Source organism: Marmota monax, unplaced genomic scaffold (genome assembly GCF_021218885.2).
Source record: "Marmota monax isolate L192 unplaced genomic scaffold, Marmota_monax_Labrador192_F-V1.1 WCK01_AAM20220418_F8-fsc00052, whole genome shotgun sequence".
In the NCBI taxonomy this organism is placed as follows: domain Eukaryota; kingdom Metazoa; phylum Chordata; class Mammalia; order Rodentia; family Sciuridae; genus Marmota; species Marmota monax.
This window is the reverse complement of record NW_026693473.1, coordinates 1,324,216-1,446,111: the sequence shown is the minus strand read 5'-3', so window position 1 is coordinate 1,446,111 and position 121,896 is coordinate 1,324,216. Positions and strand designations below refer to the sequence as shown.

At 39.1% G+C, this 121,896-nt stretch overlaps 3 protein-coding genes and 1 pseudogene across 5 annotated transcripts in view; 3 read left to right on the top strand and 1 right to left on the bottom strand.

Moving 5' to 3' along the window:
- Positions 1-697: 697 nt before the first annotated feature.
- Cfap91 (cilia and flagella associated protein 91) lies at positions 698-82,063 on the bottom strand. 2 transcript variants are annotated; one of them, XM_046458042.2, is made up of 18 exons: positions 81,825-82,063; positions 78,365-78,441; positions 77,738-77,892; positions 76,493-76,576; positions 74,633-74,689; positions 55,977-56,158; positions 50,372-50,549; positions 46,368-46,525; positions 44,272-44,454; positions 43,223-43,365; positions 36,033-36,149; positions 34,477-34,548; positions 32,673-32,819; positions 29,833-30,054; positions 27,027-27,175; positions 26,370-26,461; positions 23,333-23,494; positions 698-3,407 (listed from the first exon to the last, which is right to left on the bottom strand). In XM_046458042.2, the coding sequence occupies exons 1-17, from the start codon at positions 81,940-81,942 to the stop codon at positions 23,334-23,336; spliced, it is 2,295 nt and encodes a 764-aa protein (XP_046313998.1). In that variant the 5' UTR covers positions 81,943-82,063; the 3' UTR covers positions 698-3,407; position 23,333. The 2 variants fall into 2 exon arrangements, with proteins under 2 accessions (XP_046313998.1, XP_046313997.1); XM_046458041.2 differs by lacking the exon at positions 698-3,407 and adding an exon at positions 19,574-20,863.
- A 9,072-nt stretch (positions 82,064-91,135) lies between these two features.
- LOC124101877 (cytochrome c oxidase copper chaperone) lies at positions 91,136-97,793 on the top strand. The gene is made up of 3 exons (XM_046458114.2): positions 91,136-91,330; positions 93,153-93,241; positions 97,666-97,793. Exons 1-2 carry the CDS (start codon positions 91,224-91,226, stop codon positions 93,235-93,237), a joined length of 192 nt encoding a protein of 63 aa, XP_046314070.1. The 5' UTR covers positions 91,136-91,223; the 3' UTR covers positions 93,238-93,241; positions 97,666-97,793.
- A 179-nt stretch (positions 97,794-97,972) lies between these two features.
- LOC124101716 (large ribosomal subunit protein uL11m-like) lies at positions 97,973-100,387 on the top strand (annotated as a pseudogene).
- Positions 100,388-107,283: 6,896 nt separating this feature from the next.
- Popdc2 (popeye domain containing 2) overlaps positions 107,284-121,896 on the top strand; it is an 18,915-nt gene continuing 4,302 nt past the window's right edge. The window contains exons 1-3 of one of the 2 annotated variants that reach the window (XM_046458112.2): positions 107,284-108,205; positions 114,632-114,740; positions 119,733-120,282. In XM_046458112.2, coding sequence (XP_046314068.1) covers positions 107,715-108,205; positions 114,632-114,740; positions 119,733-120,239 — 1,107 coding nt within the window. In that variant the 5' untranslated portion in view covers positions 107,284-107,714 and the 3' untranslated portion in view covers positions 120,240-120,282. The remainder of the gene's footprint in view (positions 108,206-114,631; positions 114,741-119,732; positions 120,283-121,896) is intronic. The other variant, XM_046458113.2, reaches the window with a different exon arrangement.

The window sequence follows — 121,896 nt, the reverse complement described above, 5'->3', positions numbered from 1 at the left end:
AATATTAAGTATAGCAATTATGGACCAATAAATTTTTTAAAGGCACAGAGGGAGGCTAGGAGTATAGCTCAGTAGTAGAGCACTTCCATAGCATGTGCAAACGCCTTGGGTTCAATCCCCAGCACCACCACTATGACAATCACCACAACAATCCCCCACATACAAGGATTCACCTTTTTTTGGTACTGGGGTTTGAACTCAGAAGTGTTCTACCACTGAGCTACATCCACTACCCATTTTTAGTTTTTGAGACAGGGTGTTGCTAAGTTACTAAGGCTGGCCTTGAACTTGTGATCCTCCTGCTTCAGCCTCCTGAGTCACTGGAATTGCAGGAGAGCACCACTGCACCAGCAAGGATTCAATATATTTGAAGATGCGTTCACAAACACACACCACGCACAGGAATTTCCACCTTCTCAGAATTTCTACATACATACACACACACACAATTTGTATATGATTTTTATATTGCTATTGATTGTACTAGTTTGGCCCCAAATCCCTACAGAATACTGGTAACCATGATCACATAGCTATCAATAAGTCTTTCTTATCATTACAGGTATTTTATTTTCAAGAGCAAATGTTTTCCTCAAGCAATTAAAATAGAAGGTTACTGGTACCAGGAAAAGGTTTTCCCATCCTAGCAAACTTCAATTAACCAATGAAAATCCAATTTTAATAGGGATTTAGAGGCTGCTTTTGCTAAAAGCTCAGACTCTGAGCCTGCAGATGCCCAATGGGTAACTAAAAGCAGGATAAAAACTTGGCATCCTGGCCTTTTTGTATTGTGTCTGCTTTTGCTGCCTTAAACTTTGGGTCAGACCTGCTCAACTCTGCACATAGGCATGGTTAATCATTTAAGGAGTGTCTGTCTAAAAACTTGTAATTCAAGGTTGATTAACCCTAAATTTACCTAACCACTCTAGTCCCTCTTCAAGGCTGAAGGCACTAAGATAAGAGTAACTAAGGTATTTTCAAGATTTGCAGAGACATCATATTCCACAGATTGTCAACTGTCAGCTTTTACAATGTCCTGTTCCAGAAGCCTGGAGTGGTATCTAGAAGTCTTCTGTCATTGTCTTAAACCTGCCAAGAACAGTGAGCCTTGCAGGTACATCACTCCACCATGAGACTGCACCCCTTCGCAGGATCCATTACCCCATGATGGGAGCAGAGATTGTTCCTCTAAACAGAAGCAATCATTTCACTATGGAAACTGGGTGGCCCTTTCAAGTGATAGACTTTTCATAGAACCAGGAACTGAGATAATGATCAACAAGGCCACAGTTTCATCAAGGGGGCTTAATTGTGTATAACTTTTACCCCTGCCCCAATTCTTCCCATTTAAACCAGAAGCTTATGTCAGTAACCCAAAGATGAGGCTGAGGATACTTGGTGTCCCTTGTCTTTCTGGTATAGCTACCTACTTCACCACTGCTTTTTCCCACTTGATATTTGGGACAAGTAGCTGGACCTGGTACACTGGGCCTCACTGAAGTGTCATTCCCCCTGGCCTAGGACTCTGGCAACACTACATTTCCTTTTTGCTTTGGCTGTTTAAATACAAAACTCAGTTGTAGAAAACTAAGGAAGGATAAAGGTTTTGTTTTTAGGACATATTTGAAGTTTCATTATTTATATCCTTTAAAAGGAGCCACTTTAAATCCTTTTTCAAAGAGTTTATTGATTTTTAAACTTCAATTTGTCACTATATAGTGGGGATAGGCAAACTTTAGCCCATGAGCCAAATCTAGTCTGCTGATTTTGAAAATAAAATTTTACTGGAACACAAGTGGTGCTCATTCATTTATGCCATCTGTTGCTGCTTACGCCCTAACATAGCAGAGTTGAGTAGCTGCACTGGAGATCATTTTTAGCTGCAAAGGCTGAAATAGTTAATCTGGCCCTTTATAGAAGGTCTGCCATTCTTTCTCTATAGGATCCCCTCCCACATTCTACCTCAAAAGCTCTAACCCAATTCTCATTTTGTGTTCGTGACATTTTTTTTTCAAAACTGAATTAATATCACCTGTACTTAGTTTAGATCAGATTTTTTTTTTTTTAAGGAACAAAACATCAGTTGCTTCCTTACTGGTGTAGTAAAAAAATTGCCCAGGTCCTAGTTTTCCTAGGACAAGATAAAGTCTTTAAATTTTATATCGACATGTATTTTAGTTCAGAAACGTTTTTATTCAACTTTTCTTATTGCTCCTATTTTATTTCTTCTGATTTCTTTTTCAGAATTTCTACTGCTCGTGGGATTGGTCATCTGGGGCTAACCTTTTTGTCATTGGCCCTTTCCTTCCCATACCATATTGGACGATTTAATAAATTTGTCAACGATATTACCAGTTTTATTCTCTGTTGTGATACTTCTGTTCTTTTAACTACATTCAAATGAACATAGATTTTGTCATTGGACTTTTTAAAGACTTTCTGCATGTTTTTTCTTCTTTCTCATCTCTCTTTCTTTCCTTTTCTGCCGCCACCCATGTTTTTCCTTCGTGGTTTTTATTATTCCCTGCTTCTGTCACCAAGAGAGCCAATTCTTTTAGGCACCTGCTAAAAACACCAAGGAAATGTTTTTCAACTTCTCTTGCTTCTTACAGAAATATGTTTTGTAAGACAGACTTATTCTATCTTCTATGTTGTCCTTTGGAAAGTCTCTACACAGGCTCCTGTTGATTTTGTTGTTGATGCTTTGGTTCTTGTATTGTTTTTCCTATTTGCCAATGTTGGAGTGAAGAGGGAGCCAATCAACTCTGATGCTTGTCAAGGATGGGAAGACTGCCCTCCAGCAGCACCCTCTCTATGGGCACAGCGTGAATGTATGCGTTAGATCTAAAGTTCCATGGTGGGTTGATGTGCCGTTGTATAAACTCATCAACATTTATTTTTTCATTCCAGTAGAGATGGACACGTGGGCTTCACGTTTGGGGACTGTGATGAACAGTGCCTCTGTGAACATTCTTGTCGTGTCTTCTGTTGTATATTTAAATAGGAGAAGTGCTGGGTGATGGGGTGATGAACATTTTCAACCTCAGTATATAATGCCAGTTGTCCTACGCATGGCAAACCAAAACTACTTGAGAAAAATTCAGCAACATTTCTTTTGGTTTGATTCAACAATCCAGGAGATTATCAGAGTAAAATGTGAAAATGAGACAATTTTCTCTTCAAGTAGAACATCTAGAAAAGCAGCAAAGAGAACAAAGCGCTTCCACTTGATTATTGTTACTGAGAATTATTTTAAATTATTGGGAGTTTAAGAAAAATAAATCTTTTTCCTCAGGAATCACATGTTGACAAGCCCACGAGAACTGTACACCTTGGGAGAAGCACAGATGCTGGAATTCTCTAGATGATTTATACAGCTTCCTTTTAATTTTTTTTTAAATCATAACCTGCAAAAAACAACACAAATGTTTAAATCATGTCATCTTTCACAAACATAATTACCAGATCAATGCATCTGGAAAATTACTGTAATACAATGAAATGAAGTCAGACAGCCTCAGCCATACCCTAACTCTGCCACTTATGAGCCCTGTGGAGCCAAATGCTTCTTACCTCACTGTCCCAGTTTCCAAATTCTAGAACTTAGAAAGAGCTTTACATTGAGCAGGCTATAGTTGAAAACAATATATGTACACTGTGAAATATTCAAACTACAAAAGGACATGAAAATAAGTTTCCCTGCCTCCAATATCACCTCCAATCCCCAGGTTCCATGCCTACCAACAAGAACTTCCAATCTCTTGTTGATCCTTCCAGAAATATTTTGCATCTATTGAGTCAAAATAAATGTGTATATGGGTTTTTACTCCCCCACCCCCTCTCTCTCTCTGTGTGTGTGTGTGTGTGTGTAAACAGAAGATACAAACACAATAATAATTAAATACATCATGTTTCATTTTTGTCACCTTCGCATAAAGACCATAGCTACTTATAAATTTTTCAGTTTTATCATTTTGAACGTATGTTGTCAAAACAAGTGGGTTGAACATATTTTATCTAATGGCATATCAGCTTGATTTATAATTTTTAGATATTTTCATATACTATGAAGCTTCAATATATACTCCTGACATGGGCCCGCAAACATCAGGAGCAGGCCTGCTTATGAATGTTCCAAAGGGTATTTTTCTGAGGAAACTTTGTTTGAGAGAAGTGGATATGCAGATGTTGGAGGTCATAAATATTGTTCCTGATTGTCTTTCCATTTCAATTTGACTTACTGCTCGTATCTTTTACAATTTTATTCTTTGAATTGACAAAGATTGTTCATACTTGTCAAGTACAACATGATATTTTGGAAGATGTAGCCAATGTGAAATGGCTCAACTTGAGATATTTAACACGTGCATTACTTCACATACTTTGAATTTTTTGTGGGGTGATCACTCAAAATCTCTCTTGGCAATTTTCAAAACACAGTACATTGTGATTATGCATAGCCACCATGTTATACAATTTGAATTTGTTCCTTCTGGAATAAATTTTTTATTATCTGACCAACACCTCCCCAACCACTTCCTCCAGTCCTTAGTCAACACCTTTCTATTCTACTTGTATGAGTTCAACTATGTTAGACTTTACATTGAAGAAAGACAATGCATACTTGTATATGTATGCTTCTTGCTTGGCTCTTTGCATTACTCTGGTATTTCTGTGTCCGGTTTATTTCACTTAGTATAAAATGCTCCAGACTCATCCATGTTTTCATAAATGACAGGATTTCCTTCTTTTTCAGGCTGGATAGTATCAATTGTGTATGCACACCACAGTTTCTTTATCCATTCATCTGTTCATGGCATGTAGGTTTATTCTATTACCTATTGTGAATATTGCTGAAATGAACATGGGAGGATGGATGTCTTCTCCACATACTGATTTTTATTTCCTTTGGATATCCACCCAGTTAAGGGATTGCTGGATCTATTTTCATTTTGGCGGTCGGGGGGTGGGCACATCTATAATGTTTTCCATGACAACTATACTAATTTAATTTCCCACCAACAGTGTTGCAAAGTGTTCCCTTTTCTGTACATCCTCTCCAATGCTTATCAATCATTTTCTTGATCACAGCCATCTTAACAGATGGGAGACGGTATCATGTGGTTAAAATTTATTTGCATTTTTCTAGTGATTAGTGATAGTGATCATTTCTTCATGTACCCATCGGCTGTTTTTTTTAAAATATATATATATTTATTTTAGTTGTAAATGGACCTTTATTTTATTTCTATGCGGTACTGAGACTCAAACCCAAGGCCTCACACATGCTAGGCAAGTGCTCTACCACTGAGCCACAAACCCAGCCCCCCATCGGCTGTTTGTATGCTTTCTTTTGAGAAACATACAAACTATCACAGCTACAGGCCAGTTGTGCCAGGGAAGTGGGGTAGGTTGCAGAAAGGCCAAAGAAAGTGCTAACAGCAGGCACGGCATGGTTTTGGGGAGTGGGGTGGGGGCTTACAAAGGATAAGTGACAGCTCCAAGAAGAATTTAGTGGTGACAGGCAGAACCAGTGGCACCTTCTTCCTTCCTGGCACCTTAACAAGTAGTGCCTCCAATCCCCATTACAATACACTACAAAAAAAAAAAAAAAAAACCCTCCAGGCTTCATGGTGCTTTACCAATGGCAGCTGGCTGGCTGAGTGACATCCTTTCCACAGTGCCCACAGTTCCATACCAGTTGCCACCAAGAGAGGGGTTGTATGTGTTAGGCTGCAGAAGCAGTGACATCATCAGCATTGACTTGTAGTCTGTTTATATGACCAGCATCCCAAGGAACAACTTCCTGGTGTACATATAAGAAAGCAGCTTTCTATAGATGACACTAACTTGCCTTAGTCTCACCGTGCATAAGAGAAAGTCAGCGCCCTGCAAAAAATAATATGTGTCTGGGCGGACTTGCTCTTATTGCTCTCTTAACTTGGGTAGGTTTTGCAGAACAGAAAGAGGGTATTCGGAGACATGGTGTTTTACTGTTCCCTTTTCTTTAAGGATGATACACGCCACTTGCCAGGTGCCTGAATATCCTTATAATCTTATCCTGACCATCTTCTGCAATGTGCCTTAGGCTGCACATAAATAATATACTGTAACCAAATCCACAAGGGTTATACACAAAGCAGCAGAATGTAATAAGCCCTGTTACAAGAGCAAGCAATACACCCTATATGGAGCTAGCAGGAAGAGGGGAACTAAGCAGAAACAGGATCAACACCAAGTTTGCCTATAGCAGTAATGTGGGTTTGTAACTGACCCAAAGACACATTATAATAATGATCAGGGATGTACACACACATTTGGTGTTGATGATAGCATGGGTACTTCCCTTGTTACAGTCAGCATGTCTTCTGCCATTCTGTTCAAAAGTACCACCTTTGACATTTGGGTCATTTTTTCATTAAGCAAAGTCCCGCTCTGAGTGTTAGCTAAGGCAGCAGCAGAACGGTTAGCTAAAGCCTCAACCTGGAACTCAGTGGTAATGTGTGTTGCTTGTGGAGAAAGCACAGCACGTGGATAAAGTTATCAGTCAGCTTGAGTTTCTTTATGTCTAGCTTTGACCAGTTCCCAATTAGCAGGAGTCATAGACAAAGTGGGAAGTATGCAGCTTCTGTATAAGGTCCCCCCAAGTCTATGGGCAAATCCAGTTATGAGGCAGATGTGGCCATCCATGGGAGCCAGATGCCCGTAACCATCCACGAGGGAGGGGAGGTGCTCCTGCACGAACTTGGCTTTGTCACCCTAAGTAGTCAGTGTCTTTGAGTAGGATAAACTGCACTGATCGACAGGGGTCCAAACTATATTTACAGAGGGTGGAGAGGTGTTACTGCCATTCTTTCTTTCTATACGGAGAGAAATTTTTCTTCTCGTTTTCACCTGTGTTGTACTTTAGCCATCCCAAGCCATTAAGCGGTGTGCCCCAACAAAGGCTTAGCCATGTTTCTTTGTTCTCTTACTAAGTAGAAGACATATTTGATGTCCATAAAAGAAGGTAAATTTGGGGCTGGGGTTGTGGCTCAGATTAAAGCACTTGCCTAGCACATGTGAGGCCCTGCGTTCCATTCTCAGCATCACATAAAAAAAATAAATAAATAAAAATAAAGCTATTGTGTTCAACTACAACTAAAAAATAAATTTTTTTAAAAAAAGAAGGTAAATTTACATTCAAGTCCACAGGGCAGTTGGTGAGCTGTGTCCATGAGTGGTGGGTGTTTTTCCAGCTTGACATTTATTTTTATTGTACCAAGGTCCCAGATGTAGGCACTGAAGGAGACTGGTGGGGGAGGACAGAGGCAGCTAACTGTCCATCCAGAAATCTATTTTGTTCTGCATCTCCACAAAGGCATTTGCCATTCTGGATGTAAATAGATTAGCTCTAAGGATGAAATATAGATATTTTAATAGGTGTTAACATAGGCAAATATTGACTATCTAACAATACATAAACAACCTGATCACTATAAGTGAGAATAGTACAAGCTTGTGGCCCATTCCTAGGTTTACAAAACCATATTTCTTGTTGCAGTGGTCCTGTGATTTTGATAGACAAGCATATAATAATATGACATACTTTTCTGTAGGGTTTGAATATCTTGGCTTACTAGTTTTTTTAAAAAAAAATTATGTTTTTCATTCTAGTCCCTTTGCCCATAGACCTAGGAAACCATCACCATCAAGTCTCTATTTGCCATTCCTATGGCCACTAGACTATACGGGTCCCTTGTGGCAGGTCCTGCCGTAGCAGCAACAACAAATTATCCCCTGTTCCCAGTGAGTGCAGATATGCCTCTTAAGCATCCTCATCTTTATCCATATGGTGCTGTCAGGCAGGCACTGTGGCATATGCTGCAGTTATGTTTATTGATGGTCCTTATGGCCAGCCGTAGTTGTTTGGTCCACGCTGCCAAGGATCCATCTTCCACGTTTCGTGTTGTTTTAGTGGGCCATTCATTTGAACAATCAATCCTGCTGTAGCTGGGTTAGAAGGTAAGTGGAAATTCCAATGTATGTACAAATTCTCAGCCTGTTTTTGCACCTCGTGGCCAGAAGGATGTGTTCCATGAGTGTGCTACACATGGTGCCAAGTATATGAAGTCCACGTATGGTTGCCTTCAGTGTGACCTTTTTGTAAGCATGTGTCCATAGCAGTCCAGTATGTGTATCTGCAAACTTGCAGCCTTTTAGTAGCAGCAAGGGCCTGAGAAGCCAAACTGCACTTTTGTACAGGTACCTCCCTTGAACTGTCCACTTGCTATATGAAGTACTGGCCACACTGCTTCACAGGATGTCAGAGTCACACAAATACAATGTCTGAGTGTCTTTGTGGGAGCCTCCATTGCTTTGTTATGGGACAGAGAGCTCTTCTTATTGGCTCTGTTGGCCTTCTTCCTATGTAGCCAAACAGCCACATCTTTAGATGGCACATCTTCCAGCCATTTAATTTAGTTTATGTGTTAAGTAGGTTTTTTTTTTTTTTTCTTTTTGTTGCTGTGACTAAAAGACCCAACCAGCACAAATGTAGAGGAGGAAAAGTTTATTTGGGGGCTCACAGTTTCAGAGGTCTCAATCCATAGACAGCAGACTCCATTCCTTAGGGCTCAAGGTGAGGCCGAACATCAAGGTAGAAGAGTATGGTGGAGGGAAGCAGCTCACATGATGATCAGAAAGGGGGGGGGGGGAGTTTCCACTATTCAGTGCTTTCTGTTGGTTCTATTTCCGTTTTTACCCTCATTTTGTATTGAGTGCATTTTTAAATTTATTCCATTTTCCTCTATTGGTGTAGATATCATACATCTCTTTACTGTCAAGTAGGAGTTACTCTGAAGGTTACAAAATGGTCCTCAAGTTATCAAATATAATGTCAGATGATACTTTTTATCCTCCTTCCAGACAATGCAAGGGTCTTAGAACAATTTAATCCATTTGTCCTTATGTGAATCATATAATTGTACTGCTCCTGATGTTTCTGTTTCTTGTTATTGTTTTCCAACTTTCTAACTGGGATAATCTGCCTTTTACTTAAAGAACATTATTTAATACTTTCTTTTGGTAAGATCTCCTAGCAACAAATTTTCTCAGTTTCATTTACCTGAAACCGTCTTTCATTCATGAGGAATATTTTTTTTTAATATGGTAAAGAGTCCTATTTTATTATACTGAAGTGGCACCCCCTTTCTCCACAAAAAAGACTTAACTGGACTTCTCCAGAAATCTTCACCCAGACTGATTTTAGGACTGTCAGCAAAAGAATATCTGCAAAAGATTTCAATGTAGATAAACTTCCTATTTTTGTGTCGCCCTGTTTTACTTGACCACTGGCCGAGACGATACCAGCACTCCAGGTGCTGGACACCCTTAACTAGTTTTCCACGAACATATCCAGTATAGTATTTTGAAGAAATATGCAAACAAGTCCTCTGGCCTTGAGCTGGGGCTTCACGGAGATGTCTATATTTTTAAGATAAGTTACAATTGGGCATCATGGTAACAGCTGGCAGAGGGAGAAAAGACAGGGGAGAAGAATCTCTCCCCTCCTCAGGTGTTGTCCTTGAAGGGTTAACTTGCCCAAAACAGTGAAAGAAAAAGCTGCTTTTAGGTGAACTTCTGCAGACTGTGAACTTCTGAGGCCCTCCCCTTACATGCTGGGTATAAAATTCTGAAACTCCCTGAACTCGGGGTTCAGGGGATTAATTAATTACAGCAAAAGCTGTGCCCTCTGAACCTGGCTGCAGCCAAATAAAACTGTTTCCTGCTATCTTCAGTGCCTTGCCTCGTTTGTCCCTACAACAATACTGTGTCAGCATATCAAATATATCATTCTGCTATTTTCTGGCTATCATTGTTTTTAATGAGAAGTCACAGGACAGTTTAATTATTATTGCTCTTCTGAAGATAATTCATCCTTTTTCTCTGAATACTTGTAAGGTTCTTTAGTTTAAGCAGTTACACTAAGATGGATCTAAGGATGACTTTATTTTCACTTATTCTTGAACATTGAGCTTTAATTGATGTTATGGTTTAGATATAAAGGGTTCTCCCAAATCTCCTGTGTTAATATAGAAATGCTCAGAGATGAAATGATCAGATTGTGAGAACAGTAACATAATCAGTCCATCCTAGTTTGAATGAACTGGATGGTAACTATAGGCAGGTGGGGTGTGGCTGGAGGAGGTGGGTCACTGGGGGCTGCTGTGGGAGTATTCAATTTCTCTGAAGCTCATTCCCCCTCACTCTGCTTCTTGGTTGCCATGAATGAAGCAGAAAACCTCTATCATGTCCTTCCATTATAAAGTGCTTAAACCACTACGAATAGAAAAGACCACCGACTCCAATTTTAAATCAAATTAAAGCAAGCTTATAATTCTGGCCAGGACTGTCTCTCCTGAAATCCTTGGGTTAGAGAACAGTACCCCAGTTCTCTAGGAGCATAATTTTATAGCACAAAAAATTGCAAAAGGGGGATATATTGAGAACTTACAGATAACAGGATTTTGACAAGCATAACACAAAGGCAGATAGTAGGTTAATAATCTAAATGGTTCAGCATTTCAAGTTAGAGTATAAATTTAGATCCCAACACCAGAATTTATGAGGTGCCGCTAAGGTTTCAGAGAGGGTTGTTATCTGGTCAGGGAAAACCAGGCATGGGTGAGCTCAAAGCACAGGCAGGCATTCCAAGCAAGCTTAGAAATCACAGTAATTTATAGTAAAACAGAAATTAACTTTTCATGACTTTGTGACGAGATGGCTCCCAAGCTTAGGATGGAATTAGGTTGGGTTCATCAGTGCTGCCTCACCTTGGGCCCAAAGCAGTGGACTCAGTTGACCATGGACTCAATCTCTGAACATGAGCCAAAATAAACTTTCCTTCCTCCAAGTTGTTCTTCTCAGATATTTTTGTTACAGCAATGCAAAGCTAACTAACACAGAAATTGGTGTTGAGAAGTGGAGTCATTGCTATGACTAATCTAATCATGAAGTTCTGAAGCCTTTGGAGCTGGTCTGAAGGAAGAATTTGGTAAAGTTTGGAGAAGCAGTCTGGAAAAGTTTTAGAACATTGTAAGTGGAGCTTAGTGGGTAATTATGGCAAGGGGCCATCTGTATTATATTCTGGCAAAGAACTTGTCTACATTTTGTCCATGTCCTGAAACTTTTAGTGAAACTCAATTTAAAGGTGATAGACAAATTAATTTGGCAGAGAAAATTTCAAGGCAGCACAACATTCAGACAGTGGAATGGATATTGCTACCAGCTTTTAGTCAAGTTACTATAAAAATTGGGAGCAGAAAGCAAGGCTAAAGGATTTTAAAAACTTGCAGTTTGGCCAGAAAAGTGAAAGTAAAACTGGGGCCAAGGAAGGTGTGGTTGTTAAAGAGATAACATCCACTAAAAAGATGCTAACTACTTTGCACAGAGACAGTAAGAGAGATGGCTTGAGGGTATCACAGGAATTTGCAAGACCACACCCATTGCAGGCTCAAGGATGTCGAGGGTAAATAAATTCCTTTGAGAAAAAATCACGAGGGCACCCTGTTTGCACAGAAAAGTTGTTTCACTTGCTCAGTCTCTCAACCCAGGCACTCAGAGGTCACTGCCGCTATGACCTTGGAGGCTCAGGTACTGCAGGAGCTGGCAGAAGATCTTGGTGTATTCCTTGTGGTTCTGCAGGATGCTGGAATTAAGAGAAGATGGAGGCTTCCATCAAAATTTCAAAGGAAGGACTGGGAGGCCAAGCAAAGTACAGCAGGATTGGAATCTCTGAAGGTTGCCCTTGAGAGGAGAGAGTAATGTCTGAAGCTATGGAGGTGAAGCTGAAGCCAGAATGGAAGGTGAAGCAGGAGCTAGAATGGAGACCTTAAGAATTAAGCGAAGACAGTCATTTTGACTGTCTGCAGAGAAAAGCTCCTGGTGGCACAGACAGGCTAAAAGATAGCCCATGTGTACTGCAACTGGCATGGCTTCCCAAGTCCTTTGGAAATCACGTCTTGCTGAGACTGGGGCAAAGGACAGTTGTAGATAATGGATGATTGGGTCAGGAAAATGGGGACTAATTCAAAGGAAATAAAATGTTACAACCTCCAGAACATGTTCCCCCTCAAAACCTCTTGCCTAGGTAACCTGTCTCCAGGGAATTTTTCCTTCCAGCAAGGAGATGTTAATGAGCACCTCCTGGGTGGCTCCTTTCCTGCCTTTGGTTATTCCCACCTTTTGGCCATGTAGGCAGATGAGAGAAGCAGGATGAGAAGAAAGGAAACCCGAAATCTATAAAGGGGCAAGATACCGCCACACTCCCTTAGGCACCAGCACTGAACCCTATCGTCTCTGGAGAAGTCTTGAGAAACTGATGTGACTCCATTTTTTGAAAAACCAGTTACTACCTCAAGGCCTGTCTAGAGGGAGTGGGTGTGACCTTGTCCTTGGAAAAACCCACAGAGCTCTCCTAGGCACATACCCACCCTCCTGAGTTGTTTATAAATAACAGGAGAGATCTCAGGAGCCTGGTGTCCCTGACTCAGTTAGGCTAGGTGAGGACCCATAGCAACCGCCTAGCAACCACCAATCAGAGTGAGACAGGGAACATATCTGAAATGCCAGGTGACCCTCCCAGTAGTTTCGGTGATTGATAACATGATTAGGCCACCCTGCAGTTTAGCATACACACTCTTGCAACCCCTCGAGGCCTAAACCAATCAGTTCAAATGTATCCACCACTTGAACTAACCAATCACCCTTACCCAACTTGTTCCCGCCAGTGAATGTGCGAATCAATGTTAAGAGTTGTTGTTTGATTTTCCCACAGTGTGGAACGATTTACTGTGTGATGTTGTGACGCATAGAGTATCCCCCCAAAACCTATAAATCCTCACTGAACTAAGGGTCAGGACTTACTCCTTGGGACCCCTTCATCGGAAACAGTTGTGAGTCTAGGCTACAGCTTGCAATAAAGACTCTTGTGTGATTGCATCGGATTTGCTCCTGGAGGTCTATTGGGGTCCCACAAATCTGGCATTACAGTCTCTCTTTCTCTGTTCTGCCTTTTAAATCAATTTACTTTTTGCTCTTGCCTCAGTGTTTCTTGGGTGTTTAATTTTAAACATCAGGGGAACAAGTGTTATAGTTAAAGCAACATCCCGGGGTTTCATAAACTGACTTCCAGACCACTCACATATAATTGAATCAAGCCTTTATTGAAGCACACCGGTGGCGACTGACCAGAACATAAAGCTGTTCCCCAGATCAGCCCCAAACAATTGCAAGGGCGCTCCTTATAAGCCTGAAAACCGCAAAAGGGACATTTGGGGGTCCAGCCAATGCAAGCAAGCCAGGTTACAGAAGCAGGACAGTGCAGTCAGGGGGCCAGATGCTTAGCCAATCACAATTAGCCCAGTTACCCCAGTTACAGAAACAGAACCCTGTTACCCTAGTTATAGAAACAATGCTCCATTAGGTAATTCCGTGTTCTTAAGGGTTTCTATAGCAAAAGGAAAAGAACAACTTGCCCCAGTCATGATCCTTCTACTTGGCATGTTTGTTATACAAAATGGAGTTACAAAATAAAATGGAGTCACTTTGGCTTGACTATCACACAAGGACCTGATCCTGATTTTCAAGACCAGTTTCACTGCCACCATGTGCCCCAGATTCAACGCAGTTACAGAGAATGTTTGCCTGACTGGGTTTAGGTCTTGCTTCTTCATTCTATGCCCCAATTCCTCCCTTTGGAAAGGGAATGTTTACTCCATGACATATTATATTATATCTATGCATAACTTGTTTTTTCATTTTTACAGGGGCTCACAGCCAAGAGTTTGCCTTGAGTCTCTGAGGAGACTTTGGACTTGGGCTTTTGGGCTATGCTAGAACTGTTAAGACTATGGGACTCTTGGAGATGCACTAAATGCATTTTGTATTATGAGATGGACATGATCTTTTGGGAGCTGGGGTGGAATGTTATGTTTTGGATATGAGGTAACCCCCAAATCTCCTGTGTTAATGCAGGAATGCTTAGAAGTAAAATGATAAGAATGTGAGATCTGTAACAATCAGTTCATCCTAGTTTGAATGGACTGGGTGGTAACTATAGTCAGATGGGGTGCCCTGGAAGTTTCATCTTCCCTCAGGCTCCTTCCCCCTTACTCTGCTTCCTGACTGCAATGAATGGAGCAGGTCTCCTCCATCACACCCTTCTGCCATGATGTACTGCCTCATCTTGGGCCCAGTGCAATGGACTGAGTCAATCATGAACTAATCCTCTGAACTGTGAGCCAAAATAAACCTTCCTTCCTCTAAGTTGTTTTTGTCAGGTATTTTGTCACAGCAATACAAAGTTGCCCAACATAACTGGTTTTAGAAAATTTGTATTTCACATAACTTCCCAATATATTATTCATTCTTTCAGCAGTTAAATTTTGGGAATCAATGGCCCATGCCAACTCTCCCTTTCTCCATTCCTAAAACATTATGTGATAACAATCTAAATCTATTCTTCTATTCTTTCTATATTTTTTCCCTTTTTATCTCTGTACTTCTTTTTTTAAATTCTTTTAATTTTATTTACTCTTATTAGTTATATATGACAGCAGAATGCAATTCAATTCATATTACACAAATGAGCACAGTTTTTCATGTCTCTAGTTGAACACAAAGTAGAGCCACACCATTTGTGTCTTCATATATGTACTTAGGGTATTGATGTCCATTTCATTCCACCGTCTTTCCTACGCTCATACTCTCCCCTTCCCCTCCTTCCCCTTTGCCCTTTCTAAGTTCGTCAATTCCTCCCATGTTCCCCATCCCATCCCTATTATGAATCAGCATCCTTATATCAGAGAAGACAGTCAGTATTTGGTTTTGGGGATTGGCTTACTTTCACTAGCATTATATTCTCCAACTCTATCCATTTATCTACAAATACTATGATTTTATTCTCTTTTATTACTGAGTAATATTCCTGTGTGTGTGTGTGTGTGTGTGTGTGTGTGTGTATATATATATATATATATATCTCACATTTTCTTTATCCATTCATTTACTGAAGGGCATCTGGGTTGGTGCCACAGTTTAGCTATTGTGAATTGTGCTGTTATAAACATTGATATGGCTGTGTCCCTGTAGTATGCTGTTTTTAAGTCTTTCGGGTATAAACAGAGAAGTGGAATAGCTGGGTAAAATGGTGATTCCATTCCAAGTTTTCCAAGGAATCTCCATACTGCTTTCCAGATTGGTTGTACCAATTTGCAGTCCCACCAGCAACATAAGAGTGTGCCCTTTTCCCCACATCCTCGCCAATACTTCTTTCCAAATATTTTCTTCTGACCTATCTCTTAATTAACTAGTTTTATCTTTGGGTGTAAGTACTCTGCTTTTAAATCTACTTGAGTTTTTCATTTTGGTTACTGTGTGTTTAAATTTTAGAATTTCTCTTTTCTTCAGATCTGCTATATCTTTTCTATTATTTCTAGTTCTCTTGAAAATTTCAATTCATCCCTTTAAACATGCTCAGGATACCATAACAAAATACTGTAGACAGGTGGCTTAAAGAGTGAAAATTTACTTCTCACAATTCTGGAAGCTAGAAGTCTAAGATCAAGATGCAAGATGGTCAATTTCTGATTGAGGGCTGTCTTCCTGGATTGTAAACAGCTTCCTTATGACTGTGTCCTCACATGGCAGGCAGAGAGAGAGGGAGAGGGAGAGGGAGAAGAGAAACATAGTATTCTGCCTCAGCCTCCACACCAGAATTCATGTCCTGCAAAACACATCCATTCTATCCCAACAGTCCCAAAATCTTAACTTGTTTCAGTATCAATCATAAAATGTAAAGTTCAAAGTCTCAATTAAATATCTAAATCAGAAATGGGTGAGACTCAAGGTACGATTCATCCTGAAGCAAAATTCCTTTCCACCTGTGAGTCTGTGAAACTGACAAGTTAGGCACTTCCAGATTACAATGGTGGGATAGGCAAAACATAGATATTCCCATCCCCACAGAAGAAGCTGTAGGAAGAAAGGGGTGATGCATTCCGAGCAAATCCAAAATGTAATAAGGCAAACTCCACTGGATACTAAGGCTCAAGAATAGTCTTTTTTTTTTTTTTTCTCAATACCCTGTCTTCTACACCCATAGTCCCAATGGCTTTGTGGGGTGGCCTTTGCCCTTTGACTCTCTGTGGGGGTCCTGTAACATATCAGTTCATGGCTGTGTGTGTGGGTCCTGCCCTGTAGCTCCTCTGGACTGAGGTCCCACTCTGTGGCTCTCTGAGCTAGGGTCTACTAGCAGGTCCCACCTCTAAGGCTCTGATTGGAGGCTCTCTGGACTGTTGAAACTGAAGTAATGGTCTTGATGATCTCAGAATCATACATTTCCAGGTTAACTACAAACGCTCAGAAAAGATGATCAACCAATAAATCAAATGATTAGAACATGAAGCTTAGTTACCTTAGAAGTATATATTCCTCTCTATCGTCTTGCAGAGGGAAGAAGGGTAGTTGTGAGGTTATTTAGTAATACACAGGGAAAAGGGAAGTAGGCATGAATCACTGATTTAAATATATACCTTAAAAGTAAGCTTTAAGACATGGCAACAGAAAAAACAGATGATAGAAAGAAATCTAAAAGGATCTAAAATATCAGAATCATTAGACACAGACTTTAAAAATAACTGTGTTTACGGATATGGGCTTGATGGCTTCTAGAACTGTAAGAAAATAAATTTCTATGATTTCAGCAGCCTGGGTCTATGGTATTTTGTTATGGAAGTCCCAAATGAGGTCATTTTCCTCTGTTCTTGAAGAATAGTGCATTGTCATAGCCTAATAGCTCTCTTTTCCTACACTATCCAATCCAAGAATTATAATATAATATAATAATTATAATATAGTCTTCCTTAATTTCATCCTGTTTCTGTCTCCTTCAGTTCAAACTGATAGTGTTTCTGCTCATATAATCTCATAAAATGTTTATCAAATTGTTGTTCAACATTGTTTAAATATCCTTAGTATTCTCATCAAAACAAGCTCTTTCTCTCTCTCTCTCTCTCTCTCTCTCTCTCTCTCTCTCTCTCCAATATATATGGGTAATTATGAGTGTAATGCATTCCACTATTGTCATGTATTTAAAAAATAAATTAAAATAATATAGAAAGACTGAAAATTTTCCAAATCCTCAAGTTCTGGTTCTTTTTTTTTTTTTTTTAACAATTTCTTCTTCAATTTATCTCTTGCCTTTCATGTTTATATAAGCAATGAGAAAGAATCAAGGCTACACTCTTGTAATATTTTGCTAAAAATCTCCTTAGCTAACTACCTAAATTTATTGCTTACAAATTTCTACCTTCTATAAAACATTAAACACAGTTTAGTGAAGTCCCTTGACACCTTATAACAAGGGTCACCTTTTATCCAGTTTCTAATAATACATTGCACATTTCCATCTGAGATCTCATTAGAATTACCTTTAGTGTCAGTATTGCTAGCATAACTACAAAACTCTTCTAGGCTTTACCTATATCCTGTTACAAAGCCACTCCCCCACATGTTTAGGTGTTTATTACGGTAGTACATGCTATGTATGGTTCCTGCTAATAAGGTGTCCCCTCTCCCATATTAGCGCAGAAATATTCAGAGGTAAAATGATTGGATTGTGAGACCTGTAAACTAATCTGTTCCTCCTAGCTTGAAATAAACTGATTGGGTGATAACTGTAGGCAGGTGGACATGGTGGAAGCATCCTTAGGGGTGTGCCCTTCAAGTTTATATCCTCCCTACAGCCCTTTCCTCCTCCCCTCTCTCACTCTGCTTCCTGACCCCACCGTGAGCTGAAGAGTTATCATCCACTAGGCCTATCCCCCATGGTATGCTTCCTCACTTTGGGTCAGAGCAATGGAGGTGGCTGTCAATGGACTGAGACCTCTGAAACCATGAGCCCCAAATAAACTTTCCCTCCTCTAAGTTGTTCCTGTTGGGTGTATTGGTCACAGAGACGTAAAACAGCACTCCACTCCTAGGACCAGAAGCCTGTCTTAGTCATCTGGGGCTTCCATAGCAAAATACCACACACAGACGTGGTGGCTTAAACCACAGAATTTATTTTCTCATAGTTCTGGAGGCTGAAAGTCCATAGCAATAAACATATGACACTTTTTATTTTAAAACCTGTACCTAATAATTCCAATATTTTAGATCCATTTAGGTCTGTTTTCATTGTAGGTTGTTTCTGCTGCTGCTTTCTTTAAGTTGTTGTATCTCCTCCTGTACTTTGATATTTATTGCATTCTAGATATTATATATAAAAAATATTTGTAAAAATAAATTGAGGTCTAGGGTCTTGTTCATTTTCTCCAAATAAAAATTAAGTTTTATTTCTAACAGTTTTCTTCACATAATAAGAATCAAGAATATCCTTAATTCAATTTCAGAGATTGATAATTTTTTTATTTTGGATCATTGGATGATTAGAAGCTAAGTTGTTGGGCTGGGGTGTGGCTCAGTGATAGAATGCATGTCTAGCACATGTGGGCACTGGGTTCCATCCTGAGCATCACATAAAAAAATAAATAAAATAAAGTTATTGTGTCTATCTACAAAAGAAGCTAAGTTGTAGAGCATGCAGGGAAAGCTTGCTTCCCTACATCCTTACTACTAGGGCATGGACTTTTAGAGACCCAACCCAGATGGAGTGGGTTTATCAGGTCTCAACCTTGACTCTAGTTTTTTTTTTAATTTTTTTTTATTTTTTGATTTGTTGATAGACCTTTGTTTTTTGTTTTATTTTAAATTTATTTATATGCGGTACTGAGAATTAAACCCAGTGCCTCACACATGCCAGGCAAGTGTGCTACCACTGAGCCCCAGCCCCAGCCCTTCACTCAAGTTTTTCTCCCGGTAGTTTGTAAAGCTTTTAAAAGCAGTGCTCAGTTTCTCAGCCACATTTTCTAGAACTTACTCAGGAAAAAACTGGGTCCAAATACCAGACCCAATACTCTGAATTTATGTCCTCTCCTAGATTTTGACCCACAAGTTCTTCACTACTTTATTAGCTTTCCATTGCCTTCAAGGTCACTTAAAATATATATATAATATGTGTTATATTTTCTGTATATGCTTTTTTAAAAAGGTTTATTTATTTCTGCTATCAAAGAACAGAATTATGACAGTGTAATTTAACAATTCTAATTGGCTTCATTTTAAATTTTAAAATCAGGTAACACTTCATTCCATAAAACAGAATCAGTTTTCCTATGAGCCAAGCACTCATCAAAAATAATTTGATGGGGCTGGGGATGTGGCTCAAGCGGTAGTGCGCTTGTCTGGCATGCGTGCGGCCCGGGTTCGATCCTCAGCACCACATACCAACAAAGATGTTGTGTCTGCCGATAACTAAAAAAAATAAATAAATATTTAAAAAAAATAATAATAATAATTTGATGATTAACATCAGATTATTTTATTTTGCTTACACAAAATAAGGACAAGGGAACTTCATTATTTCGCCAGTTGAGAATCCAGATTTCTCTTGGAGGACCAGATATGTCAGCTTGGTTTGATTGACTCCATGTTTTGTTTTTTTTTTCTCCCTGGAATATTGTCTCTGTTGAAAAACTGGCTTCACAAAGAAGGTGGCAGCAGGAAAATTTCAGAATCCAAAGCTTAAAAATAAGTCTTGGGCAGTGTGGGGTTATTTTCTGTCTCTGGGCGGGATCAAGGCACAAGGACCCAGAAGTTCTAGGGACACGTCCATGTTTAGGCCCTTGGATCCAGAAGTTCTATGGGTGCACGTCCATATTTAGGCCCCCAGATCCGGAAGTTCCTCGGGCCCACATCCATGTTTAGGCCTTAGCATCCGGAAGTGCCTCAGGTGCACATCCATGTTTAGGCCCCTGGATTCGGAAGTTCCTCAGGCATCCATGTTTAGGCTCTGGGATCCAGAAATGCCTCAGGCGTCCATGTTTAGGCCCCGGATCTGGAAGTTCCTCAGGTGCATGTCCATCTTTGGGCTCTTGGATACGGAAGTTACTCAGTTCTCCATGTTTAGGCCCCCGGATCGGGAAGTTCCTCAGGCGCATGTCCATGTTTAGGCCCCCAGATCTGGAAGTTCCTCAGTTGCATGTCCATGTTGAGACTCTAGGATTCGGAAGTTCCTCAGGCGTCCATATTTAGGCCCTGGATCCGGAAGTTCCTCAGGTACACGTCCATCTTTGGGCCCTCAGATCCGGAAGTGCCTCAGGCGTCCATGTTTAGGCCGTAGCATCGGGAAATTCTCAGGTGCACGTCCATATTTAAGACCCTGGATCTGGAAGAGCTTCAGGCGTCCATGTTTAGGCCCCCGGATCTGGAAGTTCCTCAGGTGCACGTCCATGTTTAAGCCCCAGGATCCGGAAGTTCATGAACTTTGGGTGGACATCCATATTTAAGCCCCCGGGTCTGGAAGTTCCTCAGGGATCCATGTTTAGGCTCTAGGATCCAGAATGCCTCAGGCGTCCATGTTTAGGCCCCCCGGGGTCCGGAAGTTCCTCAGGTGCTCATCCGTGTTTAGGCTCTTGGATCTGGAAGTTCCTCAGTCCTCCATGTTTAGGCTGTAGCATCCGGAAGTTCCTTGGGTGCACGTCCATGTTTAAGCCCCCAGGTTCAAAAGTTCCTCAGGCATCCATGTTTAGGCTCTGGAATCCAGAAGTGTCTCAGACATCCATGTTTAGGCTCCAGGATCGGGAATGCCTCAGGCATCCATGTTTAGGCCCTAGGAAGTTCCTCCTATTTTCTGTATATGCTTTCAATCAGTGATTCATGCCTACTTCTCTTTTCCCTGTATATATTATAAAATAATCTCAAAACTTCCCTTCTCTCCTCCCTGTAAGAAAAGGGAGAAATATATAATTTGGAGACAGTTAAGCTTCATATCCAACATTTAATTTATTGGTTGGCCATCTTTGCTGAGTGTTTGTCATTAGAGTATCAACTAGATATTTTTACCACTAGCTTTTTTTTTTTTTGGTACCAAGGATTGAACTCAGGGGCACTTGACCACTGAGCCACATCCCCAGCCCTGTTTTTTGTATTTTATTTAGAGGCAGGATCTCCCTGGGTTGCTCACCATTGGTGAGGCTGGCTTTGAACTTGCGATCTTCCTGTCTCAGCCTCCCGAGCCACGTGCTGGGCTACAACTAGCTTTTATAACTAACATATATGCTTTACACAGGCTTAAATGAAATGTATTTTACTTTAAATAAGTAGATAGAAGATGATTTTGTTTTACTCCTCTGACTTGACATCACAGGTCACCATAGGATGTCACAGAGCAGGTATCAAAATCAGAAGTAAATATATATCTATTCAATTCAAACTGTTTAAATTGCTAATATTAAACTTTCATGTCCAAAAAATTATTCCCAACCCTCTATCTTACTTTTTTTTTTAACAATAATAAGGTTGGCAAAATGCTTTGGCCATTGAATTTATATTTAGGAGATAATAGATAATAGATGATATTATACCTCAATACATGGTTTAGATCTTCACTGATTTCAGATATTATTTCATGGACGTGCACCTGAGGAATTATTAATTGAAGACGAAAGCTTATATGCTGTAATCTACAACCATAGATTGACATTTAAAATCATGAATCTGTTTTCTCTCAGATCTCTTCCCTTATCTCAATCTTCCTTCCATAATTCCTTTTGAATGGGACTTACTTTCACTTGACTCTTTTTTGTTTGTTTTTAACACTGTCATGGCTTTATTAAAGAACATAGTTGCACAAAAGTATTAACCTCAAAATTTAAGGCTAGATTCTTAAAGAACTTAACACACTATATACATACTGCAATACAAAGAGCATTAAAATAGGATCCCAAATTTCTACAAAATATAAATCCCCCCCTTACTTATTTGCATGAAAATATCACCCACAAAGCTAAATAAGTTCTTAAAAGTTATCTGGAGGTTCACTATGTGTTGTTTTCAAACCAAAGAACTCTAATTTTGATTGTACAATAAGATGATTGATAAGAAAGTCAATATAGAGATTTCATTTTAAAAATAAGTATTTTATAATCTGGACATAGTATGTAGTGAGAATTCTTAGAGACTAAAGCAGGGCATATCAACTGTTAAAAGTTAGGAGAAAAAATGTTAAACTTTTGTACTTTCTGATCCCCCTACTAAATTTATTCCAAGTGTTTTATTTCAGTCAGTTGTGCAACTGTTTTAGTTTCTCCATAAATAACCTTTAAAACACCAAGTCCTACATTTTAAACTAAGAAAAACAAACAGCAGCAGTACTACACTCAGTAATTTAAATGTGTCCCAGTAGAGAAGAATAGCTTCAATTAGTTTACTGACGCTAACTTTTAAAAACCTTACAAATATTCAAAACAAAGAAAAATTTTTTAGATGGTCAAGATGAACAAAGCAATTACCTTAACATGGAGCCTCCATGACAACAATAGAGATGTACCTGTGTACTTGTTATATTTTATTTAGTAACCATGTAAATAAGCACACACTCAGACTTATTCCAAATATCCTTCTATTTTAATGGACATTCACTTGAAAATATCACTTGACTCTTTTTGTTCTTCAATTGACTTTTGAGTCTGTCCCTGCCCCACCCCCACCCTCATGAAGCTTATAAGCTAAGGCAGTTCCTGTCCCCACAACCTGAATCTCTTTTTTCTTGTACCTGAGCTCGTAACCTGGGGACTAAATAAAATAGGCATGTTAATAAAATATAAATAAAACAGAGGTGTGTGGGTATGGCGGGAACTACAGGAGGAGAAGTGTCTGCTGTTGCCCTGCTGGAAGCTGTTTCCTTTCTTATATTCTGCTGTGTAGAATCAACCGAATGAGGCCTGAGTTAGTCTTCTGAGTATGAATGTTTAATTGAGGCTCATTCTGACTCCTGGCAGACACTGCAGAAGTGGCTGAACTGGGCAGGCTCCATGCCTTGTGCTGTGCTTACAGTTAGCATGGTGCATTAGGGTACAGCACGCCCCTCTCCATCAGAAGAAGCTTTTAAAGACAACCCTTACATGTTCTGTAACTTTATTTGTGATAAAGTATAGTTACATGTTAAAAGAACCCACAAAAGAATTTAGAGGCCTGTTTTTTAGATTGCAAGAGTACAAATTCTGTCATAATAACTGTAATAATTGCAGCCAGTAGGTACTATAACCTAGATGAAATGTGCCAATTTAAATGGAAGCTCTTTATTTTCTTAAACAATGGACAATCTATTCACACTGTGCTTGTTAGAGCACAACACAATGCTGAACGATGCTCCTCCTCTGCTTTTTCCAAATGGAAAAATCAAACTCACCTTAGCTGCTGTTCTTATTTTGAGTTCCTTCCTCGGGTAACTTGTCAGCATTTGAGACCTCATCTTTTGGTCGCTCAACAAATTTCCGCTGGACCATGGCTTCTGTGTGCTGATGGATGATCTGATGGGCTGCAAGAATATGTTTCCGCTGTGCATTCCTCACTGAGCAAAAGGGACAGAAGAATTTTTTCTCTGAAAGTCTGAATGAAACCATTCCCAAATGTTTTCAAGAGAGTAGCGACAAAAATGATCACTTTGTGAATCACATATTTTCTGACTTAGGGCTGATTGGGCTTACTAACAATGCTCTGCTCTCTGTTTTAAAAGGACATCTTCCTAAGTAAAAGGTAAAGCAAACCCATCCCTTATTTGTTGCTGTTCCCTCTATTCACATTCTTAATTCAGTTGTCATTTCCTCCCCTGCAGACTTGCCTCCACGTCATACCTCCATAGCTTTTCTCACTTGGAAAGACTGCACTCCAAACCCTAACCTTCTGCAAAACCCAGCTCAAGTACCAGCTCCCCCAGGAAGTCTGCTCTGATTAGGTCAGACTTTTTTTTGCCATTTCCCACAATTGCATTTGTATCAACATTGAAGCACTTCATTTGAGTTACATTTTCTTTTCTTCTAACATTATAAATGATTGATTAGTCTTAATGAGACTCTTGTCTCACACTTCTCTTTGAACCTTAATTCCTATGTGGAGTTTTGCTTATTAATAATAAATGTCTGGGCTCATGACTATAGAAGGTGATCCCAGCTCCAAATTCTAAGAATATTTGTAATCAGGGCTTAGTATAGATAATGATAAGCACCTAGGCCTTTGGAAAGGTCAGAGGTGTTGATGTTGATGATAATGACAATGATGTTAGCAGTTAGCCTTTTTCCTTACTTTTTGCTAGGCACTATTTTAAGAAATTGACATATGAGTAGTCATTTAATTTTCCCACAATTGTAAAAGAGAATATTATTAATATCCTCCTTTTTCAGAAGAAACATAGACACAGACAGATTAGTTACTTTATCCAAAGTCATACTGCTAGCACAGGACAGTAAGAAGTACTATGGATTTTTTGCTATTTAGGTATCAGCTACTTTATATAGGGTAATTCATTCAGCAGTTTTACTACACTTCACAGTAGTATGGCCAAAGGAGTGGGTGCTTTGGAGCCATACAGACCATGATTCAACTCTGCAAGTCATGTGTTTCCAAACACATGAAAAATTAGAATACCTTCACAGCTGTTGCAAGAAATTGAGATAATATACATTTTCAAATGCTTAGTACACTGCTTTTTGTAACTTAGCATGCATTTAAAATGTCACAGTTACTGTTATTTTACATCTATATACATATCTCTTTAAGGTCTTTCTGATTTTATCAGCTTTTTTAAGAGTGAAATATCTCAACATGGCCTTTATATAATAGTACCTTGACTTTTGGTAAACATAATATTTAACACATTTGGTAAGGAGCATAAATAATCTCTTATTTGAAAGAAGAAACAGGTTCCTAGTATACACTCACTGTCCATTTGGCTTTTTTCGATTTGGCATAAACATATAGGGAAGAGACTAAGGACTTGGGCAACTTGCCCACAGCATTTCCTCCATTCAAGTTCCTCCTCCAAATCTTTCCCTCATCCCTAGGAGGAGGTGCAGGAGGGGATCTCAAACTAGTAAATATTAAACCCACTCTTTCCCTGTGTCCTTGAATTCCTCCAAGTAGAATGGCTCTGAACAGGCTGATCTCACTTTGGACCTGGGTGAAGTAGAAATGAGTTATATATTTTCTTAAGAATCTAGAAAACCTAAGGTCCCTTTTATAATGTAAGATGATACAGAAATACACATTACTTGGTCTGAAAATTAAACTTCATACACTATGAAGATAGATATGGCACTATCATAACCGTTGCTGGGAGTAGAAATTAGAACACTCCTTTTGTGGGACAGTTATGTAGAATCTATCGAAATGCATGTACCCTGTTTCCCAGTAGTTGTACCACTAGGAATTGACTCTCAGAAGCATGGCCAGGAAACATATAAAATATACTGGTTGCAGCGCTGTTAGTAATAGAGAGCCACACTGGAAACATTGAGTGCCTATCACTAGAGAGGACTGCTTTTAAAATTACACAACAACCATGTAGGAAGGAAAATATGGTGACTCTTTGTCCTGATGTGTTAGACCTCTACCATTCTCTCTATCCTTGATTAAGCAATCAAATATTGCACAGTTTTCTGCTTTAAATCTGTCCAGAAGTTCCCTTCATAATCCCAAAAGCTTCTGCATTGCTATTTCACTTGAATATTGGTCTTGTCCTGATTGCAGCCCTCTCTCTAGGATCGGGCGTCTCACCAATAGTCTCATAGTTCTGGAAGAATCTTTTACTTTTCTTTTTTTTTTTAGCTGTAGTTGGACACAATACCTTTATTTTATTTATTTATTTTTATGTAGTGCTGAGGATCGAATCCAGTGCCTCACACATGCTAGGCAAGAGCTCTACCACAGAGCCACAACCCCAGCCCCCAAATATGCCACTTTTGAATATGATAAATTGGGACATTTATATTTAGGTACAGGTCCAGAAGAAATACAGTATCTAAGTGTAATACTCTCAGGCAGTATCTACAGTATCTAAGTGTAATACTCTCAGGCAGAGTAGCAGAATAGATACAGACCTTTTGGGCACCCCCAGTTTTTAATACCCATAGTTTATATTTCCCTGCTACAAAAGGCCATCACAGTTTGAGCCATAGAATACACTTCTTGGAACTAGGAATCTCCTTTTAAAGAAAGCTGGATCTTGATACTCTGTCAAGCTTGTTAGAACTGTATCCTATCTCTATGACAAGTGACTAAACTCTGCAGTCAGACAACAGGAAAAGAATTTATTGAGTTCTGAAACAAGAAAACAGTGCATCTTCAGAAATTCCCTGTATCTCTGTTAAGTTCTAAATCTCTGGGATTTTGAAAATAATTTACATCATTTAAAAAAAAAATCCTAAAGTGAAGCATTTGTATCAATTTACCTTTTTCTTTGACAAACTCTTTTTGCACTTCTGGAATCAAAAAACTATAAACCAACTCGGCAACAATCTCCTCTGACTGAAGATATGTTCGACTGAAAAAGAAAAAAAAAATTAAACTATTTCCTTTGTTTTTCACTTGAGCTGATGGCACTTAGATCTTCCTTGCATGTATGAACAACTTCACTGCCTAAATTCTGTCATGACCTTTTCCTTGACTGAATCATCTGAAATACCACATTCCTAATGAGCTTAATTCCATGGAAAATCTGGATTTGACCCTGTCCTTCATTTATTGGCCTGGTAGGACAAAAATGTTAGAACTACAGATTACAAATATAAGCCCAAAACCTTGGGATTAAATCCAAATAATGTTGCACACACACATGTCCACATTGTTTTCATGCTTCTGAGTATTCTAAAAGTACATAGTGTGAAAATAACCCAGATCACAGAGGGTAACTGAGAATTCAATTCCAATGCTCCCACCATACAGTGGTATAGTCATGTTGACTTGTAAAGAGTCATGATGATAAAACAGTAGACATCGAAGCACAAATTATATATTTGTTTCTCCTTGGTGGCAAAATCTTAAGCTCCTGAAAAATTACATGAGTACCAGCAAATGGACTGTCCATTCTATAATCTCTTGGTGCATACCGGTTTTCCATTTCATAAGCAATGTCACTGATTTCCTCAGCCATCTTCTCAATTTCTTTTCTGGCCTGTTCTTCTGCAGTATTCTCTTCAGTACTCAGTATTATGTCTTCCAGATATGAGGATACAGTACTTTGATGAACTTTAACCACCTGCAAAGAGCAAAAGTATACCTATTTACAAACAATAGCTATTATAAAAAAAAGACCAAAAAAATAGACAAACATTGGTTGATGGTTTTCTAGCACATGTATTTCATTCATTAAGTCAATAGTTCCTTCTGTTTCTCATTCACCCCTACCCATTAAGAAATATGTCTCTTACTTGGGGGGTGGGTAATATAGCACCACATGAAGATCATAGGCTTCAGCGCAATAACCCTGGTTTGGTTTCTGCCTTTGTCTTTATCAACAGCGTGACATGGCCAACCTACCTATCTAACTGTAGTAGAGGCTAGCACATTTCCCTATATCCTTTCTGTTTTTCCTCTTAAATAACATAACCTCTGGATTTCAGCTGGGCAAACAGGTACCTAGAATAAAGACTTCATTTCCTAACACCCATAGGAACTGGACACGGCCATATGATAAAATTCTAACTAAGACAATATATGCAGAAGTTATGTGTGTGACTTCCAAAAACAGTTCTTAAAGGGAAAGTTCTATCTTCTTTTTTTCTTTCTTATTTCATGGGGACATAATGCTGGTACATAGGTAGTCACCTTAAATTGCTACATGGGCCATAAACTAGGGGGCAAATAACAGAAAGATGGGAGGATCTTGTGTCTCTGAAGAACTTACTGAACTATCCCAACATTCTTGGGTTCCTTCTTTTTAAAATTTTCTTGAAATCTTGAAATGGAGTACAGATTTTAAAATGTGCAGAGTACACATAGGTACAATACAGTGAGTTAGGCCAGCGTCGATGTAGTCACAGCTAGTACCTCAGAAGGACATGACTGCAGACCCTTTTCATTTCAATGACTGTCCTAGTAAACACCTACTATGCTTTGTAATTTTACTCCCTAAGCACGCAACCATAAGTGTATGGTTTGGTTATGAGGAGTCCCAAAAATACTTATGTGTTAATTCAGGAATATTCAGAAGTGAAATAGTTAGATTATAAGATCTGCAACCTCATCAGTGGATTAATCCACATGGTGGATTAATAATTTGAATGTATTACTGGATGGTAATTGTCAGTACTTGGGGCATGACTGGAGAAAGTAGGTCACTGGGGGAGTGCTGCTGGGGGTTATATTTTGTCCCTGACTCCCCACTCTCTCTTTCTGTTTCCTGGCTGCCATGAGCTGAAGCTTTCCTCCACTATGCCCTTCCACCATGATGTTCTGCCTCCTCTCAAGCCCAGAGCAATGAGGTCAGCCAATCATGAACTGAGTCTCTGAAACTGTAAGCCAAACTTTTCCTCCTCTAAGTTGTTCTTGTCAGGTATTTTGATGAAATACTGAAATAAATTTTGTCAGTGATGAAAATCTGACTAATACAATAAGCAATGCCTTTTGGCCTATTTGACAGGTATTTACACAGGAAAGCATCAACTGCTACATACTGAGTTTTGTTATATATTCTGTCTCCTCAATGGATTGTGAGTTTTTTTGGAGACAGGGCAGTTTTCTATTTCATGTCTGGATATTTCTTTGGAATTGAGATAATGCCTAGGACTCAGTAACAACCCAGGACCTGTTTCTTGACAGGCACTGCAGCACAAGTTTGAGTATGTGATACTGAACATGTACCTATATGACACCAACTTTGAACCCTTAGGCCTTCCCTACGGGAGTATCTCAGTGACAGTTCAGTATAGTATCAACCAAATGACCAACTAACCAAAATGTATTTGCTCAATGTCTAGTAGGTCCGGGAATCTATGCTATTGTTAGAGAAGGCACAGAGCAAATATACAATAGCTTGCTCTCATAGAGGAAGCAAGTCACACCTATATGGAACAGACAGCTGGATCATAAAAAAGTAGAAAGGTGTGTGCTCTTCTCACAATAATATATGTTCTTGTGTGTCTTTATAAATAGGTACGTTTCTGGACACGTTGTGCTTGTAAGTGTATGAGTGAATAAAGAAACACAGATGGCTATGTATGTGTCCATGTGTGCTCCTCCTTGTATTTGCTAATTGTGCACAATGGGTTATTTTTTTGTGAATTTTTTTCTGTATGTACCTGCAAAAGTGTGATTGTATTTAAGGATTCTTTATATCTTATATATGCAGCTATTAAAATAACTCCATTCAGCTGTCCTGAGCAAATTTAAATTGAAGTCCTGATTCTACCCCTAAACTTATTCTCTCAACTCACCTACCTCAGAAAAGAGGACCATCACCTTTCAGTTGCTTGAGCCCTAAACTGGGCACTATACTTGATTTCTGTTTCTTCCTCAGGCTTCACTACTTCAACAGCTTCCTTCCCAGTCTCTCTGTTCCCACTCTGTCCTTCCTCCCACCTCTTCTCCATTCAACAAGAGAGTAACCTCTTTAAAATGTGTCACTGGGCTCCATTTTCTTCCTTCATGGAACTGCTGCATTTTTCTAATTCTACACTTATATGCATGTTTTATGTTTCTCAACTTCCAGGGAAAAGGGCCTTTGTCTGCCTTTTGTCCTCCAAAATACCCCACAGTGTCTTTGCACAATTCCTGGCATATAGCAGGAACCCAGTATATATTTGCTGAATAAAACGAAAAACAAAAAAACCCAATGCCATTTCTTGTCATGGGAGTGCTTTGGTGTAACTTTGCTGTTTCCGGGGGATTTCCATGCCCTGGGCTTCCCCTACTTGCCTCCTTAAATATCTCGTCCTCCTCACGCAGGCGCCTTTGTTCCACCTGGCGACGACCACTCTCTTCGGCTTCTCGCATCCTCCGCTGACGCTCTGCCAACATGGCAAAGGCATGGATCCTCCTCTCTTCCTGTAGTCTCACCAGCTCTTTGGACAGGAAGTCTAGCATGTCAGCTAGAGCCCTTCCTTCAAGCCCAGCCAAATGGTTTTCAACCAGTGACACCTTAAAAGTAATAATACAACTTTATTATTTAAAAATAATAATACAACAAATTCCACTATGAATGTGGTTATCAGAAGTGCTGGTTTACTCGGAACTCTGACAGTCACTTCACTGTTCAAAGGCAGTTGGTTTCTATTAGGAATGTTATCTCTCAATGGACCCCATCCCAAGCGTCCTTACTATGAAAACTTATTATAGACTCAGACAGAGAAAGTAGATTGTTCTGTCAGTCACTGATGGATCACAGTCCTTGGATTATGAAGAGGATTTAGGAAACATTTCTGTTAGCAACCACACAAAATGTATTTTTCCTTTCAATTTGATTCAGAAGGGCAAGTATATCTTCCCAGACATGAAGGGAAATGTCAAAGTTCTTATTAAAACTGGAGTGTAACAAAATAGAATCTCCTAGAAATTCCCTCCTGATACCTTTTAATTTTTAAATGTCTGATCCTTTCACACAAGTTTGAGGAGTTTTAAGATCTCAGATAAGATGAAAGTAGAAAACTTTGGTACTTTTTAGTCTTTTTAATAACTTCAAAGCCATTAACAACCGTCTTTGAAACAGCCCAGGGAAAGGCCTGAATGTCTGTGTGATTACTGAGGTAGAACAAGGGACCATGGAGCTTCTGGCCAGAGGAAGCCAGAGTGCCCACAGTACCTATTTACCAGGTCCTGGTTTTGACACACAGAGAAGAAAGTGTTTAAGATGAGTTATCCTGTGTAACTTCATCCTGCTCCCTCCCTGGTCCTCAGGTAGAAGGGGAAAGTGTTCTTCTTCCAGCCATAGCTGCCTTAATGTTTACAGTTTTCTCTCTGCTCAGCTCCCCTCCTGGTTTGTATCTGTGGGAAAGAATACTCACAGGTCTCAAAGGCAATGTGGCTATGGGTGAGACTGTCAGTCAAATGTAGCTGTTGGCCCTAACATCCCCATCCTCACCCACCTCCTAGCCTATACGTACCTTGTACCTCAAAGTTCAACTTCACTTAGTTGAAATTTGAGCTACATGAGGGAGTGAAGGTAAGAAAAGACATAACTAGAACATTTCACTACTTCATTCATAACCACTGAACATTCAGCCCAGAGGTCACAAATAAATTCTGGGTCTCCAAGAAACATAAGCTCTCTCATCTGGAGGCAGATGCAATCATTAAGGTCCTAAGATGGCTATCTGTTCATGTCTGGCCTCCTTCTTCAGCAAGAATTTGAGTATGCTCAGGTAGAACAATCTAATATGAAATTAAGTAAAAAATATTTAAGAAAGTGATTCTGCTGTGGTTATAGCATGTAATGTATCACACAACTGGGAATTGTGTATTTTCTGGACAGCTTTCCAGAAAGAGAAGGAGGAAAGGGTATATGTGAGGTGCTCTTCCCTTGGGCCCCTGCAGATCAGTGGTATATATCTCCCTAGTATAGCTGACTGTAAGTGGCCCTTGGCTAAGTGACAGCTTTCCCCATGAATGCCTCCCTTCACTCTCAGCTGACTTCATCAGCCATGTATATATCCACCAAATGGGGAAAATTAATTGACAAGCCCATTGGCTTAGCTGCCTCTGTGGAAGTCCACCATTATCAAAAACCATGAAGGGCCAAGAGGCCATTTTCCCACCCAGAGTCTCAGGATTTGGTGCACTCATGTCTGGATATTTCTAGGACTCAAGGATCTCCCGATTCAGATGCTCCAGTGTCCACATTCTCCTTGTCTTTCTCTGGTCCCTTTGTGAGGTCTCACAGCTTGTGACTTTCTTACTTCCTCCCTCCCAATCCCCTCACCTGCTCTCCCAAGCTCAGTAACCATTTATGGCACCAATGTCATATAAAAGAAGTAGAGTTGTGGTCACTTCCAAACTGTTTGCCATTTGTGCTCAATTCCCACACAGCACAAGAGTTATGTACATTACTAGGGTGGGTCAAGTTAACTTGGCTTACAAGAAACTTTAGTCTTACCACACTAAACTTTGCAAATTGATTCTCAGATTGATTCAGAGGTAAGTGGGAAAGGGAATTAAGTGCATCTATATTAAAGTCAATGACATTAAAAACTGTGTATATAGACAAACACTGAAGAGAACAGAAAAAAATTGACAGTTGTTGGTTTAGAGCTGCAGTTCTTAGCTGTGTCAGGTGTCAGAGAGACAGGTCAGATGAAAGTCACCAAATACCATAGTAGGTAGTTACATATTTAACCAGCATGTGCTGTATATGGCTACAAAATGCAAAAATAAGTGCTGATATTTTAAAATCCCATTTCTCACTTTTTTCATGTTGTTTTTATTATGTATTCTGTTTGGTCCTCACCAACTAAAATACAGTAGTTACCAATATTTAGGAAAGAAAAAAATCTTTAAGTTGAAAAAAGTGCATTTGTCTTTGTTTTAGGAATTTATCTTCTCTCTCCTTACCCCCGCTCCCCCTTTCTCCCTTTCTTTCTTTTTTTGCAAATAAAGATAAAAATACCATATTCAATTCAGTGAGAGCATAATCCCAAATTATCAACTACAACAACATTGTTTAAAATGCTGAGAGAGTGGTAGGGGATATTCTGTAACATTTCATTTATTATTATTAAAATATCACTTGTGCAATAATAAAAACAAGAAAGAAAAGGAAGAACCTTGTGCTCGTGCAAGTTTCTCTGCCGTTGTAAGGCCAGGGTCACTTGCTTCTCGGCTTTCTTTACCAGTTTTTCATCCTCTTGGAGTGCGTGGCTGGTGCGCAGCTCCTGGATCAACTCCAGTCGCTTTTCTTTTCCTTCAAACATCTGTGGTAAATCAAATCAAAGACAAGCTGGCAGGTTACCATCCCTTTTTTCCCAGCACTAGGAGCTTCACAAATGTGAAGAACTTGTGAGCAGAGAGTTCTTTCCTGGCTTTTGGGCTGATGGGATCCACAGAGCTAGAATTTGGTTCCCTTTTCAATGCTTCAGGGGCTCAAACAGAGAAAGGCAAGCAAGACAAGGTGACAAATATAGGGTCACAGTAAGAAACTAGAGCCTTCCCCTCAACTTCAGTTGCTCCTTCCCTAAGAAACCTGGGGGCAGCATTTTTCATGGTCATGTTTTCATTTCCAAAAATGTGCCCTTGATTTGTAAGACAGGCTGCAGTGTGAATTTACCTGGAGCACTCCTCCTGGGAAGTACTGAAGGGAGAGTAAAGAATACGATGGAATGCAAGACCACTCCCTCATACAGCTTCCCTGAAGTTACTCCATGGATCAAAGTTCTTTAGGGGTAAAATTATCTGGAGCTTTAAATCAGCCTATTTTTTTTTTTAAGGTAAAGTGTGCCTGCTCCAGCTGCACAATAATCTGGCTAAGCCTTTACAGTCAGGAAGACCAGAGTTGTGAACTGGCTGGTAGGGAACTAACCCGATCTCAAACTCAGATTACTTGACTGTAAAATGAGATTCCTAATAGAAAAACAAACAAACAAAAACAGAACAAAAAATATACAATGTCAGAATATAATAAGGGTTCTGTTATAGTTTAGATACTAGGTGACCCCAAAAGCTCATGTGTGAGACAATGCAAGAAAGTTTAGAATGAAATGATTGAGTTATGAAAGCCTTAACCTAATCAGTGCATCAATGTCTTGATGGGGATTAACTGGGAGGTAACTGTAGGCAGGTAGGTTGTGGCTGGAGGAGGTGGGTCATTGAGGGCGGGCCTTTGGGGTTTATATTTTGTCTATGATGAGGGGAGCTCATTCTCTTTATCTCTTTCTGTCTCATCTCTGTCTCTGTTCCTCCCCGTCTCTCTGTCTCTGTCTCTGTCTCTCTCTGTCTCTCTCTGCTGCCTGGTTCCATGTTCTGAGCTGCTTTCTTCCTCCACAGTTTTCTGCCATGATGGTCTGCCTTACCTGGGGCCCAAAGCAACAGAGTCGGCTGTCTATGGACTGAGACCTATAAAACCATGAGCCCCAAATATACCTTGCCTCCTCTATGTAGTTCTTGATTGGTCTTTTGGTCAGAGCAATAAAAAAATGACTGAAACAAGTTTAAAAGGGGAGTTATCACTATGAGCTATGTCATTTATAATGCAGGTATAGTTAACTACGCAAATTCAAATAACTGTTATGAGTCAGTGGAAAATTAGGGAAGCCATTTAATTTGTAATACTTTAACAGTCAAAATTCAGGTGAGAAATTTCATTGAATAAGTAATTCAAGGGATGAAATAAGTTTCACACTGCCTTATTTACAACTGTGGCAAGAAGTAGTCATGTCCTTCCACTCCTTAACACTGTGTCACCCACCTGGACAAACAACAGCACTAGAAGGAGATGGGTAGGTGAATTAAAAGACAGCTGAACGGGGTAGCAGGATGCAAGAGGGAATTCACTCCAACAAACCAAGCACATATGCATTCTAAAAGTCTCATTCTCAAAGGAGAAACACAGGGCCTGTAGTTGGACCTACACACCATGTTCTGAACGACTCTACCCCGGAGTAAGCTTTGAAGGTAGATCACAGCCATTTCTATGTCTTCTTCTTCCTGAAAGAACAAAGGGAGAAGAACCAAGCAGCTTGAGAAGAGCAGCAGTCCAAGCATCAAATATTTTTTGAAGATTTATTTCAAGCAAGAAATGATGCTAGATGCCAGAAGGATTTAAAGAGAAATAAAGCACAGTCTCTGCCCTCATTGAATATGTAGTACTTCAAACAATGTTACTTAATGTATCATTAACATTATTCTTTTTTCATCATAAACATCATTACCAGATCATATTAAAGCCCCAAAATGATAAGACTACCATGCTGTCCCTTCAAATGATGCCATTTCCAAAAGAAAAAAAAAAAAAAAACTTTCTTGAAGCAACATGAATCAACCTTTCAGCATAGTATTTTCATGTTTGATCATGAGCTAGTAAAGAATACAACTCTGTTGTCCATGTTGCAGGGAGGTACTTCTCACAGGAATTTAGCTAAACTGGTAAATTTCAGAATATACTGCATAAGTTAATCTACAAAAATCACCTTAAATAATTCTGTGCAAAAAGCAGAAAGATCAGGATCTGGAAATCTAACCAAGGTGCCTTTCAGTGTCAAAGAAAGTAACAGCCTGATGGGAGCACAAACACCTAGAGCCCAAAGATGTGCAACCAAAGGCCTGCATGACGTCCAGAAAGGGGCCAGTCAGTGGGAGTGTTTCAGTCCCTCCATGGAGGCCACACAGGTCATCACAGGTGGTGACAGGCATTCATGAGATCTCTTGTCAACCCTACCCTGATGTAGCACACCTTCTGAACACAGGTGGACATTTTGTGGGGACTTGCCCTCCACGCAGAGATTCTGTGCTGGCCAGGCAGAGAGAGAGCCCAATCTACCTGGCAGTTCTGTTTCTCTCAATAAATAACTTTGCACTGTGGCATCTCTAGCAGTTTTTTTTAACCAACTGTGGTATCTTGCCCAAGTTGAGTTTAATGAGAAGTAGCCCTGGTTAGGGAGACTCGTCCAGAAGCCCGTCTGTCCCTAGGATATCTGTAGCATTTCCTTCCTCCTTGACTCCCACAGTCCTCGGCCACTCACGTGGGAAGAGAGACAGTAGGGTAACTGATCATCTCTCAATCTTCTTTTTCAACTTGGCATGTGAAAGATTACCTTCTGATTCCTATTTTCATCAGAAGAGCTTTCATTCTTTCTGATTTTATTCTTGAAAAAGACTGGGTTTATTTCACTTCATTCACTATGCTTAGTTTTATGTGTAGCTGATGCTTAGTATATAAGAGTAAAATAAATAAAGATAAATAAATGAAATAAATTTTAAAAAATAAAATCAACTTTAAATCAGAGACTGACAGAACAAATGTGTTTTTTCTGTATAGTTCCTTGCCTTAATAAATATGTAATATCAATTTAAAAAATCAGAGATTGAGAAACTAACACTGTTAAATTAGATTTGTTTCCAACCCAAACTATCCTGAAATGAACTGATTACAATACTGAATTCTGCATTTCAAATAAAAGTTTCAAACTTACATTGGAACTCATTTCCAAGGTTGGAGTTGGAAGCCGAGGCTCAGGTATGGGGTTTCTTTGAAGGAGGCGCAGAGGTTTCTTTGGTTCCAGACCTTTGCTCTTCTTTTCCAACAGTGCCTGAAATAATGCCAACTAATGTCATCCCTTTTCTTTGTATTTTCCTCCACTAACAGATCGAGGCTGCAGATCTGAATATCAATCAGAAACAATATTTCTATGGCTATGCTGGGTCAGCTTGAGAAAGTACAAACTGGGGTGTATGCATTTCCCATGGGGTGCTGTGATACTCCTAAGGAATGGGTAACCACTGAATAAATATGGCACATATTCTTAGTGTATCTATTTTAATAAAAGATTTGGGAGGTTTAAAGAATTTTTTTTGGTGTGTGTGTGTGTGTGTGGTACTGGGTATCAAACCCAGGGCCGTGCACATGCTAGACAAGTGCTCTACCACTGAGCTACAATCCCAACCTATTATGAGTTTTTAAAAGGTTCTGTCTTATGTGCACACAAGCAAAACTCCAACTCCTGTTTTTCCACATGAGCTAATTTGCTGTATCACATGAATGTCTGAGCATTAGGAAATTTTGCTATGCAGCAAATGATTTAAATATTTGGTATGTCTTATTGTTACTAGGGAAACTGAAGCACATTTGATGGCAATTATCTCAAAGTGGAGAAGAGATCTTTTCTTTGGCCTTGAAACTTGAACATTCAGATTCTTAAAAAATTAGCTTGTTTCCTAGTGAGAGAGTGTACGTGTGTTTGTATTTTGACATATCTTTTTAAAATTTTTGATCACTAAAAGTCCTCAAATAACACATAATGTAAGATCTTGCTCATTGGTTCTGTTTTGACCAGAGGGGAATATTTTTAAGTTAAAAGAAGGAAAAATTCTGCTTGTTATTTTAAAATCATACTTCAGTTAATTTCTCATCATATAATAAACTTTAAATTATATTTTTCTTAAAAACATAGATAAACACTGTTTTAAAACACACACACACCACACACACCCCCCCACACACACACCTGAAACTGGTTAAAAAAATGCAAATTATGGATAAAATTTAAAACCATCTAACTGTGGTTGTAATGGAGCCTCTGAGTTTGCCCAAAATAAAACTGACAGCAAATATATATCAATAACCACAACTGGGGACTCCACAGAAATCAGCAGCAGTCTAAAAGCAATTAATAATTTATGAAGTCTTGAGGGAAAAGTCCTGAACAATACCACATGAAACTATTTCAAAACCAATCATCCATAACTAATTATGTAGATAAGGATGTGGGAAAATGGCACTTTTGAATATAGCTAACATTGATAAATCATTTACATAAGAGCATTTGGCAATATCCACAAAATTATAAGTACACGTACATTTGTGGTCCAGAAATTCCAAGTCAAGGAATTTATCTTCTAGATATGTTCACACATGTGCCAAATTATATGCAAAAAAATGTCACTCACTGCAGTGTAGTGTTGTTGTCTGGGTTTTTGTTTTCAGTACTTGGGGTTGAACCCAGGTGCACTCTACCACTGAGGGCACCCCCTCTTTTTACTTTTGATCTGAAGACAAGGTCTGGCTAAGTTGCCCAGGTGGACCTTGAACCTCCTGCCTCAGCCTCCCAGGTAGATGGGATTACAGTTGTGAGGCACCATACTTGGTTTGCAGCATTAGTTACAATCTAAATATCTATCAAAAATGCATTTTTGTACATTTATACCATATCATGAAAGTGTGAAAAATTATAAGAAAGATTTTCTGGTAATACTGACATAAATTGATTTCTGAGATATATTAAGTAAAAATGCAAGGATAGAACAGCACACTTTATCTATTTACATGTGAATTATAAAGAATTCTAAAAGAGACTTATATGTGTTTAGGCATATTTGCTAGAACATATTTAAAAATGTACTAATGTACATGAACATGTATGCTTCTGTGCAGGTATATGTTTAAATACACTCACATATATGTAAACATATACAGATATTTGCTTGTATCAAATCTCTCTGAAAGTACATGCATGAATCTAATAACATGAGTTTCATCCAGAGACAGAACTACATGACTGAGAGACAAGTATGTAAGAAAAACATTTAGGTTAATATTCTTAAATAACTCATGAATTTTGAACTATGTAATATGTTGCTTAGTCAACAAATTAATTTTAAATACAAGAAAAAATGAAAAATATCCAAAGTTTTTTTTAAAAAAAAAAAAAAAAAGAAAAAATTCTCAAAACTGTTACAATTAAAAGAAAAATATTTGGTCAGGAAATCCAATTAAAATAATAAACAAAAATGCAATTTTCTTTAATCTCAGACTCGTAATTGCCTACAAAAGTGGAGCTGAGGGAATGAGTATGAATGAACATGAGAATATTAAAGAAAACTTCTTATCAAACAATACACTTTAATATGCTCAAAAGGCAAATTTAAAGAACTTATTTTCACAAAGCTTCAGAAATATATTCCAGCTTAAATTTCTACCAAAATGGCCTGAAAATACTGCACTTGGCAATGCTTTTACACTTTTCTGAATATTTCTCCTCCATGATTTCAGGACTTAGCTCATAAAGTATTTTTTTAAAATACTCTTATCCATGGAGAAACAAAGATAAGAATTATAGCAGATTTCTAGTCAGAAACAATGCAAGCAAGAGGAAAGTGGAGTAAAATCTTTGAAGAGTTGGAAGAGGAAAGAAAACAAATTAGAATTCTATTCTCAGCAAAATCACTCTTTGAAACTAAATATATATATATATATATATATATATATATATATATATATATCAAAACTCTGTATTTCAAAGGATATTATTAAGAAGATGAAAAAGACAACCACAGAATGGGAGAAAACTTTGTGAATCACATATCTAATAAAGGTCTAGTCTCCAGAATATACAATGAACTCTTATAACTCAACAATTTAAAAAAAAAATTCTTAAATGGGTGAAGGATCTAAATAGACATATCTTCAAAAAAGAGATATAAATGAGTAACAGGTACTTACAAGATGCTTGATATTATTAATTATTAGAGAAATGTGAATCAAAACCACAATGAGATATCATATCACACATACTGGAATAACAACTATAATAAAAAAGATAGGCAATAATAAATGATGGAGAAACTGAAACCCTCATACATTGTTGATGTGAATATAAGACAGTCCAGTCACTTTGGAAACAATCTGGCAGTTTCTCAAAAGTAAAACATAAGTTACTGTAGGACCCAACAATCCCACTCCTAGAGATATGCCCAAGAGAACTAAAAACATGTCCACACAGAAACTTGAACATAAAAGTACACAGTAACACTACTTGTAATAGCCAATACTAGATATGATTCAAATATTCATCAGCTGATGAGTGGATAAATAAAATGTGGTATATCTATGCAATGGAATATTATGCAGTCATAAAAAGAATGGAGTACTGAGATGTATGGGAATGTGGACTGACCTTAAAATGCTATGCTAAGTGAAAGAAGCCAAATTTAAAAATGCCATTTAATGCACGATTCAATTTACACAATATGCTCAGCATAAGCAAATCCATAATGAAAAAGCAGAACAGTGGTTGTGAGGGAATGAGGAAGAGGGGATTGGAAGTGACTGCTAGTGGGTCTGGCATTTGTTTAGGGGAAGATGAAAATATTCCGGAATTAAATGTGTTGATGGTGGCGCAACTTTGTTAACATGCTAAAAACACTGAATTGAACATTTTAAATGGGCAGATTTCTGTTGTATGTTTATTACACTCCCTCCCTCTACAACAGTAAAGGAGGAAGACTCTTGAGACAGACAAACACTGAAGCTGCCTGCCAGAGCACCATGTGAGACAATGAAACCAGTTGTTCAGGTCGGAGACTTAGAAGTCTGTGTAGATACATGAACAACCGAAGAATGGCAACGAAAGAACAAATGAAGTAGAACAAAATCTTTTCTTATTTTTCTAATTTTTAATTGCATTAAAAGATAACAATCTGTTAAAGCAATAAGAGTAAAAATGTATTGGGTGATTACAGCTTTTGAATCAAAGCAATGCCACAGGGATGGGAGACAGGAAATGTGAATTATCTGCTATAAGGTACCTGCCCCACACATGAGGGGTATAGTAGGATCTACAGGTGGACTTTGATTATGTTATATGTATAATCATGTACTAGTCCACAAAGCAACCCTCACTAAATTTCAAAGAAAAGGTATCACATAGACTATTAGCTCTAATCACAGTGCAATTGAGTAAGTTAATTGAAAAAAATGAGTTTAAATTCCTACATATTTGGACATTTTAAAACACTGTTAAATACTCACAGGTTCAAAAACAATATTGAACATTTTTAGATATTAGAATAAGAATAATGACAAATACTACATATCAAAACTAGTGGAATGCAGCAGAAATCAGTGTTTTAAATGAAGTGTTCAGCTTAAAATACCTATATAAATTTGATAAGTGCCTGAAAAAAATTCAACAAAGACACTGTAAGACCTTTAGTAAATTAAGAACAAATGGGGGCTTCCGAGACCTCACAAAAATCATCCACAAAAACATTCTTACTCTTCTCAGCAAAGGAAACAATCAATAATGCGAAGAGAGAGACTATAGAATGGGGGAAAAATTTTACCACACACACCTCAGATACAGCGCTAATATCCAGGATATATAAAGAACTCAAAAAACTCAACACCAAAAGAACAAATAATTCAATCAACAAAATGGCTAAGGACAGAACAGACACTTCACAGAAGAAGGAATACAATCAATCAAAAAATATATGAAAAAATTTTCAACATCTCTAGCAATTAGAGAAATGCATATCAAAACTACTTTAAGATTTTATCCCACTCCAGTCAGATGGCAATTATCAAGGATACAAGCAACAATAAATCTTGATGAGGATATGGGGGAAAAGGTACACTCATACATTGCTGGTGTGACTGCAAATGGGAGCAACCATTATGTGATATGGAGATTCCTCAGAAAACTTGGAATGGAACCACTATTTGATCCAGCTATCCCACTCCTCAGTTTATACCTAAACTGAGGCATACTACAGTGACACAGCCACATCAGTGTTTATAGCAGCTGAACTCACAATAGCTAAACTATGGAACCAACCATCCTTCAACAGACCCCCAAAGCACAAGAAATAAAACCAATAATCAATAAGTGGGATGCCATCAAACTAAAAAGCTTCTGTTCAGCAAAGGAAATGACTAAGAGCAAAAAGAAAGAGCCTACGGTATGGGAGAAAATGTTGGCCAGCTACTCCTCCAATAGGGTATTAATATCCAGAACCCACAAAAAACTCAAAAAACCTAACACCAAAAAACCAAATAACCCAATCAATAAATGAACAAAAGAATGAAACAGAAACTTCTCAAAAGAAGAGACCTACACATACAGCTAACAAATAAGTGAAAAAATGTTCCAACATCTCTAGCAATCAAGGAAATGCAAATCAAACCTAAACTAAAATTTCATCTCATTCTAGTCAGAATGAAAATGATCAAGAAAACAAACAGTAATAAATGCTGGTGAGGTTGTGGGGGGAAATGGTACACTTGTACGTTGTTGGTGGGACTGCAGACTAGTAAAACCACTCTGGAAATCAGTATGGAGAGTCCTCAAAAAACTAGGGATGGAACCACCATATGACCCAGCTGTCTCACTCCTTGTTATTTTCCCAAAAGATGTAAAATCAGGGTATATAGCAAAATAGTCACATCAATATTTATAGTAGCACAATTCACAATGGCTAAGTTATAGAATCAACCCAGATGCACATTAATAGATAGATGGATGAATTAAGAAAATGTGATAGATAGATATATATATATATATATATATGTGTGTGTGTGTGTGTGTGTGTGTGTGTGTGTGTGTGCATATATATATGTATACAACGGAGTTCTACTCAGTCATAATAAAAGAATAAAATTATGGCATTTGCAGGTAAGTAGATGGAAATGGAGAATATTGTACTAGGAAAAATTAGCCAGACTCAGAAACTCAAAAGTTGAATACTTTCTCTCAAACGCAGAAGCTAGAGTAAAATAAAGGGAAGAACAAGGGAAGGGTAGGATAACACAAAGAATCAATCAAATAAATAGATGAACAAAAGGAAGTCTGGTATAGTAGAGAAAGGAGACTGGGAGAGGGGAAAGGACGGGAGGGAAAAGGGGGAAAGAAAAGAGGGGATAATGAGCTGAAATCAATTTCCATGCAGGCATGAGTTTGACAGGATGAACCCAACTACTATGTATAATGATTAAGCTCTAATAAAAGAAAACACATTCTTATATAAAGTGAGCATATGGTGAACGCAGTATTCTACATAGGTAAAAGTAGACAGGGGAAATAGATGAGAAAGAACCTCATAGATACATACATCATTGTCAAGGTCCTATTTGTATGTTGAGCCTGGGTTCCCATGGACTCTTATTACTGAAATCAATGGAACAAACATGCATGGACTAGTGATGGGTGCACATCATAAACCAATGGGTCCCAAAGTGTGTTTCCTGGGCCTGGAGCATCAGCATCAACTGGAAACTTGTTTTTTAAAAAAATGCCAGCACTCCAGGAGCCTCACCCCAACCTACCTAGCAGAAATGGGGGGTGGGGGGCAGCAACATGTTTCAACAAGCCTCCCACATGGTTCTGATGCATACTAAAGTTTGATGGCCATCAAACTCTCTCATCTAAATGAGAAAGTTGTTGAATATGCCTGCTTTTATTCATGATGCCTCCTTATATTCATGATGCCCTGGTAACAATTATAAAGTGGAGAAAATGGAGCCTTTTGCAACTATTAACACCAAGAGTTATTACTAATCCTAGAAATTTGCTATTCCTCAGTAAAGTGTCAAATTTTGTTTTATAGATCCAAATTTGAAATTTTTCAGAAAGGAACGTGAGTTCTCTAAATGGGGAGAATAACTTCTAAGTTTTCTTTCATTTTGAAGTGAGGGGAGGAAAGCACATGGGTTTGGCACATCAGGGGAAACCCCCAGAAGAGAAAAGTCTAGCGAGGAGAAAAGAACATGAGGTCCTACATTAGACCCCCTGCTCAACACCGCGCCAAACAAAGTACAAATTAGGCTAAAGCATTTTTCTGCAGAATTCTCACTAGAAGCCTCTTGTCTTCCAGATCACAATGATACCTTATGAACCTCTGCCAACTCATAGTCCAGTCTTGCTGCCCTCTTCAGAAAACCAGATTTAGTGGTACCGACTTTTGGTTTTGGAGTTCTGATTCTCGGTTGTGTCACAAAATCTGGAAGACTTGATTCAAGTTCAATTAATCCTATGGGAAGGAAGCACACGTTTTTAGTATCTAGTGCTTAAATTTACCATTTCAAATGAATATTTTTAATTTTAGTAAAATTAAAACGGATTTTGTTGGAGGTGTTGATGAGCTGTACTCATATAATAGAATGAACTGCCCTTGAAATGGTAAGCACGATTCTGTGTAATTAACGCATGTTCTCAGTGTCTTGAACTATAAAATAAGAAATGTATTCTAAAATAACAATGTTACCCTACAAAGGAACAATAAATTCCATTACTATCAACAGAAAATCAAAAATGCTAAAATACATGTTGCCACCACTCTAAAGAGAATGTTCATCTCTCTCACATTGTCATATTCTCCTCTGGAAATGGCCAGTCAGAGCTAAAGTTCAACAGTGTGATGATCAACTCATGATCTTGGCCACACGATGCTTCAACTTGTCAACTCAAATTTAAACAATTTAAATAAGCCTCTTAAACTTCAGAAAAGAAACCATCCTCTCTGTGAATTTACCACCTGACCACCCATCCCTTTGCCCTCTAGTTTTCTGACATTTCTTTCTTACAGGTTGATTCATTATTAAAGTCTTGTTTGTTTCATAAACCTGCTATAAAAGTTTTTTTCTAGTTAATTTTTGCATAACTTTGATTATTAACGATATTAAACATTTTCAAACATTTAGTAGCTAGTTGAATTTACCTTGTTAAAATGTTCTATAGTGTGTCCATATATTCATTTGTGTCTTAAGAGTTTATATTGGTTTGTATGAATTTATATTAATAATCACATTAAATCTGTTCATTGCTGTTTCCTACAAATATTTTTTATTGTTTAGTTTTTAGTCTAAATTTATATATTTAATCCACATGTCCAAGATAACCCTCTTATAATAGACTTATAATTATGCAAATTGTTTACCTTCATAGGTGTTGAGATAGTAGTTTTTTACTACAAAGTCCTCTGAGTTGTTGTCTGGGAAACGGCCAAGGCGAGATAGAGGTCCATAGACCTGTGATGCATAATCAGAATAATCCTTGATGATATCTCTTTTTTTCAGTTTCCCTTCTATATTCTTTCCCTTTCCTTCAAGCTTTCTGATTGCTGAAATAAAACATACCTACATGACTCTCTCCAAAATATTGTTCTGAATTAAAAATGAAAAATAGTAAACTATTCTAGTTTTATTCATTGGAAAGCTACTGAACTGAATGAATTTCAGGATGATTCACTAGAGCCAGAATGTGACACTAAAGACAGGTCTGCCATGAGATAGGCAGGAGTGACAGGAGCCGAATCAGCTAGTTGTCAACTCGTACTAATCAAAAATCTTTTATAACTGCAAGCTTTTAAAAGATTTGGGCCAAGACGTTTTCCATAAAAGTTTGTTAAATGAGGGAAATCCAAAGTAAATGGAAAAGAGGTTCAGTGAGTGCTAGAGACTTACTCTCCCCTACAAGACAAAAGAGAGGATTACAGGTTCATCTTAGCTAACATCAGAATAACCAGAAGATGACTCTGTTAATAGCTTTCAGACTTGTTTGGCAGTCAAAGGGGAAAGTTTCACCGGTGCCCATTAGGAGAATTCTCAGCTCAGGGGTCATGCTCACTGTCTTCCACCTGCTCTTTTCCTTTCTTCACAGATCCACTCCCTTTAAATGGCTCCAGGTGCACCCCCAAGGTGTAAATCATATGATGTCTCTGCCTTGAGCATATTTATTGTCTGTTTAATCATTAGTGCTTTTGTGTGGGACTTCGAGTTTTAGAATTAAGTAAAAATAGTTTATATTTTATTACTTATCTACAAAATGAGTCAAATACTTCACTAGTTATTCAAGTACTGAAAAGAACAAAAGGTTAACAATAACTAAATGAATATCTAGTTGTAACTTAAAAGTTACTTTTTCACATCCAAGAAGGAATTAGGGGGGCTGGGGATGTGGCACAACCAGTAGCGAGCTCGTCTGGCATGTGTGCGGCCCGGGTTCGATCCTCAGCACCACATACAAACAAAGATGTTGTGTCCACCGAGAACTAAAAAAATAAATATTAAAAAATTCTCTCTCACACTCTCTCTTTTAAAATAAAAAAAAGGAATTAGGGAAGGGCTGGGGAATATAGCTCAGTTGGTCGAGTGCTTGCTTGTTCAATCCCCAGCACTACAAAAAAAAAAAAAAAAAAAGGAATTTAAATTCACCAAAATAATTTTAAGCAGTAATTTGATTTTTGTAATTGTTTAACTTTTGTTAGAAAACTAGTAGTTTTGAATTATTTTCTAAAATGTGATTGTTACTTGTATATATATATCAGTTGCTAATTTGCATATGGAGGTGATAGAATTTTTAATAAATGACATTAACAGTTTTTCAGTAAGTAAAGCTTTACCATTAAATGTTAATAATTTAAAATTTTTCACTTGAATTTTTTATTCTTTTTTTAAAATATTTAGTTTTTAGTTATAGGTGGGCACAATATCTTTATTTTATTATTATGTGGTGCTGAAGATAGAACCCAGTGCCTCATGCATGCTAGGCACTGAGCCATGGCCCCAGCCCAAGTAATTCTTAATTCTGCATTGAATAAAGAGTAAGGTGTACATTTCCTATTTTTGTACATGAAGTACAAATACATTTGTAGAACATAAACATATATTCAAGATGTCAGTGGTATTAAAATTTCTTGGAGAGGTGTGATTAGGGAAAAAATGTATCTTAAAGTTCATTTTTAGGGGACAATAATGACAAAAAAAAGTGGAGCAATAGGATTCTCGATCCAGGGCCTTGGACATCAATATGAGGAACCAACACTCACCCCCTCTATAACATCAACAACTTAACTATCTATTAGTATGTGGTCACTTGATGTAGAGAGGGATACCCTTCTACCTTTGAAAAATAACTCATCTCTCATCCCTTACCTATCTGATAACACTAGGATGCAAAGAGAACTTTATCATAGCTAAATCAGAGAGCAAAGCCCCCTTTCCATTTTCTCCCGTCATCATACTACACCATTACTTGATATATGTGTGCGATGGATTTGGGCCAGTTTGGCTTCTTTTGCTTCCTGCAGTTTACTCCACTGGGCATTCAAGTGCTTCATGTCCAGTTCATTTTGACGCTCTTCACGCCTCCTCAGCAGCTCTTTTAAAACTTCCAGGCGAAAGTCCTGCAGTCTTCAAATAAATTACAGAGCATTAATAAGTTCATGGTATTCCAAATATGTGTTTCTACTAGAGAGCACATGAACAGTTGCCACAGATGGGATCTTGTCCATGGGCATCGTCTTCATAGACTTTTCTAAAAGATCACTCTAGAAAAGTGTGATGAATGACTTGAGGGAAAAGGGGAGGAACTTAAGGGTGAATCTAATCACAATGTGTGGGGATGGTTATGAAGGATGAAAAACAGTATGGTAGGTGGGGTCTATGGGCAGATGGACCTACAGGAACAAGAGGTCTGGACAGTTCCAGATTGAGTGGTATTGCTGGAAGATTAAGTAATGGGGGAGTGGAGAGAAGATGAGGTGCGAATCTGAAAATGCCAGTGTCCAGTACATAGTAGGTACTCAATAAGTCTGCTCCCCTCCCTTTGCATGTAAGTGTTCTCCTAGAGTGTCCAACTCTGTACAGATGACTGCTCAGATATTTCTGAACCAGACTTTGCTTAAATTCCTGCTGTCCCTTGACTATCTTAAAAAAAAAAAGGTACTCATTTTGTTCCCCCAGAAATCTACCCCTTTCCTCACATCTTCTTCCCTCTGCCAATGATCCCTCCTCCAACCATTTTTGCATCCATTCCCTTGTTCGTGTTCGTATTCTCTCTCCTAACTGGGACTCCTTGCAGCTAGTCTCTCCTCCTTCCAAACTTTGTCCCACATAGATGTCAAGGTTCACTTTCCTAAAACAGAGCTCTGAAAGCACATTTTACTCCTACTTAAAAACTCATGCATTAAATTATTCTTTCATTCATTTGTCAAATATTTAACAAGTGCCCATCATACAGGAGGCCAGAGACAATGACGTGCAAGACAAGATTCTGTTCAAGAAGCACTGTGTTCCAGAAGAGGCCTAGAAACCAACATGTACAACAAGGAGATAAATTCCAGGCTAGAAGAATAAAAAGACCTCTGGGGGAGAAGAAAGACAAACAAGGGCGAGAAAGGGGTGATGGGAAGGCTTCCTTGTGAAAGTATCAAGTCAGCAGCAGAGCACGGGGGATAAATGAGGTTTGGGGTCTGCCACGTAGACAAGGGAGAAGCTAGGGCTCAGCCAAAAGGCCCAGAGAGCACAAACATGTCAACCAGCAGAGCTTCTTAGAGTGAGTGCATGTGGGAGGGTGAGGCAGGAATGACAAATGAGTATGGAGAGACAGACACTTTTAAAAATAAGACACACGCCAGCTGCCACATTTCTCTCTAGAGTGAGAAATAGTCATGTTCTGCATAACGACTCTTACGTCAAGGATGAACCCATTTACTGTGGTGCTCCCATGGGACCATAATGAGCTGAAAAGCGCCTATCACCCAGTGATGCCACAGACATCGCGACATCACAGCACGACATATTAAATGATGCTGGTGTAAACAACCCTACAGTGCATCGGCCATATAGAAGCACAGCACATACAATTATGTATAGGACTTGATAATATCAATAAACAATGATGTTACTGATTTATGTGCTTACTATATTTTTATCATTAGTTTAAGGTGTACTCCTTCTAAAAACTCAGTTTACTGTAAGACCGTATGCTGTGCTATGCAGGAAGCATCCCCACACATCTCCCATTTAGCACCTCTCTTGATTTCATCAAAGAGCCACACTATGATGAGCCTGCCATCTGCTTTGTCTAAACACTGTCTGTGATGTTCACACAAGGATGAAGTCACCTAAGCACACATTTCTCAGAATACCTCCCACACTGAAGCACTCCATGGCTACTAGGTCCACTTTTCAACCTCACCACTTTACCTAGTTTCTTCAAGTGCAAAAGGGAGATAATAGTATCCAGCTCATAAGGTTGTTGTGAGCTTTAAATGAGTCAATGTTTACAAAGTGCTAGAAGAGTAGTCCTCAAACCTAATTGTTCTCCAGAATAATTTGGAGGGCTTGGTAGGACTCACATTGCTGGCCCCACCTCTGATCCAGTAGGTCTGGGATGGGGCCTGAGGATCTGCATTTCTAACAAACTTCCAAGTAATGCTGATGTTTCTGATCTATAAAACACACTTTGAGAACCACTGACATAGAACACTGCCGGGCCCATTGTAAGAATACTATATAGTGTTACTTGCTCTCTAACTATCATCATCAACATCATCATCGACATTACCATCCACCTGATGGTTTCCTACTCATCCTTCAACACCCAGCTCAGCAGCTACCTTATCCAAATCACCCATCTCAAACACAACGAACTGTTCTCTCACGTGGATTCCCCTAGCACTAGGTATAGAGGGAAGCACATCACTGGTAGAATATACCTGAGAGGTGTTGGTCTGAGGTCTTTTTTTTTTTTTTTTTTGGTACCGGGGATTGAACTCAGGGACACTAGACCACTGAGCCACATCCCCAACCCTATTTTGTATTTTCTTTAGAGACAGGGTCTCACTGAGTTGCTTAGTGCCTTCCTATTGCCAAGGCTGGCTTTGAACTCATGATCCTCCTGCCTAAGCGTCCCAAGCTGCTGGGATTACAGGCATGCACCACCATGCCCGGCCATCTGAGATCTTTTGTCTCATCCTCTGCCCACACTCCTCCTCTCTAGCCCCAGGAGACTATAAGGAGCTCTGTTGGGCCCAGCAGTTTCCCAGTCATTCTGTTCCCCCATCTCATAGCACAGTGCCCAGAACATAGGAGGGACTCAAAATATGTTTATTAAAACTGTCCTCAGTATAACAGAAGTACTTACCTTCTCTCAAGTGATGCCTTTACTCTGGCCAGATAAATTTTTAATATTTTTAATTTCTTCTGAAAAGACATTCTTTTCCAAAGTAGAGCTATAAATTTAAGTTTTTGCAGATAAGATTGGGTAGTTTGATACCTACTTTGCCCCAAATACTATTTTCTATTAAATTGCAAGCTTTTACCAAAATATCACATAGTCTGGATTCAGGGTTATTAAGAAGGTGTTGCAGAAGAAAAAAAAAAAACACATTTTGAGTTTACCACCAAGCTGATTCCCTAGCTTTCTGGTCCCTAACTCCCTTGTATGTAAGGGGCCTTGGTAGCATCGCTATGAATAAGTGCTTCAGTAAGTGCTTCAGCATGGCTTACAATGAAGGATACCCTTGACTTGCAAGTACCCTTCCTTTTTTGCTTGTTAGGGAGTTTGGTGCTAATAATTTCTCATCATTTCTACATGTCAACAATAACCTCATTACCAAAACTATGTCAGTTAAAATGACTGAAGTGCCTTGGCATAATGTTGTTTATGCATATCATCATGTATGCTCATCTTTTAATAGAAGCATTTCAATTCTTCCTTTCAAATCAGAAATGCCTATAGCCTATTTGCATCCTGACTGCAAATCCAGTGTCAGGGGAGTATAGGACAGAACTCCTGGGAGGCTGGTCAGTGGATATGAATAGGGCCGAAGCCTAGGGACAGTGGCACTATGAATGAACACAAAGGGATAGTTTGAAAGACGCTTTGCAGAAATCAGTGGCATTCTGTAACAGTCTAGATGATAGATACAAAAAAAAAAATAAGTAAATAAAAGAAAGAAAGAAGGATCAGAGATGCTCTGAAGGAGTTGCTGAAATCTGAGTTCCATGCTGAACTTCACAAATCAGGAGGGTAGACCTTTTCATGTTACTGGAGAGAAATTTATAGAGAACTCCTACACCACATCAGGAGGCAGCGATTGCTCCTGAAAGAATGAGAAACCCCACTTCTTATCTCCATAGGTTGAGATTGCTTCTAGAAGCCGGCATTTGGGAAATTGATTTACAGATTAAAAGAAGTCCAAACATAACTTCCATCAGTGCAGGGTAGCTGTCTGATGGTAGGTAACATACTTTTCAATCTCCTGCTCTCTGAAGGCCCACTCCTTCCTCTCCATCACATTCATCATCTTCCTCCTCTTCTCAAACTGGCGGATGTCACCCAGAGGGGGAAGAGTGGCCTCCCAAGCACGCTTCTCCCTGGCTCGTTCTATCATCTCCACCTCAGCCTGTCCTGCTGGGAGACCTCGACCTGGAGGGTGAAACATCCCACCTTAGAAACCAGTGAGCAAGCCCACGCTCTGCCAGTGTATCATTTACTCCCTTTCAGTTCCTAGCTTCTTCCCTAAATTCAAGGGTTATGACAGGACCCGATGACACAGGAATGCCTTCTAGATGTGCCACTAGGCTTGTGCTGTTGGTACCCTGCATTGCCTCTTGCTCATAACCGAGCCCTAAGATGTGGAGAGCACCTCTAAATATGATTTACTCCATCATCTTTCTGGGACCAAAAATTGATAAAGAAAATGGAGACTAGAACAAGTTTCCTATTTGATCACTGAACCCCAATAACCTTTGTTTTATTGTCATTTAAAAACAATTATAAAGAAATAAATAACAAGTTCTATTTCTACTAAATATAATAAACTATTATAAAATTTCTGCTTTATTTGTTCAAATCTTTTGTTATATTTATACTTGTATATATGTAATATGTGAATTTACTCTCTCTTGGTTTTAAAATTAGGATATTATAGAAAATAATAAAGTTCTATATTTCTGCCCCTTCATTTCTAGAAGAAATCACAATGAGTATATATATTATCAATTCATTTTTAGTTTTATGGGTGTGTATAAAGAAACTAGTAAACCCATGTGCAAAATTATACATATACATGTTTAAATACACATAATATATAATTTGTGTATTTTGTGTGGAGTTTTCTTTAGTAATTTAGAAAATAAAGAGCATGAAAATAAAACCTTAAATACTCAGATTTAACAACCGCATACACATTTTGTCTCATATACTTTACCTGTTTTAGCCAAAGACATTAAAAATAAAGTTTACCAACATATCAAGCCCCAATGCCTTTTTCCCAGAGTAAACACAAAAAGAAATCTGGGACTCTCCTTCCAGTCAATCTTAGTATTTTGTATTCAGATTTATATATCTATATCTTGCTATATAAAAGCATTTAAAATATACCAAGCACTGTTTTAATTCATGTAATCCTCCATAAATCCCTACCATATAAATACATTACTCCTATCTTACAAGTGAAGAGACTGAGGGGTCAAAGGAGAAGTAACTTGCACAAGATCAGAGCTGGTAAGAAGCAGAAATGAGGATCTGAAGACGGCAGTCTAAGCTTTGTGTGAGCTTCATGTTCTTACGCACTCCAGGGCACTCTTTCTCCAACAAAAAACAAATATGAACCAGAAACCAGATTTGGCTCAAATATTAGCCAAAAATGAACTATGTATAAATAAAATTTATATTACTTTTAAATTTAATTTTTATATACATCAGCTTGTACTACATGATGTATCATTCTGAAACATGCTTTTTTTTTTTTAAATTCAACTTTGTTTTAGGGGCTTAACCATACTGATCTACAGAGATCTAGGACTTCATTACAATTTAAGCTGATGGACATTTAGATTGCTTCTATTTTTTTAAGAACTTAACCTTTATTTTATTTATTTGTTTTTATGTGGTGCTGAGGATAGAAGCCTATGCTAGGCAAACACTTAACCACTTAGCTACAACCCCAACCCTGCTTCTAATTTTTTGATTATGCACAATGCCACAGAAAGCACTCCTTACTGGTCTCCTTGTGCCCACGTGTGAGTTTCTCTAGGATTCTTAGAAGTGGAAATGCTAGAGTCTGGCAGTCAAATCATAAAATATGAGCATTTTAATCCTGGATACTGCCAAATTTACCCACAGGAAGTATATTTTTGCTCATGCTTTCTGAGATTCCCCGACTCCAAGTTCCTCACTTCCTCCCACATTGCTTCTGCCTAATCTCGGTTGCTTTTTGCAGTCCTTACAAATATTTAGTAGTTCATAGAGTATACATAATTTTTACTTTCACTGAAAGCGGAGTTTGTGGGAGTTTTGTTGTCCTTGTTGCTTTTATATAATTTAGGGAAAGAGAAGAGAAAAATGTAAATTTACATTTACAGTTATATTGGGAATAGGAATTTGAATTAGAATTTCTTGAAGGTATAAATGGTTCAAAAAAGAAATCAAATCTATTTGAGCATGAGTTTTTCTGTTCATAAACATGGTGTGTCTCTGTTGTAATCAAATCGTTGTTTTTGAGCTTAAAGAACAATTTATAATTTTCTCTGTAAATGCTTTAATATATTTATTAAATAATTCCCTAGGTACATTGTCATTTGTTTCTCTCATGAATGTGATTTTTTCCCAATAATTTTGCCAATTAGATATTATTCTCATACAGGAAGCTTGCTTGTCTTTGTATGTTGATTTCATAACCAGCTACCTCATGGAACGCTCTTCTTGTTCTGATCATTGATTTTACTAGGGTTTCCAAACAAGTACATTGTCTGCAAATAATAGTTTTGCTGCTTCTTTCAAATCCTCATAACTGATTTCTTTTTTCTCTTACCTTATTGCATTGACTCCTTGCGTCTCAATCAGGGTGCTATTGCCAGATTGGGCAGACAATGACTTCTTGTATGGGACAATCCCATGAGGTACAGGATGTTTAGTGTCAGTGCTAAATTTCTTCTACAGCCCATTCCATATGTTAAATGCCTGCAGCACTTCCTAATCATTATTACATTAAAAAAAAATGCCACCCATACTTCTAAATGTCCCTGGGTAGGGAGGGATCATAGCCCAGCTCGCTAAACTGTATGCTAGGATCTTCTCTACACATTGCTATGTAATGGTGGAGATAGAGTGTCCTCTTTCTTTACTTTGAGAATAAAGCTTCTAGAGTTTTGCCTTTGGTATTTTGTTTACTAAAGGCTGCAGTAGATGCTCTTTATTACATTTCTAAATTTCCTCTGCTCCCAATTTATTTTGAGTTTGCATCATGAATGAGCACTGAATGTCATCAAATACTTTTTCTGCATCCAATGAAGCATTTTTCCTATATTTTCTATTAAAATTATAAATAATATGGTTGGTTTTCTGAAACTGCAAAAACTTGAATTTTGCTTGGTTATGAAGTGACCCTTTTAAAATATAGCAGAAAAATTTGGGGGGGTGGGTATAACCAGGGATTGAATTCAGGGGCACTTGACCACTGAGCCACATCTCCAGCCCTGTTTTGTTTTTCCTTTAGAGACAGGGTCTCACTGAGTTGCTTAGTGCCTCGCTTTTGCTGAGGCTGGCTTTGAACTTGTGTTCCTCTTGCCTCTGCCTCACAAGCTGCTGGTATTACAGGCATGTGCCATCACACCTTGCCTAAATATAGCAAAATTTGATTGCTGGTATGTTATCTAGAATTTTCTGCATATTTCTTTATACCTAAGATTGGCTGTAATTGTCCCTTCCAGTACTGTCCTTATTCAATTTTCAAATCAAATCTAAACTAGCTTCATAAAATGAATAAATTAACTTTTATTCTTTCTCTCTTTGACGAGGAATCTGCAAGAACAAGAGTTTATGTGATCCTTGAAAGAGTGGCAAATACCTGCAAAACTCTTTGGGCCTGGTGCTCTTAAAAATATATTTTTTCCTTCTTAGCAAGTATTTTCTTTAGTTACTCATCTATTCTTGAAATCAACTTAGTAATTTATATTTTATTTAATTATTGTGTCTGTTTTTAAAAACACAGCAAAAGATATTCCTATTATTATCTTACATTTCTTACATCATTTACTCCGTAGTAATGTCTCCCTTTCAAATCTAACACTCTGTATTTGCATCGTATTTTCCTTGATGCTTCCTACAAGAGGCTTGGCTATATTATTAGACTTTATCAAAAAATTCCCTTATGGTCCCAACAAGCATTTCTTTTGCCTTTTTTAAAGCTCTGTATTATTAATTTCTGATTTTAACTTCATTATTTACTTAAGCCGTGAGAATTAAATAAGTTAGAAATGTAAAGCACCTGCCACTGTTTTTGGTACATAGTAATAAGCACTCAGTTTTTGTCCTTAGGGATATCCTTTTTCACTATGTTTTCTTTCATTTATCTTCTTATAAACTTTTTATTAATGCATATCACAAGTACAGAAAGGTGAAAAATGAGCATCTCATATAACCAGCACCCAGATCAAGGAATGCAATATTACCCAAACCGTATAAAGTACCCATCAGACCCCCTTCCCAGCATCTACCTGCCCCAAGAGAACTGCCATCCTCATGCCTAACAACTTACTTTAGTTGTGGTTGGTTTTGAGTCTGATGTGAATGGAATCACAATGTAGGTGCTCTTTTCCATCTTACTTATTTTGTTCAGCACTATATATAAGAGATTCACGTAGGTGGTTATATATAATTGTACTTTCTATTCTCATTACTATATAGTATTCCATTGTGTAGAATGTACTATATTTTATTCATTCATTCATTCATTCTATGGTTGTCAGACATTTGGAATGTTTTCATTTTGGAGTTATTATGAATAGTGTACCATGAACTCTTTGGTACATGTCTTTTGGTGAACACACATGGATTTCTATTAAAATTATGTGTTCACTTTTCTTTGATAAGCACCTAGGAAATTTCTGGGTGTAGGCATGAGCATATTCCATAAATGAATTTATTTAATCCTCGTAATACTCTATAAAATAGTTTTATTATGTATGAAAAATTCTTTATTCCACCTTCATTTCTTTTTTTTTAAGAGAGAGAGAATTTTTTTAATATTTATTTTTTTAGTTTTTCGGTGGACACAACATCTTTGTTTGTATGTGGTGCTGAGTATCGAACCTGGGCCGCACGCATGTCAGGCGAGAGCGCTACCGCTTGAGCCACATCCCCAGCCCCTCCACCTTCATTTCTTAATAATATTTTGGTTGGTAAAAAGTTCTAGACCTATAATTATCTGCTTACCATATCTTGAATATTAATATTACAAAATATCAACCTGGTTTTATCCCTTTGTGGATAATCTCTCTTTTTTCTCTAATAGTTTTTGTATTTTTTTTCTTCTGTAAGTAGTAGATGTGAATTCTTAAATGTTTATCCTTCTCAGTACTCAGTGTAATTTTTCTTTGTGAGGGATCATATCTTTCTGCAGTTCTGGGAAATTCTGAGCCATTATTTTTTCCTGCATTGCTTCTTTATCATTCCCTCTGTTCTCACTTTCTGAAGCTTATAATGCCATTTCCCATGACTCTTTTTCCTTGCTTTACCTCTGCATGTTTCATTCTGGAATTCGTCTTCATTGTTTTCACATATCTGTTGGTCACTTGTATGTCTTCTTTTGAGAAATATATAGAGAGTTCTTTGCCCACTTTTTAATAGGGTTATTATTTTCTAGTTATTAAATAGTTTGAGTTCCTTGTATATTTTGAATATTAGCTCTTTATCCAATATATGATTTATAAATATTTTCTCTCAACCTGTGGGTTATCTCTTCACTCTATAAACCAGAGTTGCCTGTATGTGTGTAATTTTCAAGAACTCAATAGTATGAATGGTGATTGTACTGTCATCTTCAAATATTCAAGAGAATTACTAACTTACCCCAAGTCAGAGTAGCCAGGGTTAAGAGCTCAGGGATCGTGTCTTGGCATACTACATATTCTGGAGAGTATGGATCTGTTTGAACATCAGCATCCCTATAGTCAGTCTGAGTGCCCACAGTAGATTTTGAAGGGATGACTGGGTACTTAGAAGGAACAGGAGGAAAAATATATGGTTCTGTCCTAAAAGGAGAAAAATAGTTTTAAATTGAGACTTAATATGATCATTTAAAATACTATATAATCATGAAGAAATAAATTCTTCAGGTTCACTAAGTCCATTTACCCCTTTAATGCTGATAGGCACAAAGTTATAAATCCAGTGAAACCAGGATTATGCTCCCAAACCTTGACAGAGTTATCTTCTTATTCTCACTTCTACCTAGAAACTTAGTGGGAATAAACATGTTGGTCTACTCACAAAATTGTATAGAACTATCAGAGGTGGATTCTGGGATGTTGTACAGTACTTCTAGACCTATTTAGAATTTAAATTCCCTGGTTTCTTCTCTGCTTTCAATCACACACACCAGTCTCAGCTATTTCTCTCTAGAAATACAGGAGCAACAGAGAGAGAAGGGATGTTTTCTGAGAAAAAAGGAAGCAAGCTAGCCAGTCAGCCTCTTTCTGGATGGATGACTTAATAATTAATGCCAGGATAACCTGGCTAACGTGGGAAAACTACCTAATCCCCTACACAAAAATTAACTCCTGATCATTTTAAAATGTAAAGTTAAAATGAGACTATAAAAGTACTAATAGACAGATTAAGAAAATATTTATATCATCCTTCAGTAAAGGTCTTTTTTAAGCATGGTTCAAGCATCAGAAACTGTACAAGAAATGATCATAGCACTGAGGGTAAGTTTAAACCTCTATATCTCAAAATGTCACAATTTTAAAAGGTGAATGAAAAACTTGGAAATAGGTTTTGCAACCTACATAATAAATTTTTGCATAAAAAGCCCTTATGAATCAATAATAAAATTGAATACTCCATAGAAAAGTGGTAAACAAACAAAACAAAAAATAAAACTTTTAGCAGATGAAAAGATAATTAACCATAAATAGCAATCAAATAAAAGTAAATTAAAACAGAGAGAAGCTATTTTATCATGCAAGCAAAGATTTAAACAACTTGAAAGTAGCTGGCCGCGTGGAAAGGGAGAGGAAGATGGCGGCGAGGGGAGTGCATTGCCCCCGTGTGCTGCTTCACTGTGTGGGAGTATGACAAGTCAGGACGGCTAAAGGATATCTTGTTAGGAATTTCCAGCAATAGTGGGGTGCTCCGGAACCTGGAGGAAGGATTTCCATCACACGAGGATCGGTTACAGGGACTCAAACGCGAGAGGTTTGTCGCACGGAGGGTAACACTGCTTATTCAGCAAATCGCCCCGCGGCTAGAGTCTGCAGCGCGCGCTGGGATAGAGACGCAGGGATACAGCGCTGCAGTTTCTGCCAGCCGCGCAAGCACTGTACTCAGGGCTGAATTCTGGGTTCGAGACGGGGGAAGAAAGCGGTCCATCTCGGTTCTCCACACCGGTCAGACCACAGAGGAGGCCAGCAGCCACCATGTTGGTAAACTGACGTCACCTTCCCTATTTTCGACTGACCGCAACTCATTCAGCCATAGAACAGGTAATTTCAGGCTGCAATTCGCCTGCGGCTTGCAGACAGATTGCTAGGGTTCAGCGCCTGGGTGCTTCTTAGAATCTGATCTTATCGGAGCGAACACCGAGCGCGGGGCGGCCGAGTTCCGGCTCCCGAACCGTCCCGGAACCGCCCTGGCCCAGGGCTGCGGAGCCTGCGGAGGCTGCTTCTTGGACCCTGCTACTATCAGAGCATACACCAAGCACTAAGCAGCCGAATTCCGGCTCCCGGAACTGAGCCCGCGGGGACTGCTTCTTGGAGCTTACACTTATAGGAGCTTACACCGAGCACGGAGCGGCCGAGTTCTGGCTCCCGGAACTTCCCTGGACCGGGGCTAGGAGCTCGCAGAAACTGCGTCTCAGTCCGGGTCCTGCTGAGGGCCAGTCAGGACTCACCCGTTGTTTTGGTTGCCCGGCAAGGGGAACGAAATGCTGCCATTCGCATAGGATACCAACATGGCAGAGATCTGATGTCAGCAGAAAGCGGCGGAGGAGAGAACTTCATCAATACCAGCGGTGACATAAGCAGTTGGTCTCCTGGTAGGGGGGGTGAGGCACAGTCACCCGAGTCTCCTCAATTTGTCCTCGAGCCAGAGGGGAGGAGCCGGGCCGCCACCAGCGCCCGGAGCAGGCCCAGCGGCTTGCCAGCGTGGTGACCGCGTGACCCCAATTGGAGAGGGGGCGGAGCGGAGCCGCCACCCACATCCGCCAGGTGGGCAGACCCGCGACCCAGTGGTACATGGGCGTGGTAGGAGGGGCAGGGCAGAGCCGCCCTTCGCGCTTGCAAGGTAAACAGACCTGTGACAGCCTGGCGGGTCAGGCCCAGTGGCCTGCCAGTGTGGTACACACGTCACCCCAACTGGAGTAGGGGCAGAGCAGATCCTTCTCCCACACCCGGATCAGGCCCTGCCGGTGTGGTGGTCACGTGACCCCAATTGGAGTGGGGGCGGAGCGGAACCGCCACCCGTGCCCGCAGGGTGAGCAGTCCAGTGATCAACCTGCAGATCAGGCCCAGGGGTCCGCAGGCGTGGTAGGAGGGGCAGGGCAGATCCGCCGCCCGCGCCTCCAAGGTAGGCAGACCTACAACAGACTGGCGGATCAGGCCCAGGAGCCTGCCGGCGTGGAACAAACACCACCCTAATTGGAGTAGTGACAGAGCAGAGTCGCCGCCCGTGCCAGGAACAGGCCCAGCGTCCTGCAGGCGGGGTAGTCACGACACCCCAATTGGAGTAGGGGCAGAGCAGAGCCTCCACCCGTGCCTGAAAGGTGGGCAGATCTGCGACCGACCAGCGGGACAGGCCCAGTGGCCTGCCAGTACGACAGACACGTCACCCCATTTGGAGTAGGGGCAGAGTAGAGCCGCCGCCCGCGCCTGCAGGGTAGGCAAACCTGCAACCGACCCGTGGATCAGGCCCAGTGACCTGCCAGCGTGGTAGCCACGACACCCCAATTGGAATAAGGAGAGAGCAGAGCCGCCGCCCGCACCTGCAGGAAAGATATGCAAGCAGTATGAAAAGACAAGGAAAGAAAGGACCACAAGCAATGCAGGTCAACGCAACTTTAGAAGAGGTAACAGCTGCAGCAGATGGAATGTCAGATAAAGAGTTCAGGATATACATGCTTCAGATGATCTGGAGTATCAAGGAAGACATTAAACAGCAAAATCAGACAATGAAAGATCACTTCGACAACGAATTACGCAAACAAATCCAGGAAGCAAAGGATCAACTATACAGGGAGATAGAGGTTATAAAAAACAAGCAATCAGAAATCCTAGAGAGATGGCGGCGAGGGGAGTGCATTACCCCCGTGTGCTGCTTCACTGTGTGGGAGTGTGACAAGTCAGGACGGCTGAAGGATATCTTGTTGGGAATTTCCAGCAATAGTGGGGTGCGCCGGAACCTGGAGGAAGGATTTCCATCGCATGAGGATCGGCTACGGGGACTCAAACGCGAGAGGTTTGTCGCACGGAGGGTAAAACTGCTTATTCAGCGAATCGCCCCGCGGCTGGAGTCTGCAAGGCGCGCTGGGATAGAGACGCAGGGTTACAGCGCTGCAGTTTCTACCAGACGCGCAAGCACCGCACTCAGGGCTGAATTCTGGGTTCGAGACGGGGAAGGAAGCGGTCCATCTCGGTTCTCCACACCGGTCAGACCACAGAGGAGGCCAGCAGCCACCATGTTGGTAAACTGACGTCACCACACCTGTTTTTGACTGACCGCAGCTCATTCAGCCATAGAACAGGTAATTTCAGGCTGCAATTCGCCTGCGGCTTGCAGACAGATTGCTAGGGTTCAGCGCCTGGGGGCTTCTTAAAATCTGATCTTATCGGAGTGAACACGGAGCGCGGGGCGGCCGAGTCCCGGCTCCCGGAGCCGTCCCGGAACCGCCCTGGCTCCGGGCTGCGGAGCCTGCGGAGGCTGCTTCTTGGACCCTGCTAATATCAGAGCAAACACGAAACACCAAGAGGCTGAGTTCCGGCTCCCGGAACTGAGCCCGCGGGGACTGCTTCTTGGAGCTTACACTTGTAGGAGCTTACACCGAGCACAGAGCGGCCGAGTTCCGGCTCCCGGAACCGTCCCGGAACCGCCCTGGCTCAGGGCTGCGGAGCCCGCGGAGGCTGCTTCTTGGACCCTGCTACTATCAGAGCATACACCAAACACTAGGCGGCCGAATTCCGGCTCCCGGAACTGAGCCCGCGGGGGCTGCTTCTTGGAGCCTACACTTATAGGAGCTTACACCGAGCACGGAGCGGCCGAGTTCCGGCTCCCGGAACTTCCCTGGACCGGGGCTGGGAGCCCGCGGAAACTGTGTCTCGGTCCGGGTCCTGCTGAGGGCAGGTCAGGACTCACCCATTGCTTGGGTTGCCTGGCAAGGGGAACGAAATGCTGCCATTCGCATAGGATACCAACATGGCAGAGATCTGATGTCAGCAGAAAGCGGTGGAGGAGAGATCTTCATCAATACCAGCGGTGACATAAGCAGTTGGTCTCCTGGTAAGGGGGGTGAGGCTCAGTCACCCGAGTCTCCTCAATTTGTCCTCGAGCCAGAGGGAAGGAGCCGGGCCGCCGCCAGCCCCCGGAGCAGGCCCAGCGGCTCGCCAGCGTGGTGACCGCGTGACCCCAATTGGAGAGGGGGCGGAGCGGAGCCGCCACCCAAACCCGCCAGGTGGGCAGACCCACGACCCAGTAGTACATGGGCGTGGTAGGAGGGGCAGGGCAGAGCCGCCCTTCGCGCTTGCAAGGTAAACAGACCTGTGACAGCCTGGCGGGTCAGGCCCAGTGGCCTGCCAGTGTGGTACACACGTCACCCCAACTCGAGTAGGGGCAGAGCAGATCCTTATCCCACGCCCGGATCAGGCCCTGCCGGTGTGGTGGTCACGTGACCCCAATTGGAGTGGGGGTGGAGCGGAACCGCCACCCGTGCCCGCAGGGTGAGCAGACCAGTGATCAACCTGCAGATCAGGCCCAGGGGTCCGCAGGCGTGGTAGGAGGGGCAGGGCAGATCCGCCGCCCGCGCCTTCAAGGTAGGCAGACCTACAACAGACCTGCGGATCAGGCCCAGGAGCCTGCCGGCGGGGTACAAACACCACCCTAATTGGAGTAGTGACAGAGCAGAGTCGCCTCCCTTGCCAGGAACAGACCCAGCATCCTGCAGGCGGGGTAGTCACGACACCCCAATTGGAGTAGGGGCAAAGCAGAGCCTCCACTCGTGCCCGAAAGGTGGGCAGATCTGCGACCGACCAGCAGGACAGGCCCAGTGGCCTGCTGGTACGACAGACACGTCACCCCAATTGGAGTAGGGGCAGAACAGAGCCGCCACCAGCTCCCAGAACAGGCCCAGTGACCTGCCGGCGTGGTAGCCACGACACCCCAATTGGAATAAGGAGAGAGCAGAGCCGCCGCCCGCACCTGCAGGAAAGATACGCAAGCAGTATGAAAAGACAAGGAAAGAAAGGACCACAAGCAATGCAGGTCAACGCAACTTTAGAAGAGGTAACAGCTGCAGCAGATGGAATGTCAGATAAAGAATTCAGGATATACATGCTTCAGATGATCTGGAGTATCAAGGAAGACATTAAACAGCAAAATCAGACAATGAAAGATCACTTCGACAACGAATTACGCAAACAAATCCAGGAAGCAAAGGATCAACTATACAGGGAGATAGAGGTTATAAAAAACAAGCAATCAGAAATCCTAGAAATGCAGGAAGCAATAAACCAACTTAAAAACTCAATGGAGAATACTACCAACAGAGTAGAACACTTAGAAGATAGAACATCAGACAATGAAGACAAAGTATTTCAACTGGAAAAGAACATAGACAGCTCAGCAAGACTGTTAAGAAACCATGAGCAGAACATCCAAGAAATATGGGATAACATTAAGAGACCAAACTTAAGAGTCATTGGGATACAGGAAGGTACAGAGCTCCAAACCAAAGGAATGAGCAGTCTATTCAATGAAATAATACAAGAAAACTTCCCAGACTTGAAGAATGAGACAGAATCCCAAATCCTAGAAGCCTACAGGACGCCGAATGTGCAAAATCATAAGAGATCCACACCTAGACACATTATAATGAAGATGCCCAACATACAGAATAAGGAGAGAATTTTAAAAGCTACAAGAGAAAGGAAGCAGATTACATTTAGGGGCAAGCCAATCAGGATAACAGCTGATCTTTCAACACAGACTCTGAAAGCTAGAAGATCCTGGAATAACATATTTCAAACACTGAAAGATAATGGGTTCCAACCAAGAATTGTGTATCCAGCGAAATTAAGCTTCAGGATGGAGAATGAAATTAAAACCTTCCACGATAAACAAAAGTTTAAAGAATTCGCAGCTAGAAAACCATCTCTTCAAAACATCCTAGCCAAAGTATTACAGGAAGAGGAAATGGAAAATAACAATGAAAACCAACAGTGGGAGGTAGGACAGTAAAGGGGGGGGGGAAACAATCAAAGAGGAAAACAAACAATGTTTAGTAACAGAAATAAACAAATATGGCTGGAAGAACAACCCATATCTCAATAATAACCCTAAATGTTAATGGCTTAAACTCACCAATTAAGAGACACAGGCTAGTAGAATGGATCACAAAACAAGACCCAACAATATGCTGCCTACAGGAGACGCATTTGATAGGAAAAGACATACATAGGCTGAAGGTGAAAGGTTGGGAAAAATCATATCACTCATATGGACTTCGGAAACAAGCAGGCGTGTCCATACTCATATCAAATAAAATAGATTTCAAGCCAAAGTTAATCAAAAGAGATAAAGAGGGACACTACATACTGCTTAAGGGAACCATACACCAACAAGACATAACAATCATAAATATTTATGCCCCAAACAATGGTGCAGCTATGTTCGTCAAACAAACTCTTCTCAAGTTCAAGAGTCTAATAGACCACCACACCATAATCATGGGAGACTTCAACACACCTCTCTCGCCACTGGACAGATCTTCCAAACAAAAGTTGAATAAGGAAACTATAGAACTCAATAACACTATTAATAACCTAGACCTAATTGACATATATAGAGTATACCACCCAACATCAAGCAGTTACACTTTTTTCTCAGCAGCACATGGATCCTTCTCAAAAATAGATCATATATTATGTCACAGGGCAACTCTTAGACAATATAAAGGAGTAGAGATATTACCATGCATCTTATCTGATCATAATGGAATGAAACTGAAAATCAACGATAAAAGAAGGAAGGAAAAAGCATACATCAATTGGAGAATGAACAATAGGTTACTGAATGATCAATGGGTTATAGAAGACATCAAGGAGGAAATTAAAAAATTCTTAGAGATAAATGAAAACACAGACACAACATATCGGAATCTATGGGACACATTGAAAGCAGTTCTAAGAGGAAAATTCATTGCTTGGAGTTCATTCCTTAAAAAAAGAAAAAACCAACAAATAAATGATCTCATACTTCATCTCAAAATCCTTGAAAAAGAAGAGCAAAACAACAGCAAAAGAAGTAGAAGGCAAGAAATAATTAAAATCAGAGCTGAAATTAATGAAATCGAAACAAAAGAAACAATTGAAAAAATTGACAAAACTAAAAGTTGGTTCTTTGAAAAAATAAACAAAATCGACAGACCCTTAGCGATGCTAGTGAAGAGAAGAAGAGAGAGAACTCAAATTACTAGCATACGGGATGAAAAAGGCAATATCACAACAGACACTTCAGAAATACAGAAGATAATCAAAAACTATTTTGAATCCTTATACTCCAATAAATTAGAAGATAGTGAAGGCATAGATAAATTTCTTAAGTCATATGATCTGCCCAGATTGAGTCAGGAGGATATAGAAAACCTAAACAGACCAATATCAATTGAGGAGATAGAAGAAACCATCAAAAGACTACCAACTAAGAAAAGCCCAGGTCCCGATGGGTATACAGCAGAATTTTACAAAACCTTTAAAGAAGAACTAATACCAATACTTTTCAAGCTACTTCAGGAAATAGAAAAGGAGGGAGAACTTCCAAATTCATTCTATGAGGCCAACATCACCCTGATACCTAAACCAGACAAAGACACTTCAAAGAAAGAAAACTACAGACCAATATCTCTAATGAACCTAGATGCAAAAATCCTCAATAAAATTCTGGCGAATCGGATACAAAAACATATAAAAAAAATTGTACACCATGATCAAGTAGGATTCATCCCTGGGATGCAAGGCTGGTTCAATATACGGAAATCAATAAATGTTATTCACCACATCAATAGACTTAAAAATAAGAACCATATGATCATCTCGATAGATGCGGAAAAAGCATTTGACAAAGTACAGCATCCCTTTATGTTCAAAACTCTAGAAAAACTAGGGATAACAGGAACATACCTCAATATTGTAAAAGCAATCTATGCTAAGCCTCAGGCTAGCATTATTCTGAATGGAGAAAAACTGAAGGCATTCCCTCTAAAATCTGGAACAAGACAGGGATGCCCTCTCTCTCCACTTCTCTTCAACATAGTTCTCGAAACACTGGCCAGAGCAATTAGACAGACGAAAGAAATTAAAGGCATAAAAATAGGAAAAGAAGAAATTAAATTATCACTATTTGCAGATGATATGATTCTATATCTAGCAGACCCAAAAGGCTCTACAAAGAAACTATTAGAGCTAATAAATGAATTCAGCAAAGTGGCAGGATTTAAAATCAACACGCATAAATCAAAGGCATTCCTGTATATCAGCGACAAATCCTCTGAAATGGAAATGAGGACAACCACTCCATTCAAAATATCTTCAAAAAAAATAAAATACTTGGGAATCAACCTAACAAAAGAGGTGAAAGAAGATATACTACCAGCAGAGTAGAACACTTAGAAGATAGAACATCAGACAATGAAGACAAAGTATTTCAACTGGAAAAGAACATAGACAGCTCAGCAAGACTGTTAAGAAACCATGAGCAGAACATCCAAGAAATATGGGATAACATTAAGAGACCAAACTTAAGAGTCATTGGGATACAGGAAGGTACAGAGCTCCAAACCAAAGGAATGAGCAGTCTATTCAATGAAATAATACAAGAAAACTTCCCAGACTTGAAGAATGAGACAGAATCCCAAATCCTAGAAGCCTACAGGACGCCGAATGTGCAAAATCATAAGAGATCCACACCTAGACACATTATAATGAAGATGCCCAACATACAGAATAAGGAGAGAATTTTAAAAGCTACAAGAGAAAGGAAGCAGATTACATTTAGGGGTAAGCCAATCAGGATAACAGCTGATCTTTCAACACAGACTCTGAAAGCTAGAAGATCCTGGAATAACATATTTCAAACACTGAAAGAAAATGGGTTCCAACCAAGAATTGTGTATCCAGCGAAATTAAGCTTCAGGATGGAGGATGAAATTAAAACCTTCCACGATAAACAAAAGTTTAAAGAATTCGCAGCTAGAAAACCATCTCTTCAAAACATCCTCGCCAAAGCATTACAGGAAGAGGAAATGGAAAATAACAATGAAAACCAACAGTGGGAGGTAGGACAGTAAAGGGGGGGGGGGAAATAATCAAAGAGGAAAACAAACAATGTTTAGTAACAGAAATAAACAAATATGGCTGGAAGAACAACCCATATCTCAATAATAACCCTAAATGTTAATGGCTTAAACTCACCAATTAAGAGACACAGGCTAGTAGAATGGATCACAAAACAAGACCCAACAATATGCTGCCTACAGGAGACGCATTTGATAGGAAAAGACATACATAGGCTGAAGGTGAAAGGTTGGGAAAAATCATATCACTCATATGGACTTCGGAAACAAGCAGGCGTGTCCATACTCATATCAAATAAAATAGATTTCAAGCCAAAGTTAATCAAAAGAGATAAAGAGGGACACTACATACTGCTTAAGGGAACCATACACCAACAAGACATAACAATCATAAATATTTATGCCCCAAACAATGGTGCAGCTATGTTTGTCAAACAAACTCTTCTCAAGTTCAAGAGTCTAATAGACCACCACACCATAATCATGGGAGACTTCAACACACCTCTCTTGCCACTGGACAGATCTTCCAAACAAAAGTTGAATAAGGAAACTATAGAACTCAATAACACTATTAATAACCTAGACCTAATTGACATATATAGAGTATACCACCCAACATCAAGCAGTTACACTTTTTTCTCAGCAGCACATGGATCCTTCTCAAAAATAGATCATATATTATGTCACAGGGCAACTCTTAGACAATATAAAGGAGTAGAGATAATACCATGCATCTTATCTGATCATAATGGAATGAAACTGAAAATCAACGATAAAAGAAGGAAGGAGAAAGCATACATCACTTGGAGAATGAACAATAGGTTACTGAATGATCAATGGGTTATAGAAGACATCAAGAAGGAAATTAAAAAATTCTTAGAGATAAATGAAAACACAGACACAACATATCGGAATCTATGGGACACATTGAAAGCAGTTCTAAGAGGAAAATTCATTGCTTGGAGTTCATTCCTTAAAAAAAGAAAAAACCAACAAATAAATGATCTCATACTTCATCTCAAAATCCTTGAAAAAGAAGAGCAAAACAACAGCAAAAGAAGTAGAAGGCAAGAAATAATTAAAATCAGAGCTGAAATTAATGAAATCGAAACAAAAGAAACGATTGAAAAAATTGACAAAACTAAAAGTTGGTTCTTTGAAAAAATAAACAAAATCGACAGACCCTTAGCGATGCTAGCGAAGAGAAGAAGAGAGAGAACTCAAATTACTAGCATACGGGATGAAAAAGGCAATATCACAACAGACACTTCAGAAATACAGAAGATAATCAAAAACTATTTTGAATCCTTATACTCCAATAAATTAGAAGATAGTGAAGGCATAGATAAATTTCTTAAGTCATATGATCTGCCCAGATTGAGTCAGGAGGATATAGAAAACCTAAACAGACCAATATCAATTGAGGAAATAGAAGAAACCATCAAAAGACTACCAACTAAGAAAAGCCCAGGTCCGGATGGGTATACAGCAGAATTTTACAAAACCTTTAAAGAAGAACTAATACCAATACTTTTCAAGCTACTTCAGGAAATAGAAAAGGAGGGAGAACTTCCAAATTCATTCTATGAGGCCAACATCACCCTGATACCTAAACCAGACAAAGACACTTCAAAGAAAGAAAACTACAGACCAATATCTCTAATGAACCTAGATGCAAAAATCCTCAATAAAATTCTGGCGAATCGGATACAAAAACATATCAAAAAATTGTACACCATGATCAAGTAGGATTCATCCCTGGGATGCAAGGCTGGTTCAATATACGGAAATCAATAAATGTTATTCACCACATCAATAGACTTAAAAATAAGAACCATATGATCATCTCGATAGATGCGGAAAAAGCATTCGACAAAGTACAGCATCCCTTTATGTTCAAAACTCTAGAAAAACTAGGGATAACAGGAACATACCTCAATATTGTAAAAGCAATCTATGCTAAGCCTCAGGCTAGCATCATTCTGAATGGAGAAAAACTGAAGGCATTCCCTCTAAAATCTGGAACAAGACAGGGATGCCCTCTCTCTCCACTTCTCTTCAACATAGTTCTCGAAACACTGGCCAGAGCAATTAGACAGACGAAAGAAATTAAAGGCATAAAAATAGGAAAAGAAGAACTTAAATTATCACTATTTGCAGATGATATGATTCTATACCTAGCAGACCCAAAAGGCTCTACAAAGAAACTATTAGAGCTAATAAATGAATTCAGAAAAGTGGCAGGATATAAAATCAACACGCATAAATCAAAGGCATTCCTGTATATCAGCGACAAATCCTCTGAAATGGAAATGAGGACAACCACTCCATTCAAAATATCTTCAAAAAAAATAAAATACTTGGGAATCAACCTAACAAAAGAGGTGAAAGACTTATACAATGAAAACTACAGAACCCTAAAGAGAGAAATAGAAGAAGATCTTAGAAGATGGAAAAATATACCCTGTTCATGGATAGGCAGAACTAACATCATCAAAATGGCGATATTACCAAAAGTTCTCTATAGGTTTAATGCAATGCCAATCAAAATCCCAACGGCATTTCTTGTACAAATAGAGAAAGCAATCATGAAATTCATATGGAAAAATAAAAGACCCAGAATAGCAAAAACAATGCTAAGCAAGAAGTGTGAATCAGGCGGTATAGCAATACCAGACTTCAAACTATACTACAGAGCAATAGTAACAAAAACAGCATGGTACTGGTACCAAAACAGGCGGGTGGACCAATGGTACAGAATAGAGGACACAGAAACCAATCCACAAAACTACAACTATCTTATATTTGATAAAGGGGCTAAAAGCATGCAATGGAGGAAGGATAGCATCTTCAACAAATGGTGCTGGGAAAACTGGAAATCCATATGCAACAAAATGAAACTGAATCCCTTTCTCTCGCCATGCACAAAAGTGAATTCAAAATGGATCAAGGAGCTTGATATCAAATCAGAGACGCGCCGTCTGATAGAAGAAAAAGTTGGCTACGATCTACAGTTGGTGGGGTCGGGCTCCAAATTCCTCAATAGGACACCCATAGCACAAAAGTTAATAACTAGAATCAACAAATGGGACTTACTCAAACTAAAAAGTTTTTTCTCAGCAAAAGAAACAATAAGAGAGGTAAATAGGGAGCCTACACCCTGGGACCAAATCTTTACTCCTCACACTTCAGATAGAGCCCTAATATCCAGAGTATACAAAGAACTCAGAAAATTAGACAATAAGAGAACAAACAACCCAATCAACAAATGGGCCAAGGACCTGAACAGACACTTCTCAGAGGAGGACATACAGTCAATCAACAAGTACATGAAAAAATGCTCAACATCTCTAGGTGTCAGAGAAATGCAAATCAAAACCACTCTAAGATACCATCTCACTCCAGTAAGATTGGCAGCCATTAGGAAGTCAAACAACAACAAGTGCTGGCGAGGATGTGGGGAAAAGGGTACACTTGTACATTGCTGGTGGGACTGCAGATTGGTGCAGCCAATTTGGAAAGCAGTATGGAGATTTCTTGGAAAGCTGGGAATGGAGCCACCATTTGACCCAGCTATTCCCCTTCTTGGTCTATTCCCTAAAGACCTAAAAAGAGCATGCTACAGGGACACTGCTACATCGATGTTCATAGCAGCACAGTTCACAATAGCAAGACTGTGGAACCAACCTAGATGCCCTTCAATGGATGAATGGATAAAAAAAAATGTGGCATTTATACACAATGGAGTATTACTCTGCATTAAAAAATGACAAAATCATAGAATTTACAGGGAAATGGATGGCATTAGAGCAGATTATGCTAAGTGAAGCTAGCCAATCCCTAAAAAACAAATGCCAAATGTCTTCTTTGATATAAGGAGAGTAACTAAGAACAGAGTAGGGACGAAGAGCAGGAGAAGAAGATTAACATTTAACAGGGATGAAAGGTGGGAGGGAAAGGGAGAGAGAAGGTAAATTGCATGGTAATGGAAGGAGACCCTCAGGGTTATACAGTGGAGGAGGTAGAGAGAGAGGAGGGGAGGGGAGGGGAGAGGTGGGGAGGGGGGAGGGTGGAGGATGGGAAAGGCAGCGGAGCACAACAGACACTAGTATGGCAATTTGTAAATCAATGGATGTGTAACTGATGTGATTCTGCAATCTGTGTATGGGGTGAAGGTGGGAGTTCATAACCCACTTGAATCAAAGTGTGGAATATGATATGTCAAGAAATTTGTAATGTTTTGAACAACCCACAATAAAAAATTAAATTAAATTAAAAAAAAAAAAAAAGTAGCTGGCATTGATGAGGTTGTGAAAAATGGGCATGTTTAAAAACAACTGTTGGAAATGCAAACAGGTACAACGGGCTGACAGGTACTTTATTAATATATATCAAACCCTTAAATACCTTTCGCCTCAGCAATTGTACTCCTAGAAATTTACTATAGGAAATGATTTGACAAGTGTACAAGTATACAAAGATATATATGCACACATGTTCATAAAGCTTCATAAAAGAGTGAAAAATTAGAAACCTAAATGATTACAAGCAAAATAAAAATTATTTTAAAATTATGGAACATCCATAATGAAATTTATGCATCTGCTCAAAATAATACTGCAATCTATAATTATAAATATGCAAAAATATTTGTGGTTCATTAAAAGCAGGAAAAAGGATACTATTAAACAGAGTATATAGTAGAATTCCATTTTTATGTTTTTAAAAACTGGAATTTTACACACAGAGAAGTGACTAGATGAAAATATAACACAATAATAGTAATTAGAACAAAAAAATTGCTTTCATGGCAAAAAAAATAGTAATTAGTTCTTGGTAGAATTGCGGAGAGAATTTTTTCATCTTTATAGTTTTCTAAATTTTCTTCTTTAATATGTGAACATGTGTGTGTATTTGTTTTAAAATAAGAAAGAAAAAAACTATAGCCACTTTAATTATTAAAAAAGCCCCCCCAGGTAGAAGAAGAACTGGTTAAATTACATAAATAATAAATAACTAAAGATAAGGGCAAGGGGCTAAGGGTATGGTTTAGTGGTAGAGGGCCTGCCTGGCATGTATGAGGCCCTGAGCTCAATCTCCAGCACTACACACATAAAACAACAACAAAAAAAGATATTTCCATTTTAAAGAACAGAGGTAGTACAGTATATACAACAGATTAAGAAAAATGCATTTCAAGCCGTTTAGAAAGGAGTGCTTATTTGGAGTTTCAACCTGTGATGGAACAAATACTTTGAAATCAGTTTTACTGCAGTTGCTGTGAATTTCTAACATATGTAGACAATACAGGTATTTATGGTTTCTTATGTTTTCAGCAGAAACAATTCTACTATTAAATTCCAGTTGAGAAAATAACTTCAAACCAGCTTTACATCATCCCAGATTACGTTAAAGTTTATTATATTATCATACTATTAGCTTGAATCAAGAGAATGTTTATTCCAAAATAAATAATTGTTCATTTGAACCATTTTATCAAATTATGGTAATGTCTTGGATTATGATAAGGTCTAATTAATTCTTCTGACAAAGTTTTCTGATGGATTAGTGTCTTTTTTTTTCTTCTAATGTGTTATATATGACAGCAGAATGCATTAGAGTTCATATTACATGTATAGAGCACAATTGTTCATATCTCTTGTTGTATGCAAAGTATATTCACACCATTCCTGTCTTCACACATGTACTTAAGGTAATGATGTCCATCTCATTCCACCATATCCCTTCTCTTCCCCTCCCACCCTTTTGCCCTATCTAGAGTTCTTCTAATCCTCCCCTGCTCCCCTCCCAACCTCACTATGACTGAGCCTCCTTATATCAGAGAAAATATTTGGCATTTAGGTTTGGGGATTAGCTAATTCACTTGGCATTATCTTCTCCAGCTCCATCCATTTACCTGCAAATGCCATGATTTTATTCTCTTTTATTGCTGAATAATATTCCATTGGGTATATATACCATATTTTCTTTATCCATTCATCTATTGAAGGGCATCTAGATTGGTTCCACAGTTTAGCTATTGTGAATTGTGCTGCTATAAACATTGATGTGGCTGTGTCCCTATAGTATGCTATAGGAGTGGGATAGCTGGGTCAAAAGGTGGTTCCATTCCCAGTTTTCTAAGGAATCTCCAAACTGCTCTCCATATTGGCTGCATCAATTTGCAGTCCCACCAGCTATGTACTTGTGTGCCTTTTCCCCCACATCCTTGACAATACTTATTGTTGTTTGTATTCTTTTTTTTTTTTAAAGAAGTGCCCAAGAGAAGGATGCAAAAGAGGAATGCTACTTTGATAGAACTCCTACACTTATTCATAATTTTTATTCTTTATATCATTGTTACTTCGGAAAGAACAGGAGAAGCATGACTTATTTTCTCTAACCTATGCTTTTCCTCCCATTTCAGTTGGTTTTAGGGGAGAGTAAACTATGAATGAGAAAGAAGAAACCTCTTCCTTCAAGACTCAGACCCAAAATCTCCCCACCTACTTTTTGTTTGACCTGACCCTGATCTGTTCCAGCCCATTCTCATGGTCAAATACTCTCCCTCTGCCACAGCCCAGGTATCAGGGGGCCTCACTATCTGCCTCACCCATCTTCTGAATTTTCCCTCCCTCATCCAACAGAGCTGCATACAAAGAGATTTCATTGAATGTTTTCAGAGTTTTAACTCCTTTTTCTCAATGCCAAGATGTTTACACAGAATCCAAAGATCCAACAACCAGCCATGAAAAGGCTGTGGCTGGAGAAGGCCAGCTGCTCCCTAGACAATCCACTCCCACTAATACAGGTGGCACTTTCTTCCCTGCTCAGAAACGCAAACCTGCCCGGATTCCAGAGTTGGCTTTGCTTAGGAATACTGATTCATTCTTTCAAAACTTCCATAGTAAAAACTTGTAGCATGCCAATGTCATGGTCTAACTTTTGGGGAGAATTTTTATTCCTTATGTCATTGTTACTTAGGTAGGAGCAGGAGAAGCATGGTGTTAATCACTGTAGGCCTTGAACTCCCTATAATTTAACAATGGTTATACAGGAGGTAACTATGACCTCCAAAGTAGGCAATCCCATGAGCCTGCTTCTAAAGAATTGCCAGGGGGGCTGGGGATGTGGCTCAAGCGGTAGTGCGCTCGCCTGGAATGCGTGTGGCCCAGGTTCGATCCTCAGCACCACATACCAACAAAGATGTTGTGTCTGTCGAGAACTAACTAACTAAATAAATAAATATTTTAAAAAAATAAATAAATAAATAAATAAATAAAGAATTGCCAGGGGATCTGTAGGGATCTACCCATCTCATAGCTCCCCCTTTGCTCACACAAAGCATTTCCTACAAGTCTGCATCTCTCCTTGATAAGCTGGCACCTTAGAAAATTGCTCCATCTGGGAAGAGCAGGGAATCTATTCTCTATCTCAAGTCTTAAAAAAAAAAAAAAAAAATCAAGGAAGAAGTAAGATCCAATTTGGCATTTATTTTGAGGATTATAGATATTTTACAACATATGTCTTATTCACAAGATGCTATATATGTATATCATTAAGAATAACTACATCATTTAAATGCATGTTTGAAACCCAGTCCTAAACACATTTCTATTCAGAATTTGAGACTTTAAAAAAGGCATCTTTTCCTGAACATTTCATGAATACCTTGAAATCACAGAGAAATATTAAGGTATGTTAACAGGAAAACGTATTGCAAAAAACTAGATTTTCAATGTAATGCTCTACATAAACTGCTGCCTGGCCCTAAAAAATGGAAGACATTTATACCAGATTCAGCCCTTGAATTTTACTTCTCTCATCGTGGTTCAATTTTTTGTGCAAGAAAAACTATATTTTACTTATCTTTGTAAATCACATTGCCTTGTATAGGTTAAATGATTATTAAATTATAAAATTCTAGCATTCCAAAATATTCCTTAATTTATTAGTTTTTCGGATAAAATGTTGAAGAGTCATCATCAAATAAGTGTGAGTTTCAGGGAAGCAAAAGAAGACATTTAAAGAATATTAAACTTTTTTCTCTTAATCATAACTGCTATGGTTTGAATATATGTCTTAACCAAACTTCATGTTGGAACTCAATTCCAATTTTGATAATATTAAGAGGTGGGGCCTATTTTGGAAGTGATAAAGCCTCATAAGAGCATTTGGTGCCTTACAAAAGGGCTGGAGGTAATTAGTTAAAAGGCCCTTTTTGCCCTTTCACCTTTTACTGTGTGAAAACATAGCATTTGCTCCTCCGTGCCATGTAAGGTCTTCACCAGACACCAAGTGTTAGTGCTTTGATCTTGGACTCCCCAGTCTTCAAAACTATGAGAAACATATTTCTTTTTTTTTTAAAGAGAGAGAGAGAGAGGAGGGAGGAAGGGAGGGAGGGAGGGAGGGAGAGAGGGAGAGAGAGAGAGAGAAAGAGAGAGAGAGAGTGAGAGAATTTTTAAATATTTATTTTTCAGTTTTCGGTTTTATTTTATTTTTATGTGGTTCTGAGGACCGAACCCAGCGCCCCGCACATGCCAGGCGAGCGCGTTACCGCTTGAGCCACATCCCCAGCCCAGAGAAACACATTTCTATTATGCATAAATTACCCATTCTATGGTATTTTATTACAATATTTAGACTAAGACAACTCATAATAAGAAATACACTTTTATCATAATTCATTATATACATAAAACATGCATATACCCATCTTAAAAGGTATACCAAAAAACAACTCTTCCTCAATATGTCTGATACTCTGGTTATTTTCTATTGTTGTTTGTTTTTTAAAATGCTGCTCATGACCCACTAGAAAATTTCACACTTTCTACTGGTTTTGATCCACAGTTTGAAAAATATTGATTTAGAGAACTATCTTCTAAAAGCAAATATGGAAGGAAATAACAAATCAAAAGAGTGTTTTGAAATAATGGTCACTTACTTGGTTGCTGCAAAAACAACACTGAGTGGCATCTGTTGATAAAAGGGAAGGAAGGGCCTGGGATGAAAAAGAAAAACACAGATGTGTGGGACTTTTGCATTTTGCATTTCTTCTAATTTTAGTATGTGTTTCTTAAAATCTTTGAATATATTATGGACCAGGCTATCTGGGCAATGACCAAACAGACTCTATTTTCCCTGAGACTCCTTATCATGTAAGAAAAGCTTCTCCCATGGGAAAGCCCCTCTTCTGTACCCATTAATAGTTACCTAGACTTGGCAACACAAAATAGCCAATTCTTATACAATGTAAAATTGTTCTCCTTTGTTTCCATTTTACTTTGGCAATGTACCTTGTCAGAGATTGATTGTCTAGACATTAGTAACCATTCTCTTAATTTGTACTGAACTAGGGTCATTTTGACCAATTTCCCTTCTGCTTCCTTGCTGCTATGCCAACCTGGAAAATCCTGTGGGAAACACCAATGTACCCATTGCATTGTCTCGCTAATTGCCCAATCCAGCTTCTGTACCTGCTTGCCTGCAGCTACATCAACCCGGATGTGGTTTTTGCTTTTAAATATCCTAAAATGCTCAGGCATGGGGCTATTCCTTGCAGACAGTTATGGGTCCTGTGGGGAGCAGTATAGCTGGCTAAATACTCTTCAATTTGGGCAAAACTAGGACTTAGTGTGTTTTCTGAGGGATCTGCCACACAACAAATATCTCATGTAACAAAAATACTAAAATTTTGGCATATATAAAATCACTGAGGGGAGGGAGGAAGGTCTTGTTTAAAATGCACATTCCCAAGTCTGGCCCAGAAGACTTAATAGCTGTAGAACACAGCTAATGAATGTGCGTTTTCAGAAGGCATACCAGTATCTTCTTTGTGATGGCAAACAAGCCATGATTTCAGAAACTGTTCTCCACTTGGGCTTCACCAGCCATTAGCTGTGAAGTGTATTGCATGCACTTAAAATGATAGCTGTTATCATTGATGTGAAGAGATTTTCTAACAATGTCAAGACTGAAATGTTCATTAGTCATTTTGTACCTGTCAAAGTATTTATAGCGATTCTTTCTAGTAACGTCAGGATTTTCATAAACTTCTTTAGTTTATGAAAGTAAAGTAAGTTCTCAAGCTCCCTGAGACATTTTGAAAATCCCAATGACTTAAAGTTTAAAGCATCCCCTTTTCCCCCCAGAAAAGTCTAGGAATTGAATATGCCTGAGTTAATATCAGAAAAGCTCCATAAGGCAGTTACTCATAAATAATAACATGGATTAGAAGTTTACTTTCTCGAGGAAGCTTATGCAGATGTGATATCAAGACTATTTTTCTAACCTACATAACACCTACAGGAAAATTCTCATCTCATTTTAATAAGGTATATAATTATCACATGAAATTAGTCTCAAATGAAATAAAGTAAATTTTTTAATGTGTTGGTTTGGACAATGTTCATACAGAGAGCAAATGACCATTTGAACACTTTTTTAACAATTTTCCCTGCTCTACAATTTCATGATATCTCTGCAAATATACATTCTTAGTTGCAATTAGTACCTCTAAAGTTAGGCAGACTTAGTTGGAATTCCAGCTCTGTCACAAGCTAGCTTGCTTATCGATTTTGAGTAATCTACTTTTCCTTCTCAGTTTCAGCTTCATTATTGGAAAAATGTGGCTAATATGTATCTTATGCTACATTTCTGTTGTGAAGATTAGACAGCATGTATGCAAAGCACTTTAAAGTGGTGCCTGGTATATTGCATGCACTTAAAATGATAGCTGTTATCATTGATGTAAAGAGATTTTTTAACAATGTCAAGACTGAAATGTTCATTAGTCATTTTGTACCTGTCAAAGTATTTATAGCGATTCTTTCCAGTAACGTCGGGATTTTCATAAACTTCTTTAGGCATCTGAAAACAAGTGCCCATTCTAAAATGAAGCAGGAAAACATTATTCAAGTGTATCATTTCCACCTCTAATTTCTACTTAACATTTCTACATCTATAGAGCCTGAATATCTCATAGTAACAGGGAAGTCTTCGTTATCATGCATTTAGCTGTCCTACATCTTAAACTAGGCATGATTACTTCCTGTAAGCCAGGAAACAAGAACTTAGTAATAGGGAGTGAGAGTTCAGAAATGAATATATTTGTGAAATCCTGTATATAAAAATGCCCACTTTTAATTAAAAGCACATGAGAATAACAAAGTTCCAAAAGCATTATCATTTGTTAATTTACTAAATATTAACTTGTAGTTTAAAAAATGATTTCAAGAGTAAGGTGATTTGGCTGTAAGTCTCCAAAAAATATTTTGGACACTAGCAGAAAAGAGCACTTACAATTTCTAAAGATGGATCAAAGTAACAAAAACGCAGTCATTCCTATCTTTGGTGGCAAGTTTTCAATAAATGTATACACATTCTGCAACCTTCAGGTCATTATTAGCAGGCATACCAGTCTCTTCCCTGCAGATGACAAACAAGCTATGATTTCAAAAACTACTTGGGCTTCAGGGGTCATTAGCCCCAGCAAGTTCTCCAGTTCCTAAGACATTCTGAAATTCCCAGTAATTTAATTTAAAGAATCCTTCCCCAAAATCTAGAAATTGAGTATGCTTTAGTTAAGAATTTAACATTTCTTAGATATGACACTAAGCTTAGACACTGAGCTCAGTGGTAGAATGCTTGCCTAGCATATGTGAGGCCCTAAGTTCTATCACCACGTAAAACACACACACACACACACACACACACATACACACATACACACACAAAGAATTTTAACATTTCTCTGAAAAAAAATCAGCATAAAAATATTTCCATAAGGAAGTTTCTCACAAATAATAATTTGTGGATTAGTAATTTACATATTTTTTTCATGCCAACCTTCTGAAAACTACTAACCAATAAATGTATAACCTTTGCTCCTTAATCAAGCTTGTTTTGGAAGAAGGGGTTTAACAAGAGAACTTGGTCCAGGTAAACATTATAACCATACATTTTTAAATAATGCAGAGTAAATACATTAAAATTTTTTAAAATAAAAATACACAAGTATATTTAGTGTCAGGAGCCATCTGACACTTACGTGGAAAGCTGCCAGAGGACTTCTTTATGCTTCTCAAGTCCCCTCCATTCTCGACTGATAAATGGTGGGAGAGGATCGGACTTGCTCCAATACTGAGAATATCTTGGATAATGAATCAGGTTACTGAACATGCTTCTAAATCTGGGAACTTTTCTCTAATGTTAGGAAAGGGATGAATGGAGAAAAAGAACATAATTATATACATATATAAAATATCAGATTTTCTAAAGCACTTTATATTATAAACTTTAAAAAAATAGAACAAGACAACGAATATTGGGAAAACAATTGTTGTATGCATAGACAATCTCTAAAAGGACACTCAGGAAATTGATGACAGTGACTATTTACATGGCAGGGCTAGAATTAGTTTATATTGTATATGCTTTCATACTGCTTGCATTCTTCCAACCCAGGCATGAGTATCTTTTCCATCAAAGTAAATTAACAAATGGCTCTTGTATCACAAGTATTGAGATGCCTTGCCCCCTAGTAATCATAGCAAAGTAATTTCTGCAGACCCTAAAATCCAGTAGAGATCTGATGATTGTCAATCTGATTAAAGCAGTTAGCCATGCTAGACAGTTCAGATTCATTAGGTTGCCTTAGTAGATGAATCAGACATACCAGTCGGCTTCGAATCAGGGTGGCTTGAATATATGCCTGTGTGTGGTCTTTTGCACTTGACACAATAAACAATGGATCTGAGAAAAAACATAATAAAGTAGTATAAGGAGTAGAAAGAATATTCTCCTAGGGTGAGAACACTAGCAAAGCAATATAATTTTCTTTCTTCTTTCTTCTTCTTTTTCTTTTCTTTTTTTTTTTTTTTTTTTTGAAATGGAGGTCTCATTATGTTACCCAGACTAGCCTTAAACTCCTGGGCTCAAACCATCCTCCTGTCTTAGCCTACTAAGTATCTGGAACTATAGGTATGTAACACCATGTCTGCCTTGTAATTTCTCAATTTGAAAACAAATTAGAAAGTTTAATTATTGCCTAACTCTGCAGCAACTGATGGCCCTATTATTCGATTCTATCTACCAGTGAGAATTTGTTAGATACATTTCTTTCCTGTATATTCCAAGTCAGTTTATGAAAATGGAATGCAAAAAGAAAGACCAGCATCTTTACAAGCACAATACCCTAAATAGCTCTCTTCTTTCCTATGAAGTCCTTCATAGTCCAGAAAATACTTTAAGAGAAAAGATATTATATATACATATGTACTATGCCCAGTTACAAGAGAAAGAAACAATAAATTTAGGTACTAGTTCTATATTCAGTGTACTAAGAAGAGGCAAATAGCAAAGTTCCTCAGAATTGGTAGACATGGTAAGGAACTCTCAATTTCTAATAAGAAATAAATAAGGTCAGCTATCTTCAGAATGTACTCCTTACGTTTATAAGTACTGTACATTGATGATGGGCCTAAGTTATCTCTCTGAAGTTCCATAGAAGATTAACCTGCTGTTATAAGAACTTATTTATTAGGTATATCTTTAATGATGAAGAATATTAGTGATTGATTACATCACCCATTAAAATGAACTGATTTGACACTGAACTCATAAACAGTCTTCAGAGAGACACTTGATTTCCCAAGTAGACTTATCTCTGGGGAAACAAATACCCTGACCAGCTAGTCTAGGCAACTGAGTGACATATATTTCTTCATAGATATTAGTAAACTGGTATTGTAATGTTAGAAATAAGTTTCATTCGAACTTGAATGAGTCAATTCTTAAAACCTAACGACTCTGTAGTTGCCCCCAAAAAACAACCTGCTGGATGTAGTTATCTGATATTTCCACCAACATTTGAAAAGCTGCAAGGGGCTCAGGCTCCCTTTTTCCTTCACACAACAAGGTGTTTTTGACTGGCTATTATGTCCTATATGCTTGGACTACATACATCAACAAAAAGATTTTTAAAAACTGACTTCATGGTAAGCACATTAAACAACAAAAATAATAAACAAGAAATTATATAATATGTTAGAGAATAATAAGTGCTATTAAAAAAAGATATCAGGGTAAGGGAGACTGGGATCAAATTTTAAATTCATGACAACATAACATGTAAGGAAACTTGAAGGTGAGGGATTTGCTATATGAATATCTGGAGGAAGAACATTTTAGGAGAGCAAATCACTAGATGAAAGGCCCTAAGATGAAAACATGACTGATATGTTGGAGAACAGCAGAGACCAGGGTGAATGAAATAGAATGATGCAAAGAATAATACATTAAAAGTGAAGGAAATAACCAAGGGCTTCTTAGATAACAGTTAAGGAGCTTAGAGGTGTTCATATTTGTACCTTTGACCCCATACCTAATCCGTCACTTCTTTTTTTTTTTTTTTTCCCTACAGATGGAAACCAGACCCAAGGTCAACAAACTTACCAGCTGGTCAGCATCAATGTTATTTATTTTAAATCTTCAACTAAGATACATGAAACTCTATTCTATACAATTGGTGGTAAGCTTTAGGATTAAGAGGTTATGTAGAGTGCCACCCCAGCCCCTGTTCTAGTAAGATAAATCCATACACAAGTGGTTGTCAAATGGAAAAAGGAAGCACACACATAGAAAACAATAACATGCCAGATAAAATACAGATAGCTAGAGTTGCCAGTTAAATCTGAATTTCAAATAAGCCATTAATAATTCTTTAATATAAATGTCCCAAATATTGCATGGGATGAAAAATTTATACTAAAATATTATGTTTTTTTATCTGGAATTCAAATTTAACTGTACATCCTCTATTTTTATTTGCTAAATCTGTCAACACTAACAGGGTAAAAGACTGTAAGGTCAAAGAAAGAAAGCAGGAAAGCATGTCACATTAGTGTTTAATTTTCCTGTCCAGGTTCTAGTCTGTCCTGGTTATACCTTGCTTCCTGTCCATGACTAGCTGCATGAGCTTGCCAGTTTTATTGTAACAATGCAGACTTTCAATTGACCTATTATGAATGGATTTCTGATCTTTCCAAGGGATATGGAAACATTTAGCAATCTCTGCAAAAGAGACACTTAGAGGTAAAACAACCAACAAGCTTAATAAATTCTTTGCTTGTCTTTACTGAAGATGTTTATCTTCCTTCCCAAATTACCTTTGAAAGCAACATAGAGATATGTTTACAGGACTTTACTAGATTTATTTTAAAAGATGAAACCAAGCATGAATAAAGATCCCGGGCCAGAATATGTAAGCAATCATTACATAGCTCCTATCCAGGAAATGGGTACCCTATAGGATCCCATTCAAAGAAGACTCTGGGCATCCCAAAGGCAACACCATATGTTTGGAAACAATGCTAGATTCAGGCCAAAGCCTAGAGCTACTGAGAACAAAACTGGAAAAAAATAAAATCATGTTTGACTGTTGTAACAAATGTAACAGTAAATTTGGTAATTGAATTAACATTTTGAAGTACCTAGCATATGTACCAGCGTTGAAATAGATTTTGAGAATATATAGAACAGGACTTTGAGGTCCAATAGAGTTAGAACACAAGTGGAAAGTCGGAGAATTAAAATAAACTGGAGCTTTATTGGCGCTAGAGGAACATAGTTTTTAAACAGTATTTTAATGGAAGAGAAAACGTTTAATGAAAAATAAAACGCTAAAATCAAAAGTGAGATAAACTGCAGCCTCTTTATCTATAATGCAGAATTTGAAGCTGCCCAGCAAATGAGAGCTGGAAGATCATTTTTGCTGGGCATTGTATGCAGTTTGAATGTGGGAAAATTGTGTACATGAATACCCAAATCTGCAAATCTCTCCATACTTTTCCGCCGAAGTAGGTTTCAGAAAGATAGCTCAGATCTGAGCAAATGATCCCAGGAGAGAGACAAAGAGTAAGGTGTCCCCGCGCGGTGCACCTGGCATGGCGCACCTGAGCGCGCGGCCATCTGAAGAGCTTCATAGCTGCCCCAGCCTAACAATAGACAACTCTGGGCAGGGAGTCTATCCAGAGGTTCATCCTTCGTTCACCATTCCCCGGCAAGGTCCTACCAACTGTAAGGTCAATCTGGCCCAAGAGTCGACAGCCCAGGAGCGGGTTCTGGGGCAGCCTTACCATAAAGGAAATCGTAAGTTCGATTGGAGGAAAAGTAGCCCCTCGACTTCTCCCGACACAGTTGCTGAGATAATTGACGGTCAGTCGAGGACTTCTCGATGGTCACTACGCGGCTCATGGTGCTGCCTCTTTCCTCGGGCCAGCCAGGGACAGCTAGGGAGGTCCAGTTTCTGTGTGCACCGTAGCTATGGTAACCTACCCCTCCCCTGCAAAAGGCGCGCGCGGGTCAGGGGGCGGTGAGGCTCTGGAGGGGCGGGGCCGGACAAGGATGCAGGGCGGGGCGAGGCGCTAGAGGGGCGGGGCGAGACGAGGCGCCGGTGTGAGGATCCTGGAGCCGGGTTAGGGCGGAAAACCTGAAGGAGGAAAGGAGAGTGGGGAGGGAAGGGATGGGAGAGGGACAGCCTCAATCCCAGTAAGCTTGCTAGAGGTGGCCCGCAGCTTTTTAGCGTCCCACGCAGGGTCAACGCCAGGAGCTAAGGAAAAGGGCAGTCTCACAGCGATTTGCCAGTTATAGCCTGTAAACTCTTTCGGAAATCCCTGGGAAGTCTCAGAACCTTCTAGAATGGTTGGGTGCTTTCATTTCAGAAAGTCCCTTTCCAGGGGACTTGTGAGAGAGCGATGAGGAATTCAGGCTCCTCAGTGTTAGGCCTTGGCTATCGCCCCACCGCATCAGCGTTTAGAGTGGGCTAGTTCCATAACTTAATCCGCAGACTGCTGCCCCCTACTCAGCCTGGGCATTATTAGATCAAGGAGGAAGGGCTGTAGGCCTTCTAAAAACTATAATAGCAAAATTTGAAGATGGTCAAAAGTGAGCCCACTTTTAATAAAGTATCTATTACCCAGAATCAAATTTTATTAGCATTTCCCCAGTCTAGTTTTATCTTTCTCTCCTTTTTAAAAGAAATCTCAGATATAATATTATTTTACTCTTAAAATCGTGTCTGTATCTCAAAGTGATGCAGATTTTAAAAAATGTTTAAGCTCCATTATTGTATCTAAATGAACACTAATTGCTTCCTGTAATTTAATACTATGTATTTGAATTTCCCAGCTTGAGTCCAAGATGTCATTTACAGTTAGTTCTATTCAAGATTCAAAAAAGTCCTCACATTGCTTTTTGGTATTTATATTAAGTCTTTTATTTTAGAACAGTTGATTTCTAGTACTCTCAATGATTCTTTATCTTGGGGATTCTTCCAAAAAAGAACTTTCTCAAACCAACTCATTGGATTGAAATAAAGCTCATAGAGAAGAGACTAGATAAATGCTGAGTGTTTTTCTCTTAAGTATAAAATTCAGAGAAATGAGTCAGTACCCTAGCAAACTCCAATATTAACCACAAAATTTTTTGTTTGTTTAGTATCATTATGAATGCATGCATTTTACATTTCTGTTGTCTTAATCCATTATAATGATGATTCTTTATGATGCTGAAATCATCCCATTAGGCTAGTGGCACTCCTTTAAGTGGCTTCTTTGTGTTTTTGTTTGTTATGATTTACAGATAGTTATTGACTAAGCTTGCTGACTGCTACTACTCTTTCTGCACATACTACTGGTTTTCACTTATTGTATCTACTCCTAGACTTCTTGGGGTTTAGGAAACCAGATATGTACTTTGTCACCTTCAAATGTTTGCTCAAGCTGATCCTTTTGCCAAAAATGCCTTTTCTTATTTACGCCCCTAAGATTCTTTGCTTGGCTGAACTTTAGGCATCATCCTGACCTTGTCTTAGGCCCATGTGTGAACTTTCTTATAAAATCTAGCTTTAGTAAAGAGCCCTACTAAGTCAGTTTGACAAGATCCTTCCTCCCTCACCCTCATCCTCACTTTCTGATCACCATCCATATCTGACTGGGTCCATTACTCCACCATTCCCCAGTTCAAATGAGTTTGAACATTGCCCTGCAAAAATTCGGGTAAACTGGTTTAGGCAGAATCCTCTTTGATGTTCCTTTTTAATAGTTTTTCATCCACAGATGCCTGCCCTGCTCCTTGGCTATTAATTCCCACTTGCCTTTGCTGTATTCACAACTGAAGTTGAGTTCGATCTCTTTGCCCCACTGCAAGACCCTGTTGCAATGGTTCTCAAACCTGTCACAGTAGTACTGAATACACTCTGGGTTTTTGTTTGTTTGTTTGTTTGTTTAACATCCCTTATCGTTTTTTTAGGTAGTGAGGAAATGTTGGAGATTGAACTTGGGGCACTCAATCACTGAGCCACATCCCCAGCCCTATTTTGTATTTTATTTAGAGACAGGGTCTCATTGAATTGCTTAGCACCTTGCTTTTATTGAGACTGGTTTTGAACTCGCTATCCTTCTGCCTCAGACTCTTGAGTCGATGGGATTACAGGTGTGTGTCACTACACCCAGCCCCCAACTATCTTAATCTTCAAGACACAGCTGTAACTTTGTCATCTGAAGCTGCATAAGCAATTTCCCCAAATCACCCCCCACCAAATAAAGAGTAAGCTGTCTTTTGTTTTTTTCTTTGTCTTTTTCTTTCTTCTTCTTCTTGCAGTACTGGGGAATGCACTGAGGAGAATTCTATTACTGAGCTACATCCCCAACACTTTCTACTTTATTTTGAGACAGCGTCTTGCTAAGTTTCACAGGCTAGACTCAAACTTGTAATCTTCCGGCCTCAGCTTCCCAAGTTGCTGGTAACTATAGGTATGTGTCGTTGCACCCAGCTCATTCTTTTTTCTAATACTGTGCTAGCACCAATAGTATTGACCATCTTGAATTTTAATTATTTCCAACTCTGCTCCCCACATATTTTAATTCATTGAGGACTCAGGCTTTCACATGGTCATCTTTGTATCTCTGAAGTACCTGGTACATGCATGAAGGCTTAATAAAATGATTGCTAAATGAATAAATCCATTAATGTATTGAACAAATTCACACTGTGTGTCTACTAAATAATATGGTGTTGAAGATTCTGAGATAATTTGTACAGTTCACTGAATACTGGAGAAAGGAGATACTGAAACAAAGAAAATACAATTGTATAAAGGCATAACATTTTTCTGTCTTTGGCTATACATTTCTCAGGGACTCCTACTTGCTGCTCCTTTTTCTCAGAATGCTCCTCATTCCTGCCTGCCCCTCTCTGCCATCTTCTCATGGCAGATTCCTCATCATTGCAGGTTAGCTAAAATGCTATCTCCTCAGGGAGACTTTTTTTCACTGATCTGATAAATTGTCAGAAGTAGACAACAGCCAGCCTCTCCACAAACATATCTGAAGACACTATTATATTATCTTGATTTTTTATAGCCCTGAAATTTATTTGTTTACTTCTTTATCTTCTCCCACTAGAATGTCAGTCCTGTAGGATCAGACATTTCAAATGTCCTGTTCACCATGAGCCATCCTTAGTTTTTAGGTCAGCACCTGGCATAAAGCAGGTGCTGAATAAAGAAACCATTTGAATGATTGGTCTACTTGACTGTTCATCTAGTTATCTGCATGCCAACATTGACCCTCATTTCTACCCCACTGCCAATTTCATATCTCCACAATCTTCAGGACATTTCTTCTCAAATGACCAAGCGTCAACTAGTCAAACTCAATTTTTCCTGAGTAAAATTGTAACATTTCCTTTTACTGCAGAGACTCTGGTACAGTAGTGAACTGTGTGAGTGTTTGAATTCAACTTCCTAGGTTGAATCATGGTTCTGAAACATACTGTTCATATGACCTTGGCAATCACATAATATCCATGTACATTAGTTTCCTTTTCACTGAAATGGGGATACATAGCAAGAATACCAGGGAAGATTAGAGTAGATAATACCTACAAAGGATTTAGAACAGAATATGGTAGATAGTAAGTGCCTAGTAAATGTTGGATACCATTCTTTCCTAAATCCAACTATCTTTCCAATTCCTCCAATTCTGTCATTGCACATCATCAGTATCCTGTTACCAAGGGCTAATATTTGATATTCATCTTAAAGTCTGTGAGCATTCAAGGGACAAATGTAGAGCTGGTTACAGAAAAGGAATGATGGTAAAGTTATAATTTATATATTTACGTACATATTCAAGATACATGTCTTATGGTAGTAATTTCAGAAAACATGGTTCAATCAGAAAGAATAAACAAATGGTATCTAAAAACAGTATTTCCAGTTTAAACTGGAGAGACATTTTTAATTTATAGTTTGGTTTTTTTTAAAGTAGCATTTGATTTTGGTTAGTGTTATAATGTTTTATTGGAGTTTGTTCTGAATTTTGGTTTGTGGACTCACAGGTATGGAAATGAGGAAATTCTCTCCAACCAGGAATCAAAGGCAAAAAGACAGGCATTTGATTTTTGTATAGTTCACCAACTTCTCTTCATTTGTGGATAAGTTCCATATAGTCTGTTTTGGGTTTATCTCTGCATATCAACCTGTAGTGGACAGGCTCTTAAGATAGCCCTAAGGATCTGTCCTCCTGGTGTTCATGCTCTGATGTGATACTCATTCCTTGAGTATTGTGACTGATTTTAACCAACAGACTATGACAGATGTGATGGACTATATGTTCTTATGTGATTCTCTTACAAAGACTATAATACCCATTTTGCTGAGTTATTCTTTCTCTCCCTTGCTGGCTTTGAGGAAGGAAGTAAACATGTTGGGCAACTATACAGGTGACCTTTAAATGCTGAGATGACCTCCAACTGATAGCAATCAAAAAGCCAAAGCCCTTGGTCCTACAATAACAAGAAAATTAATTCTGACAACAAACTGAATGAGACTCAAAGCATATTTTTACCCACTAGAATCTCAGATGAAACTACATCCTCCAATAGTCTTGATTGAAATCTTCTAAGACCCTAATCAGAGGAGCCACCTAAGCTAAAGCCAGACTCTGGACCTACAGAAAATGTGAGATGATAAATGTGTATTACCACTAAGTTTGTGGTAACAATGTTACATGGCTGTCTTAGTCTTCTTGGGTTGTTATAACAAAATGCCATAGATGGATGGCTTAAACAACAACAGATACTTGTTTCTCACAGTTCTGGAGTCTAGGAAGTCTAAAATCAAGGTGCTGATCAATTCTGTTCCTAGTGAGGGATCTAGTCCTCTTTCAGGCTTGCAGATGGCTACCTTCTTGCTTTAGTGTCATATGGCAGAGTTATGGAGGTAGGGGTACCTTGGGTCTTGCCCTTTTTGTGTACTGATTCTTTAGTGTGAGTTCCATTCTTATGACCTAATTACCTCCCAAATTCCTCACCTCAAAATATCATCTCACTGGGGATCAGGGCTTCATATATGAATTTCAGGGGACCATAAACATTGTCTGTAGTAACAACCGTAAATGACTGATACATGATCTTCTTGAAATTAGGTTCTATGTCATTTAGTCTACTTATTTAAAAGAAACTTTGATATTGAAGTTATACTTGGTCATGCTAGTTCTCCATGGGTGTTCTGAACAAGAACCTTCTGCCTTGTGAGGCAGGAGGCAAGGGTCTGCCTTTGTTTCTTTGTGTAGGAAATAACCATGGAAGATAAGAGAATAAAACAGACATCTGTACTGCCCATTATTAAAGATTTGGGTTACCTAAGTGTTCCTGTATGCAACCTAATTTGCATGCAGATATTATTTGGTGTTTTTTTTTTCTTTTGCAGGAAGTGGAAGTACTGGGGATTTCAGGCAGGGGTACTTTACCACTGAGCTACATCCCCACCTCTTTTTATCTTTTTATTTTGAGACAAGGTCTTGCTAAGTTGTTTAGGGCCTCACCAAGTTACTGAGATTGGCCTTAAATTTGTAATCCTCCTGCCTCAGCCTCCCAAGTCACTGGGATTACTGGCACACATCACCAGGCTCAGTTATTTGGCCTTTTTCACATCACCCTGTTAGGATGAGGGCTCAGGGAACTGGCACAAAAGTGCTGATACTTTTCTGCTGTTGCTGTAATAAATTTTCCTTTATCTATGACCCAGTAGTTTGATGGTTTCTACTAGCATTCATGAAAGCAGCAGGCAAGTAAAATTTCAGAGTTTCAGGCACTTGAAAAGTTATAGAGAATGTTAGAAGCAGCATGTATTTACTTGTGGAAATTGGGAAGCTTCCCCCCCCCCCCCACAAAGGCAGATATGTAAATACTAGGCAACAACAACAACAACAAAAGGCAGATATGTAAATACTAGGCAAATGAGAATTTAAGCCTTGTAGTTCTTCTCTCTCAACATATGGTGTCACTCCTTCTCTACTCTCCATAAGAATCTACCCTCAGTAAATTCAGCACACCTGTGTTTGGTTAGGTGTTAAAAAATGGTTAAATTCCTATACATGGAAACAATTTATAAAGCATTTCCTTCATTCTTGCTTGTTATATTACCAGGGCTGTCTTCCCATCCACAGAATGGCTGTTTGGTACTATCTGTGGCTCATAGCCCCATTCAATCCCATACAATAAACATATTCACTGTGCTATGAAAAAGTCCACTCAAGTGACTATTTGAAGCTTGTTGCTTGCTAATTCAGCAATTATAGAAATAGCAAAGAGTTCTAAAGATTTGAAAGAGTAAAGTATTGCTGGTTAAAATCAGAACTGAGAAGCAATACTAATAAACTAACTTCAGGATATCCTTTGTGAAACAAATGGTTGACCTTTTACTATTTGGTCTCCATTTGCCTTCTAGAACTCTTAATTTAATCTCTAATAATTTCTAATAAAAACTATTCAGTTAACAACTTGTCTCAGTTCTCTTAATCCATTAAATTCTTTTACATATCTCTCATTTTCCTTCCTCCTTCATTTATTAAAAAAATTCAGTAGCACAAATAAATACAGTTCAGTGATTAATTTTAAAATAAGAAACATTCATTTGCATTTAGACAAATTAAGTAGGATAGTAACTAGAATACAAGGAGAAGACATTGAACTTTAGGATTGTCACTTAAAAGCTATGTGACCTTGAGTGAATCATATACATTTCTGAACCCTAATTTGTGCTCATACATAAATGTAAATTATATGACTGTAAAGATTAAATCAAATAAACCACAACACAACTTTGGGTGACTTTAACACACCTCTTTCATCACTAGATAGAACTTCCAAACAAAAGCTGAACAAAGAAACTATAGAACTCGATAATACAATTAATAACTTGGACTTAACTGACATATATAGAATATTTCATCCTTCAATGAGAGAATACACTTTCTTCGAAGAAGCACTCGGATCCTTCTCTAAAATAGACCATATACTATGCCACAAATGATGATTCACAAACTCAAAAGCCCTTTATAAGGAAGCAATTATGGCTGAAGATTATGTTGCTTCAACTATTTGCATTCTAACTCAGCTTTTTTGTTTGGCCAGGGGGGTACCAGGGATTGCACTTAGGGGCACTCCACCACTGAGCCACATCTCCAGCCCTATTTTGTGTTGTATTTAGAGACAGGGTCTCACTGAGTTGCTTAGCACCTCGCTTTTGCTGAGGCTGGCTTCTGAATTCGCAATCCTCCCATCTTAGCCTCCCCAGCTGCTGGGATTATAGGTGTGAGACCCTGTGCCTGGCTTCTAACTCAACTTTTAAAAATTTTTAATTTTTAAAATATTTAAAAATATTTAGAAGTTCAAGTATTTTCTCCTAATATGTCATCTATTTGTTAACTTTGTCTGCAGTGTCCTATATAAAGCTTTAAGCCTTTATTTTGGTGTAATTAACTTCATTGATATTTTTATTTACAATTTGTGCTTTTGAAACGTAAAGTTGTTCCCCATACCTTGGGACTGTTACATGCTTTTCCATAATCTACGTCAACTTCTTAGTTTAACCTTTCACAGTGTAGGCCTTTAGTGTCTTTGGAGCTCCCCACTCCTCTGGCCCCCCCTTTTTGGTACCAGGAATTCAACTCAAGGGCACTTAACCACATCCTCAGCCCTATTTTTTTTTTTTGTATTTTATTTAGAGACAGGATCTCACTGAGTTATTTAGAGCCTCGATTTTTCTGAGGCTGGCTTTGAATTCCTGATCCTTCTGCCTCAGTCTGCTGAGGCGCTGGGATAATGGGTGTGTGCCACTGCATCCAGTTTGGAGCCCTTCCTTTTGATGTAGTGTTTAATTTTCTCCAAATGGTTAGCCTATTTTCTTTTCCCCATTGATTTGTGGAGCCACATTCCAAGTGATACTGATATTGCTAGTCCAAGAAACACTATTTGAGTAGTAACATTCTAAATCATGTGAATGCCTAGTTCAAAGAATTGATGATTGTGGATGAAAGTGAAGTTAGGAGAATATTAGGATAATATGTTGTTCTACTAAACACATAAATTCACTATGAAATAAAAAACATACTTATTAAAAGTTTAATAATTTGACAAATTAAGTAGGATAGTTTATTTATTTATTTTATTTATACTTATTAAAAATGACAAATTGGGATAATTTTAATAATTTGGAGAGTACATATGCAGAATTACATTTTTATAGCACCAGCTTGCAGACACATCTTATAGATTCTTTGGACTGAGTTTCTGAAATACAGAAACAAACTTTGGTTAGGTAATATTACAAGTTTGATTACCCCAAAAATATATCACGAAGCAGCTTTTAATGCCTTTATGTCCTCCTTTAAAATGTGAATTAATTCCCTTTTTCCAATAATTCTCTGCAGAAAAAAAATGATTGTTCTTTTTTTTTTTTTTTTTTTTTGCAGATAATATGACACTAGTTTACTTTAAAACTACAATTCAAGAATTGCCAAGGAAAGTTTTACTAATCAGTATACTAATAAACATGACTGATTCAAACTGAAATCACCTGGAGGGGGACTCTAAACGCAAATTAATTGAAGATTTAGTGTCTGTGTGTTTAGGAGATATAAGGCGTTAGAAGGCCTGTTTTCCCCAAGAGTAGTGGACTGGATTGTTCAAATGTCCTTCTGCTCATTTTTCTCTAGGTCAATGAAAAACAATACAAGCAGGGCGGGCACTTCAATAAGACAGAGAATGCCCAGGCAAGGAATATGGGAAAGAAGTCTGTTACTCAGCGGAACTGGCTTTCACTTAATGGTTTCTTTTGTTTAGCTCGGACAAGTCATTTCACTGTCTTGAGCTTCAGTGCAGACACTCTTGGGGGATAAAACGGTTGGGAGATCTCGCGGTCACGAGTCGTACCCAAGACGACCTACATTACCCTTGACCTTCACACCAACCTCTCTGCGCAGGCGCTAGACCGGCGCGCCTCGCAGAAGCCCTAATCTCGCCACTCCTGCGCAGGCGCGCTCCTGTTACCGCACCCCACGCCCCCCTCACCCCGAGAGAGGCAGGACTTCCTGTACTTTTTAGAGCGACTGCGGAAGTGACTGCGGACGAATCGGAAACGGCCGGAGAGTTAAGCCTGTCTACGCCTGTAGCTGCTTTCAGCTTTAAAGATGCCAGGTCTGGCGGCCGCGAGCCCAGCCCCGTCTGAGTCTCAGGAGAAGAAGCCGCTGAAACCCTGCTGCGCCTGCCCGGAGACCAAGAAGGCGCGCGATGCGTGGTCAGTGCGCAGCCGGGGAGGGGGCGTCGCCGCGCGTCCCGCACCTTCCGCCACCGAAGCCCTCTGCCCTCCCTAGAGAGTTAGAGCGCCCCGTAGGTTTCGCGGTTTGCTCTCTTTACCAAGCCCGCAGTTCTGTCCCGGGAGAGGAGAGAGGTCAAATTGGCCCGAGGCTCCCGTCACCCGTACATTCCTTTCTATAAATTATTTTTGAGCATCTTCCATGTTAAGCACTGCGTTAGGTCCGGAGATGTGGAAATTCCTAAAGATGCTACATCATTTAGAGGACTTTAAAAACATACGGAGATGCATGTTAGTGATAGCTGTACCACCCGCTAACAGCTATAGTAGATTTGACAGAAACGAAGAGTAAAGTTTCTGGTAATCTCCAAGTATTTCTTACAAAATGTAAAGAGCAGGACAAAGGGTACATTCCTTACAGTTCTGAGGAGTTCTCCCTTTAAGCAAGCAAAAATTAAAAATCAGCCAGTCTACAACGTAGGTGACATTATAGTATTCAGAATAGTTAATCTAGGTTATCAATTCACCAAAGCCCCTCCCCCATTACACTTCATATAGCCTCTGGTAGAATAAATATCATTAAGAGTCCACAGATACGGCCAATATGAACCTCCTCCTAGTAGTAGTCCCTTTTGACTTCAGAAAGTTGAGGGATAGTAGATGTGAAAAGAAGAGAAATCATAATTGACAAAATTCACATACTACTATAATCGTAATTGATAATAAGAATGCAGGGGCTCTGCTTTGATTAATACTACTACTTTGCAAATAATACTCTAAATGGAGAATTGAAAGATTATATACTGATGCTGAAAGTGATCCAGTGGAACCTTTGGATAGTTTGGCCTCATGATTAGGAGTCTGGGATACAAGGTCAGGGTTTGAATCTTGATCCACCAATTTGATGACCTTGAACAAATTATTTTAACATGTCTGCTTCCTATGTCTGTAAATTGAGCTTAATATATCTGCCTCTGGGATTACTGTAAGGTTTAATGGTACAAGTCAGGTCAAGTGCCAAGCACAGTATATGTAACATTTGAAAATGATCATTGAATGCTAATGATGATCACTTAATAAGAAATTTATTTTCCTAAACAGCCTCTCCCATTTGCAGCAGGCCTGGAGCTATTGGGAAGTAGGATTTTGATGAAATAGAACTCTGTTTCCTTCTATAACTTTCAAATGGGTCACCTCAGCCTTCTATGGCTTCTCTTTAAATATCTGTAGTCATGAGTCATTTATTTCTTGTCATTGAATTTGGCTTAACTTGATGTGATAATATTACATTTTCAGGCCCTAGAAATTAAACTTTGTGGTCCTAGTCTTTACTTTGTGAATCTTACCAGTGAAAAGCTCTTTCATCATCAAAAGGGGGATTTTGCTGCTCTCAACTACCAGATTTTTTTTTTATGTTTATGTTGTTGGGTATCTGACAATTAGAAGATTAAACAGGTGTGATTGAATGTAGAGTACAAACAGATTTAATTCCCCTGTCATAATAGGTGAAAAAGTAAACTGTTCAGTCTGCTCTTTATTTAACAGTAGTGTTATTCCGTGGATGTGAACTAATGGTGATATTTGATATCTGTAATTATTTCTCCTAATTAGATTCCCCCAGAAAACTAGTTCTGTGGAACATCTTTGTAATCGTGGAACAAAATCAAATAAAAATAAATCTGTTTGGTGTAATAGCATCTTTTTAAAAATTGCAGCTACATTTCATCATACTCATCTTCTGCCTTATAACTAGCATGTGATTAAAAACTTCTGTGTTAGATAACAAGCACATTTTATTTTACAGCATCATTGAGAAAGGAGAAGAACATTGTGGACATCTAATTGAGGCCCACAAGGAGTGCATGAGAGCCCTGGGATTTAAGATATGAAATGGTGAGCATATTGCTTCAAATATGTGTATTAACTTACAGATTGAGCAGCATTCTATTTGAAAGGTAGTTTACCTGGTTAATAGAAATGCATAAGTATCACTAAAAAAATAACAACTTTTCAGTTTCTGGTGGCGAATGTAAATGATGCTAATGAATTTAAAGCTATATTGTGAATTTGAGAAGGGGAGTCTGAAGCTTTCAAGAAAGAGTTTCACAAAAACTTTTAGTTATATTAGAGGAACTCATGGCTGTAGGAAGTTCAAAATATTCCATTTTCTTAGTTAAATGAACGAAACAGAAAATGTTATCCATTTCTTTTGTCTTATGTGGATCTTTAGTAAATGGCAGCATTGCTTTCGGCAAAAGAGAATGGAATTGTTGCTGTTTCTTTTGTAACATGCTTTATTCTAATAAAACTAAAACCTTAGACCTTTTTTTGGAAGACCTTTGATTCCATATATTTCAATAAAATATTCAACAATACTACAAATAAATGATTTCCTTTTTGGAAGCTCTTTGCTTACCCCTCCACTTCATTTAGGTCTCTATCTAAAAGTCTCTTTATTTGAAAGGCTTTCCCTCAACACCTCAAGTTAACTAGCATTCCTTCCCCATCATTCTATCTCATCCCTGTCCAACAGGAACTTTCTGTAATGACAGAAATGTTCTATATCTGCATTCTCAAGTATGCTAGCCACTAGCTTTATGTGACCATTGAGCTCTTGAATTTTGGCTAAAGAGACTAAGGAACCGAATTTTTAGCTTTAAAAATATTTACTAGGCACATGAGCCTAGTGGCTGTCTTAATATTATCACTTGAAAATTAAGTAGGAATTTTCTCTTTTACTCACTGCCATATCCCCAGCACCTATAACACTGCCTGGCACATAGGAGGTGTTTAATAAAGGATAATGAGGAAATTAAGACTTGTGGTTATGAGAAGGTTCTTGAGGTAGTTAAGCAGGATCAGAACTGGAACCTTGGTGCCCAGGCCAACTCCCTGTCCTTTATGCCCCTCCCCTAACAGCTACACCACACTGGCACTTTTAGCTTTATAATGATAGCTGACAGATAATGCCAGAGCCACATGTCAACTTAATAGTGATAGAGAGCCTGGGTTTTTTCCCTTTCACCTCTTTGTTGCCTCATTGGAATTTCACATATGGCCAGTCTTACTCTTTGATGTATAAAAAGGAGGGATAAGGAACTTTCCAATAGTTGATAAAAAGTTTGACTGTATAGTAGAAAACAGTCTATACTGAAAGCCCTGAGGCTTCATTTTTACTCTCCTGAGGTCTAGGTTAACATGTTTTTTGCTTCAACTGGTTGAACTTTTGTCAAAATATTAATCCTCTCTGACTTTGAGCCATAATATATTTTGTGTTTATAGATAGTACAGTGAATCTATTACTGTGTATATATGATATACTTAAGAGGCTTTTAGACTAGACAATTATTTTTAAAAATCCCATAGTAAATCATTTTGTAAAATAAGTAAATTTGGGGCAAGACGTATTCTTAAAAAATATACCTATTAGCTACTTTTAAAGACATAGAATCTCATTGTATATGGCTTCCTTGTTCATATTCTCTTTTACTGGTTAATTGTGTAAGCTATTGCCTTTATAACAAAGGACAGTTGGAGAAAAATTGGGCTTGGTTTGTGGCTCAGTGGTAGAGCACTTGCCTTGCATGTGTGAGGCACTGCATTCGTTCTCAGCACCACATATAATAAATGAATAAAATAAAGGTCTTATCAAAAACTAAAAAAAAAAAAAAGTTCACTTGACTTCATGTGAACCATAAAGGTTGTACAGTTGTTAAAAGTAGCATACATTCAGAAAGACTGGAAGATATTATAGTTTTCTTTGTGTTTTGGGGGCAGAGATAAGAGCAGTAGCTATGTTCTTCATTTGTATATAAAAGAACATACAAAAGCTTTGGACTTAATAAAACTTAATATTTAACTGATCATGTGGTCTTGGATAGGTTCTTCACTTTCTAAACATTAGTTTCCCCATCTGTCATCCAGAGATAAATGTACATACCCAAACTACCTTATAGAACTATTGCAGTGAGTAAGTGATATATGTATGTGTATGCTTTGTAAATTATAAAGTGGAAACCAGAACAGAATAGCTCATACCTGGGGAGTTATGGATAGCAGATATTCATTTTAGGACTATAGAATGTATGACATGATTATGTAATTTTGAATCCTGGTTAGTGGAAGAACAATCTGAATCCATGGGGGGCCTTACTAGGGATTCACACTGTCATGTTTTCATTTTCAGTGTAATGAAAATGAAGTATACTTTTGGAAGACGAACAGATATTTGGATCCCACTTGGTCCTAGGTGTCTTTATTCCCCCAACCTCCATGGGGAAACTGAGGCATGGGGAAGTCAGAAAAGACTTGTTCAAGTGAAGGGTAGATAATGGTAGAATTAAAACTAGTGTCCAGATCTTTTATAATATTCTCCAATTAATAGGCACTTTACATTTCATTCTTTGCACCAGTTAAGATTTTATTGCCAACATACTCATTTTTTAGGATTTCACATTATCTTAATTGTCAATTTTAAAACTTCATTATGAATGCTAATTAGAAAAACCTATTGCTGAAGTGCATTGGTGCATGCAACTCAGTAACGGGGCTATTGGTTGTAGAGTAAAATCCAGCGTAGCATCTGCATTGCTCTGAGATTAACTAAATTGATTTCTCTTCGACTAATTAAACTGTGTTTTTCTGAGAATAGTATCAAAGAAAAAATATCTTGCAAACTTAGATCTTTCCAGGAATGATCATAAAAGTTGCTTAATTAAAAAACCTTTGTAGATTTTAATATTGTTCCTAAATAAAGTAGATCTCAATTGTACCTTTTCAGTAGATTAATAGTAAGTATATTTTACCTCTTATATTTTCTTTGAAAATATAAGAATTATGACCACTTTCTTTCAGTCAATGGTTTTACTCAGATGTGAACCTCAAACATTTTCCAAATTCACAATTCTGGGCCCTGGACTGCAGTTGTTGACTCAGAAACTCCTAGGTGATTTCTTTAACACCCACTGACCTAAGTTTACAAAAAGTAATAGGGAATATGCTAAATATAAACTATCTTTTATGATTTAATAGTAGCAAAGACAGAGACTTGAAAACTACTAAGACAAAATAGGTTTGATGATAGTGATTCCAGACAATTTTATCTTATGACCACTTTTTTTTTTTTAATATGAATTAAAAGAGAAAGTAGACAAACCCTAAACTTAAGTAGAAATGTAAAACAATGGGTGGCTAGCATCTTTCTGCCTTAAGAAATCAGAAGAAACCTGGAGAACCCAGTTTGGAGGTTACAATCAAATTAAAGAACCAGCACTTGAGTAGTGATGATCTTCAGTATTTATTAATTGATCTTAATAGTTGGGGTGTTTCAAGTATGCCAGTTTCAGGGCAGAGGATGTGGATCATCTCCAGTGTGTGTGTGTCTGTCTGTCTGTCTCTCTCACACACACGCACACCTACAACATCAGTCTTACATACACACAAATAAGCAACTGATTATGTATGAAAATATGATTCCAAGATAATAGAAAAAAGTTATTTCTATCATTCAAACATTTTTTAAAAATAGGTATTTATTAAGACCCTAAAAATTTTCAAAATGAGAAAGATGGCCCCTCCTCTCAGGACTTTACACTTGAAATGTAACTGAGATTCTATGGGAAAGCCTCCAATATATAATCAGTATCAGGGAGAAAACAGTGCTATGGTTGGCTTCACTTTTGGTTATCTTTCCTGCTCAAACTTTTCCTTAAATGTATTCTTTCTTTGGGATTTTTAGAAAAGAGTTTATAGTTTGTGTCTTATTGAAGCTACTTATCTAAACCAAATGAAGGGACCCATTAGATGAGGCTTTAGACTTGGAGAGTTATCTAGCCTGATTTAATTAAAGAGTTGCCCTTATTTTGCCCTTGGGATTAAGTAAGTAATTTTCCACAGGAAGTGCCTTGTGTACTAAGCTAACCTTCTGCCTTCCACTTTGTGAGTCTTTGCCAAACATTCTTGAATCAGCAAAAAGAGGGGTTTGTAGATCTCTCATGTTGAATATCTATAAAAATAAAATGCTAACCTTGTTTGGAAGATAATTTTGAGGAAAAAGTTATTGTTTTGACTTCAACAAAAGCTTCTAAAGATTAAGTGATGTTATGAATTGAATAGTTTCAGTGATGTTTTTAGTTAGGCTCAACTAGAATCTTGTAATGTAGATCTTTATTTTATTCTGTGACTGATTTAGAATAATTGTGGCAATTAATTGATAATACTTGACTGAAGCATTCATTTTTAGTGGTCATAATTCCCTAAAACCATAGATCTGGTGTGGTGTTTGAAATCTGACTTTCTTAAATAAATCTCTTCTGTAGGTGGCCTGCTCTGTGAATGAATAATCCCTGAAGAATGAAGAAGATTAAACAGTTCTTGAAAGTTCTTTGATGAACTTTGATAAATGGATAAAGTATTTATAATTTATTAAAAAAAAAAAGGTCAAAGATTTTCAGGTGTGTTTCTTTTTGTGTTCCATACATACAGCTGCATTTTGTTTTTCCTCTAGTAACAAATTTTGTGATATGGGTTTCTTTTGTTCTTATTATTTTGTCATTCTGGGAACCGTGGGATGTTTGTTAAGAGAAAACAGATACTTCTCTTTGTTAGTGAAATCTTCAAAATTACATGCAAGTAAGAAATTCACTTTACCAATTCAGAATGAGTATGTTAGCCATATTATCTCATTCAAGGCTTATATTTTGTATTTTTAGATTGGTTTTATTATTTATTTATTTATTTATTTATGGCACTGGGGATTGAATCCAGGGCTTTGTACATGCTAGACAAGTACTCTATCACTGAATTATACTGAGCTAGAGCCTTTTACAATTTTAAGACATGTCTTGCTAAATTGTCCATGCTGACCTCAAACTTATGGTGATTCTGCTGTCTTACTTAGCCTTCCGAGTAGCTGGCATTACAAGTGTGTACCACCACACCTGTTTGTTATTGTTGTTTACTACAGTAACATCTTTTGGAAACGTATGTTAAATTTTAGACCAAGTTAGGATGGTTTGGCTTGAGAAATCTCAACTGTTTGGCATAATTAATATGTGTGTGACCAGTTACATTGTAGCATGGATTAGGATCAGGAGTTAAGTGCCTCAGGACCAGAAAATTATCTGTTATTGTGTTAGCTTTTTGTCCCTGTGACCAAAATACCTGATTTGAACAATTTAGAGGAGGAAAAATTATTTTGAACTCACTATTTCAGAGGTTCAGCCCATAGTCAGCCAACTCCAGTACTCTGGGCCTGAATAAGGCGGAACATCAGTTGGTATAGCAACCTTGTGGTCCTCTTAGCTGCTTAATTGCTAATGAAGCAGTTGATAACATTGAGTTTAAAAACCTCAAAACAAACTGAAAAGATAACTGAAGAACATAACTAAGAAGATATGTAAAGTTCATATGATATGGGATGGGAAAATTCTCTCCTTTATAAAAGAACCAAACTAAGTAATTACTTAGGATTCCTACTTAATTAATTGATTAAGAAAATGGCTTTGAAGTATGACATTCTTGGGTTGAACAGCTGGCTATGAGATGTGAAATAAGTCATAGTGTCTCATCTGAAAAAAGGAAACAAGTAATAGCTAACTTAAAAGATTGTGAGTACTAGGGCTAAGGTTGTGGCTCAGTGGTAGAGTGCTTGCCTAGCACATATGAGGCACTGAGTTCGATCCTCAGCACCACATTAAAAAATAAATAAATAAAATAAAGATACTGTGTTCATCTGTAACTGAAAAAATATTTTTAAAAAATATTATGAGGGCTGGGGTTGTGGCTCAGCGATGGAGCATGCGAGACCCTGGATTCGATCCTCAGCACCACATAAAAAAATAAAAAGTGAAATAAAGGTGTTGTGTCCAACTACAACTAAAAAATACATATTTAAAAAAAAAGATTGTGAGTACTGATGAAAAATGATGTAGATAAAACACTTAGCATCTAGCACTTAGTGTTATATTTGCATTTCTCTAATTTGATACTGTATTAATGATTTTACTTGAATATTCATTTGGATATAATAATTTTAGTCAGCATTGTATAGTTTACAGAGAATTCTTCTACATGAAGAATAGAATCATGGGGCTGGAGTTGTGGCTCAATGGTAGAGCACTTGCCTAACGTGTGTGGCACTGGGTTTGATCCTCAGCACTACATATAAATAAATGAATAAAATAAAGGTTCATTAATATCTTAAAAAAAATAGAATCTTGGCTCTTAGTGCTGCCCTGAGGTGAACTAAGACCGAAAGCCCTGCATCCTGTCAAAAGTTGAGCTGGGCTACTCAAGCCTTTCAGGAAACTCGAAGTGGAGTAATCTGGGCCATCCTGCTCACGGACCAGGCCGTGCCCAGCCCCCACTTGCCCCATTCCGGGTCAACAGGACATTTCTATCAACCAGTTTTGTAAAAGAGGTCAAGCAATGCCGGGCACAGTGGCGCACGCCTGTAATCCCAGCAGCTCAGAAGGCTGAGCAGAAGGAGTTCAAAGTCACCATCAGCAATGGCAAGGCTGCTAAGCAATTCAGTGAGATCCTGTCTCTAAATAAAATGCAAAATAGGGCTGGGTACGTAGCTCAGTGGTTGAGTGCCCCAGAGTTCAATCCCTGGTATCCACCGCCAAAAAAGAATTCAATGAGAAGATAAAAGACATCAAAGAAGGCATTCCTCTGCCTATAAAAGTTTTTGTGAAGCCTGACAGTATCTTTGAAAACAAGATTGGAAAATCCATTGTTTTCTACTTCTGGAAGGCAGCTGCTAGGACTGAGAAGGGAGCCTGCCAGGAAAAGAGGTGGCAGGCTTGATGACTTTGAAACACATGAGATTGCCCATGTCAAAGCTTAGGATGATGCATTTGCCCTGCAGGATATATCACATCCTCTGTTGTTAGCTCCACCCCGACTCTGCCTGTTTATTCCCTGAGCATTCACCCCCATGTGGAAGAACTGGCAGTCTTTCAGAAGGAACAAGCCACATTCCTGGCTGTCAGAAGGGAGGTAGATTTGGCAGCCTAGGCAGAAGCTGCCAAGAAGTGACCCCTGCCTTCTGCATTCTAGGAGTTTGAAGGAAGCATCTGAAAAGGAGGTCATTGTGAATGCTTCACCTAAGGGAAGAAAGGGAGGTCACACCAACATGCTTGTTTTTACATATATGGTATATTAAGGGATTACACTTATTACATACATGACATATAAGGTATATTAATATAACTTAATATGGTATATTAAGGGATTGATCCTGAAGAAACATCTTTTGTTGCAAAAAAATATATATTTTTTTTGAATCTTAAGATTCCCAAGTCAAGTATAAACTAACTTCCCACCCAGTACAAATTCTACTTTAATATGCCCTGGGACTACAAAAAAGAAAATAAAAATTCATAACCTTATCACCTAATGCTAATTTTGATTTATGCTGTTCTAAAGTTTTATTAATACATTTTTTGAAAATATTTTTTAGTTATAGATGGACACCATATCTTTATTTTATTTGTTTATTTTTTATGTGGTGCTGAGGATCTAACCCAGTGAGTGCCTCGCATGTGCTAGGCAAATGCTCTACTACTGAGCCACAACCTCAACCCCTCATTAATACATTTTTAAACAAAAAATGAGATCTTTTTCCTATGCTACATACTTTCAATTACAGTATAATATTGTCTTTTCCCCTTATCGAATTTTATCATCTGTGAGTGTAGTTCTACAATGGCATTTGTATTTCTTCATTCTTTGGTTTGCCATAATATTTTGTAAGGTGCCATCTATGTTGGATGCCTCTCCAGGAATTGTATATATCTCATTCTGGGACAGGATACATACCAAATCACTAAATTCTGATTATTTTTCTGATTAAAAGTCTGTATTTTGGCTTTCTGCTTGGTTTTATGGAAACATAAAGAAGAAATCACTTGCTTTTTGGTGACCTTTTCATACATCTGTGCCTGCACATATACACTTTACCAACCTGCCTTTTGAGTACTCCATAATATTTCTACTGACCCGGCCTTTTGACTACTTTATAATGACACTATAATGGAAGACTGCATAGGAAAGTAGTTGCAAGTGTAAAAGTCAACTAAGGATGGACCAGAAGCTATACATGTTTTCAGGGTTTTGGATGAGTACTGCCTGGTTGGCCTCCAGAAAGGAGGTATCTTTCTGTACCTTAATATCTTAAGGTGCCTATTCCCCATATTACTTAGCAACAGATAGGGTTTTTTTTTTTAACCTTTGCAAGTTTGTTATGCTTAACTGATTTGTAGAGAACTAAAGCACCCTTCTTGACCTCTGCCACTGTTGAAAATAGATCTCACAAACTGTTAGTCCTTCCTAGTAAGTCTACCCAAAGATGATGAGCAGCATTTCAGTAATAATATTAGAAAGATGTTACCACAGGAACATCTTCATTACCAAGTAATGAAGAACTTGACCTCCTAGTAGGCAAAACTACATTCTAACACATCTCTTTGCTATGTCTCTGTTATGTATAATGATTCCTAAACTTAGTATAGATATAGTCACACTTTGTCTCTAATAGTTCCCTTTCTCTAATCTTAAACTATTTAACTTGCCATGTTCAAAGGTAAAAAGTAGCCTAGGATTACTTTCACAGGTAGGATGTGAGGCTGATGGAGATATTATAATCCCCATTTTATGATGAGTATAGGTGTGCAGAGAGGCCAAGGGAATGATCAATCTGGGAATTTAGGTCACTAGAGTTCAATTTAGGTCACTAGAGTTCAAGATCAAATTTTTTTTTTCAAGCTCAAAGTTATTAATGGTGTATATTAGACTTGTAGTATAAGCACCACATATTTATAGTTTTTTATTCATTCAGTACATATTTAGGGAAAACTGATTACATGCAAAAATGGCCCTGGGTATTGTGGGGGGGAAAATATATACATATATATGTTGTCCTCCAGGAGATAAGGCTCTTTGGTTCAACATTTACTGAGGGCACAGTATATGCCAGCCATGTGCTAAGTAGCATACAAAGATTTATATGACATGGACTGCTCTCAAAGAACTATGGTCTGGTGATATATGAATATAAACCATAAAAATATAAAATTGAATGTTCAGTGCTATGATGGATATTTCAAGATAACTTTTCTCAGAAGAGTTCAGGTGTGACTGCCCAGTGTTTCTTTAGCTGTTTAAAACTTAGGAGACAGTTCCATCTATGTCAATTATGGTGCTTTTAATAGCAAATAATATTTGCTATTAAAATTCTCACCAAGGAAGACTCTGAGATAACGGAAAGTCAAGGGTTAGGGCAACCTCTGGATGCAGTTGTATTCATAGACTCAGTGATGCCATCCAAGATCCAAGTTATTTTCATCTTAGAGCTCTCCCCTCCAGGACTGATGAAGCTAAACACAGGCTTTCTTGTCCAACAGAAGACACAAAAACCATTCCCTAGACATGGACTCTTTAGTCTCTTTTTTTAGTCTGAGCCATATCAGATTACATACATTTTTATGTAATCATAGTTGACAGCAGCATATCTTATGCTAATTGGTATAAACAAGATCCAACCTCCCACTGATCTTAGCTACCTAGACAGAACTAAAACTGTCTTAAGAAGAAGTAAATGGATCTTGAGTATGTAACCAGTTTTCCATTAAACTGTCTTGTCCACCTAACAACCAGGTCATCCTGAATAGTCAAATTGAGTTTATAGGAGCGAGTCCTCTCATAGTATACTCAAACTATAAAGGGGAAATTGGTAGAACATCATGAATTGTCTGATTTTAGTTTTTATAGAATAAGACAATTGGCAAATGTTCAGACAACAGTTCCCTGAAGAGAGTCCTTATGGAGATCCTTAGGGGGATCTGAGTCAGAATGGATTTACTTACTTCCAAGTACCAAAATGCCCAACTACACCAACATAAGCAGTACAGAAATGTAATTTACTCCTGTTGTGAAGTCTGGAGATTGTCAGTTCTGGGTTTGTGACAGCAGCTCAGTGATGCTTCCAAGAACCTAGGCTTGTTCTGTTTTTCCACTCTTCATGCTTTTCATCCTTAGGCATATCATCTCTTGTGGCCATGGTAACTTCAAGTGTCACATTTGTCACAAAGTTGTATTCAAGCAGGATGAACAGTCATAGGCCCCCCTTATTGCCTGTAAGGGTATATGGTTTTTCCCAGGAGTTCCCTGTATCCTTCCTTTTTTATCTCATTGGACACATGCCCACCTGTAAGCCATCACGGTAAAGATATATTGTGCTTGGTGTCTATCAATCTTTTTGTAGGTCCTGGCAACTGGGAGAAAAGCCCACTTTCCATACCATATTGCCCAAGTAAAATCAGAGTTCCATAAACTAAAGAAAAAGGGGAAATAGATATGGGAATATAACCTGTGTGTCTGCTTAAGATCAACTTGGAAATACATGTCCAAAGCCAAAAATCATGTCTCTGTTCTATTTTAACATTTGTATTAGGAAAGCATTAATCTCAAATCCAGTGTTTTTCAAACTGTATGTGGTGAAGAACTAGGTTTTTTTCCCCAATTTCATCACAGACCCATAGTAGAAAAATGAATTTTAAAAAATACACTTCAAAGAGGCACACACTGCACAAGCCCATAGTTTTTGTTACTAATTAACAGGTATATGTTTCTGTTAGAATAATACAAGAATATCTAAACTCACTCAGTTTCTGTCCTTATCTCAGTATGGACCAGTAACCAGTGGGGAGGCCACACTTGTGAGGCACTGTGTAGCCAGCTGACTTCATAATCTGACCCTAGCCTGCCTCTTCTGCTTTGTGTCCTGCTTGATGCTCCTTTGGATCTATCTATCTATGACAAGCTATTCTCTGATATAGAATATGCATTTTGTTTTTGTTTTGTTTTACTCCTGGACTTGACTTCTGTTACACCTTCTGGAATGCCCTCCCCTAGCTAGAGAACACCCACCATATTTTTAGACCTGTATTTGTCTCCCAAATTCTTCATGCCTCCGTCAGTGTTTTTCCTTTGAATCCTGGATCTACTTTTTAATGTGTCAGGCTCTCCTACTAGATCAAAAGTTCCTTGAAGGTGGTAATTGCTTGTTCATCTTTATATCCCCTGTTGCCAGCACAGTTTGTCCTGAATAAATGCTTACTAATTGAGCCAACTCAACAAATGATGTGACTTACTTATTTCTTTTCTTTTTCCCCAAATATTTCCCACTATACTTCCTGCTTGCATGTTTGTGAATTACTTAATAATAATATATCTTTTTGACACAGGAGATTGGACCCAGGGGTGCTGAGCCACTGAGCTCTGTCTCCAGCATTTTCTTTTTTTAAATTTTGAGACAGGGTCTGGCCAAGTTGCTGAGGTTGGCCTCAAACTTGTAATTCTCCTGCTTCAGCCTCCCAAGTAGCTGGGATTACAGGGGTGTACCACCATACCTGGCCCCAAGCTAGTTCTAAAAACAAATAAGATACAACTTTACATTGCTGTGATCTCATCACTGGTCCTATTCTATGGGTATTAATGTTACTATCACTGCAAGCATGATTCTCTAGTATGTATGCCACCCATACTCCAAGCCCCTGTGGCAATAATAATAAAAACCTGGTAGGATGGTATAGCACAGAGAGTATCTAATTTAGACTCACACTGTCCTAGGTTTTCATCCCTATTCACATACTAGCTCTGTGACCTTGGGAAAATTCCTTAGCCTAAGGAAACTGTTTCTTCCATTAAAAACAAAAACAAAAAAACATATCTTGGGATGACATGAGGAAACCACAGCTGCTTGATAAAGGTTAGTAGCTCTGCTGAGATAAGTGCATGCAGATTGACAAGGAAGCAGACTGAGTTCAGCCTTGGGTCTGCCTGTCTCTTTAAAAGGTCAGGGCCAAACCATTGGGCAAGCTGGGAAAGATGACCCGATTTGAAATTCTATCTGGGTAGAGCCTTGGTTTCTTCTCTGTTTCTGTGCTCTGACTTCCTTGCTTACAGCTGGCCGGGACACCTACTCTGGAAGCTCAGGGGGTGCATGACTAAGGTGGACAGATGAGCAGCTGCTACTCATTAAAGTAGGTGGGGTGGTTGGGAGGCAGACAAGTGACATAAAAGTAACAAATGGAAATCCCTAAACTCCACTGCTCAAATGACATCATGGGTCCAAGTCATTTCCACAAGGGGGGAGCATGGGGGCATATCCTTTTCCAGCACTCCAGGCCTTTTCCTTTACCAGCAATTTTATTTTAATTTTTGTTTTTAGTTGTAGATGGACACAATAACTTTATTTTATTTGTTTATTTTATTTAGTCCTGAGGATCGAACCCAGTGCCTCACACATGCTAGGCAACTGCTTTACCACTAAGCTACAACCCCAGCTCCACTACTGATATTTTTTTTATCCCTCTTTACTTCAGAAAGAAGGAAATGTGATACACATTTACTGGTCAGTTGATTTTAATTAAATTAAAAACTGGCTTCCTTCAACATGCCATACATTTTCACACCACTAGCAATGCTGTTTTCTCTCTGCCTACCTTAACTCCTGCACCTCAAATCAAACACTGGCTAGTAAGTCTTCTCTCCCAATGCCACCCTTCCTTCTGAGCTGCCACTATTCTTTAAACTTAACAGAGGCAGTCACTGTACTCCACACCCTGAATTGCCATTGTATTTTGAGGCCTCTTTCCCTTAATAGAGTGAAATGTGACTCAAGGTCGTCACTCAATAAATATTTGTTGAGCTGAAAACTTCTACTCAGCATATTTGACATTTCTTCTCAATGTTAGATTACAGCAGTATAGTACAAGTCTGTGTGGATTGAGCACTTGGATAGTTCTGGGAGGTCATTGAGCACCACCACATGTACTTCAGGGGCTTTAAAAAATGATACTACCAACCTAGTAGCCAGGACAAAGAATCAAGAGTCATTTGGAAGACAGTCACATTTCTTAGTTTAATGTTTACATATTCCAGATTTATTTCTTGGAAGCCCATAGTAAATCCCCAAATTCACCTAGAAGTTCTCAAAAGTCATCAGACTTATAGGAAGTTTGGGCTGGGAGACGTGTATCTACTCCTGCATGTCCACTTACTGTGCAAACCTTTTGGGACACAGTATTCAGTCTGATAGTCTTGGATTCAAATCCTAGCTCTGCCTCTTAACTCCCTGAGGGTATGTATTACCTCCCTGAGCCTCATTTTTTTCAGATATAGAAGGAAGATTGTTTTTGTGACTGAATAATAAATATATAAAATGTCTAATGTAGGTTTGGCACTTAATGGGTGTTTAATTGGTAAACACCCATTAACCACCTGACCCTACTGCTCTCTGGCCAGTAAATAGGCAAATAGGTATATATTTATAATTTGAAAAATGCTGGGGTGAGTGGAATGGTGATCTGGGCAATTTATTACCATTTTAAAACTATTACTAGATCCAGATACAGACATGAGAGAGTCAACTTAGAATTGAAAAAGTTGCTTTACAGAGCTATTTTTGCTGAATGCATGTCATACATCTAATCATATCTAAGTGTGACTTAATAAAAACTTTCAAGGGGTTTTCCAGCTTTCACTGCTAGGACTTTTTCAGATAATACACCCACCCTTTTCTCCTTTGATGTGTCCTCCACCTCTACTGCTAAGCTACAACCCCAGCCCCACCACTGATTTTTTTTATCCCTCTCCCCAGGGAGCTAGGGACAGTGTTCTGCTTGGCTTTGAGGTAAATTCCATGCTCACTTTTCCTTCATCCCTCCTTGCCTGCCTGTCTTGTCCCAGGTCTTATCTTGTCCTTTGAGAGGTATGCTAAGTGCTCTGCCAGCCTGCCTGAATGCCTGGCCTGTTTTTTCTCACTGCCAGTACCTCTTAGATTCCAATTCCAAACATGGTATCCCTCTGGGGTCACCCTTTCTTCCGGTGCCAAGAGACAACACATTCCAAATGGAACACAAGTGTGCCTCCCATGCTGGGCTCTCCTCATTCTGCTTGGGAACAGCAGAGAGCAGGATGTGGCCACTTCATCCCTCGCTGAAGTTTTCAGTCTCATGGTCCTTTCTCTTGGGACAACTTAGGCTTTGGGCTAAGAACCAAATATGAAGACTGTCCTCAGAAACTTGAAGCCAAGGAAGCTTGCCAGAGCTCTACAGAAAGAGCCAGAGCCTTGCTGAGGGAGAAAGAGAAAGAGAAAAGAAAGTTCTAAAATTCTCCATGAAGTGTACTATGTTCTGGCATTCATTCTCTACGCCACTGGAAGCGTTCCTCCCAGCAAAGGTAGAGTAGGTGGTGAGAAGCTGGGGGTGAAAAGATACCTGGGAGGACAGATTAATTCATTTCCTGAGTTTCCTGTGTGGGACAATATCAGAGTCCAGCAAGTCCTTGTGACACTTCAAAGATGAGCGCCAACAGCAGCATGGTGGGACAGCTCCTCTGGCGAGGGCCAGTGTGCATTAGCTGGAAACAGGATCCGGAAGGGGCTATCTACCACCTAGCCAACTGCTTCTTGCTCCTGGGATTCATGGGAGGCAGTGGGGTATATGGATGTTTCTACCTTTTTGGCTTCCTGGGTACTGGTTACCTGTGTTGTGTGCTATGGGGCTGGCTTGATGCCTGTGGGCTAGACATTGTCCTTTGGAACGTCCTACTGGCAGTGGCCTGCCTGCTCCAGCTGGCACACCTGGTGTACCGCCTGCGCATGAACACCCTGCCTGAGGAGTTTGACCTCCTCTACAAGACGCTGTGCCTGCCCCTGCAGGTGCCCCTGCAGACCTACAAGGAGATTGTTCACTGCTGCCAAGAGCAGGTCTTGACTCTGGCCACAGACCAGACCTATGCTGTAGAGGGTGAGACACCCATCAACCGCCTGTCCCTGTTGCTCTCTGGCCGGTAAGCTATTCTGTCATTGTCATTGCCCAGAACTTCTTTCCCCAGCCCACACTTCTCATTTCCCTAGTGTCCCTTTCCATTTCATGTTCCCTTTCACTGAGGGAAGGATGTGGTGAGTAACCCAAAATAGATTTTTCTAGGAGTGAGTTTGCTTCCTTTTTAAAAAACATGTTCCAAGAGGAAACTAGATCATGAGGCATCTTCTTGGTTGGAAAGAAAGATTAATTTTTCCTTCTGTATACATTCGATATTTGCTAAGCATTAACTAGGCATAGGGAACAAGGCCAGAAATGGAGGGGGTTCCTGTACCCCTATTCTCTGCCAGGGCATCAAGGGAACAGCCCCACTTGTGTTTGGAATATTCTATACCAACTCTAGTCTGTGTACAGCCAGGTAAGGAGCAAGAATACCCTTTGTCCACTCTTCAATACCCTGTTGTTCAACTGAGATTCTTGCAGACCAAGAAGTCAAGTACTGTAAATCTGAGCACCTTAGGCTGACAAAATATTAGTGATGCCCACATATGTGTCATCAGGGATTTGGTGGAGACATCTGCTCCTTTGAAGAAGACTAACAATGGACATTGGCAGCAATGTTCTCAGTCAGGATTGGTGTGTACCCAATCAACCTGCATGTGAAACTGGGCCATTGATGTTTTAATTTTTTTCTCTAATTAATATCTAATGAGAAAATACCATGGGACTCTGTGCTTCACACTTTGTAGGCAATTGTGGACTTCTTGAAATATTGCACTAGTAGTGCTTGCACACTTCTCACACCAATAATGTGGTAGAAAAGTTAAGGAGATAGATAATCAGAAGGCTCTGAATCTAAGAAAGAAAGAAACAAAATTTTAAAAAAGAAAGAAAGTAATAACACAGTTTTTCCCAACAACACAGTGGGGAAAAAATCTTGATGATAATAGCATGACAACTACTATTATAGTAATAATAAACTTTATGTATTAATTTGCAGAATCCAAGGTGTTATATATATAGGTTTTGGTCTCAGAGGTCCTGAATTGAGTGAATTATAAGGGGAGAGATTTTTTGACATTTTATTTCATTTATGAGTGAATTGAAAGTGTAAGCAAATGTAGTTTTTTTTTTAAGAGAGAGTGAGAGACAGAGTAAAGAGAGAATTTTTTAATATTTATTTTTTAGTTATCGGCGGGCACAATATCTTTGTTTGTATGTGGTGCTGAGGATCGAACTCGGGCCGCACGCATGCCAGGCGAGCGCGCTACCGCTTGAGCCACATCCCCAGCCCCGCAAATGTAGTTTTTTAAATAAACAAATACACATCATGACTACTGCCAAAATATTTACTACTTATAGTTTCATGCTTAAGATAAAACCAGTTCAGGGAACTTACTCATTCATGAGATCCACGATGCTCTTTTTGTGGCTCCTCTGTTCAGTGGAGGGAATTGAGACCAGTAGAAGTCAACCCACCCCCACTGTACAGTGCTCTTGCTGGAAGCACATTACGTTATGGAATGGTTCAGGTATCTTAAATATGACAGATTTCCTATGAACTTATATAAAACCATGTCTCTGTAAAGGGGAGAGAAGGGCTTGTCCTTGTGTAGCTTTTCCTAGAATACTTAATATCAACAGCCTAAATTAGAAATCAGACAATTTGATTTTTTTCTTTTCACAGTTTGGATTAAGGATGTTATTGTTGTTCCTCTTGTTTGGTTATCTTTCAAAGTCATCCTCTCCCAATTTGGCTAAGCTGAACAAGGGGATGAAGCTTCTTGACTGTGAGTGAGCTCTGGTTTTAAGGAAGAATCACTGTACCCTGGGCTGTTTATAGTGTGGTACCAAACACCTCAAGGTAGCAGAAAAGAACTCTGTGCCAGGAAATGGGGGCCTCTTGTGTAGACTTCCCTGTCTTACATGCAGACATGGAGCCCTTTGCTCAAATCTCAGAAGTCTTTTTGTATTATTTTATTAAGGGCAGTTAGTCCCTTTCAAGATTTAGAAAACAAAGTGACTTCCTCAAAACCTATCACCCTGTTAAGCTGTACTTACTGTTGGAGAGTTTCTCTCATATAAAATTCAAAGCACAAACTCCTACATGTTTAGACCCCTGAACAGGTTAACTACCTATCTAAGCTATTCACATAGGTGGCAATTATTGATGTGTCATCCAGGAGATCAAAGAGTAAGAAGAGACCAACAATAAAGGACACGGTATACCTGTTTAAATGGCTCCAGTGAGCCTTGCCAGACTCATTTGATATTACTCACACTCTGAGATCTTGTCACTCTTTGGTGGCTTTCCTGGGGAATCTGAGGAGATGAGGGATGCCACAGCAGCTGTGTTCTCTCCTGGTATCTTCCTTTCTTAGAGAAGCTTTCTTTCTTTCTTTCTTTTTTTTTTTTGAGATATTTTGATCACCTTTTTTGGAACACAAATGAGTTTACTGGTTTGTTCATTGTTCCTTTTTCTTTCTTTCCCTCCTGCTTTTGTTCCTTCCTTCCATCCTTCCTTCCTCCTTTCCACAAATATGTATTAAAAGTAATAGGGGGCTGGGGATGTGGCTCAAGCAGTAGCCTCTCTCTCTCTCTCTCTCTCTCTCAAAAAAAAAAAAAAGGTAATAGGGACTAGGCCTCTAGTGCTAAATGTGAAAAATATTGCCTTTGTATTCATGGAGTTTACAGTCAGCTGTTTATCAAAACAGCTGATAGTCAATGTGTGCCAGAGTGGGTAACAATGGATATAGCATTTCTACGGAGAAATGCAGAGTGCAATGAGAGCATGTAACTAAAACTGCTGGATTTCATTTTTCTGGGGAGGTCAGACAAGACCCCCTTCCTGTAATAGGGGGTGTTCAAGCTGAGATTGGAGGTAAAGAGGTCTAACTGGGGACAGCATATGTAAAGACCCTGAGGTAGGAGAACACGACACTTTTTCTCTTGTTTTCTTTCATTACTCAGGGAGGCTCTGCCAGGCAGTCTCTCTATATATTTCTTGGTCTTGTAGGAATGTGTTTCTGCCTTTCAGAAGTTATTGGCTGACTCCATCATTAGCTTGGTTTGAATGAGACCTACATTCCCTCAGTCTTCCTCCTTTAGGTGGTCGGGTAAGAGGCAATAGCTTATTAATTGCTAGTGTCTGTGTGTGTGTGTGTGTGTGTGTGTGTATCATTAAGAGCAAAACTCAGGAGTGCTTATATCCCATTGACCAGAAGTTAGCCGCTTGGCTATACCTAGTGAGAAAGGATGTATGGAGGTGTAGTCTTCAGTGGTGCAGACATGTATCCAGTTAAAACTCTAGCACTATGGAGGAAGAGAAAAGCAGATATTGGAGAACACACTACTAGACTGGATTTCCCAGATCTCTGTCTCTCCCCATCCTTATCTACTTATTAGTATCCTATTTATCTTTTAAACTCAGCCCAAGCCTCCCTCCTCCTCCTCCTCCTCCTCCTCTTCTTCTTGCTTTGTTTTTGTTTGAATCATATACACTCATATGAACAATTCAAGCAAGAGAGGCAAGTGCAAAGGAGGAAGTTGTTCAAACCATTTAATATTCCAATAAGAAAATGACCAGTATTATATCAGGTTAACATTATTCCAGGTATCTCTAATGATGATGATGTGAACAAAGAGGACAGTAAGCTTCCCTCTGACTTCCCCCTACCTTTATACCCTCTCTGCCTCTTAAAACCTCTCAGAGGTAAAGTGGTGCCAAAGTCAGACCCAAATCCTCCCATCAGCTCCCTCTTTACCTTGTTGGAAACTTGGCTGGTCCCATAGCTTCAAATGATACCTGAATGCCAATGCCTCCCAAATTTACATATCCAGTCTTGTTGCTGAATAAATTGGTCAGCTAGATTACAGGGAATGTAATGATGATGATGATAATGATGATATTTTTAAGTTACTGCATTACAATTATATATAAGCATGGGATTCATTGTATTATATTTTATACATGGACATAGCATAATTTGGTGGACTACATTCCCCAGTGCTTCCCATGCCCTCTCCCCCTAACTCCTTCTCAATCCCCTTCCTCTATTGATTTCCCTTCTATTTTTGTGAGATCATCCTTTTTATCAGTCCCCCCTTTTACTCTCTCTCTCTGGCTTCCACATATGAGAAAGAAATGTCATCATCTTTGAGAAGTCTTCCACACCCTCCCCCCCAAAAAAACTCTCTCCCTTCTCAGTGCTCCTATTCCACAATAGTGCTTATATAGAATTGCAACTAGTTATTTATGTGCTTATGACTTCCACTAAACTGTGCAACCCTCAAAGGCAAGAGCCAGATTGTATATCTCTGCATCCCCTGACCTCCAGGAATATTTGTTTAACCAGTAAAGATCCAGAAATAATGGAGGAATATCTCCCTCTAAATGGACATGTGTGCCTTGGAGATCCTCTCCTCTTCCTCCTCCTCCTCCTCCTCCTTCTTCTCATCCTCCTCTTCCTTCTCTTCCTCCTCTTACTCCTCCTCCTCTTCCTCCTCCTCTTCCTCCTTCTTCTTCCTAACAGACATATCTTCTCACTTAGTACAACTCACTTAGAAGAGACTTAATCTTTTTCCAGATGCCATATCACATCTGAAATATGCTTACTTTCCCCAAGCATAGTCAGAGACAGGCCACTGATTCTAACAAATCCTCCCAAAATGTAGTCCCCATTGTCTGCATGGCTGCAAGGATACACGGACAGCAAGCAGCATTAGTGGTGTTTCTAATCCTGAGCTGTGAAGATAAACCTGTGCTTATGGGCAAGTCAAGAGCAGTTGTTTAACATGTTGGTAAAGTAGAATAAGATTATTCATAAAATTAAAACATGTTAATTAGAATTCCTGGTTGTAACCATAGAAACCAACTCCAGCTAGCTGAAGGGGGAAAAGGTCTTTTAAGAAGTACAAGAATTTCTCACCAAACAAGGAAAGGCATGCACCTGAGCCTCTGCTAGGAATAGAAACAAGAACTTGTTCTATTGGGCCTTTTGTTTGATTTTATATTTTTTTTCCCTATGGCTAATTGGAGTACATGCTTTTTCAAAGTCTGAACTACATGATTTTAAAAAGTAAGGTTTTGTTCCTTAACAGGGAAACTTAAGTTGTGAATGCGATAGTTTTCCCCATCCAAGACATGAGTCACATTTACTTAATTCCAGTTTCAAATTCTCATGGAAGGAGTTTATCTCAGGTTAAGTTTATACCTCAGGATTATCCATTGAGCAGGGTGCATGGGATCTTTTGTCCAAAGACAGAAACTGTCACTGCCACATTATGGCTAGTGAGGACAGAGATGAGGCAATGCTAAGAGTGTCCACCATCACCTGCCAAAAGCTCTGGGAAAATGGTGTCATGGTAAAAATACAGAATCTCAGTTCTTGATAGCTTGGTAGCTGAGGAGTTAACCACTAAGCCTGAGTATGAGTTTTCTTAACCATAAAACACAGAAAGGAATAATCTATCTTGAGTTATTGTGATGATTAAATAAGAGAACACTTGTGAAGTATCTAGTGGACTTACCACTTCCTTCAAAGTCTGAAAAGTGGTTATAATGCAAACATGTGAGGTATAAAGCATGGCTCCTCATATAGTCTACTGGGAAGGAAAAAGGAGAAGTTACCCGAGGCTGAACCTCTAGAGCAGCGCTGACCAGAAATCTTTCTGTGATGAGAGAAACATTCTATATCCCTGTTGTACAATATGGTAACCACAGGCCACATATGGCTATGGAGCAATTGAAATGTGATTAGTGTAACTGAATAACCGGATTTTTAGTTAGTTAGTTTGTTTGTTTATATTTGCAGTGTTAGAGATTTAACCCAAGGCCTTGCACATGCTAGGAAAGCACTCTATCACTGAGCTACATCCTCAGCCCTAATTTTATTAATTTTAGTGACTATAACTGTAAACTTAAATAGTCACATGTGGCTAGTGGAGAGCAGCGCTCTAGAACAGTAGTTTCTGTCCTAACTACACAATAGAATCACGGGGAAGTTTTTTTTTTTTTTTCATATTTTTATTGGTGCACCATTTGCTGTCACATATTTCATATATGTACCCAATAGAAAAATATAATTTGGTCAATATCATACTAGGGAGATTTTGAAACTAATAATTTCCAGATCCCACCTACAAAGATTCTTGTTAATTGCTCTGGAATAGGGTCTAAGTCTAGGTGTTTTTTAAAGCTCCCCTGTGTCTTCTACTCTGAAGCCTGGAATTGAGAACCATGGGTAAGCAGGAGAGCTCAGGAAGTCTCCCTGAAATCCCTTTCTAAACAGCTTCTACACATTAATCAGGTCTCTCCTGCTTTGGGTTTTACTACATTTTGGGCAAGGTGATTTGTGGGAGATTTGTGTTAATTGGCAACACACAACAACAGCAAAGGGGGTTTCAGCAGCTATTTCCCTTTCCCAAGCACTCTCTTCTCTCCCTTTGCCAGGGTTCGTGTGAGCCAGGATGGGCAGTTTCTTCACTACGTCTTTCCATACCAGTTCATGGACTCTCCAGAGTGGGAATCCCTGCGACCCTCTGAGGAGGGAGTCTTCCAGGTAATAGGGAGCCCCATGGCAGCACTGCCTCACCTGTTCTTCTGTAATCTGGCAATGCCCACACCCCTCTCTCCTCCCAAATCTGCCTTTGGATCACTGCTAATATGTTGCTAGGGTAAGAGCATCACCACCTCCTCCTCTGTGGAAACAGCCCCTGAGCATCTGACTTGGGAATAGATGGGAGATCCTGGTCCCTGAAAGGTCGCTATAATATCACTTCTTTGCCTAAAACTCTTCCAGAAGACTCTAATGCCCACAAGATAAAACCCCACACTCCTCAGAGGTTAACTTTAAATTTTTAGTGCCCTTTGGTCACACTCCAGCCCTCTTTTCCTTATACATTTTACACACATAGCCATGCTGAAGTGCAGCTGCTTCTCTCAACACACTACATGGTTGGGCAACTCCTTGCCTTGGTCTCTCCTTTCCCTTCTATCTGAAATACATTTCCCCTTCTAGATGAGAGGCCATGACATCTCACTTCCTGTGTTAGTCAGCATTTTGTCACTGTAACAAATATCTAAAAAAAAAAAAAAAAAACTTAAAGGAGTAAAAACTTATTTTGGCTCATGGTTTCAGACCATGGTCAACTGGCTCCATTGCTTTGGGCCTGAGTAAGGCAGAACATTGTGACAGAGGGATGTGACAGAAGAATGCTATTCCACTCATGATATATGGGAAGTGGGCAGAGACGTGGAGAAGATCAGTCCCCAAGGGCCTCCCACAAGGATCCATTCCCCTCAACTAAGTCTCTCCTACAGTTTCCATCATTTCCCAGTAATGCACCCAAATCATGACTCTTTCAGTGGACTAATTGATTGATAATATCAGAGTTCTCCTAATCCAATCACCTCCCAAAAGTCCCCCTCTGAAACTTGCTGCATTGAGGACCAAGTCCTCAATAGATGAGCCTTTGGAGGGCATTTCAAATCCTCTGTGAGCCTGCTCAGATCAGCCTCTCGGACTTCCACCCCACAAGTGCACCGTTCCTGCCTGCCCACCTGTTTTCTTCCTTTGGTGGATGCTGACTGGTGCACAGTTGCTCTCTCTTCTAACCAACTGGGTTCCTTTCTGTCTTGTACATAATGATCTCTTTGAAGTAAAAATCTGGGCTTCTTTCTCTATCTCCAAACTCTAAAGCACAGTCCTTTGAACATAGTAGGTGTTCAATGAAGGTTTGATAAGTGGCTTGCCAGTGGGCTGCTGGTGTCTCAGAGGATTCTATGGGACATTCACTTGCATATGAATGTAAGTGGGGAACCTAGCTGCTCAGCTTCTACTCTCTTCTCTGCCAATGCTTCAGATGGTGGTTACTTTGTAGTTCTTGCTTACTGAATGGCTAGTATGTACAGGCACTTCATACTATACTACCCCATTGACTCATACAACTCTTGGGGTTAGATATTATTATTACCCCATTTAACAGATGAGGAAACTAAGGTACCAAAACATCATGAAATTCAGCTAAAAAGTGGCAAAGCCAAGTTGCCTGAATCTACTATTTATATTCTTTTTTAAAAATAGAAGGACCACCGGAAGAGTGAAGTTTAAACACCTACACTCATCACCCTTAGGGATTCCTCATCTAGATAGTTTGCAGATATTGGGTTCTGTGTGTTTCCTACCACTTCTATCAGGTAGTCCTCCAAGCCAGCATATGAGCCAACCCCAGAACAGACACATGCCAGGCGGTACCATTTGGTTTGGCTGGTTTCCGGCCCCACCCTGACACTTGTCTCTGTGATGATGGAGCTTGAGAAGTAGTCTTGATCCCACTGACAGGGCTACCAACCACAGACCCCCTCCAATTATATTTCCACCCCTACCCCCAAACACATTTCCGCCCTCAATAGCTATCCCAGCCATCTCCTTTGGGAACTCCCTCAGGCTGGAAGAATGTCCAGGAGTCTGAGACAGCTGGACCAGGGCTCTGACACTGACCCAGAGGAACAGGTGGTGGGTAGCCAGGTGCCCTCCCCTAAGTTATGCTTGAAAGGAAGGGCTATAACCCCAGATGGCCTCTCAGCCTGGAATGTAAGTAGGGTCATATTCCTCCAGTTTATATTTTTAGTGTCTGTCTCGTTTGGGAGCAGTGAGACACACACATTTGCTATTGGCTGTGTAAAGTCTCATTTCCTCTTTGCAAATGTCAAATGTTGTCCCAAGTTATAGTTCACCCTGTCCTTACCTTTTGCAATTATTTAGCCTTTGTTGACTGAGAGAGTAGTCCAAAGTGACAGTCTAAATCATAATTCACCTCATGTTTAACACAAATCAATCAACAGTCCATCATACCTCTCAATAATTCAGTTTCATCAGAACTATTGCCTGTTTACTGCTGTGACACTCTCATTAGTCATAAGAACACACATAAACGCTGTATGATCTCACTTACATGAGAATCTAAAAAAGTCAAATTTGCAAGAGGTAGAGTAGAATGCTGTTACCAGAGGCCTGGGAAGGGGGATGAATAGAGAAAGGGGAGACATTGGTCAACAGATACAAAGTTTTGGTTAGGTAAGAGGAAAAAATTATGGTGTTCTGCCAGGCACAGTGGTTCAGGAAGCTGAGGCAGGAGGATCACGAGTTCAAAGCCAACCTCAGAAAAAGTGAGGCACTAAGCAACTGAATGAGACTCAGTTTCTAAATAAAATACAAAATAGGGCTGGGAATGTTGCTCAGTGGTTAAGTGCCCCTGGGTCCAATCCCCTGTATAAAAATAAATAAATTATGGTGTTCTGTTGCACAGTATACTGACTATAGTTAATATATATTTCAAAACACTAAAAGAGGATTTTAAGTGTTCTCACCATAAAGATAAACATTTGCAGCAATGGGTATGCTAATTAGCCTATTTTGATTATTCCACAACATATACATATATCAAAACATCACATTGTATCCCATAAATAGATAACATAATAATTTTAAAAATAACAGCACAGGAGGCATCACACAGAAATCATCATCATTCCTCCAATTTGCATCCTGTTTCACTGAACCTAAATTTTGTTTATATTCTTATTCGGTCCCTTCAACCAGCATCTGAGGTGAGTATTAAAGAAAAAGCTAGATAGTTGTCAAACTTTATTATATACATGCCTATATATGTGAGAAGCAATCAAGAAGCAGATTTCCAAAGCACCTTTGGGAAAGGATTTTATACAGGACATGAAAAAGTGCATTAGGTTGTTTTACAACATATAAGATTCATGGTCTTCACTTGATTCATTTATTCACTTCAGTGATATTTATTGAGTACTTATAATTTGCCAGAAACAGTTAAAGGTATTTGGAATAAATTAGTAAACAGAAGAGATGAAGGTCTCTGTCCTTATGTATTCTACATTCTAGTGAGAGAGACAAAAATAAGCCACAGACACAATGAGTAAGGAAATTATGTAACATGTTAGAGTAGGGTAAGGGAGAGATGGTTGTAGTTTTAAATAGAGTGGTCACAGAAGTCCTTGTTAAGCAGGTAAAATTTGAGCAAAGATCTGAGAGAGGTGACATTGTGAGCTCTGTGGGTGTCTGGGGAAGAGCATACCAGACAAAAGAAAGAGCCAGTGCCAAGTCCTAAGATGGGACTAGTGCATTCAAGGTACAGAAAGAAGGCCAGAGCACCTGGAACAGAGGTGGGGAAAAGAGACTAGTAGGAGAAGAAGTTTAAAGAGGCAATGGGGGAGCCAGATCTATAAGGGCCAGGGTGTATATTTTCTGGATAGAGCTAAAAGCATTTCTGAATAAGTTGGACATAAGATGTGAGAGAAAGAGAATCAAGTAAAACTCTGAGGCTTTTTGACCTGAGTAACTGGAAAGATGGAGCTGTGATCAGCTGAGATAAGGGAACTGCAGGTAGAACTGACTTGGAGGGAATAAGAAGTTCACTTTGGGATACAATAAGTTTGCACTGCTTATGGACAGTTAAATAAGATGCTGCATGAACAGTTTTATATTTGAGTCTGAAAATCAGGAATGAGGCCTAGGTATGAGACAAATTTGGGAGTCAATTTTATCAACGTGTATAAAGGTTGTACAAAGGGGGATCTTTAACTTTCTGCTCTCAAGAGTTTGTCTTCCTCTGTACTCCTTTTCTGACTTTAAACATCAAATTCTTTTGGTTACTTATAGTGGCCAAGGTAAAGGGACTTCATGGACCTGAATCCTAGGCCAGTACTTTGTCCACCTGATACAACCTGGCATACCTTCTCCAAAACTTTTTCTTTAGCTGAACATTTTCCCAACCCTTTGTGCCCCTACATTGTCTTTTTTTTTTTTTAAGAGAGAGAGAGAGAGAATTTTAATATTTATTTTTTAGTTTTCAGCGGACACAACATCTTTGTTTGTATGTGGTGCTGAGGATCGAACCCAGGCCACACGCATGCCAGGCTAGTGCGCTACTGCTTGAGCCACATCCCCAGCCCTACATTGTCTTTTTTTAATATTTATTTTTTAGTTTTAGGTGGACACAATATCTTTATTTTATATTTATGTGGTACTGAGGATTGAACCCAGTGCCTCATGCATGCTAGGTGAGCACTCTACCACTGAGCCACAACCCCAGCCCCCTACATTGTCTTTAAAGCAAATAATCTTCAGCATTTTTCTCTCTCTTCAATACATTAGGAAGGCCATCATCCCCCACTTCTCTATATATCTCTCTCAACTCAGAACCTTTTGTAGACATTACAAGTATCAATCATGGAGCCATAGACTATGAGAGCTGAGGAAATAGGATATGCTGACTGAGAATACAGAAGGTGATGAATGAGTGAGTGAATGGCTGACCCCAGGGCTCCTGATGCAAGACACTCTTCATTTCACTACACACAAGTACAAGTCATTCAAATCCTGGCCCTCCTCCAGTCAAGACCATCAAGGGATACTGCAATGAAAGTATAGCCATTTATCAAGTAGCCATTGCTTCTTTGTGCTTAACATGGATACCTTTTCTGGTTTAAACCTTCCCTTTCTTCTGTTGAACCCCCTCAGGTCACTTTGACTGCTGAGACTGAATGTAGCTACATTTCCTGGCCCCGGAAAAGCCTCCATCTTCTTCTAACCAAGGAGCGGTACATCTCTCACCTCTTCTCGGCCCTGCTGGGCTATGACATTTCAGAGAAGCTCTACACTCTCAATGATAAGCTCTTTGCTAAATTTGGGCTGCGCTTTGATATCCGCCTCCCCAGCCTCTACCATGTCCTAGGTCCCTCTACCCCAGATGGAGGGCCAGAGTCCGAGAAGGATGATGAGGAAGTCTGCGAGCCATCCTTGTCCCCTGTTCAGGCCACGCCCACCTCTGTCCAGCATGTGTCTCCTTGTTCTCCCCCTCCAGCTGCTACCAACCTACCTGCACCTCTTTCCCGGGCCAGGATGTCCAGGCCTGACAGCGGCATCCTGGGTGAGGACTCCACCAGTCTGGTGCTGGAGGATTTTGAGGAGGTGTCAGGATCAGAATCGTTTATGGATTATAGGAGTGATGGGGAGTACATGAGGTGAGGGCGGAACTAACATGGGCACTGTCACCGTCTCAGGACCCCACGTAAGTACACAGAAGGTGGCTGCCACCTATCCCTGCCAGCAGCTGGCCTTAACTCAGCTTCTAAGGACAAAAACACCAGCTTATGAAATGTCATCTCTCAGAGTACTCATAGAAAGTGGCATTAACCCATGTTGCAGACAGCAACTCACTCTGGGTGCATATAAGGCATGAAGGGATTTTTAAAACTCATTCCTTGTAAACTATGATTGCATCTTGGAAAAAGGCTGGTTGACATTTTGAGCAGCCAGGTAGGTTGCTGAATTCTCTTGTAAGGTTGTGCTGGGGCCATTGGAGATTTATTTGTGGCATGTATTTTAAAGGAAAAAATTGCTGGCATGGTTTTACTTCCTATTGATTGTCGTCCTGGAATGGAGTTAGTTCTGGAAACCTGTTGTTACTCAGGCTGGACTAGGCAGAAATCTCTGTTAAAAATCACACTTACCCCAGAATCTGCTCAACTATTTGAAAGAGACGTGTGTTCCTAGGCTAATAGTTCTGGGAAGAATATGTCTCCAAATTGCTTTCTTCCTTAATGGAGGGCATGTTGACCCCTTGGGCAGAGGACTGAGTGCTGCTCTGATTAAAGTTACTATGATAGTGGTAGAGCACTTGCCTAGCATGTGTGAGGCACTGGGTTTGATTCTCAGCTCTGCATATATATAAGTAAATAAAATAAAGGTCCATCAATAACTAATAAAAATATTTTTTAAAAAGTTACTCTGATAGGACAGGTTTAGGATAGCTTGGCTTTCCCCAGCAACCCACACAAAGGGGAGGTAGGCTGGGTTTGAATCTGGGAGGTGAAGAGTTCCCTCACGGACGCATGTACAAGAAAGAACATACTCACTAGTTCTGGGAAATTGCTTTCATGTTCCCCCTGGCTATTCTCACAATACTGTGACATTTTCCTCTGGGACTCTACCAGACCATGGTGGAGGTCTGGCTTTTCCTGAGGAAAATCCCACCATCCTCAATTTGTAAGGCATTTCTAAGTGAAGGGGGTGCTAAGAATACCAGCATTCTTTGGGAAGCACCGACAAATCTCTTATGCAAACAGCCCGAAGCAGAAGGCCTCCAGGGTGCACAAGTGAACGAGTGCATGTTTGTATATTTTGAAAACAAAGTTACATAAATGATAAGAGAGATGAATGGTAAGGGAGAGATACATGGTTTCAGAGGGACTTTATCATCTTCTGCGGTACCAGTGTCCTCAAAACCATAGTTGAGCAGATTCTGGGGTAAGTCGAAGGATCTTTCTAGGACCTATGGTCACATTGTTGACTTCCCTCAATGCACTGTCCCCTCTCACAGGCCTTCCTCACTTCTGGTGTTGGGATTCACCTCACTCTCAGCCATTCCTGCCAGTTGTCCTATGTGTCTAAAGTGTTCCATTTTATGTCCTACTGTGTCCAATGTGCCTACCCACCTGCACACTCTCTTATCCTGTTTTCTCATGTTGTTCTTCCCTGTTTTCTCTTCTTTTCATGACCCTATTTATTTTATTCCTTCTTGCCTCTCTTTGATTTCTGACTTCTGCTCAGTTTGCTGTTTTTTTTTTTTTTTTTTTGGTACCAGGGATTGAACCCAGGGCATGCTTAACCACAGAGCCACATT

Excerpts from the sequence above, each read along its gene's own strand:
- Cfap91 (XM_046458042.2), bottom strand. The coding sequence starts at position 81,942 with ATGAGCCGCGTAGTGACCATCGAGAAGTCCTCGACTGACCGTCAATTA. Across the intron at positions 32,820-34,476 it reads GTAGAGTCGTTCAGAACATG|ATGTTTGAAGGAAAAGAAAA; the intron begins GTGTGTAGGTCC and ends GATTTACCACAG. Across the intron at positions 26,462-27,026 it reads GCTTATGAAATGGAAAACCG|TCGAACATATCTTCAGTCAG; the intron begins GTATGCACCAAG and ends TTTCTTTTTCAG.
- LOC124101877 (XM_046458114.2), top strand. The coding sequence starts at position 91,224 with ATGCCAGGTCTGGCGGCCGCGAGCCCAGCCCCGTCTGAGTCTCAGGAG. Across the intron at positions 91,331-93,152 it reads AAGAAGGCGCGCGATGCGTG|CATCATTGAGAAAGGAGAAG; the intron begins GTCAGTGCGCAG and ends TTTATTTTACAG.